The 144,179-nt window shown below is 40.2% G+C and overlaps 4 protein-coding genes, 2 non-coding genes and 1 pseudogene across 8 annotated transcripts in view; 6 read left to right on the forward strand and 1 right to left on the reverse strand.

Annotated features, from left to right (window-relative positions):
* Positions 1–511: 511 nt before the first annotated feature.
* Positions 512–67,101, forward strand: CPD (carboxypeptidase D). Its single transcript, XM_020886821.2, has 21 exons — positions 512–1,353; positions 6,745–6,992; positions 30,221–30,363; positions 31,272–31,441; positions 32,567–32,916; positions 33,846–34,037; positions 35,608–35,775; positions 39,946–40,055; positions 45,403–45,505; positions 45,991–46,133; positions 48,259–48,428; positions 48,606–48,929; positions 51,660–51,855; positions 54,421–54,556; positions 55,468–55,599; positions 57,442–57,537; positions 57,644–57,708; positions 59,026–59,157; positions 60,560–60,745; positions 61,410–61,509; positions 62,945–67,101. The coding sequence occupies exons 1-21, from the start codon at positions 608–610 to the stop codon at positions 63,169–63,171; spliced, it is 4,137 nt and encodes a 1,378-aa protein (XP_020742480.2). The 5' UTR covers positions 512–607; the 3' UTR covers positions 63,172–67,101.
* LOC110133095 (amelogenin, Y isoform-like) lies at positions 8,313–13,908 on the forward strand (annotated as a pseudogene).
* Positions 26,550–26,656, forward strand: LOC139039359 (U6 spliceosomal RNA). Its single transcript, XR_011492665.1, has one exon. It is a non-coding gene; the product is annotated as a U6 spliceosomal RNA (small nuclear RNA).
* Positions 67,102–72,622: 5,521 nt separating the features above from the next.
* On the forward strand, positions 72,623–113,752 carry GOSR1 (golgi SNAP receptor complex member 1). Of its 3 annotated transcripts, none has more exons than XM_020886820.2 (9): positions 72,623–72,731; positions 75,576–75,690; positions 81,218–81,305; positions 81,656–81,763; positions 85,713–85,804; positions 90,393–90,467; positions 100,521–100,550; positions 110,651–110,733; positions 113,192–113,752. In XM_020886820.2, exons 1-9 carry the CDS (start codon positions 72,701–72,703, stop codon positions 113,314–113,316), a joined length of 747 nt encoding a protein of 248 aa, XP_020742479.2. In that variant the 5' UTR covers positions 72,623–72,700; the 3' UTR covers positions 113,317–113,752. The 3 variants fall into 3 exon arrangements, with proteins under 3 accessions (XP_020742479.2, XP_070334907.1, XP_020742478.2); XM_020886819.2 differs by having other exon boundaries at positions 72,624–72,731; positions 75,576–75,696; XM_070478806.1 differs by lacking the exons at positions 110,651–110,733; positions 113,192–113,752 and adding an exon at positions 101,904–103,659 and having other exon boundaries at positions 75,576–75,696.
* On the forward strand, positions 107,167–107,273 carry LOC139039231 (U6 spliceosomal RNA). The gene has a single exon (XR_011492554.1). It is a non-coding gene; the product is annotated as a U6 spliceosomal RNA (small nuclear RNA).
* Positions 113,753–115,306: 1,554 nt separating the features above from the next.
* Positions 115,307–122,732, forward strand: LOC139039033 (protein Mis18-alpha-like). The gene has a single exon (XM_070478807.1). The coding sequence runs from the start codon at positions 120,749–120,751 to the stop codon at positions 121,454–121,456; it is 708 nt and encodes a 235-aa protein (XP_070334908.1). The 5' UTR covers positions 115,307–120,748; the 3' UTR covers positions 121,457–122,732.
* Positions 122,733–139,410: 16,678 nt separating this feature from the next.
* Positions 139,411–144,179, reverse strand: part of LOC139038940 (trafficking regulator of GLUT4 1) — a 15,081-nt gene continuing 10,312 nt past the window's right edge. Inside the window, exons 2-3 of the mRNA XM_070478400.1 lie at positions 143,835–143,967; positions 139,411–142,243 (exon numbers count right to left, since the gene is read on the reverse strand). Coding sequence (XP_070334501.1) covers positions 142,143–142,243; positions 143,835–143,967 — 234 coding nt within the window. The 3' untranslated portion in view covers positions 139,411–142,142. The remainder of the gene's footprint in view (positions 142,244–143,834; positions 143,968–144,179) is intronic.

A 144,179-nucleotide genomic window follows, 5' to 3' on the forward strand; every position in this document is an offset into this window, starting at 1 on the left:
TGGCTGGCGGGACGCGGGGCTCAAGTCAAGGCAGACCCACTCCGATGGAAAGGGTGCACGGTGGGAAGGGCTGCGACGTCTTCTGTCTCTTCTAAGGTAGATTCTTTCGAACCTTTGAGGTTTTGTTTTTTCCAAGTCCTTTGATTCTTTTCGAACCTTCTGATTCTTCCTATTCTCGGTTCTAAGCGTTAAAGCGCAGCTGGGGAAAGCGGCAAAAAAGATGGGAAGGAAGCAGGTGATAGTACTCAGAGGAAAAGGGGTGAGAATGAAGGCATAACCCATAGAGAAGAGAATGAGGGAGTAGAGGAGTAGCGGAGCAAACCCAGTAAAGGAAACGGGGAGGAGGGAGAGAGAGGGACAGGAACCCTGACCGAAGAGGAGAGTGACCAAACTCTACCCAGACAGGAGGAAGGCACGCCCAAGAGGGGCATCTGCTGCTTTAAGGACGGCCCCGCCCACGGAGTGACGCGACGGCAGGCCCGCCCACCATTGGCTGCGGCCGGAGGGCGGGATGGGGTTGCTAGGAGCGGAGGGGATCCGGCGGGCCCCGGCCTCCCGGAGCGCGGAGCCGGGGGAACGGAGCCGGGGTTAGCGGAGCTGCTGGAAGATGGCGAGTGGCTGGGACGCGCGGCCGCCCTGGCGGCCCGGGCGCCTCCCGCTGCTGCTGTGTCTACTGCTGCTGCTGCAGCTGCTGCGGAGCCCGGCCCGGGCTGCGCACATCAAGAAGGCGGAGGCGACCACGACGACGACGACGAGCACGGGCGCCGAGGAAGACGAGGGCCAGTTTGACCGCTACTACCACGAAGAGGAGCTGGGCTCGGCGCTGAGGGAGGCGGCGGCCGCGGGGCCCCCGGGCCTGGCCCGCCTCTTCAGCATCGGCAGTTCGGTGGAGGGCCGGCCGCTGTGGGTGCTGCGCCTCACGGCCGGCCTGGGGCCACCGCCTCCTGACGGCGACCTGGGGCCCGACGCGGCGGGGCCGCTCCTGCCTGGCCGGCCGCAGGTGAAGCTGGTGGGCAATATGCACGGGGACGAGACCGTGTCGCGCCAGGTGCTCGTCTACCTGGCCCGCGAGCTGGCGGCCGGCTACCGCCGCGGGGACCCGCGCCTGGTCCGCCTGCTCAACACCACTGACGTGTACGTGCTGCCCAGCCTCAACCCCGACGGCTTTGAGCGCGCCCGCGAGGGTGACTGCGGCCTCGGCGACAGCGGCCCTCCCGGGGCCAGCGGCCGCGACAACAGCCGCGGCCGAGACCTCAACCGCAGCTTCCCCGACCAGTTCAGCACCGGCGAGCCCCCCTCCCTGGACGACGTGCCGGAGGTGCGCGCCCTGATCGAGTGGATCCGCAGGAACAAGTGAGTACCGCCCTTCCTCCACCCACCTCGCCATCCACGCATCCCTCCGGGGTACAGGCTGGGTCCCGCACTTTGTAGGCGCTCAAACAGTGCTCGCAGGCCTAAGGGACTGGGGTAGTGAGGGCGGAGGGCGATACCCCAAAGGGGAGCTAGGGCCAAGGCCGCTTAGCCTCTGTCCCCATGATAATTATTGGAGAAGCGCTGCCTGGAGGATGTCATTTATTCAAAGAATGCAGAGAGCCGCCGTTTGGCTGGAGGGGAGACTCCTTTCTGGTCCCTGTTCTCACAGGACAGTAGAATAAGCGGTGGAAGAGACCTTCAGGATGACCTCGGTCAGCTCGCTTATTTTTTTTATAGATAAACTGACAAAATTGCGGTTATGTCATGACTACAGGCACTGTGGTAAAACCCGTGGACTGCATGATCTCAGTTTACATTGGACACAACCTGATGACAGGCAGCATTCTCATCCTTGTTTTGCATGTGGGGGAAATCAAGAGTCAGACTAAATAATTTACCCAGTATGAAAATCATTTACATATTACCGAAGTAGCTGGAACTGGACTCAGGCATTTAGTCAGTGTTCTGAGCCCTGGAGGGAGCGTGTAGCCCACAGATGACACCCGTGTGGTCTTTTTCTTGGTTATTTGATAAAAACTGATTCTCTTCCAGTCTCCACCTCTGACTCAGCTGTGGAGCCTATAGATATGGCTGGCCGGAGAACTCCTCCAGATCTGGAACCTTCACCTGGGAGCAGCCTCATTTTAGACTCTGAAGGGTTTCTGATTCCATTTATGCGCATTATTAGTGGACCAGAGTTGTATGGCTCATTGTCACACTTATAAGCAACACACACAAACACACCTTAGGTGTTAGTGCCACGTGGGATTTAAAATATTAAAAGAAGCATGAGGACCTCAAGAAATAGGTGTATGACATGAGACCATGCTAAATATAGAGGAGGTGTGTTTATGTACCCAGTTAAGCTTTACAGGAATTGCTCCTACTGGCAAAACATGTGTGGTCTGCTATAATAGGGGTCATCTCTGTGAAAGAGGGATAACTTGAGTCTTGAGAGATGGGTAGGATTTTTGGCAAAGAGGAGGAGAGGAACAGAGGAAGAGGGAACTTATGGAATCATGTCCGAAGTGACCAGGCAGCTCTTCCCTTTCTCAGCTATTGGCCTTGCCAACATACCCTCTTTTTTGTGTCTTTCTAAGGCTTGTAGAGGGCTTCCTTGGTGGCTCAGCAGTAAAAATCTGCCTGCCAATGTAAGAGACAGGGGTTCGATCTTTGGGTGGGGACGATCCCCTGGAGAAGGGAATGGCTACCCACTCCAGTATTCCTGCCTGGGAAATCCCATGGACAGAAGGAGCCTGGTGGGCTACAGCCCATGGGGTCTCTGAAGAGTGAGACACAACTTAGTGACCAAACAACAATGACATAGGCTTGTGGAGCAACTAAGCTTTCTATCCTGATCTGAAGATTTCTGAGTGACAGATAAAATAAAAGCAATAATAAACTCTGGTGTTTTGCTGTAGGACTTAGAATCATCTCTTCTACAAGATTTAGTATGTATGTAGCAGACCTTGAAAAATTCATGGACATTATGACAATTGTAGATTTGTTTTCTCTCCCCACCTTTCACTTTACTCCTTCTGAGAGGAGTAGGCATTAACCCCTGGGAGGCATTAACTTCACATACACTTTCTGGGAAGATTTTTCTTTTAAAGATATTGATGTCAGGCACTCTGAACAGTTGCATAAGAAGTGTGACTTTAAGCAATGCAAACAGTCTAAAATGCTCCATCATGACCTTTACAAGGATGTAAATTCTGTGAGTAGATATTTCTGTTCAGTACTAGTTCTGCTGTGACCAAAAATAAAAATAAGCTCTGTCTTGGTGCAAGTCACCTTGAGACTATACTGAAAGCTTTGAACTTTAAATTTGGAAGCAAAAGTGTGCTCTCTGGACAATTCTTTCATATCACCAGTATTTAATGATTACAAGGTACGGTCCAGGCTGGGTAGTTCAATGATAGGAGCTTGTGAAGATTTGAAAAGCTCATCTGTGTCGGTTGGTATTAACACAGTTAATTAACACAGTTAAAAGTTGCTCTCTTTTGTGGCTATGGACTACCCTAGTCATATCCTCCCTCTTTTCAAATGTAACTCTAAATCAGAAGGAAAAGTAGGTGAGTATTTAGGGTAAAAGTATACCCATCCATCCTCAGTCATAAATAACTCAAAATGCATATTATTTAATGGTTATTCAGTAACAAGGGATACGTGAATAAAGCAAAAAACAAGCACATGCATGATCTGAGATTGATTCCTAAATACAGAGTCAGCTTTATAGAGAGGAAATTCTAAAACCACAGACAGTATAGGGAATATACCTTTTTCAGTGTATTCTGTGAAATAAACTATTTGCATAATTTCTTGACATCCTAGTCACCCAGCTGTATTAGAAATAGATTTTTTTTTTGTCATTGTTGCTTTGGATATGTAAAATTTTAAAACTCATTTTCTCCTGCTTAGGAAAGTGAAGTTTATTTTGTTTCACTTTATACTTCACCCATTCAGTGATTTTGTACTGTTGACAGTTGACTCATATGCTTAGGAAAATATATAAGATTTTAACTCCATCATTAAAATATTTTATAGTTTACTTGATCCTCATATTTTTGGCACACTTCTTTATTTAAATATAGCTGCTTAGACTTTAATAGATTGTGCAAAAATGATTTTTGGGGTATGTTTGTGAAAAACATTGTATTATTGGGGTGAGTACAGTTCCCTGATATCTTTAGAATTTAGTTTATCAGACATCAAGTTTTCTTAATTTTTTACAATTATTTACAGATTTATCTGGGGACCATAATAGAATTAACTTAGAGATGGATTTTTTAATATCTATAGACTTGTTTATAATTTTTATGATATATTTAGCAGCTACTTTAAATCTTACGCAAGAAATGATATATGATATTGAAGTCAAGTGTGAGAAACACTTAAGAGAACTGATTTGAATGGAAACTAAAATACCCTTCAAATAAAATTAGATTGATATCAAAGTTGGTTTGACAAAGACTAAAAACAATAATCTTATAGCCACTATAATAGATATCACTTTCTCTTGAAATTGTCCTTACTAGAGCAGCACTGGTACTTTTAAAACTATGTAAGCAGAGTAAGGAAAATTTGATAATTTATCACTGGAGTAGATTGCAAATATTTCGTTGTTCTAAAGGTATTCGGTTAGGCTACTTTAATAGTATTTCTGAGCAATGTTAGAAGAAATGACAAAGTGAGAAACAGCTTTTAGCAGAGAATCTTGAAATTTAAAGTCTTAATTGAAAATATATAGTTAAAATAGCATGCTTCACTTACTTAGAATATTCAGTTATCCACTTTTTCCCCACTAGAATACGAATGCCATGAGGGTATCTTTGTATTTGTTTCTTCTCTGTTGTATTCCTTGGTGTCTAGAACATTTGGCTTACAGTTGACACTCAAGAAAATTTGTTGCTGAATAGATTGTCTGAACTGGGCTGGCCTTCTTGTAACTTTCCCCAAGTCATAGCTGGGGGGAAAAGTACTTAAATTATTTAAAGCATAGAAGCCGAAAAGTAAATAGTTAATGCCTTGCTGTGGAGCAGGGTTGGGTAAGGTGGAGTTAGAGTGTTAGAATATACACTTAATTTTTGCTTCTGTATCATTCTTTCTGGCATTGGAATTTGGGGGTGGATTGATAGTCTTTAAGGCAGTGATTCCCTGAGCAGGATGCAAATATCTCCAAAGAAAGGAACATTTGTTGAGCAGATGCTTGAAAGCAGTCATTGTGCTGGAATATTACCTTATTTAATTACCTTAGTTAATTCTCGTAACCACCCTGGGAAGGAGGTAGCATTAATCCCCATTTTACAGGTGAGAGAAAAACTAGGGTTCAGTGGATTTAGAGGCAGCAACTTTACCTGATCATGTTAGTAGTGAGTGACCTGTCTGGGAAACCAAATGTTCTTACCCATATTTGCCTGGTTTCAGAGCCTGTGCTATTGCCACGACACCAAATGGTCTTCTCCTCTGGTGTCTGGAATTGTGCTATTGTAATTATATTAGTTATTAAACTCTGCTTTTTTCATAGTCTATTCTGGGATTTATTCACTGTGTTTATCAGCTCATTTCTGTCTTCTGAGGACAGATTCTGTATTATAAGTAATTTTCATTGTTTGACCTCCTCTGGGAGGTACTAATCATATTTAACTTTTCAAATTAAACATATCATAGACTTAATTTTCTTTCAAGCATATAAAATGTTATAGATCAACCCCCTTTAGAATTTCTGTAGGTCGGTTTCTTTCAGTCACAAAAAGGCAGAAGCAAAAAATTCAATTTCAACTGCAAAAAGTATTTAATCTCCAGCCATAAAAACACGTTGAGCTGTTACATGAGTGGAAAATGTATAAATAGGGCTGCAGCATGTTTTTGCCTTTAGCTTTTACCATAGAAGGAGTTCTTCAGTATTTCTATATCTATAAATGTGACTGGATTGTAAGTGGGTTCACTTAAAAGTAAAAACATAACAAAAATTAAAATGTTTCTTTTTATAGAAGCAGCCTTATCTTCATGTCAGTTTATTTTTTAATGGCCCAACCAGGAACCTTGGTCCCAGAAGGAGAGCTGCTTTTACAGTGATGCAGTGTCATGTATTGTTTTTCTCTGAAAGCAACTCACAGGGTCAGGTCTCTTCCCCAACCCTACCACGAATCTTCTCAACTACAGTGTCTCTCTCAAAAATGTGAGTTTAGTGTATTGTGAAACTGGAATGAGACAAAACACATCTTGTTCTAATTTATTTGTCTCTGAATCTCAAAAATTCTCTCTGGACAGTAATATAAAAAGCATGAAACTTATTAGCCCAACTCGTGTATTCAACAAATATTTATTTATATAAGCCACACTTTCTATGAGATTGACACATTATGAAGTACAAGAATTAGATTGAACTCTATGAAATTGTCATTTTTGTAGGTTAAAACATGGTTGAATATTGGCAAGTTCATATTGTTCAACCTAATAGAGGTCCCTGAATAAGACATCTCCTAAAACATTAATTTCTACTGTTATTAAGCTGTTTTTTTTCAATGATTGGAAAATTCTTTAAAGTTATTTGAAGTTAAGAATTGTAAAAATTGCTTGAAATTTGTTGAATGGATAAAGTTTTCTTTCCATTTTCCCTCTATGTTGTGTGGTCAAATTATGACTGTTGATAGAATTGTCTTCTAGGTCTCAAGAGGAATATCTAAGTTCATCGATAAAAGGTGTAGAATTTTAAATATATGTTTTCTGTGCCTTTTAAAAAGTGATGTGTGATTCTGATTTTCAAAGGTTTGTGCTCTCCGGAAACCTGCATGGTGGCTCGGTGGTAGCAAGCTATCCTTTTGATGACTCTCCAGAACATAAGGCCACTGGAGTCTATAGCAAAACTTCCGATGATGAAGTATTTAGATACCTGGCAAAAGCCTATGCTTCAAACCATCCCATAATGAAAACTGGTGCCCCTCATTGTCCTGGAGATGAAGATGAAACTTTTAAAGATGGGATCACGAATGGTGCGCACTGGTATGATGTGGAAGGTATGTAAAGCCCTGAATTTGCTATATTTTCCTCCATGTTCATTTAACTTTTCTGAGCATACTCTGGGTGGAAAAAAGCAAATAAACTTCAAGGAATTATGATTTTTTTTAAATCTTGAAAATTTCAAACCCACAATAAATTTGAAAGAAAACTCCATGAACACACTTGTATGTTTTGTTTAGTCACTAAGTCATGTCAGACTCTTTGTGACCCCATGGACTGTAGCCCGCCAGGCTCCTCTGTCCATGGGATTTCCCAGGCAAGAATACTGCAGTGGGTTACCATTTCCTTCTCCAGGGGCTCTTCCTGGACCAGGGGTCGAACCCACATCTCTTGCACTGGCAGGAAGATTCCTTACCACTGAGCCACCAGGAAAGCCCAAACCTGTATATCCTTTAAATTCACCAAGAGTTATCTTACCACAAATATTGCTTCTCTCTCCTACACACACACACACACACACACACACACACACTCACACACACACTCACACTCTCTTTTGTCAGATGATCCAAAAGTAGGTTGCAGATTTCACGACACCTCACCTGTAAATACCTCTCAAGTATGTATTTCCTAAATGCAGGGACATTCTCTTATATAACCCTTGTACCATTACTGTAATTGAGAAATCAGCAGTAACTCAGTGCTGTCATCCCACATGCTATTTGCATGTAACTCAAATTTCCTGTATTAGCCCCCACATACCCCATACAGCTCCTTTTCTTCCTAATCCGATGCAGCCAAGGTTCCAGCATTTTGCATGTGCCTCTTGTGTTTTTTAGTTTCCCCGATCTGAAACAGTCATGTCACCAGTCTCTTTCCTTAATGATGGTGAATCTTTTGAAGTGTCCAGGCCAGTTGTCCCACAGAACAGCCCATATTCTAGATTTGTCTATTTCTTCATAAGATTATCAGGTCCCAACTTCCAGCAAGACCGTTACATTGATCACATGAAGAGGCACATAAAATCAGTCAGCTTAAATTGTTTACCATTTCTCTTAAGTGTTATAAAAACAGCTATTGTTCTTTTTAAACTTTTGGTATCCTTTGAATAACAACTGTTTTCATGCACAGGCTTAGACAATTTAATTAAGAGTAATCAGAAGGAACAGTCAATCCATGAAAATGTTATCAGTGTAAAACTTTTTTCTCTTCTTAAAATCTACCCATGGTGAATGCCTTAGGTCAAGGGTCCTTAAACCCCAGAATCTAATGCGTGATGACTTGAAGTGGAGTTGATATAATAATAATAATAGAAATAAAGTGCACAATAAGCATAATGTGCTTGAATCATCCCACAACCATCCCCCCAACCCAACATGGAAAAATTGTCTTCCACAAGACCGGTATCTGGTGTCAAAAAGGTTGGGGACCACTGCCTTGGATTTTCGCTTACCCTATTATTTTTATTGGCAGTCAGTCACATTATAAAGTATCTTATGACATTTCTCTTAATGTGCCTTCTTTAAAATATTTGAATAACTCTGTGACTTTTTATGTCAAGCCAAGAATACCCAAATTGGGGACTAAGTTTCAGGACTTGATACTTTCTATAGTTTTCTGATTCTCCTATAGTTTCTACCCATGTTTCTTGTATATAACTAGCTAGTTGAACTATTTAGAAAGGGGTATGAAATATATAGAAGCCAGACTTTCTGTCTGTAACAATTAGAGGTGGTTTGAAAACCATTAATAAATTTTAAAGGTACGGGATATACTTTAATGTTTAATCTCATTTCAGTCTTTAGCAAATATTAATATATTTATTTTTAAGACTCCACAGGGCTTGTGGAGTCTTAGGTCTTTGACCAGGGATTGAACCTACACCCTCCATAGTGAAAACTTGGAGTTTTAGCCACTGAACTGCTAGGGGATTCCCTTTAGCAAATATATTTAATAAAACCAGATTTCTTGAACTAGTGATTTTGTGATGTTGTCAAGTTGCTTCATTATTTGAGATCCTATCTAAAATAATGGACTAAAACTAATTTTTCCTTTTTGGAGAAGGTTGTTAAAGGTTAGAAAATAATTTCTAATTGACAGTTGACTAAGGAAGATAAATACATGTGATACTATTTAAAAAGTAAGTGTGTTTCCTTAACAGTAAGTAAGATTATTTGGTTAAGCCAGGCAACAGGTTTTTCTGAGTCTTCAAGCATCTAAAGGAGCTCGGTTTTGCTGCTGCCATTATTATTTTTTTACATTAATTTAGTTGGCTGCACTGAGTCTTAATTGTAGCACATGGGATCTAGTTTCCTGGCCAGGAATGGAACTCCAGCCCCTTGTATTGGCAGCTTGGGGTCTTAGCCCCTGGACCACCAGGGAAGTCCCTATTCTTGTTTTTGTGAGCATATGCTTCTCTCCTGTTTTAGCTGGGTGATCAGACATATTTTATGTTATTTCTACAAGAACTAGCTTGTATCTCTTACTGCCTTAGCAATATTCAGCAATTTCAGTAGTTTCTTGAGAGTGTGAGTGTGTGTGTGTTTTCACAGCTTTATCAAGGTGTAATGGACATACAATAAACTGGACAAATTTAAAGTGTATAGTTTGGTAAGTTTCAACATATATGTGTACCCATGAAACATACATATTGTTTCAGTAGTTTCAACAGGGCAAATTCGTTGTTTATCTTATACTGGACTGTAGTGAGTAAGGTGTGAAATCTTGTGACTAGACATATATTCAAACCCAGATGTCCTGGAGTAACTTTATTGACACTTTATGTGATGTATTGAGAAATTCTAACTTGAAGAAGTAGAGACTTTTAGAGCTGAAAATTAATGTATTGATCTAGACCAACTCTTTTGCTTTATAGGAAATCAAGGTTTTAGTGGTAAAAAACTTGTGGGCATCATTTATTTACCGAGCAGATATTTACTGAGCCTTTGCCACATCCTAAATACTGTATTAAGGACATGGTGTGAACAAAACAGTTCCTGCTCCTGGGGGTGAGGAAGTACATTAGTAGTGGGGATGTAAGGCAATTTGGCCCCCAGAACCTTCACCTTCCTTGCCAGGATTGATTCAGTATATCTAGCTACCTACGTGGGTGGCCCTGCTTCTCTCAACATGTCTCTCAAACCTCAGGCTCCATCCAGGGAATGACTATCCTAATAAGGCCTGTGAATAGTTGTTGTCTTCTGCTAAAGCCTGTTATTGTAACAGCCTAAGCTCAACCTATTCATGCAGCAGTCCTCTTTCTGTTTTTTTTTTTTAAACCACAATGTGCTGATTTGTATGCCTTTTGTTTAGCATTCTTTATTTTTTCTTTCTTCATGTTTTGAAGACATTATAAAAAAAAATCCTCTGATGGTTTAGTGTGTTTATTCTAAAGGAAACTTAATGAAACTAAATTATAGTTTCAGTCAACTTTAAGAATTGCCCTCTTTCAACTGACAGAATTTTTTAAAAGGGCAAGTAACCACCTATAAAAAGAAGAGAGGTATGAAATGTGACCAGATAATGTGTCTGTAACTAATTCAGGTTTTGTGTGTGTGTGTGTGTGTGTATGTGTGTGTGAATTTAAACTCCTTTGATCATGTGGGCAACCATTCTCAGCATAAAATGGAGGTCTGACTGAGCAGCACTAACGTGCTCTAAATATTGAGGTATGTTTGGCTTGAAGTAGATTGCTGACAAAGGAAAGAGCACGGGGGAAGGAAAATCAAGCTGTTTTGAACAGCATACAAGGTTAGATTTGGTCCAAAAATGGACTGAAAAGCTTTTTCTGTGTCATTAAACATTATAATTCTTCTGTCACCAGAAAATTGGAATCTATATAAAATAAAAAAGAATAAAATGGACAGTCTAGAAATATAATATCTGATCTTAAGAAATAGATAAATCCATAATTACAGTAGGGGATTTTAAACATGCCTTTCTTAGTAATTTTTAGATGATGAAGACAAAAATATCAGTAAGGACACAGACGATATAAATAACATAAACCAAATCTGATCTAATGAACGTGTACAAAATATTGTCCTCATATCTAATTTTCCTGCAGTCTTTTTATAATCCAAAGTATATACGATAAGGAGCTTATCATTGGTCCCACTTAAGGTAGATGTGTCTAGTTCTGTTAGTGGTTTGTGTTACTTTGTTCTAAAGTATATATATCAAAAACAGACATACTAAAACATACTAAACTTAAAGCATTCTTATGTTTTTGCTTCTTTCACATTTTAATAGGATCAAGTCTGAACTTTTCAGTCTGACACTTAGCCTTCTAGCCTTGTACACGTTTCTAGCCTTCTCTCCTACCTCTCACCCACCACTGAACGATCTGTGCTGTACTATGCTCAGTTGTGTCTGGCTCTTTGCAGCCCCGTGGACTGTAGCCCACCAGGTTCCTCTGTCCACGGATTTTCCCAGGCAAGAATACTGGAGCAGGCTGCCATTTCCTACACCAGGAGAGCTTTCCGACCAAGGGATGGAACCTGCCTCTCTTGCATCTCCTGCGTTGATAGGGGGATTCTTTACTACTGAGCCACTTGGGAAGCCCTGAGCTATTATTTGTCCTTCTCCAAAAATGTGAACCTTCAGGTACTGGGCTACTGTCTGTCTGGAATGCATTTCTCCAGTTCAGCTGTAGCCTCCTCTGAAACCTTTGCTCCAGTAACTGTCACTCTGTTGCCTTCCTACAGCTTTTGTTTAACATCAGTAGAATGTTTATCTGTTTCTGTCCTGAGTTTTTTGTATCTTCTGCTAGAGTGTGAGTTCTTCCATAAGGGCTTGCTGTGCTCAGTCATGCAGTCGTGTCGGACTCTTTGCAGCTCCACGGACTGTATGCAGTCCATCAGGCTCCTCTGTCCATGGGGATTCTCTGGGCAAGAATACTGGAGTGAGTTGCCATGCCCTCCAGGGAATCTTCCCAACCCAGGGGTCGAACCCAGGTCCTCCACACTGAAGGTGGATTCTTTATCGACTGAGCCACCAGGGAAGCCCAGGAATACTGGACTAGGTAGCCTATCCCTTCTCCAGGGGAACTTCCCGACCCAGGAATCAAACTGGGGTTTCCTGCATTGCAGGAAGATTCTTTACCACCCGAATTACCTGGGAAGCCCTTAATAAGGACGGTGTGTGGTGCTATTCATACAGAATGTATCACCAGGGAAAGAGTCCTACAGGAAGTGAGACTGGGGAGGTTTTTACAGTTATTTGGAATAAGATCTTTTTTTTTTTTTTTGGAGATAAGCACTTTATCTAGAGGGATGCCATGGGAATGAAAAGGGAGTATGAGATATATAAGAAATTGTGTGAGAAGAGTTGCAGAATTAACAGTGAGACAGTAGGACAGAGTATCTAGGCAGAGAAAGGCATAGCTTTGAGACCTTGAGCCTGGATTAGTAAGAATGATCATGGAAATGGGGCGGGGGGAACTACTTGGAAGAAGTGTGTGTCTGTGTGTTTTCTTTAGATGGGAGAAGAGTGAAATTGGAGGTGGTACTGGATGTACCAGTTATAAGTACCCAATGTACAGTTGGAAGATAGGTTCTGGGGCTTGGTAAAGAGGTCAAGATGATAAAGACATTTAGGAGTTATGAGACATGTGGAAAGCATATGTCAGTGAACTTAATTTTGAAAATTGAATTGATATTGTTTCCTGGCATCATTTAATTGCTTGGAGCCAGAAATTCAACTAGAAAAAAAAAAAAATATATATATATATATTTATGAACAGATGGATGCTTTTTCATCTCCAAAGTGAATATACTTCTGGCATTTTGTACTGGGATGTTTTCTTTAAGGAATGCCAACAGTTTAGATATTCTCACCCTGTTCATATGTTAAGAATACTATTGATAATCAAATATGCATTAGTAAAGGACTTTTGATCTTATCTGATTTTGTACATTAAGGAGCTTTTGTACGTTGGACCTCTTCCATTTTTCTCTCTCTTTTAACCTGAGTGGCACATTGTTTAAAAGGAAAGCAAAGATGTAAAATGATACTCAAACCGGATATTTGCTTCTGTTTGAGTCACCAGTTTGCTTTAGCAAACTGAAGTATAGCCTCATATGAGAAAAATCTCATCTTTAGGAATAGTGTGCTTGTATATTTTGTAATGTAGTAATAGACTTTCATGAAGGTTGAGAACCAAATGCTAAATACCACTTTAGGATTTGGCCCCTAAATCTTCAGATCCAATGTCTAAAAATTAGATGTGTTTTAATTTTTTTAAAACCCAGATGGTAGAAAATAAGAAAGTACTTAAAAAAAAAAAAAACCACTCTTTTTCTCTCCCCTTTTTGCTCTCCCTTCTTCCTATCCCTCTTGCCTTCTTCACCCTTATTCTTTTTCTTCTCCTTTCCCTCTCACTATAAAAGCTACCATCTCATCCTGGGCACCCCGGTTGTATTAACTTCAGCTCTGAAGTACTTACCCCTCTGAAGTGGTACCAGAACATGATAAGATCCCCATACCCTCCCTATGGTTACTAACCCATGGGTGGTTGGCTGCACCACCAGATCATTCCTGTGATGTCCCAGCAGACTTCCCACAATCTCACCCTGCAGCCTCATCACCACATCACCATGGTGTCAGCTCAACAGCCCATGGTCCCCAATGGGGCCGGTCCCTGGCCAACACTCCATGAATCCAACCCAACAGCACCCACCAAACTTTCCATTGCTCATGCAGCAGCCCTCTGGCCTCAGTCCATCCAGCCACAGGCTCACCAGCCCCCTGCCACCCCAGCTACCCCATCCCGCCCTTCCTGCCAGAGCCGCCTTGCCTCCAGTGTTCCCCAGGCAGCCTCTGTCCCCCATGCCTCCTGGCCTGCCCCTGGAAGCTTGGCCAGCAACAGACAAGACCAACCGGGACGAAGTGGAATTGATCAGAAAATGAATTGCTTTCAGAAGGACACAGGAGCACAGCAATTTGTTCCTGCCGTCACTTTACTTAGTAAATTCTGTAACTAAAAATAAGTACCATTAGCAAATAAAATGTTTTTAAAATTTAAAAAAATCTTAAAAAAGGAAACTGCAGTTCAAAGAATTATGTGAGATAAAGGGTTGGCCAAGTTAGACAAAACTGAACACAGATTCAGGACTCTGTACTTTAAATTTGTAGAATCATATCATTAGCAAATATGTATTCAGTGGGAGTGGTGAAGGAAATAGATTTTCATAAGATAAGTTGTTCAGAATACATAGACGAAGTTCAGGTATGATTTGGTCAAAGCAAACTTGAATTTAAAGATCAGGAATATGGGAAAATTTTTTCAAGAGCAATCTCTGTTTTTTTCCATTTCACCTAGATCTTCCACTTAAAATTTTGTATGACCATCATGCTCATTAGCTTTTAAAAATATCTCAAGGAGTGCAAAATTATCATATAATAACTAACTCACTATGTATAAATCAGTTGTTCACAAAAGTAAAAATTATGAGAACTGCTCATGATTCTGTGAAGTAGTTTTATTAAATAAAAAACAGTAAGCTCCAAGTTTATAGAACAGAAATTGCCTATATTTACACATTCTAAAATACTTTTCCTAATGAAAAAAGAATACATTGCATTTTTTTTTCTGTAAAAGATTTATGGGGTTCTTGTATCATACAGGTTGATACTTTATAGCTGGCCTAGGAAGGCAAGTTAAAAAAAAGCAACAACTTGCTCTGTTTAAGTTTCAACATTGTAGCATTGGTTGTATTTTTTTACATTGACTTTCTGCATGAGGCATTAGAGGGAGTCATTTGAATGAAAGATTGAATTTATTTAAATACCCTCCGTCTCCTTAAAGCTAGACTTTTCTGGTAAAAACAGTAATAGGGGTTGGTTCCATGATATGATAACGATGAACTGAGCATCTTAAAGCATATGAAGATTAGTGTGAGACAAATGGATTGAAGGAATTGAATGAATATGAAGAGATCCTTGATTTAGCCACCCATACAGTTAGTATTGATCACAATTTGTTGTAGTGCTGGACAGACTACTAATAGTTACACTTTTATTCTTTAGTATAGGTAAAAGGAATGAAAACATAGAGTAACAGTACATTGCATTCAATTTTTTCTATGAATAGAAAACTGGGTTGGTAGGTAGGCTTAAAAGCAAAATGTAACCTTTTGTCTTTTCTTTGCCAGTTCCCCTTGGGAGTAGAGGAAATAGTCTAAATCAGTGGTTTTCAAACTGGGTATATGTGGGGAGAAGAAAGAGAACAGTCAGTTTGGATAACTTTAAGGAAATAAATTTCCAGCTCTTCCATACCTGTTCTTAATATTGGTCTGCCTGAGAAAGATGCTGGCGGCGGAGATTCAATCCCACATCCTCTTCTCCCACTTGACTGAAGAAAGGCATACTTTTCAGTCCATCTGAATCACACTGTAGATTGAAGTTCTACAAACTTCCAGTACACCAAAAACAGAAGGGACAATTTGGTGATTAATGGTATCATAAAAGCGTCACTCACACATCTCATTACAAGATATATTTTCAGTAATTATTACTTAGGCTTATTTATCAAAATCTGAAATAAAACTATGCCTTTATTGGTAAATTGTATACCAGTAGTTATTGTGCTAATTCAATCTAGAATTAAAAAATGTAATAGGGCATTAAGGTAATGGAAATTAATTAATGGAAATTAATAGAAACTTAAACATGCATACATATGTATTATTATAGATTGAAGTATTATAGGGTGATCAGTGAAGGACTTACAAGCATAAAAGTATATCCCATTTGAGTAGCAATCTGTAGAGCGAATGGAATGGAATAGAAGTTCAAGAAGAGAAAGGGAAGATATAAAATTCCTCTGTTGAAGAAGAGTGTTCATACACATTTTAAAAGTTGATTCTGGGAATCAAATCTCTATAGTATTCTATTTGATTCCACCTAAAATAATAGTGTAAAATTTTTATTTAAAAAATAAAAACTGGGACTTCCCTGGTGATCTAATGGTTAAAACACTGAACTGCCAATTCAGGGGCACAGATTCCATCCCTGGTTAAGGAACTAAGATCTCACATGCTATGCAGCACAGCCAAAAGATAAAAAAATAAAAAATAAAATAAAAATTGACATTATGCAAGAAATCACATTGTTAGCAACTATTTAAATTTAAAATCAAATCTTTTAGATACCAACTTTAAAATATGTGGTATTGAATGATTTCTCAGTTATTTTCCTATGAATAAAAAGTTTGAAGGCCATTAGTTTAGCCCCTTAAAAGACTAGTGGATGTTAGAGACTTGCTTATTTATGATTGTTAATAAGTAGGATAAATAACAGATCCTTTTTACTATTAGTAAAGTGCTTTATTGCTTTGAAGTATGCCTGTGGTGTATGTTTCATTCCCAAAATAACATTTTTCTTTAACTGGATAAAGATAATGTTCTGATATCAGACATTTTGTCCTTTAGTCTATGTTGAGCCGTACAACATATCAGCTTAAAAAATAAACAAATGTATTAACTGAATCTGACAGTAGCTGCAGCAGTCAGTAATGTCAGGCGTATCTGCAGATTAATGTTCTCTGTGACAGTGAACTTTGTATATGTTAAGGTTTTCTGTTAAGGAAAAAAAAGACAGTGAATTTGAAACAGCTACTTAACTAAGATTACTTACTATGCAGTTTTTGATATTTAGTATTGGAAAAATTATGTGAAGTTTAACACAGATGGCAAATAATGCCTATTTGTGGCATCTTGCAAAAATTCTTAAATTATTCATTACTCTGTTAATATCTCCACTTGTTTCCAGCTTTTTAGATGAGTTTTTTTTTTTTTAAGTAGTTTTTAAACTAAAGCTTGAAGTTGGTGAATAAAGACTTTTTGATGTTCTAAAGGTAGGAGAGCTTTGTCATTTTTGTTTTGCAAACTAAAAGTTTGCTTCTTTTCTGACATTGACTCTTATGGGGTTCTAAAGAGATAGATTAAGGTATATATCACGGCTCACAAATTGCCTCCTGGGGATGGCTCATTATTATAGACTCAGAGGAAATGTGCTTAATTTTTATGAGGTTTCATTGAGAGAAGGGTATTTTGTAGATAGCTTTCTGTTATTGATTTCTATGGAATTCCATCATGTCAAAGAACATATTTTGTATAGTTTCAGTTCTTTTAAATTTATTAAGTTTGTTTTATGACTCAGGATATGGTCTGTTTAAATGTTCCACATGTACTTGCATGTTTTCTGCTGTGGTTGGGTAGGATCTACTATAAATGTCATTTAGATCTGGTTAAGTGACACTTTTTCAGTTCTCGTGTATCCTTTGCTGATTTTCTGTCTACTTGTTCTGTTGACTATTGAGAGAGGGATATTGAAGTCTGCAACTATAACTGTAGATTGGCTCACCTCTTCTCTTAGTGCTATCAGTTTTTGTTTTATGTGTTTTGAAGTTCTGCTGTTAGAGGTCACATTTAGGACTGTTACATTGTCTTGGTGAACGGACTCTCTAACATTCTGTGCTATCCCGCCTCGGGTTTCCCTGGTGGCTCAATGGTAAGGAATCCTCCTGCATATGCAGGAGATGCGGGTTCAACCCCTGATTTGGGAAGGTCCCTTGGAGAAGGAAATGGCAGCCCATTCCAGTCTTTTTGCCTAGAAATCCCTGTGTATAGAGGAGCTTGGCGTGCTATAGTCCGTGGGGTCACAAAGAGTCAGACACGACTTAGTGACTGAACAATAACTATCCCTCCTTCTATCTGGTACTTTTCCTTGCTCAGAAGTCTACTTTAATCTAAATATAGCCATTCCGTCTTTCTTTTGATTCACGTTTGCATTGTATACTTTTTCCATTGTTTTAACCTACCCATCCCATTCTATTTAAAGTGAGCATATAGTTGGGACTTGTTTTTTGATTCAGTTTGACAGGTTTTTCTAGTTGGTGTATTTGCATCATTTACATTGAATGTAATTTTTGATATGTTTGGATTAACCTCTACCTTTTAATTATTTTTCTTTTTGTCCTTCTGTTTCTTATTCCCTTGTTTCCTCTTTCCTGCCTTCCATTGTATTGTATGGATGTTTATTATATAATTTTAACTATAGTATTTTTTACTATATTTCTTTGTAAAGTTTGTTTTGGTGGTTGCTCTGGGAATTACAGTTTGCATAATTTTTTACAGTTCTACCTAGAAGTAATATTTTACCACCTTGAGAAGAACATACAAATCTTACCACCATACCCTTTATCTTCCCCCACTTTATGGTACAGTTGTGGTTTATGTATTATATCTATAAACTCCCACCAGGCAGTGCTATACATTTTGCTTTCAACAGATATACATAGTTTTGAAACTTAAGAGGAAAAAATCGTTTTTTGTATTTATCTGAATATTTGCCATTTCTGTTCTTTCATTCCTGAAGTTCCAAGGTCTGCTCTGCTATTATTTCTCTCCTACCCAGAAAACCTTCTTTAGCATTTCTTTTAAAGCAGATCTGCCTGTGGGGGATTCTTCTAGCTTTCCATCACAGACAGTATCTATTTCTGCCTTTGTTCCTAAAGGATATTTTCCTTGGATATAAAATTCTGGGCTCTGGATTGACTATTCTTTAAAAAAAAAATTTGTGTGTGTGTATGTCATTGCCTTCTGGCTCTCATGGCTTCTGATGAGAAATTCACAGTCATTTAAATTGTCTTCCTATAATGTATCATTTTTCACTGACGACTTTCAAAATTGTTCCCATTGTCTTTGGATTTCAGTAGTTTGACTGTGACGTATCTAGACATGAATTTCTCCTGTTTGAGGTTTGCTAAGCTTCTTGAAATATAAGTTTATGTCTTTTGCCAGATTTGGGAAGTTTTCAGCCATTGTTTCTTCAACTTTTTTTTTTCCCCAGCATGGCACACTTTTTCCTCCCCTTTTGAGACTCTAGTAGCAAGAATATTAGACCTTTTGATACTGTCCCTAAAACTCTGTTCTTTTACTTTATTTTTTTTTCTGTTGTTCAGATTAGATAATTTCTATTTATTTGTCTTCAAATTGACTTCCCTTTGTCATTTCTATTCTTCTGTTGAACTCATCCAGTAAATTTTAAAATCTGGTTATATTTTTTACTTCTGAAATCTTATTTTTTCAACCTCTTCTGTTTGTTTCTTTTATTTCATTTCAAGACTGTTTAATCTTACCTCTTTAATATTTACCTGGCTATAATAATTACTTTAAGGTTAGTCTGATAAGTCCCATACCCGGATCGTCTTGGAGTTGGTGTGCATTATTTTTTCCTTGCAAGCTATTGATATTTGACTAGTTCTTTAAATGTCAAATAATTTGGATTATATTCTGGACATTTTGAATCATATATTATTAGATTGGAGCCTAGTTTAAACCCTATAAAAATGGTAACTTTTTGTTTATTCATTCCGGTAGTGAATGACCCACTTAGGTTCAGTTGCAAGTTTTTACTTGCCTTCGGTGGGCTGTGATTCCAATGTCAATTCAGTTTTCAACACCTTTGTCCTGCCTGTTCGGACCTGTCCTGTGAGAGTACCACCCAGGGAGCAGTGGTCTGCTGTGTAGATCAGTTCTCGGTGACTTTGGTATGCTGTTTAGGGTCAGACCCTCACATGTGCAGTTCAGAGTTGAGTCCAGGAGTTCATAGAAAACTTTATAGGATCCCTTTTTTTAATCTCTGTCCTGTCTACAGTCACTTCCAAGGTCTCCCAAAATAGATCACGAATAAAGATACCTTAGGGTGTTAACTATCATTAGTTGTCAGGGAAATACAGGTTGGAACCACCATGAGCTAGCACTATCCACCTGCCAGGATGCTTAAAATTACAAAAGGCTGACCAGTTGCTTGGGCAACTTGTTAGCTAAGGGTGTAGAGCAGCTGGAACATTCATATCTTGATGTGGGAATGTGAAACAGTACAGCCACGTTGGAAAACAGTTTAACATTTTCTTATGAAGTTAAATTTTCACTTACCACGTGATCCAGCCACACCTCTCCTAGGTATTTACCCAAAAGACATGAAATAATTTGTCCATGTTAAGACTTAGGCACAGTTTTATTCACAATCACCTGAAGTTGAAACTAAGTCAAATACCCACCACATAGTGATCGACTAAACAAATAGAGGGCTTGCCTGGTTGCTCAGCCATAAATAATCTACCTGCAATGCAGGAGATTCAGGTTTGATCCCTGTGTCCAGGAGATCCCCTGGAGAAGGAAATGGGAGCCCACTCCAGTACTCTTGCCTTAGAAAGTCTATGAACAGAGGAACCTGGTGGGGCTACAATCCATGGGGTCACAAAAGAGAGGACACACCTTAGCCACTAAATGATAACTACATCCATACAATGGTGTCTATAGTAATGAAAAGGAGAATTTCTATGATAATGATAATAGAGACTTTAATTGCCAGATATTACAATGTATTATTTTGGAACTCTGCATTCAAATGGGTATATCTTTGCTTTTCTCCTTTGCCTTTCACTTCTCTTCTTTTCATAGCTATTTGTAAGGTCTCCTCAGACAACCATTTTGCCTTTTTGCATTTCTGGGGATGGTCTTGATCACTGCCTCCTATGCAGTGTCACGAACCTCTGTCCATAGTTCTTCAGGCACTCTGTCTATCAGATCTAAGCCCTTGAATCTATTGTCACTTCCACTGTATAGTCTGGAGAAAAGGAGAAAAGGAAAGATATACCCATTTGAACGCAGAGTTCCAAAGAATAGCAAGGAGAGATAAGAAAGCTTTCCTCAGTGATCAGTGCAAAGAAACAGAGGAAAACAATAGAATGGGAAAGACGAGAGATCTCTTCAAGAAAATTAGAGATACCAAGGGAACTTTTCCTGCAAAGATGGGCACAATAAAGGACAGAAATGGTATGGACCTAACAGAAGCCGAAGATATTAAGAAGAGGTGGCAAGAATACACAGAGCTATACAAAAAAGATCTTCATGACCCAGATAATCACGATGGTGTGATCACTCACCTAGAGCCAGACACCCTGGAATGCAAAGTCAAGTGGGCCTTAGGAAACATCACTACGAAAAAAGCTAGTGGAGGTGATGAAATTTCAGTTCAGTTGAGCTATTTCAAATCCTAAAAGATGATGCTGTGAAAGTGCTGTACTCAGTATGTCAGCAAATTTGGAAAACTCAGCAGTGGCCACAGGACTGGAAAAGGTCAGTTTTCATTCCAATCCCAAAGAAAGGCAATGCCAAAGAAAGCTCAAACCTCTGCACAATTGCACTCATCTCACATGCCATCAAAGTAATACTCAAAATTCTCCAAGCTAGCTTCAACAGTACGTGAACTGTGAACTTCCAGATGTTCAAGCTGATCTTAGAAAAGGCAGAGGAACCAGAGATCAAATTGCCAACACCCATTGGATCATTGAAAAAGCAAGAGAGTTCCAGAAAAACATCTACTTCTGCTTTACTGACTATGCAAAAGCCTTTGTGTGGATCGCAATAAACTGGAAAGTTCTTCAAGAGATGGGAATACCAGACTACGTGACCTGCCTCTTGAGAAATCTGTATGCAGGTCAAGAAGCAAGAGTTAGAACTGGACATGGACCAACAGACTGGTTCCAAATTGGGAAGGGAGTACGTCAAGGCTGTATATTGTCAGCCTGCTTATTTAACTTATGTGCAGAGTACAGCATGAGACATGCTGGGCTGGATGAAGCACAAGCTGGAATCAAGATTGCTGGGAGAAATATCAATAACCTCAGATATGCAGATGACAGCACCCTTATGGCAGAAAGTGAAGAAGAACTAAAGAGCCTTTTGATGAAAGTGAAAGAGGAGAGTGAAAAAGTTGGCTTAAAGCCCAACATTCAGAAAACTAAGATCATGGCATCTGGTCCCCTCACTTCATGGCAAATAGATGGGGAAACACTGGAAACAGTGACGAACTTTTATTTTCTTGGGCTCCAAAATCACTGCAGATGGTGATTGCAGCCATGAAATTAAAAGATGCTTGCTCCTTGGAAGAAAAGTTATGACCAACCTAGACAGCTTATTAAAAAACAGACATTACTTTGCCAACAAAGGTCCATCTGGTCAGAGCTATGGTTTTTCCAGTGGTCATGTATGGATGTGAGAGTTGGACTATAAAGAAAGCTGAGTGCCAAAGAATTGATGCTTTTGAACTGTGGTGTTGGAGAAGACTCTCCAGAGTCCCTTGGACTGCAAGGAGATCCAACCAGTCCATCCTAAAGGAGATCAGTCCTGACTATTCATTGGAAGGACTGATGATGAAGCTGAAACTCCAATACTTTGGCCGCCTGATGGGAAGAACTGACTCATTGGAAAAGACCCTGATGCTGGGAAAGACTGAAGGCGGGAGGAGAAGGGGACAATAGATGATGAGATGGTTGGATGGCATCACTGACTGAATGGATGTGAGTTTGAGCAAACTCCAGGAGCTGGTGATGGACAGGGAGGCCTGGTATGCTGCAGTCCATGGGATCACAAGGACTCAGACATGACTGACTGAACTGAACTGAACAATGTATTATAAAACCATGCTTACTAAATTGGTGTACTTAAGATATCACAATAAATTGACCAGCAGAACAAAATAGAAAGCATAGTAACAGAAACAAAAGCATTTGGGATATAATTAAAGACATTTAAAACAATGGGGAAAGAATTATAGGGATAACTGGTTAACTTTGAGACCAAAATATAGGTGAGATTTACCTCAGATCATACCAAATAAAGCCTTAAATCCATATGGAACGTGATGTAAAAATGTAGCCATAAACAAAACCAGAAGCCAACAAGTATTTTTATACTCAGGATGAGAAAAGCCTTTCTAGACAGCAAAGTATTATGAAGCCATAAAAGGAAAAGAATGATAAATTTAGCTACCCGAAAATTGTAAAATATCTCTTGATTAAAAAACTGCCTTAAAAAAAGTGAAAAAAAAAGAGATTTTAAAAAAGGATAAAAACAAAAGCATAGAGAATATATCTGGGTAACAATTTAGCATATGTATATAAAATCTTTAAATTAGGCATGACCTTAACACAGAAATTCATGTAATTTTGTCTTCTTGTTGCTCTTAGCAAGTATTTCTTAAATTGCCGCTGAAGCAAGACAGTTAAGGGGTTAACAAAAGAATGCCAGGATGAGGCCTGGTGATTATAGTATTATAAGGGTCTACTTCACTGCCTTCTGGCATAATTAAAGTGTGAGTTGACTGTGTTTGCAGTTTAATACAGCTATTGAGTTCTTTTTTCTTTAGATGAGAATAACTTTTTCCCAGTAAGTTTTACATATGCAGAAAAATAGATTAGTTCACACTTGTATTGCTCTGAAATTATTTTTAGTGGTCTGTGTTTGTTTTCCTCAAGACTCTAATCTCTGGAATGGAAATATGTCTCCTATTTATAAATCCCTATAATCTTAGTTTGATGACTTATACACAGTGACCATTGTACTGTGACCAATATAGTAGTAAATATTGGAGATTAATAAATATGATTTATGATGAATAGCATACGTATGTCCACATATGTACATACACATCAGAGTTACCAAAGGTGATCAGAGGTCAGTAATGACCGAAAGTGACTAACGTCACTAAATGACTAAACGTGACTGGTGAGTGAAAGTGTTAGTTACTCAGTGGAGTCCCACTCTTTACAACCCCATAGTCTGTTGCCCACCAGGCTCCTCTGTGCATGAGATTCTCCAGGCAAGAATACTGTAGTGGGTTGCCATTCCCTTCTCCAGGGGATCTTCCTGACCCAGGGCTCAAACCCAGGTCTCGTGCATTGCAGGCAGATTCTTTACTGTCTGAACCACCAGGGAAGCCCTAAAATATGAGGGGAAGGGAGATGAAAAATCGTCCTCTAACCTTTTCTGCCAGACCCAAAGTGAGTGCCAAGATGCTGGGAGACAAGAGAAAACCAGAGATGGATAGCTTGCCTGCTAAGAAAAAAAGGTTAAGACAAAGTCACCAGGCTTGTAGTGATGGTAAATGTGCACATGTCTTTTAGGAAGACAGTCTATTTGACATATCCGTATGGATGGTCAATGAGAATCTCAAATTTAACTCATTCAAAATAGAAATCTTAATTTCTCACTGTCCTAGCCTACTTACTTTCATTACTTCAACAAATACTTATTGAAAAAATACCATGTGCCTGGTACTGTTCTAGTGCTTGGACTGTGTGTCAATGAGTATAACAAATATCTCTGCCCTGTGTTGCTTTTATAATCTAGCAAAGAGAAACAGACAATAAAGGATAAACATAATGGGTGAATTTTAAAGTGCTATAGAAAAAAAAGGGTGAGAGGAATTGTGAGTGCTTGTGAGATGGGCTTGGGGACAGTGATGGGGAGAAGTGACTAGAAACTAAGTGGGGAGATCAGGTTGAACCTCATTGTCAAGTTGAAATTGGAGCAAAGAGCTGAAGGTGAGCGAGTGAGTCAAGTAGGGATATCTGGGGGAAGGGCACACCAGGCAAAGGGGATAGCTAGAGCGAAGACCCAAATGGCAACCCACTCCGGGATTCTTGCCTGAGAATCCCATGGACAGAGGAGCCTGGTGGGCTACAGTCCACGGGGTCGCAAAGAGTCAGACACTACTGAGCGACTTAACTAACCAACCTAGGGTAGCCAGTGAACAGCAGGGTGGCCAGTGTGGTTGGTGCAGAGAGATGATGATGGGGAGAGTGTAAAAGGTAGTTAGAGAGGGGAGGGGAGTGGTAGTGGACAAATGACACAGCGCCTTAGGCTTTGGCTTTTAGTTTGAATGCAACAGGAAGTCGTTGTATAGGGGAATAACCTCTGGCTTACATTTTAGCAGAATTACTCTGGCATCTCTGGAGAAAAGAACACAGAAATGCTAGGGCAGGAACAGGGAGACCTTTTTAGAGAAATTGCAGAGGTCCTGGTGGAGAAAGGATCATGGCTTAGATCAAGGTGGCAGCAGTAGAGTTGAGAAATCTTTGGATTCTGGATATATCTTCAAGTTACAACTAGCATGATTTCCTAATGCTTTAGATGTGAGATGTGACTCCAAGGCTTTTGACCCTGAGCAACTAGATTCTTCCAGTGCTGTTGACCATCGTGGGAGAGACTGCAGGTGAAGCAGGTTTAGGGAAGATGAGGCTGTTGTTAGGTTTGTGATACCCAAGTAGAGATATTGAATAAGCCATTGAATGGACAAGTCTGGATTCTGGAAAGAGGTGTAGGTTGGACATAGAGATCTGAGAATTGTCAGCCTGTAGATAATAATTAAGCCCCGTGGGGCTGCATGAGACACTAAGGGAATAAGTAAAGTAAGAGAAGAGGACCAAAGACAAAACCTTAGGCTTGCCATATCTGTTTCCTTTGTACTCCTTCATCCTCTCAGTTAATGACACTAATGACACTGTCTTCCTAGTTTCTCAAGCAAAAATCAAGAAGTCATCCTTGATTCCTTTTAAACAAATCTTTTCTCACAGCCAGATCTCTCTGCTTCATCTCCTTTACCAGCAGCCTAGTTGAAACCATCATTCTCTTCTAATTCATCTCCCTGCTTTTTTTTGTTTTGTTTTGTTCCTCTACCATCAGTTTTCACCCAGCAGTTCAGATTATATCACACTTCTGCTCAAAATCCTGCAATGTTCTATGCAGCAAGGGACACAATCAACAGTGAAAAGGCAGCCTACTGAAAAATATTTGCAAACTGTTTATCAGATAAGGGGTTAATATTCAGAATACAACTCAACAGAAAACAAGTAATCTGATTAATAAATGGACAATGGACTTGAATACACATTTTTTCAAAAAAACATCAATGACCAGCACACATATGAAAAGATGCTTACTATCATTATTAGGGAAAAACAAAATCAAAACCACAAAGAGATATCCTTCTACCTCTTAGGATGATCACTATTTTTTAAAAAAAAGCCAAATTAAAATAGCAAGTTTGATGGAGTTGTGGAGAATTTCAATCCCTTTGCACAGTTGGTAGGAATATAAAATAGTGCAGTTGCTATGGAAAACAGTATGGAGCTTCCTCAAAAAGTTAAAAATAGAATTACCGTATGATTCAACAATCTCACTTAAGGGTATAAATACAAAAGAACTGAAAAAAGGATCTTGAAAATTTGTACACCCATGTTCACTGCAGTGTTATTCGCAGTTGCCAAAAAGCTACCTAAATGTTTATTGACAGATAAATGAAGAAAATGTGGTATATACATCCAGTGGAATGTTATTCAGCCTAAAAAAAGAAGGCAATTACATCTGATAAAGGACTATTATCTAAAATATATTAAAAAACTCTGATCACTCAGTTTGTAAAGAATCTGCCTGTATTGCAGGAGACCCCAGTTCGATTCCTGGGTCGGGAAGATCTGCTGGAGAAGGGATAGGCTACCCACTCCAGTATTCTTGGGCTTCCCTTGTGGCTCAACTGGTAAAGAATCCTCCTACAATGTGGGAGACCTTGGTTTGACCCCTGGGTTGGAAAGATCCCCTGGAGAAGAGAAAGGCTACCCACTCCAGTATTCTGGCCTGGAGAATTCCACAGACTGTATCGTCAGTGGGGTTGCAAAGAGTCTGACATGGCTGAGTGACTTTCACTTTCACTTAAGACTCAACACTAATAAAACAACAACCTCATTTAAAAATGGGCCAGAAGTGCTCACTTCGGCAGCACATATACTAAAATTGGAACAATACAGAGAAGATTAGCATGGCCCCTGCGCAAGGATGACACGCAAATTCGTGAAGCGTTCCATATTTTTAAAACCACTACAATATTGTAAAGTAATTGGCCTCCGACTAATAAAAATAAAAAAAAAAAAAAAAGAAAACAGGAAGATATGCATAAAAGAAAAAAAAAATGGGCCAGAAACCTAACAGACATCTCACCAATAGATATACAGATGGCAAATAAACATGAAAAGATTCCACATCATATGTCAACAGGGAAATGTAAATTAAAACAAGTTACCACTACACACCTATCAGAAAGGCCATAGTCCAGAACACTGACAACAGCAAATGCTTGTGAAGAGGTGGAGCCACAGGAACTCTCACTCATTATTGATGGGAGTGCAAAACAGTACAACTATTTTGGAAGATAGTAATAGATTTCACAACTTTCATCTTCTACCTCTTTACTTTTGCCTCTCTACTAATGTTATAAGTGGTTGATCCACTATCTTTTCTATATGTTTGTCTCTGCCATTGAGATTTGTCTCTTTTATCATTTTCTTATTTCTAATTGTGACCTTTTCTGCTGATAGAAGTCCCTTTAATGTTTCTTGAAGGGCTGGTTTATTGGTGATAAACTCCTTTAGCTTTTGTTTATCTGTCAAACTCTTTATCACTCCTTCAAATGATAACCTTGCTGGATATTCTTGGTTGTATTTTTTTCAGCACTTTGAATATATTGTGTCGTTTTCTACTGGCTGAAAAGTCAGCTTATAGTCTTATGGGAGTTTCCTTGTATGTAATTAGTTGTTTCTCCTCTTGATGCTTTTATGAATCTCTTTATGTTTAATTTTTGGCATTTTAAATATAATGTGTCTTGGATTGCACCTCTTTGAGTTCACCTTGTTTGGGACTGTCTGTGCTTCCTGGACTGGATATCTGTTTCATTCCACTGGTTAGGGAAGTTCTCAGTTACTATTTCTTCAAATAAGTTCTTTTTTTATCTTTCTTCTCCTTCTGAGACACTATAATGTAAATGTTAGTATGCTTGCTGTTGTCCCAGAGGTCACTTAAACTCTCCTCACTTGTCTTTTTCCTGTTTAGCTTGGGTAATTTTTCTCTACTCTGTCTTCCAGATCACTGATCTAGTATTCTGTATCATCTAGTCTATTGTTGATTCCCTGTAGTGTATTTTTTTTCCATCATCTTTTTTAAAAAAACACTTTATTTATTTTTAATGGAAGGATAATTGCTTTACAGTATTGTGTTGGTTTCTGCCACACATCGGTATGAATCAACCATAGGTATACACATGTCCCCTCTCTCTTGAACCTCTCTCCAATTCCCACCCGATCCCACCCCTCTAGGTTGTCACAGAGCTCCGATTTGAACTGCCTGGGTCATATAGCAAATTCCCACTGCCTTTCTACCTTACATATGGTAGTATATATGTTTCCATGCTGCTCTGCCCATTTTTCCCACCCTCTCCTTCCTCGCCCCCCACCATGTCTACCTATCTGTTCTCTATGTCTGCATCTCCATTGCTGCCCTGCCAATAGGTTCATTAGCACCATTCTGGTTTCCATATATATGTATTAGTTTATGATGTTTGTTTTTGTTTTTCTGACTTAGTTTATGATGTTTGTTTTTGTTTTTCTGACTTACTTCACTCTGTATAATAGGCTCTAGGTTCATCTACCTCATTAGAACTGATTCAAATGTGTTCCTTTTATGGCTGAGTAATATTCCATTGTATATAGATAATTTTAAAAGTTTAAAAATAATATTCCATTGTATATAATACTGTTGATTCCCTCTAGTGTATTTTTTCATTTTATTTATTGTATTCTTCAGCCCTAATTGGTCCTTTTTTATATTTTCTCTTTGTTGAAGTTTTCACCATGTTCATCCATTCTTCAATGAGTATCTTAATGATCATTACCTTTAACTCTTCATCAGGCAGATTGCTTATCTCCATTTCATTTAGGTCTTCTTCTGAGGTTTTGTCTTAGTCTTTCTTGTGGAGCACGTTCCTCTGTCTCCTCATTTTGCCTGATTTTCTGTGTTGATTTCTTTGTGTAAAGTAAGTCTGTATGTCTCCCGATCTTGGAGAAGTCCTATGAGCTCAGCAGCATGCTCCCCTCTGGCTAGCCAAACCAGACACTTCATGGGTGTTCCCTATGTGGGCTGCTTGTTCCTTTCAGTTGTGGTGGGGTCCCTCTACTCTACCGTTTTGATTCAGACCCTTATTGTCACCTTTGTGGTAGAGAAGAGTACAGTTAGGATAGTAGACCCTTAATAATGTTTTGACATGAATGACCTTCATAACTTGAAGATCACTTGAGTATCTTTCATGTTCATTCTGTCAGAAATCTTAACCTCTCTGTGCCTTACTTTTCTCGCCTCTGTAAAATGGGTGAAATAGGAATACCTGCATCATAACGTTGTTGTAAAGACTAAATGTTAATATGCGTAAAGGTCATAGAACAGAGCTGGGTTGCAGAGAAGAACCAATTCTGACTCCTTGTTGAAACTGTTTCTTTGACTTGCTTTTTGTTGCTTTTGTTACTATAATCATACATACTGACCTGCCTCGAAGGACCCTGTCCCTCTTTCTGACTGTTAAACTAAAGTACCAGGCTTCCCAGTGGTTAAGAATCCCAAAGCAAAGGACACTGGTTTGATCCCTGATCCAGGAAGACCCCACATGCCCTGGAGCAACTAAGCTTGTGCACCACTACTGGGATAGCACTTACTCTCGAGCCCAAGAGCCACAACTACTGAGCCCACATTCCGTAACTACTGAAGTCCAAGTGCCTATAGCCCATGCTCCACAACCAGAGACACCACTGCAATGAAAAGCCCGGGCACTGCAACAGAGAGTAGCCCCTGTCTGCTGCAACTAGAAAAGGCACATGTGCAGCAATGAAGACCCACTACAGCCAAAAAATTTAAATAAATAAATGAATAAAATCTCAAATTAAAAAAAAAAACAACTGTAAGTGCCTTTGTTCAGCTCTGACCCTGTCAGATAATCTGACCCTGTCCACAGAAATGAACACATCCCTTTCACTGGCTGGCCCATTCCTAGGGATACTTTGCAAGACTGATGGCCCCTTTTAAAAACTTTACTTCCTCACTGCCTGTCCCTCTTTATTGTGCCTTTTGACTTTAGTTCCTCACCGCATCTCTGGTTCTGTAAGAGAACCTGGCATCCAGACTCCAGCAAGATGGTTATTTTGAGACATTAATGTGCCATCTTCTCAGTCTGCCAGCTCTTCAAATAAAGTTGTATTCCTTGCCTCAACTTTGGCCTGTCATGTGGCAGAAAGAGCAGAGGGAACTTGGACTCAGTAACATTGGCATATAGTAAACATTCAAATATAGAACTGTCATCATTATTACTGTTATTATTAACTGTTATATTCATGCTCTTTATAACTGTTTACCTGTCAATCAGATACATTTCCTTTATATATATTCCTTTCCAGTGTGTATTCCTTTTACCTTCCTTGTTAGTTTCCTCTATAATTCAAGAGCCTTCTCTGATTTCAAACGACTTAATGAAAGAGAGTTTATATAGGCAGAGATGGCCTTGGTCTTTTTGAGAGTAGAATCCTGAGAATAAACTTACTTTTTCTTCCATGTTTCAGGTGGTATGCAAGATTATAATTATGTATGGGCCAACTGTTTTGAGATCACGTTAGAACTATCCTGTTGCAAGTACCCACCTGCTTCACAGCTTCGGCAAGAATGGGAGAACAATCGTGAGTCTTTGATCACGCTGATTGAAAAGGTAAAAGCAGCTATACGGAAGGGTGGGTATGGAAATAATTGATTGAATGGGGGGAAATTTGTGTATGTGAGTAAGTCTATGCTAGATACCCATTGTCCTTTTTTATTATTTAAGATGATAGATAATCTTTAGAAAGTATTAGAATCTATCAGAACATACTCTAAACCTCCATTTCCCTTCCCCTGAGCTCTGTTCCTCTGGAGAGCTTCCTTTGACTATCTTACAACACTTCTACAACTTGAAATAATTAGCAAATAAATAAATAATTAGCAAAAGTTGTATTACCAGATTCTTACAACACCATGTGATCATATTTGCTAGAGAACCTTTACCACCATATGAACCACAACATAAGTTTAACTTAAATATCAGGCAGGCTAATATACTATTGCATGTATCAGAAATTGAGGCCTCCCTGGTGGTGCTAAAGCACCCGCCTGTCAATGCAGGAGACCTAGGAGACACGGGTTCCATCCCTGGGTTGGGAAGATCCCGGAGGAAGGCATGGAAACCCACTCTAGTAATCTTGCCTGGAATCTCATAGACAGAGGATCCTGACGTGATACAGTCCGTAGGTTCTCAAAGAGTCAGACACGACTCAAGTGACCTAGCATGCACGCATGCTTATATTATAAATTGTATCTCGTTGAGAAAAGCAGAAGTCTAGCTTTGAGATGAGGGAATTTCAAAAGTACTTTTCAGCCTAGGTTTCAGATGACTTAAGTTTCAGGATTTAATCTTTTTGGTCTGTATTTTATTTAAACTTGGAAGGATTGAAAAATGTTTCAGAGGGCTAGAGGAATAACTTAATTTTTGAGAAATTCTAGCATCAGTGCAGAGAGGCTATTCTCTCTTGCCTTCCAAATTGACTCTCTCTGAGCAGTCTATGTTGATTCTTGTTTTTCTAGGTCCACATTGGTGTTAAAGGATTTGTTACAGATTCAGTAACAGGAGCTGGCTTAGAGAATACAACTATCTCAGTAGCTGGTATTAATCATAATATCACAACAGGAAGATTTGGTGATTTCCACAGATTACTTGTTCCTGGAACTTATAACATTACAGCAGTTTTAACTGGGTATGAATTTTACCTTTTAATTCGTTAATATTGGTGTATCACATTGATTGGTTTGTGTATATTGAAGAATCTTTGCATCCCTGGGATAAACCCCACTTGATCATGGTATATGATCCTTTTAATGTGTTGTTGGATTCTCTTTGCTAGAATTTTGTTGAGTTTTGCATCGATGTTCATCAGTGATATTGGCTTATAATTTTCTTTTTTCTGTGATAATCCTTTTCTGGTTTTGGTATCAGGGTGATGGTTGTAAAATGAGTTCTGGGAGTGTTCCTCCCTGTGCAATTTTTTGGAAGAGTTTGAGCAGGATGAATGTTAGCTCTTCTCTAAACGTAACTAGATAAGAATTTAAACTAGACTCTTAAAATGTCAAGCTTCTGTTTATATCTAGACAGAAATACATTTGGGGAGATCTTACCATATCTGGCTTTTGTTTTTCCTTGTTTTCTGATATTTTTTTCCCCCTTTTGTAATGAGAAAATACTACAGTAGAGTCTTGTCACATTAACTATATAACTGGATATGAAACATAGTTGTAAAATTGGGAGGAAGGAGTTTTAAAAGCTCAAGGCTAATTGAATACCAGGGTAGAAAAAACTCAGGACTCTACAAAAGACACTTTGAAGAGCTGTCTTACCATCAGCTTTCTAATACACAAAATGAGTGGTTACCTATGACCTCATTTTGCTAAGGATTTACCTGTAGCAAATAAATTACCTTCAATTTTGAACTTTCCTATTTGATAAAGTAGTTGGAATGTCAATTTGATAAGGCGCTACAAAGAATCGGATCATTTATCCCTACTTTGAGTATTGTAGGAATGGTTACAAATGGATCAACTACCTCCATTTTTCATCTCTTCTTTGAATATAACTTTTTATAAGCATCCTAATGTGTGGAACCTGAAAGGATGGTCAGAGAAATAGTTCTTTAAAGACTTAATCTGAGATTCTTTGTGAAATAATATCCTAAAAGTCTTGAATTTGCACATTTCTCTTGATTTGATTTGATTTTTGAGAGACAGTGCAAGAGTATGAGAAGGCTGTTGTGCTTTTATAATGTTCAAGCATTGTCTGTTTCAGTTTAACTCCAAGCCCATCTACTTTTTCGAATTTTTCTTTTCAGATATATGCCACTGACTGTTAATAATATCATAGTGAAAGAAGGACCAGCCACAAAGGTGAATTTTCCCCTACGACCGACGGTGGCTTCAGTAATCCCTGCCGCGACTGAGGCTGTAGTAACAGCTAGCACAGTAGCTACACTTAATAGTCCTCTTGGTACACAGTCCACCCACCAGCCAATTCAACCACAGGACTTTCACCACCACCATTTCCCTGACATGGAAATCTTCCTGAGAAGGTTTGCCAATGAGTATCCTAACATCACCCGACTTTATTCATTGGGAAAATCAGTAGAGTCAAGAGAACTTTATGTAATGGAGATATCTGATAACCCAGGTGTCCATGAACCAGGTAATTGGTGTAGTTTCACACATAATTTCAGTATTGCTTCTCAGAGCTGTGGGCTATATTTCTTTGCTTCATCTAGAAAGGTCACCTGTAGTATTTATAACTGGATCAAAGAAAATGGGACCAATCTTCTGCTAGGAAAAAAAAAAATCCATTTGATAATTCATATTATGCACCATGGGCTTCCCTGGTGGCTCAGATGATAAAGAATCTGCCTGCAATGTGGGAGACCGAGACCTGGGTTCAATCCCTGGATTGGGAAGATCACTTAGAGAAGGGAATGGCTACCCAGTCCAGTATTCTTGCCTGAAGAATTCCATGGACAGAAGAGCCTGGCAGGTTATAGTCCATGGGGTCACAGAGAGTCAGACACAACTGAGCAACTTACGTATTATGCAGCATATTTAGCATACTACACACATAGGTTGGATTCTTCCAGCTAATAGTATTTTTATTTTTGTAGCATATGATATATGTATGTATGTATGTATGTATATATGTCGTTTAGTCCCTAAGTCGTGTCTGACTCTTGCGACCCCATGGTCTGCAGCCTACCAGGCTCCTCTGTCCATGGGATTTCCCAAGCAAGAACACTGGAGTGGGTTGCCATTTCCTTCTCCAGGAGATCTTCCTGACCCAGGAATCAAACCTGTGTCTCCTGCATTGGCAGGCAGATTCTTTATCACTGAGCCACCAGAGAAGGCCTTATGTGTATATATACATATTCATATGTATATAATATATGTTTACTTTGAGCTTGCTATCTGACATGTAGTAGTAATGAAACTACTTTATAAGATGCTTTTTCCTGTTTCTTTTGTCAAAATATAGTTTAAATTTTTGGTTCAAGGTCTTTGTGTATTGGGTGAAAAGTGAGCAAGTCTAGGATGAATGAAGAAGAAAAAAGGTCTTCCATGTAATTCTGTTTTCAGGTGAACCAGAATTTAAATACATTGGAAATATGCATGGAAATGAAGTGGTTGGAAGAGAACTGCTACTGAACCTCATCGAATACCTTTGTAAGAACTTTGGCACAGATCCTGAAGTAACAGATTTGGTTCTTAACACTAGAATTCACCTTATGCCATCCATGAATCCTGATGGGTATGAAAAGGCCCAGGAAGGTAAACAATAGCTATCTATTAATGCTTAATCATTTTGATTATCATTCAGTTCAGTTCAATTCAGTTCAGTTGCTAAGTCACGCCTGACTCTTTGTGACCCTATGGACTGCAACATGCCAGGCTTTCCTGTCCTTCACCATCTCCTAGAGTTTGCTCAGACTCATGTTCATTGTTTATCATGTGGCATAATTATTTGAGCATAGAAAATAATCTGAACTGGTTGTTTCCCTAAAATTTCTTCCTGTTTTATTCTTATAATTTATCATTGGTTTTAGCTTTTGTTTTCTTATAAGATAGGCTAGTTTATTCAATAATTATGCCATCAAGTTTATATTTAATGAAGTCTCCACTTTGGTAATGGTTCTTATTTACTAAAATGTAAGATTTTGATAAATTGCTCCATTTTAACATTAATTTTTGTTAAATTATTTTGTTGGGAACCTTATCTAATAAGTGAAAACTCAAACCAAATTTTTTTTGACTCCCAGTTCTACTCTGCATGTATATGTAGTCTAAACCTGCTAAGTTACTGATTTCCCATTCCTCTGCCTTCCCTGGACTAGCCCGTCTCTGCTGGGGCATCACAGTATAGGCAAGGAGAGCAATTTTTTTACACGGGCCACCTGATGCAGAGCACTGCAGAGTAAGAATCCATCTTTTCCTAACCTGTGGTTCCTTCCAGACAGTGATACCAGTGAATAGAACAGATCCCACAATATGAATATACAGCCACATGGTTTGTTACTGGCACTGATTGAACACAGAGAGAATCAATTAGTGAATGACTAGGTTAATCTTTATACATGTATATTATTTAGATTCTTTTCTTAAGGACCTCATTCTTTGTCAGCCTCCCAAATCCCTTCCACATTCCTCCCTGAGATCTTTCTGAAAGATGGAACTCATACTACTAGTGAGCCCTCTAGTAGACTTTCTTCACTCACTTGCATTCATTTTCTTCTCCCTTAGTAAAATGGAATAAGCTCAAGTTGAACTCTTTCTCTTCCATCAGGTTAAACTTCCAACTGTGTTCTTGACTAACTTTACCTTTTAATAGTGATCACTTTAATATAAGCGTACTGCAACTTTTTTCTTTTCATTTGGTCTGGATTTTTTTTTTTTAATTTGTTTAGTGACCTATATATCAGTACAATAAAATCCCCCTCATATCAGTCCTGCCCACTTAATACTGTGATCACATTGTTGTATGTGGATTATTGACAATTGAGCAATATTTTCATATAATTCATATGATTGGGCTTTTTCCCCCCTCAAAATACGATGAAAGGCAGAATTTCCTCACTTCCCTAATTAGTCATTGCTTGTGGATCTTAGGGAAGACCTCAGAAATGAAAGTCTTTTTTCTGCAAACAAGAATCAGGGCATGCAGAGGAGCTTTTGTACCTGGGAAGGCCTCACAGGGTCCTGCTCACTTTCAGTTGTAGTGTGTTTGATCATAGTGAAGCCTGATGTGTTCACACTTAGCTTTGAGTTAAGATAGCTGAAGTCGTTTGTGCTGGATTAAAATGTAAGTGAAATGTAGCTTACATTTGAATCTTTTATCATACAGGAGATCCAGTAAGTGTAATTGGCAGAAACAACAGCAACAACTTTGACCTGAACCGGAATTTCCCAGACCAGTTTGTTCAGATCACAGAGCCCACCCAACCAGAAACTATTGCTGTAATGAGCTGGATGAAGACCTATCCATTTGTGCTCTCAGCAAACCTGCATGGAGGTAACAGCAGTTTGCTATTCCACTAATTAATTCTTGTTGAGAGCATTTGAAAATCCTGGTGGAATTTTATGTGTTTATTGTCTTAGGCTCTATTAAAGTGGGTATCCTGTTATTGCTTTTATGGCAGACAACAACAAAGGTCTTTTCTCATTACTTTTTAAGCCGATTTGCTGGCTGTTTTCCCCTCCCGCCCCCTCCCCTGTCCCCATACTCCTCTGTACTCCCTCTTTCCATCACCCCTGCCCCTTTCCTCTTTCTGTCTCTCTCTCCCCTCCTTCCCTTTTCCTCCTTCTCCCTTCCTCCACTTCTCTCTCACCTGGTTCTTCAAGTGGTTTATATTTATCCCTAACAAATGTTTTATATTTATCCCTCACACATGTTTTATATTTATCCCTTTTCCTGGGAATTTGGTAACATGTTCTTTGTCATTCATAAAATTAAACACTAACAGATCCAAATGTTTAGTTCTATTTCTCCCTAAAGTTTAATAAGCCCTTTTATGCAGGTTTAGATTTTGACATTCTCTTGTCTTTCATCTGCTGTGTATTTAACTGCAACACAGTGACCTCATTCTTCTGTAATACCTGAGCTTATACACTTCCATATAATTCAGCCGGAATTTATCAGTTGAATAGGATGAGAGGTCAAGATTAAAAATCATTACAATGTCCAGCTATGGTTGTGTAAATAAGTGTCAATACCCAAGAGACCCGAAAACGTATCTCTACATGCAAACTTGTGTGCGGATGTTCCTAATAGCAGTACTCATGATCACCAAAATAAAAATAACCCAAATGTTGGCTGACTGATGATTAAAGGAAATATGCTATGCAATTGCATGCTATTTGGCAATGGAAAGGAATGAAGTACTGATGCATGCTACTACATAAATGAGCCTTGAAAACATGCTAAGTGATAGAATTCAATCATAAGAAACCATATGTTATATGATTACATTTTAATGAATACTCAGAAGTAGGCAAACCCATAGAAACAGAAAATAGATTAGAGGTGGGTGAGAAGGGGTCACTGCTAATGGGTATGGATTTTGTTTTGTTTTTTTTTTTTAAGTAATGACATGTTCTATAATTAGATAGTAGGGATGGTTGTACAACCCTGTGAATATATGGAACAACATTGAATTTTATACCTTAAATGGATGGATTGTACAGTATGTGAATTATATCTTAGTAAATTTAAAAAAAAAAGAGTAAAAGTATTAACACCAGGGGCAATGGGTAAGAAATTTACTGTCAACATTTGTTAGATTATACAAGAAAGTATCACAGTTGAAATTTGATGGTGTATAGATTAACCTGCCTTTTTAGAAATGACAATATATGTTTAAGGATATTTGTATTTAAGAAGTAAATCAAGATTCCCCCAAAATGGCTTTGAAAGTTTCCCAATAGTAGGATAAATGTATTCTATAACTGGTAATCATGGACAATTCTCAAAGACTGAAATAGGAATTATGAAGTTACAGCCTGGTTAGCAATTTTTTTTTTTGCTTTTTTCTTACTTTATTGATTATATACCATGTTTGACAGAAAATATTTTTTGTTTTGAGCTTTTAAAAATATTCTCGGAATACATCAAATGTCATGTTGACTAAATCTGAAAACATAATTCTAGTTACATTCCAGTGAGAATAATTTACATATGTACACATGTGGTATCAAGACCTTGGCATGGTGAGGATACATCTTTAATCATGTAGATATGTTTCTTTCCATGACATATTTCATTTTCTCATCTTTAAAATCTTTAAATGAGTTTTGAAATCCTGGCAAAGAAATTTAACAGGAATTCTTTGCTGCCAACTTAACAATTTAGAAGGATTTTGAAAGAATTTAGAGAAAAGTAAGATTTCCTTTTGTAAATTTTATATTAATTTTTATTTAGGTGAAATTCATATCACAATAACCATGTTAAAGTAAATAATTCAGTGACATTTAGTGCGTTCACAATTTTGTGCCATAACCACCTCTATTTTGTTAGAAAATATTTTCATCTCCTGAAAAGGAAACCCCTTACCCATGAAGCACTTGTTCCTATCCCCATGCCCCACAAGCCCTTGGTAACCACCAATCCACGTTCTGTCTCTATGGACTTGGCTTATTTTGGATATTTCATAGAAATGAAATCATACAATATATGACCCTTTGTGTCTGTCTCCTTTCACTTGGCATAATGTTTTCAAAGATCGTTCTTGTTGTAGCATGTATTAGTACTTTATTTCTTTTTATGACGGAATAAGGTTCCATTGTAGGTATATACCATAATTTGTTTATCTATGTATCTGTTGATGGATATTTGGGTTGTTTTTATTTTTTACTGTTACGAATAATACTACTGTGCACATTGACATACAATATCTGATTCCCTGTTTTCAATTCTTTGGGGTTAACCTATGTTTGGCTTTTTGATGGAAATGCCATCATATGGTAATCCCATGTTTAGCTTCTTGATGAACTGCCAAACTACTCCACAGTAGCAGAACCATTTTATGTCCCCATCAGCAATATATGAGGGTTCTAGTTTTTCCACATCCTTACTTACCTTGTTAATTTGTGTTTTTTTTATTGCAGCCATTTTAGTGGCTGAAAGGTGGTATCTTACTGAAATTTAGATTTGTATTTCCCTGATGACTAATGATATTGAGCATGTTCTTGTGTGCTTCTTGGTCATTTGTATATCTTATTTGGAGAAATTCCAGTTCAAGTCTTTTGCCCATTTTTAATTGGGTTTTTCATCTTTTTGTTGAGTTGCAGGATTTCTTGACATAGTCTGGGCTCTAGACCCTTATCAAATTGCTTATTTGCACATATTTTCTTCCATTCTATAGGCTATATTTTAACTTTCTTAATGACCTCTAATGCACATTTTTTAAAATATTGATGAAGTCATCTTTTTGTAAATTTTGTAAAAAGCTCATGCTTTTTGTGTTGATACTAATTTTAAAAATAAACTTTTATAGGAATATCCTAAATCTTTTATGACATTTTTTGGGGGGTCTTATAAAATTAACCATTTGAAAGGCAATATTAAGTAGAAGTTGACTTTTTTCAGTTGTAATTTTTAAACCTGAGTCATCAATTCAAGGTGAAATTTAAAGAATTTTTTGGAGTAATTTGTATAAAAACAAGTGTTGAAGTACACTTACCTTATTAGAACTGTTTTGAGAAATAAAATGAGTGTTCATACTTGTTTCTTAAAGACAATTTTTTAAAACAGATGAATGTTTGCTGGTATTTGTTACCGCAGGATTACTTCATCTGGATTCAAGTTGAGTATATTCCTTCACTTCCACATGCAGGAAGTGGCATGACAAAAAAGGCAAAATGAGTGGCCTAATAAAGGCAGAATAAATGGACACATGGTCAAAGGAAATTGATGTGAATAATAGGAAGATAAGGGATTTGATTCTATGGTGGGGGAGTAGGCTCACGGCTCCTGCCAGAGAAGCATCCTAATTGTTTCATTTCCTGCGGGTACCATGGAGGAAGTTGACATCCTTTCTATATGTTTTAAAACACACTCTCTGTACTTTAGGTCATGAAAAAGCCATATGATATAACTCCAGTTGACAAATTTATAACATGAGCATAATAGAAATTTTTAGCATTTGTTTCTGGGTGAAGGTCAAGACTAGTTCTCCTATCCATAGCATAAGTTGTTTAGCATCTTCAATTTAGATTCCACATCTACAAAACAAAGAGGGTGGGTTAACTGGACTTCAAGAGTTCTTTCTTATTTTAAAATTCTTTGAGCTTATAAATGTCTGAATTTACAAAAAAAAAATCAAGTTTTGCTCACATTTTCTGATCCTTAGTATTACAAAAGTGAAATTGTTTAATTAAGCCTGTATACTTCTGATTTCAGTTCTAATGTGTAGATTATGCCTGTGAGTTCAGGTGAACTCCCAAGACCTTTCCAGTTAACGCAGCCTGTAAGTGTCATGCACAGCTGTTTAATACTGATATTTTATTTATCTGCTTTGATTTTCTTTCAAGGAAATTAGCAACTTTTTAATTTCTATTGAGGAAATTAGTCTTGGAAAATTGCATTGGTTGTCCTGTCCCTCGCAGTATTGTGAAAAGCTTACTTTCTGTTAATGCTCCATCTTGCAAGAAATAACCCAATACATTTTCTTCATTTCCCTTATAGGTACTTTGGTGGTTAACTATCCTTTTGATGATGATGAACAAGGCATTGCCACATATAGTAAATCACCAGATGATGCTGTGTTTCAACAAATAGCACTTTCTTATTCCAAGGTAAGCTTGTGCTCAAACATAAAATGTTATAAAAATTAATTTTTCATTAAAAGATGCATTAAGACAAAGCCCTACAAGTCTCAGGTCAAGTGCTTTCTTCTCTGTTAAGCCTTCCTTTTTTCCTTGCAGACCACTTTACTTCTTTTTCTTCTTTGTTTCCCACCTCCCTTTTAAATGTGCTGCATGTGGTCTACGGCCGTAACACCCTGAATGCTCCCAGTCTCTTCTAATGCACTGCATGTGTTTCCCCGTTAGCCTTTAAGCTCAGGTAATGTCTTTGCATCTATAGCTTTTAGCACAGTACCTGGAACGTAATAAACTAAACAAACTGCTAGTTTATTTCATTTGACAAATACTTAACTCTAAATCTCATAAAGTAGTCTAAGGTAGGGTTGACAAGTTACAGCTCTAGAACCAAACCTAACCTACCACCTGTTCTTGTAAATAAAGTTTTATTGACACACAGCCATATCCATTCTTTAAAATATTGTCTGTTGCTGCTTTCTCAGTCAACATTTGAACATAAGTCAGTGTAATTCACCACATTCACAGACTAAAGAAGACAAACACTACAGTCATCTCAATAGATGCAGAGAGGGCAGAATCAAGTCATTGCAATAGAACCTTTTGAGTCTGTAAAGCCTAAAATCTTTACTGTCTGGCTCTTTACAGAAAAAAATTGCCAACCTATAGTCTAAGGTGTTTAAGCACCTAGTAGTAACATGCTACAGGGAACAGGTAGAAATTTCTGTATTTTGTAAACTTCCTATAATGAATATATGTTACTTTCATAATCAGAAATGTTGTATGAAATTTTATTTTAAAAATTGTTCTTAGAAAACATGTTAAAAGTTGAAGCTTGGGAACTAGGCTTGTTAGTTTCTGTTTTTGGTCTTACTACTGACTCAGTCTGTGATGTTATTGGTCATTGATAGATGAAACTTATTACTGCAGTTCTGTACTCTCTAGACAGACCCTTCTGTCATTCTACTTTTCCCACTCCCTCATTCTATACAAGGTGACCTTGTGAGATTGTTCAGTTTCTAACAGGGCGTACGTGTCTTATTTCACTTTAAAGTATAGTTGTCTTCTATTTGGACATGCCATTTTAGAAGGATATACCTGAAATAATTTTTTAAAAAAAATCATCAAAGTAGAAACTAAGAGATAAAATTTTATACATATCTCCATCACATTCTGCCCATTATTATCGTTCCACTTTTCACCTTCTTTGTAACTTTGTGTTCCTTAGCCTCTTTATGTTTCCTTTGGCCTTTAACCCTTTTGATTTGGTTTATTTTCTACCCAGCCTAGACCCATGGACATACCTTTCAGTGATGGGTCTTAGGATCTTTTATGCCCTTTTGACATATCTGCCTTGCCAATGGCCAACCCTTATTAATTATAGTCATCTCTCTGGTACATCCCAGAAAAGTCACACAGTTACGGCAGTTGACTACAACATGTATATACAGCGCACTTTAACTTCAGCCTAGCCCTCAGTTCTCCCCAGCAAGCAACTTGACTGCCTGGCTCATTTCCCGCTGTGATGATTCTGAGCCTTTATCCTCTACTTGAGCCTTCTAATCCCAGCTTTGTCTGTCTTTCTCTCAGTAGATCACTGTGCCTTGAACTAAAGCAGAACTGTGAATAATCTGATATGCATTTCATTCTGATTCTGTCTTCTCAATTATTGTTTGTTTTACTCATATTCTTCATTTTTTTCTCCTAATTTTTAAAAAATTGAAGTACATATGATGTGTAATATTATATGTTACAGGTGTATAATATAGTGATTCATAATTTTTAGGGATTGTACTCCATTTATAGTCATTATAAAATATCAGCTATTTCCCTGTGTTATTCTGTATATCCTTGTAGCTTACTTTATACATGGTAGTTTGTGCCTCTTAATTCCCTACTCCTGTATTGCCCCTTCCCTTTTCTTCTCCCCACTGATAATCACTGGTTTGTTCTCTATATCTCTGAGTCTGTTTTGTTATATTCACTAATTTGTTGTATTTTTTTTCCATTTATTTTTATTAGTTGGAGGCTAATTACTTTACAACATTGCAGTGGTTTTTGTCATACATTGAAATGAATTAGCCATGGATTTACATGTATTCCTGTTGTATTTTTTTAATTCCACATAGAAGTGATATCATACAGTATTTGTCTTTCTTTGTATGATTTATTTGAAATTAGCATAAAACCTTCCAAAATCAATGAAGACAAAAGAGGGAAGTTTAAGGAAAGGCAGGCATTAAGGTGATTCAGAATGACCACCAAGCAGTGAATATGCCCTTAATCTGAAACCTAAATCTGAAAATGCTAACATAATAACTGGGCAGGTGAAAGTAGTGGAATACATGGAAGAGGTTTCAAAGTACATACAAATCAAAGGATCTGGTGTATTTAAAGGGATAAGCACAACTTAAAAGGGCAGGTGGATTTAAAGGAAAATCTTCCAAATGCATAGCTTCTGGGAGAGCAGAAAAGCAAAAAGAAATGAAGAAGTGCCTGCCCTTTGACAATTAGTGAAGAGAAAAGAGAAAAGGGTCAAAAAATGGTCAAAAGTTATATACCAAAATAGAAAATGATTGGTGATTTCTGGCTTTATATTTTTCTTCTTTTTGCTTGCCTCAATTTTCTAATTTTCTACAATAACTTTTATTATATTTTAAGTATAATGAAATTTAATTTTAATTCAATTAAGTGAAAGTGAAAAAACAGAGCTATACAATGTGACAGATATCAAGGGAAGAGAAAATTTCAAGCAGGCATTAGTGGAACACTAGTGATATTTGAATAAAATGTAGACTATTTTAGTTAATAGTATCATGCCAATGTTAGGGCTTTCCTGGTGGCTCAGACAGTAAAGAATCTGTGTGTAATGAGGGAGGCCTAGGTTCGATCCCTGGGTTGGGAAGATCCCCTGGAGGAGGACATGGCAACTCTCTCCAGTATTCTTGTCTGGAGAATCCCCAAGGACAGAGGAGCCTGATGGGCTACAGTCCATGGGGTTGCAAAGAGTCGGACACGACTGAATTAGTTTTTTTGTTTTGATCAATGTGCTGCTGCTGCGACTGCTAAGTCACTGCAGTCGTGTCCGACTCTGTGCGACTCCATCCCTGGGATTCTCCAGGCAAGAACACTGGAGTGGGTTGCCATTTCCTTCTCCAATGCATAAAAGTGAAAAGTGAAAGTGAAGTCGCTCAGTCATGTCCAACTCCTCGCGACCCCATGGACTGCAGCCTACAAGAGTACTGGAGTGGGGTGCCAGTGCCTTCTCTGTGATCAATGTGCTATGATTATATAAAATGCTAACATAGGAAATACTGGATCAAAGGTGTATAAAACTCAGTACTATTTTTTCAGCATTTCTACAAGTCTAAAATTAGTTCAAAAGAAGAATAAGAAAACTGAAAAGTCTCCACTTGTCTCTACTTCCTTGCTGTTCTCTCATGCCTCAGTTTCTTGTCATCGATCTTCCACCTACACTGTTTCACCTGGAAGTGCCACCTCAAAGGTCACCAGAAGTCTATTTTAAACTTTAAGTCTAACACTCTTGTCTTCTCCCTTTGTACACATACACAACATGTACATAAATATTCCAGTAATCTAAAGAAATATCAATAACCTCAGATATGCAGACGACACCACCCTTATGGCAGAAAGTGAAGAAGAACTAAAAAGCCTCTTGATGAAAGTGAAAGAGGAGAGTGAAAAAGTTGGCTTAAAGATCAACATTCAGAAAACTAAGATCATGGAATCTGGTCCCATCACTTCATGGGAAATAGATGAGGAAACTGTGGAAACAGTGTCAGACTTTATTTTTTTGGGCTCCAAAATCACTGCAGATGGTGATTGCAGCCATGAAATTAAAAGATGCTTACTCCTTGGAAGGAAAGTTATGACCAACTTAGATAGCATATTAAAAAGCAGAGACATTACTTTGCCAACAAAGGTCCGTCTAGTCAAGGCTATAGTTTTTTCAGTGGTCATGTATGGATGTGAGAGTTGGATGGTGAAGAAAACTGAGCGCCGAAGAATTGATGCTTTTGAACTGTGGTGTTGGAGAAGGCTCTTGAGAGTCCCTTGGACTGCAAGGAGATCCAACCAGTCCATCCTAAAGGAGTTCAGTCCTGGGTGTTCATTGGAAGGACTGATGTTGAAGCTGAAACTCCAATACTTTGGCCACCTCATGTGAAGAGTTGACTCATTGGAAAAGACCCTGATGCTGGGAGGGATTGAGGGCAGGAGGAGAAGGGGATGACAGAGGATGAGATGGTTGGATGGCATCATCGACTCAATGGACATAGGTTTGGGTAAACTCCGGGAGTTGGTGATGAACAGGGAGGCCTGGCGTGCTGCGATTCATGGGGTCACAAAGAGTCGGACACGACTGAGCAACTGAACTGAATTGAATCTAAAGTAATACCTTTCCTTTGATAGTAGAGTGGTGTAAGTGGTAAGCCTGTAAATGGTATGTTAAGTTTATGAAAGGGGATTGTTTTGTATATTTTAAAGTTAAGTGGTTAATCCTCAGTGGTGGGAAAGTAAGAAATTATTTCTCTCTTTATACTTTTTTGTACTTTTTATTTTCTATTTACAAAAGAGAGAGGTGAAGTTTTGACCATCTTTCAAAGTTTAATTTCTTCAGGAAAATTCCCCTGTCACTGCAGTCAGAAATAATCTTTCTCTCCTCTAGCTTTCAATAGTGTTTATTTGTGCCTCTATAGAATTTTTTTTTTTTACTCTGTATTGAGCAAACAATTGCACACATGCCGTGCTAGACACTGCTGGACACTGAAGACACAAAGGCACAAACTGTTTCAAGGAGCAGGGTATTGTCTTTAGGGAAGAAAAAGGTGCAACCAGTTGTAGCAGAATAAAGTAACTACAAAGTGCAGAGCACAGAGGGGCTGCCTTGGTCCCTAACAAGTCAGAGAAAGATGCTTACCTGTCCTTGTTTGTGAACTACGTTTTAGGGACTTTAAGCCTCTTGAGATCATGAAATGAAAGTATGAATATGAACAGTTTGGTTTTGTTTTTGAGAGGGATTGGGTTGGATTTTTATATTACTTGTAAATACAAGTAATAAATGAAGTCTTCAGTTTTTTTAAATTTTGGTTTTAAAAAGTAGGTAATAAATCCATATAGTAAAAAATCAAAGTGGCGCAGAAAGCTATACATTGAGAAGTCTCTGCTTCCATGACTCCATCCACTCCAACATACACCTTATTGGTAACCACTCTTACTGTCTTTCCTTATCCCCCTCATGTTTTTTTTTGATGCAGGTACAAACAAATACAAGTAAAGATTCTTTTTTTCTTTTTTTTTTAAGGAAAACTCGCAGATGTTTCAAGGTAGACCTTGTAAGAATATGTACCCTAATGAGTATTTTCCTCATGGAATAACAAATGGAGCCAGTTGGTACAATGTCCCAGGTAAAACATTCTTTTATATCAAGGCCATGCGACTTGATGGATTTTCTGTCCTCCCAATGGTACTGCTTGTTACTGAGTTTTTAGTTTTGAGAAATAATCATTCTTTTAAAAATATTTTATAATTAGTTTAAAACATTCAAATTACTTTTTCAACTATTTTTTATATTTGGTGCACTTTGAATTTTGAGTAAAATTATTGTACTTGATGAAAATGTTATATTTTTCCTCTGGCTATTATAAAGAACATTAGATGTGCTAATTGGAAGAGTATGAGCTACACTTGAATTCTTCTGAACATGAAAGTACAGATGTTTTTTACCTGTACCACAAGCATCGAAGCACTCTTACATGAACACATTACTGGTGTTCAACTATGCTGATGAAAGAACGAATTTGACTTTTTACTAGGAATGTTGCTTACCATTTGGGATCTGAGCTAGTTAGAACTTCTTCAGAGTAACTAATTTAAAGTTTTTATCCTTCAGGTGGTATGCAGGACTGGAACTATTTGCAAACAAATTGCTTTGAAGTGACTATTGAACTAGGTTGTGTGAAATACCCATTTGAGAAAGACCTGCCAAAATTTTGGGCACAGAATCGAAGATCCCTAATCCAGTTTATGAAACAGGTGACTATTCAGGAGTGACATCGGAAATTTCTTCCAAGAGCAAGATTTTTGTGTGTACATGTGATTTTCATGCATTGATTTTGGAATACACCTCATTGGAATTCCAGTTTGAACTATTCATATTTTAGTAAACTTATTTAGAAGATTTATGGATGTAAATAAGTTTATTTTTATGTGTGGAGAAAAGCTTGAAATGATTAAATGATGTAGTGATGATGTTTTACACTTAATGGGCAGTGTCACTTTTTACCCTTGTCTTTATAAAAGGCTAATATAAATTGGATACACACCTAAAAATTTGCCAAGTGATAAGCAAGCTCAGCATATTAGGCTTCCCTGGTGGCTTAGTTGGTAAAGAATCTGCCTGCAATGCAGGAGACCCAGGTTCCATCCCTGGGTGGTGAAGATCTCCTGGAGAAGGAAATGGCAACTCACTCCAGTATTCTTGCCTGGAAAATCCTGTGAACAGAGGATCCTCGTGGGCTCCAGTCCATGGGGTCACAAAGGGCCAGTTTCAACTGAGTGACTAAGGAAGCAAAAGATGGGCTATGGGGTGAATGTGTGTGTGTGTTGGTTTTTTTTTGCCATAAATTTACTGAGAAATGATTAGTTTTCTTTTGTTTGGATGTGCATGGTAGCCAATAGGTAAAGACTGTAAACATATGCTAATAATGATGAAAATTATTAGAATAATCTGAGTACTCCTTTGTGCCAGTACTTTTCTGAGTAAAGTGGCATAAAGGGTGTGAGTTTATATACTAACGGGCTTCTCTGATAGCTCAGTTGGTAAAGAAACTGCTTGCAATACAGGAGACCCCGCTTTGATTCCTGGGTCAGGAAGATCCACTGGAGAAAGGATAGGCTTCCCACACCAGTATTCTTGGGCTTCCCTGTGGCTCAGCTGGTAAAGAATCTGCCTGCAATGTGGGAGACCTGGGTTCAATCCCTGGGTTTGGAAGAGTCCCCTGGAGAAGGGAACGGCTACCCACTCCAGTATTCTGGCCTGGAGGATCCCAAAGAGTCAGACACGACTGAGGGACTTTCATTTTACATACTAATATCTTAGAACACTTTATTCTGAAATTTTTTAAACATTAGGAAAAATTGTAAGACTAACACAATAAATACTACTCTTCCTTTACCTAGCTTTAACAGTTTTTACATTTGCTGCATTTGTATTTTTTATACACACACACACACACACACACACACACACATATACACATACACATATTTTTGCTGAACTATTTCAGTATAAATTGCAGGCATTATGATATTTGTCCCTAAGTATTTCAGAATATTTAAAAGTAGTCTAAAAATAGAGTTAATTCTCCTACCTGACATCTCCAATTGCTATTATCTCACCTAAGAAAAGGACTTTCCAGGTGGCACTAATGGTAAAGAATCCACCTCCAGTGCAGGAGATGCAAGAGATACAGGTTCGATCCCTGGGTTTGGGAAGATCCCCTGGAGGAGAGAGCATGGCTCCCACTCTAGTATTCTTGCCAGGAAAATCCCATGGACAGAGGAGCCTGGTAGGTTACAGTCCATAGGGTCGCAGAGAGGCAGACACGACTGAGATGACTGAGCAGAGCAGAGAGAGAGAGCACCTAAGGAAATTAACACCAACTCCCTATACTGCCTAATACTTAGTCCACATTCAAGTTTCCTCCTTATTGTCCTCAAAATGTCTTTCTATAGCTGTATTTTAGAACCACAATCTTGTCAAGATTCATGCATTGCATTTGGTTTGATTATTACATCTCTTTACTGTCTTTGATCTAGAGTAGTCCTCTATTTTTTTTAAATGACATTTCCTTTTTAAAGCAGTCAGGTCAGTTTTCTTGATGAATGTCCTATATTCTGAAATTAGTGCTGAAGTTTAAACAGTTGTTTATATTCCTCATGGTAAAGACAAATATAACTGATGAAAAATTTGCCTTTTGGAAAATAAAATGTTTTATTTAATGGATGGTTACATTTAGTTTTTCTCTGAAGTCCTGAATTCCTGTTTGTTCCACACATTTACATTATTTAAGAATCTGTTATGTTGGATGTGAACTCCCAAAATAACTAGATGATAACCTTTATCAGTAAAATCTGGGTATCCTTGTGTTTTATCCAGGTCCATCAGGGTGTCAAAGGATTTGTCCTAGATGCCACAGATGGCAGAGGTATATTAAATGCCACCATTAGTGTTGCTGAAATTAATCACCCAGTAACTACTTACAAAAATGGAGATTACTGGCGTCTCTTGGTTCCAGGAACTTATAAAATCACCGCATCTGCTCGAGGGTGAGTAACTGAATGCTCTGAATTTGGGTGCCTGAGGATGAAAGAAACAGCTCTGTTCTGGAAGATTATTGCCAGAAAGCCCCGCAGAGGCTCAGCAGCCTTGAGTTGCCCTGTCTCCCCAGGGCTTGGGTTCTCCAGCTGCGGGCGTGTGGCCCTGATCTGTCTACTTCGTTGCAGGTATAACCCAGTCACCAAGAATGTGACCGTAAAGAGTGAAGGTGCTGTTCAGGTCAACTTCACGCTTGTCCGATCTTCAGCAGATTCAAACAATGAATCAAAGAAAGGCAAGGGGGACAGTACCAATACTGATGATGTCAGCGATCCGACCACTAAAGAGTTTGAAGCTTTAATTAAAGACCTTTCAGCTGAGAATGGTTTGGAACGCCTCATGTTACGCTCCTCCTCAAATCTGGCTCTTTATCGTTACCATTCATACAAGGACTTGTCAGAGTTTCTGAGAGGGCTTGTGATGAACTATCCACTTATTACAAATCTTACCAAGTAAGTGTCACCTTCTTACTGACTTTTTTTTTTACCTTTCTTTCTCCTTCCTTCCTTCCTTTATTCTTTTTACAGAGGTTACATTGAGCATAAACCACATTAAATGGTTCTTATAATTCATTTAGAAATATTTGGGTTGAATGTATAGAGTTGGCATTAACTTACTTTGAAACAGATATTTGCTTGGAGATCTTTCTAGTAATGAATATTGGAAACGTTTACAAGAAACACTGGAGCAGAGCTACTTGTTAGTTCAGTAATGTGTGGCCTGTACCTCCAGAAAACGTAAAACCACTCTTTCTTTTTTTTGCCTTAGATCAGATTTCTTTCTTTCTTTAAATTAATTAATTAATTTATTTTACTTTACAACATTGTATTGGTTTTGCCATACATTGACTTGAATCCGCCATGGGTGTACATGTGTTCCCCATCCTGAACCCTCCTCCCACCTCCCTCCCCATCCCATCCCTCTGGGTCATCCCAGTGCATCAGCCCCGAGCATCCTGTATCATCATCAAACCTGGAATGGTGATTCGTTTCACATATGATAATTTACATGTTTCAATGCCATTCTCCCATATCATCCAGCCCTCGCCCTCTCCCACAGAGTCCAAAAGACTCTTCAATACATCTGTGTCTCTCTTGCTGTCTCGCATACAGGGTTATTGTTACCATCTTTCTAAATTCCATATATATGCGTTACTATACTGTATTGGTGTTTTTCTTTCAGACTTACTTCACTCTGTATAATAGGCTCCAGTTTCATCCACCTCATTAGAACTGATTCAAATATATTCTTTTTAATGGCTGAGTAATATAAAACCACTCTTTCTAATGATTACTTTGATTTCAAAACCCTTTCCACTTCTCAGCTGCAGATTTTATGTTCTGAGTAAATATTATTTAGTTTTATTTTGCTAGGGGCAAGGGATAGGTTTAGAACTATGAGCTCACTTGTCAGGAATAATGTTTAACCTTTTCTTCAAATTAGAAAGTGAAGTCTGATTGGCTGTCATTTTCTGTACTTTAGTCTCTACTCACAGTTACTGTTCCCTGAAGCCTTAGGGACTCATGTGATTAAGGGTTCTGAGAAAACATGCGGTACTGGCTTACATGAAACTGATGACTGAGATAACTTTTACTTTCATTTCATTGTGCTTCTGTGCTTCACTTTCACTGTTTCAAAATTATTTCCTTGATCTGTTGATTCCTATTGTTTGCCTGTTGTAGGGTCTTTCCTTTACATTTTGCCCTGAGCTTAACAAGTCTTTACTCCAAACCAAATGAACATTATCTAGCCTTTTACTTTTCACTTTTTTTTCCTTCACTGTTTCTTTTAATTTTACCAGTAAACTTAGTTTCTCAAATTCTGGTTTATAATGTTTGTGATTGCAAAGGATTTTACTTTTGCACATAAATTGCACATATTTACTTTGGCAATTACCAATTACCTGTGGTATTGGAGAAGACTCTTGAGAGTCCCTTGGACTGCAAGAAGAACCAACCAGTCCATCCTAAAGGAGATCAGTCCTGGGTGTTCATTGGAAGGACTGATGTTGAAGCTGAAACTCCAGTATTTTGGCCACCAGATGCAAAGAGCTGACTCATTTGAAAAGACCCTGATGCTGGGAAAGATTGAGGGCAGGAGGAGAAGGGGACGACGAAGGATGAGATGGTTGGATTGCATCACCGACACAATGGACATGGGTTTGGGTGGACTCCAGGAGTTGATGATGGACAGGGAGGCCGGGCGTGCTGCGGTTCATAGGGTCGCAAAGAGTCAGACACGACTGAGCGACTGAACTGAACTGAACTGGAATTACCTCTCTTCCGTTGGAAGATACCAGTTACCTCTTTTCCTCAACTGATTCTTGAACTTTTCTGCCCAGGTCATGTTTTAATATTGTCCATCTTAGTGCCATATAGAGGTTAAAGACTTTCTTATTTTAAAATAAAAAAAATTGGACATTGATTTGCTTTCCATTTACTTAGTGAAGTTTTTTAACCTTTAAATGCAATTGAGCATGCATTTTTTGTTAAATAGTCCCCCCCTAATGCACAACATCTGCCCATGCTGGGATGCAAGACAGTTTTAGGTGGCCCTCCAATGCTTACTAAGTATCATTAAATACCTTTGTGCAAAAGCAGTGCTTTGTCTATTCTATTAATTCTCAGTGCCAATTTTTTTTCTAACTCTTAATAAGTCTTTCTTTATATCAGAGAAAGCAGGGCTTTAAAGTTAGTTTTGCTGTGATTCTGGTACTGCATTTAAAATATAAAATGTCTTATTTACATAAATTCATTTAGATCTTAAAAGTAAGATTTTATGCATTTGTGTATATTTAGAGATTTCAGTAATAAAAATTTAAGTGAGTTAACTTAAGAGACATATACTAACTAAAGAAATAGTATAGATTATAGAAGATTGGGTAAACATCACGAAGATGATCGAGGAATGACTGGACTTTAAGAAATGCAGTCCTCAATCATAGTCATTCCTAAATCTGATAGTATTTCACATCTGTTTGACTTTCTTTGATCAAGGGAACCTAATTTTCTTAAAGTATTCTGACACAGATTTATTCTTTAAAGATTTTTTAAGACTTTTTGAATTTTGTTCTCATTTCTGTTTTTAAAATCTGTAAGGCAGCATTAACAGTAATCAAGTAAGGCAGCAATCAAGTAAGTAACTTGATTACTTACTGACTTTTTGATTCTGGTTTTCAACAGTTTGGGACAGAGTGCTGAATATCGTCACATTTGGTCCCTTGAAATCTCCAATAAACCCAATGTATCTGAGCCTGAAGAACCAAAGATTCGTTTTGTTGCTGGTATCCATGGCAATGCTCCAGTTGGAACTGAACTTCTTTTGGCTCTGGCAGAATTTCTCTGTCTAAACTACAAAAAGAACCCAGCTGTTACACAAGTAAGGGAATAACCTGTTTTGACATGCTTTAAAAGGATAAAGCTCAGTGACTCACTGATTGTATACTGATATCAAGGCATCATTTTTTTAAAAATTTAATTTCCTGTTAGATTTTTATACAGTGGTACTTTTAAGATCGTTATAAACTTTACTCTTTAAAAATGGACCTTGGTATATAGTTGTTAATAGTGTCTACTATATTTCTTTGTATATATTAAGAGCCATAGAGGAAAAGAAATAATAAAGATTTTCATTCAGTCCTCTATTCCTTTATATTACCCTTCAATTCTTCACTCACAGTGATATACACTCTAATTTGAGGGACTTCCATTGCCAGTTATTTACAGTTAGGGTACTATATTGAAAAATGAGGTGGAAGAGAAATAGTTTTTCTTTTCATGTAATAAAGATGAAAGTATTGGACACCCTGGATGCTAAGAGATTTTAGAAAAAGTGATACAGCCGTGCCAACTTCAGTCATCCATGACTGGAGACTATAATGCTGGTCCAGAAGCTGCTTGTATATGATTAAACAGCCTGGTTTCTGTGTTGTGTTAGAGAAAGGAAGGAAAGAGTATGCCTCTGTTTACAACACTCACTAATTGGCACTGTCTGTATAGAACTTAGGAAAGGGAAAAGGAAATAGTATTTTTTTAATACCTACTATGTTGTAGGTACTTCACATATATCATAATTTAATCCTCAACCCTGCAATTATGTTATCTCCATTTAATAGATGTGAAAACTGAGGCAGAGATATTTGATAACTTACAGGAGGTCACACAGCTACTAAGTGGTAAAGCTGGGATTTAAGCCCAGGTTTGTGTCACTCGAAAGCCTATGCTATTCTGTTTTACTCTACTGCCTCCACTGAGAGAAATTGGGAAAGAATTGATGTCACAAGTAGGATCCCATGATGTGGGATTAGGTGAGGTGAACGTAAATCAGACTTGATCAAAAAGTTTTCAAAAAAGGAGATCCCATTAACTTCTTCCTATTTTCAAAGATTTTGTTGATGTTGTCATTTTAAAATGGAGATTACCTAGGAGAGTGGTTCTCAATCCTGGCTACACATTGAAAAACCTGGGAAGTTTTTGTCTCAGTGGCTGGGCTCCATCCCCAGAAGCATCAATATTCCTTTAAAAGCTCCTTATTCTATTATTTTGCCACAATTACTACCTACTGATCTTATGGTTATAAAAGGTACAACATCTACTATGAATTTTAAAACTCCTAATTTATGAGATTTTGCCTCACTGGTCTAATTAGGCTTAGATCACTTTAGGTTGGGTTTCCCAGGTAGCTCATTGGTAAATAATCCACCTGTAGTGCAAGAGACAGGTTTGATCTCTGGGTGGGGAGATCCCCTGGAGAAGGAAATGGCAACCCACTCCAGTATTCTTGCCTGGGAAATCCCATGGACAGAGGAGACTCGTGGGCTATATAGCCCATGGGGTTGCAAAAGAGTCGGACACAACTAAGCAACTAAACAACAACAACAATGCTTTAGATTGCCATTTGTTTTGACCTAAGTGTCAGAATTGTCTGGAGACTTCAAAGAAATATATACATAACCAGAGACCTTTGGTTAAGCCCAAACATATATACTTTAGGAAGAAAATCTCCCTCAGGGGAAAGATTCTAGGATAAATTAATTAAAGGATTGAAAATATATTTTCAAGCTATTGACTGTTTTACCAGACCAAATAAACCAGGGATCACTTATTCTGATTGACTATTAGAAATATTTAGGATAAATTACATGAGAAGTTCATGCCATAAATATAGGTATTAACACCTATGGATATGGATCATCTGAAGGGAAATTATTAAGGTAAGACAAATATCCTACCCCATATTTCTTTGATATGCTGATTTCAACTCTTCTGTCTCATTGTTCGCAGATGTACATTGATATTTGTCAACTAGAACATTACATGTTCTAGTTTTTAATCTGGAAATACCATATTGCCATTATTATTGACCTAAGCCAGCCAGTGGTCAGCAAACCTTTTCTACAAAAGGTCATGTAATATACATTTGGGGCTCTGTGGGTCAGATGTTCTGTGTTGCAACTACTCAACTCTGCCATTGCAGAACAAAAACAGTCATATATGAATGGGCAAGACTGTGTGCCAGTAAAACTTTATTTACAGTAACAAGCATCAGGCTGGGTTTAGCCTTTGTGTGTGTGTGCTCAATCATGTCTGACTCTTGCAGCCCTATGGACTGTAGACTGCCAGGCCTGTCTATCCATGGGATTTTCCAGGCAAGAATACTGGAGTGTGCTGCCATTTCCTCCTCCAGGGGATTATAGTCTATAGGCAGTGGTTTTTGACCCTTGATGTAAAGTTTTCGGGAGGTCTCTAGGAACATTAGTTGTACAGTTTTTGATTCTTTTTAAAATTTATTTGGAGCAAGAAAGAATTTTATTTATTTTCCAATTCTGCCTTTTAAATCTGTGTTTAAAACAAATAATGAAGACTTTTCTGTTTGAGGCATGGCAAGGTATCTTTTGATTTCACACAGAGCTAATAAACCCATTTATTTCTGTTTCTGTTTTAGTTGGTTGACAGGACTAGAATTGTGATTGTCCCTTCTCTAAATCCAGATGGGCGAGAGAAAGCACAAGAGAAAGACTGTACTTCCAAGACAGGACAGACAAATGCTCGTGGCAAAGACCTGGATACAGACTTCACAAGTAAGACTTCTTTTTAGGCCATTAAAGTACTTTGCAGATAATTTTATTTCTCTTTGCTAGGAGATTGGTTGATCCTGTTATTTAAATGATTAAGGGGTACTTTCTTGTCTAGGATGTACAGTATAAATGGAGACATCTTGAAAACTTTGCAGGTTTTCCTTGTTTTTCATTTGCAAAGGTAATTCAGGTTTTTTCTTCGAAATCCAATATTAGGGAGAAGTTTCCATCACTAGTCATACAGAGATGGATATTCTCTCTCTCTACTCTTATATATGTGTGTACATACACACACACACACACACACACGATGTATGTGTGTGTTGATTTGAAGGGGCCTGTTTCTTATTTACTTAAATACAAGGATCATCAGCTATAGATATTCTGCAACTTTTTCCACTGGATACATCACTGATATCTGTCTATTTTAATACTTACAAATCTCTAACATCCTTACTAATGGCATTTTAGTATGCTATTAATGTATGGTAGTACTCTCATTTATTCAACAGTTTCCCTGCTGATGGACATTTTATTTTTGTTCTAATTTTTTGTTCTTGCAAACAATGCAGCAGAAAATTTCTGAAAATCTTTTTTTTTTTTTTTCAAAAACAGGTTATCATTGTCTAAGAGAGGATATATCTATCTCTTTTTGTTTCCAGTAAGAATTTTCTTAAACTTGCTAAGAGTCATTGACCTTTCAACATTATCTAAAATATGTAAAACTCAAAATAACCTGCCTCCTAGGATGTATCTTTCTTTCTTGAGGTATTGGCTTACGGTGTAATAAAGTGTTTATCTACAGATTTTGTAAGTTAACCTTTTGACTATGTTCAAGTGGGGAATATTTTCTTAGCTGCTCATAATAAAATTTTAAAACTCGGTATTTTATGTTTGACTTTTCTAATTTTTAGGTAATGCCTCCCAACCTGAGACTAAAGCCATCATTGAAAACTTGATTCAGAAACAGGACTTCAGTCTTTCTGTTGCTCTAGATGGTGGTTCGGTGCTGGTCACATACCCATATGACAAGCCAGTGCAAACAGGTATGTAGAATGTCACTTTACATATATAGCATTTAAGCTTAGATAGGAAATTTCAAATTTCAGTTAGGTAATGTCCCTTCTGAAACTTTAAAATGGTGAGCCTTTGAGCACACTGCATGAATAACCAGCCTAAGAAGACTGTACACTCGTCAACAGTTCAAACAGTTCCTTGTAGGAGGGAGCCTGGCTTTATTCAGTGTAGCCATCTTGTCACACCTGTTCAGTTCACTCCTTAAGCACTTATGGAACAGTTATTATGTCTAGATATTGGAAATACAAAAGTGAATAAGACACAGTGCTCGCCCCAAGAAATTCATATCATGTAACCAAACATTGAATACTGGAGTGGGTAGCCTTTCCCTTATCCAGTGGATCTTCCTGACCCAGGAATCAAACCAGGGTCCTCCTGCATTGCAAGTGGATTCTTACTAACTGAGCTATCAGGGAAGCAATGGTACTGAATTCCCCTCTCCTGCTCTAAACTGTGCCTGACTGATTGCACCTTGTGGGGAATTAAACAGTTGCCTGTTGAATCTGTCTGAGGCCATTGTATGTGGAGATAATTTGTGTTGTTTTCAATACATTTTCAAGTTTACAAGGAATGTTGTAATTAGGCCACAGTTGCCCCCAAATGTAGTAAAACATACCAAAATAGGTTTGTATTTTTCTGCAGTGACTTGTCAAACTCACAGTGCCTTTTAATATAAGAAAGTTGCTTCTCTTCTTGGTCAGATTATTCTGGGGTGAACAGACTAGAATAGTTCAGTCACTCAGTTGTGTCTGACTTTTTGCAACCCCATGAACTGCAGCACACCAGGCTTTCCTGTCCGTCACCAACTCCGAGAGCTTGCTCAAACTCATGTCCATTGAGTCGGTGATGCCATCCAACCATCTCATCCTGTGTCATCCTCTTCTCCTCCCACCTTCAATCTTTCCCAGCATTAGGGTCTTTTCCAATGAGTCAGCTCTTTGCATCAGGGGGCCAAAGAATTGGAGTTTCATCTTCAACATCAGTCCCTCCAATGAATATTCGGGACTGATTTCCATTAGGATTGACTGGTTTGATCTCCTTACAGTCCAAGGGACTCTCAAGAGTCTTCTCCAACACCACAGTTGTAATGCATCAATTCTTTGGTGCTCAGCTTTCTTTATAGTCCAACTCCCATATCCATACATGACTACTGGAAAAATCATAGCTTTGACTAGATGTACCTTTGTTGGCAAAGTAATATCTCTGCTTTTTAATATGATGTCTAGGTTGGTCATAACTTTTCTTCCAATGAGCAAGCACCTTTTAATTTCATGGCTGCAATAACCATCTGCAGTGATTTTGGAGCCCAAGAAAATAAAGTCTGTCACTGTTTCCATTGTTTCCCTGCCCATTTGCCATGAAGTGATGGGACCAGATGACATGATCTTAGTTTTTTGAATGTTGAGTTTTAGGCCAGCTTTTTCACTCTCCTCTTTTACTTTCATCAAGAGGCTCTTCAGTTCCTCTTCACTTTCTGCCGTAAGGGTGGTGTCATCTGCATACCTGAGGTTATTGATATTTCTCCCAGCAACCTTGATTCCAGCTTGTGCTTCATCCAGCCCAGCATTTCGCATGATATATTCCGCATATAAATTAAATAAGCAGGGTGACAACATATAGTCTTAATGTACTCCTTTCCCTACTTGGGGTGAACAGAACCATGTACGTAATTATAATAACTCCTCAATCAACTTCCTTAAGACACAAGATTTACTTGAAGGAAAGGAATGTGAATTCTGTGTCCATGAAGTTGAACTTGGAGAAAAATCCTTTTGATATCTCTGCTAACTTCTGAATTTTTCTTTTTGTAGTGGAAAACAAAGAGACTCTAAAGCATCTGGCATCTCTTTATGCAAATAACCATCCATCGATGCATATGGGTCAGCCCAGTTGCCCCAATAAATCAGGTAGGTATTTTCCCTACCCTCTGTTACTGTTGTTGCTGTTTGGAGAGAGGACAAGGACTTGCCTTATACGATCTTATTGACACTAAATCTCCCAACGCTTCTGTAGATGAGAATATTCCAGGAGGAGTAATGCGTGGAGCAGAATGGCACAGTCACCTGGGCAGCATGAAGGTATGTTTTGTAGAAAACGGTGAGAACGGGATTGTAAATACGTCCTGGCCATGGGGTGAAAGAATAGGTGGCTTTCTGATACAGCGAAGTGAATGAACTCTCCTCAATACTCTGTAATAACCTAAATGGGAAAAGAATTTGTAAAAGAAAAGATACATGTATCTGTAGAACTGAATCACTCTGCTGTATACCTGGAACTAACACAACGTTGTTAATCAGCTATACTCCAATATAAAATAAAGATTTTTTAAGAGAAGCAGCCTAAGTTTGTTAGAATATGAGGTGTAATGGAGAGCAACAGAGGATAAGAATGGAAGGAGAGTTTGAGGCTTTGAATGCTTTGTTTTAGTAAGGAATGGGAAGCCATTGAAGTTTTGAACAGGGATATGGTGACATGATCTGAGCTGTGCTATGGAAAAACAATCTCTTAACAGTGGGCTAAGATGGTTTGGAGGAAGGAGAGACTGTGGTGCAGGGAGACTGTTTTAGAATAGCCTAGACAAGAACAACTGAAGTCCGAGATTAGAAAAGTGGCAATGGGAGTGGAATCAAGGGATGAAGTTTCAGAGATACTGTAGAGGTGGAATTCACCAGAGTTAACAAATTCTAGATGATAGCAAGAAATCAAAGATAAAAGGTTTCGTATCCATGTGATAAAATGAGTTATTGTCATTAACTGAATTGAATTAGGAAGAAGAGGTTTGGCAGTCGAGGGAAGGTGGAAAGTTAGGTTCTGGAACTTGTCCACACAAGTAGTTCCTACCTAAATATTTGCTATATTGCTGTATGGTAGGCTTGAGCCTCCAGGTTGCGAGTATCAGAGACCAAGTACTTGTGCTTCTGCCGCTAAGAACTTCAAGAACAGCAGTAACAGCAATGAAATTCCAGGATTTAAAGGGAAGCTGACACTCTGCATGTACTTTTCATTTATTCAACAAACCATAACAACAACCCTTCTACCAACCGGGCACTGTAGGAAGCACTGGAGATGTAAAAATGAATTAGACATAACCCCTGGTCTTAGGAATTCTTTTAGGAGTAGACGTGTTTGCGACTGATTATAATACCAAGGGGTTTATTTATATTTGCTGTGAAATGCTTTACAGATTCTTTGTTTACATCAGCCAAGTTGTCTTTTTATTCGATTCATCCCATTTGAGCATTACAAAGCCCCATTCTTACTTGTGCTTATTCATCTTCCTGCATTTGTTTGTGAATTTTATTTTTTTATTTTTTTCATTCTCACCTTTATTTGCAACACACATTGTTTCTTATATTTTATTTTATTTTATTTTGTTTGTGAATTTTATATTCCAGGATTATAGTGTCACCTATGGCCACTGTCCGGAGATCACAGTGTATACGAGCTGCTGCTACTTTCCTAGTGCAGCACAACTCCCTTCGTTGTGGGCAGAAAATAAGAAATCTCTTCTCAGCATGTTGGTGGAGGTGAGTAATCCTCTGTTAGAAGCAAACTCCCAGGAGTATGTTCAATGGAAACTTTTATCAAAACATTTTCTTCATCTTTTACCAAAATTTTGTGTTATCGACTTTATTTTTTAATAATTTTATTGTTTTATTTATTTATTTCTGGCCGTGCTGGGTCTTCACTGACGTGTAGGCTTTTCTCTAGTTGGGGCGGACAGAGACTCCTTTTCATTGCAGTGCTCGGCTTCTCTCTGCGGTGGCTTCTTGTTGCGGAGCAGGGCTCTGGGGCACGTGGGCTCCGCAGCTGCGGCCCCCAGGCTCTAGAGCACAGGCTCTCGGTAGCTGTGGCATGAGGGCATAGTTGCTCTGCAACATGTGGGATCCTCCCAGATCAGGCATCAAATCCACGTCTCTGACATTGACAGGTGGATTCTTTACCACTGAGCCACCAGGGAAGCCTCAATATTATTTATTTTAAATGACATAGAAAGGAGAGTTTTATTCCTTTTATATTGCCTAAATAGGTGACATGAGCTCACATGTCTGCTGTATGATGAGGTAATTTAACCCTGTGAGATGTCACAGGTTCTTCCATTGGAATATCGCACAGCGTTACTCCTGAGGTGGGAAGTAAAACATTCAAGGCATAGGAGATCTGGGTTCTGACATTTTAGGCTTGACTATACCAGAGTCCTCTTCTCACCTGTTTCCGTCTCTGGGCCCCTGCAGCAGTGGGTGAGTAGCGAACAAGGTCAGAGTCAGTGGGGACGGGGGAATAAGCCAGCCCTCTGGAGGGTGGTTTTGGTTTTTTTTGGTTTATGTCGTGTCTCAAGCTATTGCCCCTTGGATATCTGGATTCATGAAAATGTCAACTAAAAAATTATTCACGGCCTAAAAGTTGAGAGTTATGTTTTATTTGGTGAGAGCTTTTAGGACTTAAAGCCCAGGAGGCAGCATCTCCAGTAACCCTGAAAGAACTGCTCTGAGGAAGTTGGGGAGGATCCAGGATGTATAGGAGTTTTGCAACAAAGGGCAGGTAGTCTTAACATCAAAAGGTTGTTGTTAATTAAAGAAAACCAGATATCTCAAGTTAAGGAAGTTAGCCATTTTCTATACATGGGAAGATGCAAGAGTGTGAGCCCACTAAAATCATTCCTTTGACATGCACCTCAGCTGTCTGGGGCCAGTATCCTGTGTTTCACATTCTGAGTTTTCTCAGGGCTCACCATGGGGAGTGGCTGCAGTTTGATGGCTGTTAGAAGGCAAGTATTCTTTTGCTTCCTAAGTTACCTCAGGGCTTACCAACTCACCATCTGCTGTGGCTACAATCACTGATGACTGTGACATTCTTTGTTTGCTGATATGGCAGACAATATTTCATTTATTAAAAACACAAATTGATATTTTAAACATTTTTTTTCAGGTTCACAAGGGAGTTCATGGGTTTGTTAAAGATAAGACTGGAAAACCAATCTCTAAAGCAGTCATTGTGCTCAATGAAGGAATAAAGGTACACACAAAAGACGGAGGTTATTTCCATGTACTGTTAGCCCCAGGCGTCCATAACATCAACGCCATCGCTGATGGGTATCAGCAACAACATTCACAGGTAAGAAACTCAACTTGAGTGGTATAATGTAAATTCTTGTTACTAATAATACTTCTAGAAACAGGAATATATATATGTTAGATATATATGTTAGTTGCCTAGTCATGTCCAACTCTTTGTGACCCCATGGACTGCAGCCCACCAGGCTCCTCTGTCCATGGAATTCTCCAGGCAAAAATACTGGAGTGGGTTGCCATTTCTTTCTCCAGGGGATCTTCTCAACCCAGGGATCAAACCCAGGCCTCCCACATCGCAGGCAGATTGTTTACTCGCTGAGCCACCAGGGAAGCCCAGGAATACTGGAGTCGGTAGCATATCCCTTCTCCAGGGGATCTTTCCAACCCAGAAGTTGAACTGGGGTCTTCTGCATTGCAGGCAGATTCTTTACCAGCTGAGCTACCAGGAACTAAACTTCTGTTTAACTTCTGTTTGACATTAAACTCTTGTTAGGAAACTTGTAGGCAACAAAGAAAAGCGGACTATCTCCTGATTATGATAGTTATCTTTCTATCCTTTAGCAACAAAAGGGAAATTTTTGTAGCATTTTGTGTACTTTAGATTACAACCAACCATCTCGGTTTGCTGTAAAGGCCCTAGGAACATAGCGTGGATACAGCATACCTTAAGTAAACATTTTCCTCATTCTTGCACTTTATCTTCCTAGGTTTTTGTGCGTCATGATGCTGCAAGTTCTGTGGTAATAGTCTTTGACACAGATAACCGGATCTTTGGTTTGCCACGGGAGCTTGTGGTAACTGTATCAGGTAAATTTTTAGTAGTCAAAGTTAAAAACTCATCCTGACATTTCAGGTTGAGAGTGGATCAGCTCCACAATCATCTGAACCTTCTCCTCTACTGTCTCCTACCTAAACATGATTTTCCTAGAATACTTTCCTGGAATATTTTCCCATATGTTCTCACAGCTTGCCTCTTCTCATTTTCTGGTCTGTACTCAAATGTCATCTCCACAGAGAGGCCTTCCACCCTGATTACCTTAGCTAAAATAATACCCCTATCACTGTTCCTGCCTCACATATTTGGGTTAAAGTACTTCTCACTAGCTGCCATTACATTATATGTTTAGTCATTTATTTGTCTGTATTTGATCTCCCCCACTAAAACATGAGCTCTGACAGGAAAGGGCTTTTATCTGCCTCCCCAGTGCCTAGAACCATGGGTGGCATGTAGTGGGTCTTAAGGAAGAGCCACTTCACTGTTGGTTGAATGAATGACTTGCTAAGATCTTAAGTCCTTTGGACTTTGACTTATATTAGTTCTATTTTTCCCATGATCCTGGAAGGAGAGCATATTTGTTTCCTCCAGGATTAATGTGCCATTGCTTGAATTACTGAAAATTTAAGAAGGAAAAAATGTGGTAAAACAATAAATACTCTGCTGTATTGTATCTTTGGACACAAAAACTTTGGTTTATTTATAAGGAGAGCTTGAACCTGTTTGAAAATAACCAAGTTTTATTACAGGGTGTGTTGGGGAGAAATCCTTGGTTGAGAGAGAGAGTGGTATTTTGGAAATATGGGCAAATCATGGGGCCTGTTGTGTGGTGTTTACAGTAGACTAGTTCTTAACTTGAACCAGATAAAGCATGAATCACAAAGTGCTTAGAAAGACAGAAGCTGGGATTCAGTTTAAATCTGACTCTGCCACCCATTTGCTGTTGTGCGCTTAATTTTTATTATGATTTTGTTAGTTGTATTTTATGTTCCTTAGACTCTTATTCTGATAACCTTATGTAAAAATATTTTACATAAATGAGGGATTTGGAATGAGATGAAAATTTACTGGAAAGGAAAAGTAGAAGTCATTGATTTTAAAAAGTGGGTTGCACAGTATTAGCCATAGTTCTGCACTGTGGTAAAAGAAAAAAATATATTTGTAAACATACACACAGGCATGAAGGAAAATCCAGAAAAAATATGCACTATGATTGCTAAAAATGATCTCAGGATAGTGGAAATGTGAGGAAGTAGAGTTTGGGGTTTGGGTTTCTAGTATTTTGCTTACCGATATTTTTCTAATTTTGCGCATAATACATATTACTACTTCTATAATAATAAAAGGTTGTTTTTAAGTTCATGAGATAAATAAATAAGGGAATATGCTAAAAAGTGCCATTGTAAGCAGCTGCTTATTTGCATCCTTCAGCTAGAGCTCCACTCATGTGATGGCTCTGTTTGACAGGTGCCACCATGTCGGCATTGATCTTAACAGCTTGCATTATCTGGTGCATCTGCTCAATCAAGTCTAACAGACACAAGGATGGCTTTCATCGGCTCAGGCAGCATCATGATGAGTATGAAGATGAGATTCGCATGATGTCAACTGGCTCCAAGAAGTCTCTCTTAAGCCATGAGTTCCAGGACGAAACAGACACTGAGGAGGAAACGTTATATTCCAGCAAACATTGAAACACACGCCTTGCATCTCTCCCAGCATAAGTACCAAGCAAAGTTACAGTTCTTTTTGGGAGACACTGCATCAAGGAGAGAGACTGTCTTGTTTCTTCAAAGAGCTTTGGGAAGTTAACTTGCTAAATTTGTATTCTCTGTGAATTTGGCTGCAGTTTTGAACTTCCCCTCCTTAAAGTACTCTTATCTTTAAAAAAAAAAAAAAATCTGCTTTCTATTTATGCAGCAGAGATGGGACAGCCACTTCGTTTTTCTTTTATAATTTAAGATGAGCTGTTTGGAGCTTATGTTGCCACTGCACAAAGCCAACTAGTGGATGTTGTCTTTTGCACACCAGGTGGTTTACTAGTGGCTTTAGCTTTTCCTCTTTATTTTAAATGGCCAAAAGAATCCCAGAAACATTAAGGCAGGGACAGCAGTCAGACTCTGACATAAAGCTTTAAAAACTCACATTTTTTTTTAACCTATTGAGGAGTACTTCTCTCTAGTTATTGAATAGCTGGAGTTTCTCTTATTATTCAGGTTTAATGGAGGCTGAATTTATTTTGAAACTTTATATAGAGCATTAGGAAATGAATAAATGGGCTTCTGTATTGGGCTTTCTACCTGTTCCAAGGCTAGATCAGAACTGGTGGGCTGTGCGCTAAGCACAGAGGATTTCTCTACCTCTTTTTAAGGTTTAGCAATGTTCTAAACATCCCCATTTTAAGGGATCACTCATTGACTCTGTTGTAAAAAGATCTCAATGTCCACTTGAGTAGAGCCAAGAAGGAGATCTAGCAGAAGCTCAGACTCATGTTGCCTACCTTTTAATGCGGTAAAAACCCACAGGTGCTGTTGCTTTTATCTGTGAAGCACTAGTTTATTCTAGGAATGCCTAATTCTCTAATACTTCCTAAATTCGAACCTTTTTTCTATGTTGTACACTTAGGGTTTTCAGATGACCTGGCAATCGACAAGATCTGAATTCTACTGAAAATACCTGGAAGTATGGAAGAAACCTCCTTGCACATTCTTAACCTACATTTGAACACAAAATATCTACACTTCATGTCCAGCCCAGGCCGGCACCCTCTCATAGCATCCTGTTACTGAAATAGCTTGGCCAGCCTTATTCAAGGCCTCTGCAAGTGATTGGGTTCTTTGTCCTAATGTTTCATTTGGCAGTCTCTTCTTGATCAACCAATTTTGTTGAAAGTTCAGTTGAAAGCACTTAAATATGGCTCCCTCTATTAAAAAAAAAAAAAAAAAACATAAACACCATAGTGAGAAAGTATCATCTTCAGTGCCACTGAAGTTATTGCAAACGCCTAAAAGATTTGCATTTTACTGTGTCTGTGATACTATGCTATTCAACGGAAATTCTGCTTTTTTGTGAGTATGAGTCTTACCAATGATCTAACGGTTTAATGCCTTGGAATGTTTTAACGGCCAAGTTGCTGCTGAACTTGTACTAAATCAGGGGATCAAAAAACTTGCTCTCATCTTTTCAAGTTGAATTCTGTATCCATTCCTGTATCAGTCACCCAAAGCTTTCACATGGAGTGGTTTACCACCCACCTAGGTCATTCAACCCAGTTTCCTGAGAAATGTACCCAAAGTAGCTTTACGCAAAGAGATCTGGTTTAGCAGGAATGATGAAGTCATGACATTTATTACTGAGTAGCTGTAGTCTAGTTTGTGTGGTTCAGGGTTAAGCCCTTCTGGTATTAATTCTGTTTTCAACACAACTCTCAGTTTTGAGCCCCTGCCACCCTACTCTCAGCTCACCACATGCACAGAACAGAGGTCATGAGATTCTGAAACTTAATGAAATATACATGATTTAGTTTCTTCTGATAATACTTTACATTTTCCCTAAGGGGATGATGTGGTCACATTGCTCTTTTCAGATTTATTTTTAAGAGTGCAAAGTCAGAAAACCCACAAAGGGCCTGTGAGTGGCTGGTTCCACTTGGGACAATTGCAGGTAGAAGTGAAACAAAGTTGAGGAGACAACCTTCAACTTTATTATTGGTCTTTACTAGAGGATGCCTTTTAAATTCATTTCTCTCTTGAATGAAACATATCTTTCACTGTACATCACAGTGACTGGAGTCCATGCCTTTTCAGCATGTGTAAAATATTTTTAGAGATGAACATACAAATAGTTCTTTTAATAATGTTTCCTGAAAGGAAAACCAAATTCTGCTATAAATCTTGAATCTCTAATGAATTTCTAAATGATGCATTGCTCTGGAAAACAAGGCCTTCTCAGCCTGTTACCTGTCAACATGAATGTACAGAATCATGACTACTAAGACTGTGTTCTCTGCCCTGCTTGGTTTTCTATTTGTGGACCTAATGTAATATTAGACCACATTAACTGCTTAAGGCATTGAAGCCATATGGCATGGGGAATGCATCTCTTCAGTATTTCTCCTAGAAACTTTCCATTTCCCTGGAGTCATGGAGGCAAGTAAGTATCACAGTATTAAGAAATTTGCCCCAAACCTGAGTTGTGCCTTTTTTTAACTCACAAGGCGTTTTTTTATTTTCTGTCCTGGTGGTCAGTGTGTAAGCCTTCTTCCCTCGCAACTCCTTAATAAAAGCAAAGTGATTGAGTAGGTCATGTTCAAAGTGTCTGCCTCTGTAAATGCACTTGTACTGATTATACAGTTCAACAAGAAGAATTCAAGTTAATTTCAGAAGGAAAGGCCCTTTGGTTTTGATGTATTTTGCTGAACATTTGAGTAGTGGTTGGGACCCCATCCAGTTGAGGAATGGTTACAATTCTCTTTGGAGGGAATGTGCTTTGGGACATTGTCATCCTCCAGAAAGGAAACAGAATGTATATTTGGCCCAGTGTGATTGACTGGTTAACCTTTGGTAAGTTTCACCTGAATGAGATTTGCTGAATTAATGAGTATTGAACGTAAAACTAACTATGAGTTGGCAAATAAATAAAAGGTAGTGCTGATGACTGAGCACTGTGTTTCTGAGCTAACACCAGGTTACTCAGTATAACCATGACCTGTTCTTCTATTTCCATTTATTCTCAGCAGTAAATCATTTTATTTTCCTTTGGCCAGAAATGCACTTGTGCCAGGTTTTGTCCTTGCTGTATTAAAAGCTTCTTGGCTGCAAACGCCATCATAGTGCCCTGCGTTATGGTTCTCGAGCAGAATCATTTTTAACAGTAGCAACTTTAATGTTACTACAGAAATTCCACTACGGTAGATATTCAGTGATTTTCTAGCTAACAAATTTTTGATAAGTATTTGCATTTCTGATTTGTTGTAATTAAAGCAGATTTGGGGGGTATGATTAATGTCAGCTAAATTTGGATTTCCAGTTCAGGAAGAAATATTTCCCAATACCCAATTCTCCTGTTTTTAGCAATAATTCATGAATATTTCACTTGACTTTCAGAATATTATCCTAGTTGATTCTGATTTGGCAGAATCTATTGTGAAATTTGAAAACAGGCTACCATTTTGAGGCAGTTGGATATAAATTCTATAAATGTGTGTGACTCTGGCTTCTACAAATGGCATAACATGAGTGTACAAGCTACATTCTCTGCTGGTCATGCTGCAGATTTTCTGGAGGTATGACATAGTGGTATTTTTCTACTCTCAGATTAAAAATCAACTTTTCACCTCTCCACTTTTTCAGAGTGACATTCCCCAGTTCCAGAACAATCTATAGCTATTTACATAAGGTGCCCAAGACTCCTTCATCTCAAGTGCTTCAGTCTTTGGTTTATTATCATGCACTGTGCCTTCAAAATGAAATTTTTAAAAGGGACTTTAAATGAAGATGAATAGTAGTTTAAAAAAGTCAATCTGTGTAATTTATGTGAAATCTAACTGTAATGAGGTCCTTTCTGTTTTTTATATGTAAACAGATCTACTAATCCTGTATAAAGGTTATTTTATGATGTCTGTCTTTCTTTGTGTTTTGTCTCATAATCTTTTTTCAAAAGCAGTAGACCAGAAAAGGTTGTTGTCTCAATTCAAAAGTTACGGATTTAGTGTTTCTACCTATTTGAGGGGGAAAATAGTACCAGACAAGGAATACAGGTTGTTAGCTGCAGGGTGTTTCTGTCTTCATGAATTGGCTTAACATAAAACTATGTTTCTGGAATAATTACATAATAGCCACAGGTCAGCTAGATTGATGTGTGAGTCTAGTCATTCCACAATGAACATAATAAAACTGGCCATGGAAAGGTTTATGTATCCATCTCAAGCTTGTTCTAAATTTGGTTCTTTTTATAGATCAGCAGAGTTAGAGTAATGTGTCCTGGCACTCTTAGACACAGTGGTGATGAACTTAAAAGCCCCTTTTCATTTAGCAATGATTTGTTGATATTGTTGCTCTAACAGGAATTGAGAAAACAAAGTTATATTAAAAAAAAATATGGGCTCTGCAGGAATTCATACTCCAGGCCAGAGAAACAGAAATGAAAATAAGCTTTACTTCTGTTGTGACTGGTTCCTCTAAAAAGAAAATCTGCTATGGAAGGGGTATAGCCCAGAGTTGAGCATGGACTTCAGAGCTGAATCAGTCTCCCACTGACTCTCGGCTCGGCCACTTGCTTCCTCTGTGACTTTGCTTTGTACAAGCTTCTTAATGTTCTCTTGAATCTCGGTTTCTCCTCTGATTAAGGAATAATACCTGATAGAACTGTGGTGGGAATGAAGCAAAATAATATTAGCAAAGGGCCCAACATTGTATGTGACTCAGAAGTTGAATGACCTTGGTAACCAGTATCCTTTGCTGTTTTCTGATCCCTTTGAAAGAAAGTTATTTTAATCACATATATGAACAAAAGTGGAGAAGGCAGTGGCACCCCACTCCAGTACTCTTGCCTGGAAAATCCCATGGATGGAGGAGCCTGGTAGGCTGTGGTCCATGGGGTCCGCGAAGAGTTGGACATGACTGAGCAACTTCACTTTCACTTTTCACTTTCATGCATTGGAGAAGGAAATGGCAACCCACTCCAGTGTTCCTGCCTGGAGAATCCCAGGGACAAGGGAGCCTGGTGGGCTGCCGTCTATGGGGTCGCACAGAGTTGGACACGTGAAGCGATTTAGCAGCAGCAGCAGCAGCAGCAGCATGAACAAAAGATCGGTTTACAGGTGGCCTTTTTAATTTAGAAGAAATCCCTAGACATGAATACTAAAAATAAAAACTTCCATTATGTGGTTCCACAGGTTGTATATAGCATGGCTTGTGCTGTGCTAAGTCACTTCAGTCATGTCTGACTCTTTGCAACTCTATGGACTGGGTAGCCCACCAGGCTCTTCTGTCCATGGGATTCTCCTGGCAAGAATACTGGAGTGGGTTGCCATGCCCTTCTCTAGGGGATTTTCCTGACCCAGGGATTGAACCTGCATCTCTAAAGTCTCCTACATTGGCAGGCAGACTCTTTACCACTAGCGCCGCCTGGGAATGGCAGTAAAATTTTAAATTATGCCAAATGCTTCATATTTGGTTTTAAGTAAAATTAGATTATATTTATGCTTACTCAGTGAAAACAGCCTTACTTAACTGCTGCGAGAAATATGAACAGTAATGATGGTTCTTTGTCTGCCAATATTTGAAGTATTCTCCTGAATTTTTGGAGTTGTCTCAGAAAGAACAGGAACCTTTTGGTTTATGTTATAAACATTGAGATAAACATCCAGGTCACTGAAAACACTGGTGGCAGTCTAAGCTACCTGTCTCCCGTATTTCACTGGAAAATAATGCAAAAGACAAAAAGTGAAAAGTAAATATACAGAAACCTCAGTGTAAGTTGAAGCCAGAGAATTTCAAAACTCCAAACTAACAATAAGATGAGAAAAATAACCAAATCTCAGCATACACTCTCACACGCCCTGCCCCAACCCTAGCCCAGTACAAGGCTTTGTGGAGAAAAGGCAGAAGAGGAATTCCAGCACTGGGCCTAACGTTAGTATAAAACTACTTTCAGAAAGACTAAGTGCATCTTAAGTCTGAATGGCCTAAAAAAGAAAAAAAAAAAAAAAAAAAAACATGTCCAAGCAGATCAGATCAGAGCACAAACCACAGAGAAGAGGCTTTGGATTGAGTATAACTTAAAGCGGTCGAAAAAAGTCAGACACAACTTAGGGACTGAACAAGAACAACAAACGATAAGGAGTCAATCTGGGACACACGGGAAAAGTACAAAAGAAGAAGCACCCTTTGACAATGGGCGATGAGAACAAAAAGAGAAAGAGGACAGTTTAGAGTCCTGCAAGATACATGAAAACTGGGCTTCCTTGGTGGCTCAGTGGTGGGGAATCTGCCTGCCAATGCAGGGGGACACGGGTTCGATCCCTGGTCTGGAAAGATTCCACAAGCCACAGGGCGACTGAGCCTGTGAGCCACAATGACTGAATCCACGTGCTGCGACTACCGAAGCCTGAGCACCTAGAACCTGTGCCCCTCAGCAAGAGAAGCCTCCGCAATGAGAGGCCCACACACCGCAACTAGAGAGCAGCCCCTGCTCACCGCAACTAGAGGAAGGCTCAGCGCAGACATAAATAAATTTTTTAAAAAAAGATAAAACCTGTTGAAGTTTTGGAAAGTTACTAAAGTAACAAGGACTTATGGGTCAACACCCTAGCAAAGGGAGTTCAGAGGTGAATGTAATGAAGTTTTCACCTTAAGGCAATTGTTGATTTGTAAGTGGTGAGTAAGAGAGACACAGTAGCAGAGAACTCACACAGAAGCTTTAGGCAGGTGATGTGAGATCAGCACCTATCAAGGAAGAGGGCACTGGTCATCAGACTTTCAATTAGGACATTTGCATGACTACACAACACAAATAGCAGTAATTACAAGTAACCAAAACAGGCCAATTTTTACATAGAATCCCACTGTATTAGTCCCACCCCACACTGGAGTAAACTGATCTGCCCCTACATGAAATGCCTACAAGAAGCAGAAAATTGTGAGTCTCCTATGATTACTGCAAATTTTAATCTATAATGCATAACATCCAATTAAAAGTTCCTTTTATTACCCCATCTCAAATGATGAAAGAACAAGGAAAAAAATAGAAACAGTGCCGCGGGAGTCACAGATTCTTCAGTTACCACTCAGACTTTAAAATAATGGGAAGGAATAAATTCAGGAAAGTAAAAGATAAGATGGAAGAATTTTAGCAGATGATTGTGCTAAGTCGCTCAGTCGTGTCCAACTCTTTGTGACCCTATGGACTGTAGCCCACCAGGCTCCTCTGTCCATGGGATTCTCCAGGCAAGAATACTGGAGTGGGTTGCCATGCCCTCCTCCAGGGGACCTTCCCAACCCAGGGATTGAACCCATGTCTTACATCTGCTTTGGCAGGCAGGTTCTTTACCACTAGCTCCACCTGGGAAGCCCTTGGCAGATAATTAACATCTATTAAAAATTAGAGACTTTCACTTCAGGACAAAATGGACTAGATGTAGTTCTATTCCTCCCACCAATCACAGCAAAAAACCAAAAAACTCATGCATTATACATAAAATAAAGGAGACTCAGGTAGAGAGAAGGCAGACCACCCAGGAACCTCCAAGTGATCTCCTGCATCCAAGGAACGACACAGTGGTGAGTTCCCTGGGTTTTCTTTTTGGCCTCATGTATCTCATAATAGATGTTGCCTCATGTATCCCATAATGGATCCTGGAGACATTAACAACCCAGAAATGCCAAAGGGCGCAGACAAAAAAAGTAAAGAAAAGCCTTCTCCTGTCAAAGAACCAGGAAAGGGGCAATCTACTAGGGCAGAACAGTCTACGATAACAATTGTACTAATCCAGCCAATCGCTACAGAAAAAACCGAGGCCATCTCTACCGTCCGCCAGCATAGGCTGAACAGACAGCCTAGAACTCTTTCCCACTGCCTGGGTGGTATCAAAGAGGGCCATGTGGGGAGCTAGGACTGTCACTACCACATAGTGATAATGAAGTCTCCTCTCATGGTGTCAGTGGGGGAGCAGTAACAAGTCACCCTTCCCACCTGGGTTAACAACAAAGGCGAAGATGGAGGGTGTGTGTGTGTGTGTGTGTAAACTTTCACTCCCAGCTAGTAGTAACAAGGTTCTACTATCTTTCTCATCAGCATAGAGTCAAAGGAGCTCTGCTTAAACAGAGGTGTTAAATAAGATCCAGAGTCTTATTGAATATGATGCCTAAAATATCCAGAATACAATTTTTAAAATCACTCATTATACCAAGACCCCAGAAAATTTCAACTTGAATGAAAAAAAGACAACAGATGCCAACATCAAAATGATACAGACATGGAACTTATCTGACAAGGATATAATAAAAATATTTCAATGAGCAATTACAAATAATCTTAGAATAAATGATAAAAAGAATCTCCACGAAGAAAAACTCTCACCAAATAAATAAAAGATATAATAAGGAACGAAATGAAAATTTTTGACCTGAAAAAATACAAAGAAACCTACCTAAAACCCACCATAATCAACCTTCTGAAAACTAAAGATAATGAAAGTTTTTAAAGCAGAGAGAAGAGATATATTAGTTTTAGCGGAAAAAATTCAAATAACAGCCAATATCTCATCAGAAACTGTGGAATCAGGAAGGAATTGGCACATTTTTCAAGTGCTGGGGGGAAAAAGCAATTGTCAGCCCCAGATTCCTAATCTGGCAACGAAATTTTTCAGGAATGGGGAAATCCAGATATTTCAGACGAAGAAAAACTAATAGAATTTGTCTCCAGCTGAACTACTTTTTAACAAATGGCTAAAGGAGGTTCTTGAAACAGAACATGATACAAGGCGGAGGTAGGATGCAGAGGTTGGTCTCGGGAAGAAAAGAGCCTCTGGCTCCGAGAAAGAGGTGGCTGAAGATACACATTTGAGAGAAGGTGAAGGAAACAGGCAGCTGGGTCTGAGGGTGCCTTTCTTCTCAGCCTGGGAGATAGCTCCTGCCGCAGCTGCTGCTGCTGCTGCCAAGTCGCTTCAGTCGTGTTCGACTCTGTGCGACCCCATAGAGGGCGGCCCACCAGGCTCCCCCGTCCCTGGGATTCTCCAGGCAAGAATACTGGAGTGGGTTGCCATTTCCTTCCCAACGCATGAAAGTGAAAAGTGAAAGTGAAGTCGCTCAGTCGAGTCGGACTCTTCGCGACACCATGGACCGTAGCCTACCAGGCCCCTCCGTCCATGGGATTTTCCAGGCAAGAGTACTGGAGTGGGTTGCCATGTCCTTCTCCAGGGGAGGTATCGCCTAAAGAGGGGATAAACCCAGCCAGCTCAAGGCGATGATGCGGGTTTGGGACGCGGAGAGCGAATACAGACACCAAAAAGACATATGTTCAGGGAGTGTCCGGCGCTAAATCTGAAGCTATCCATCTCACTACTCAAAAGGTGTAATATGATAAAACGACCACCAGGTGGCGGTGTCTGTGGAAGCTCACGTATCCCATCGGCCCTGGCGCCCAGCGGAAGAAGGCGTGGACGTGACTCTCTGGCTCGCCTCGCCTCAACTCTCCTATCCCCACTGACGTTGGACAACAAAGATGGCGGCAGGAACGAGCAATTACTGGGAAGGTGAGGGGAGACCTCCTTGTACGTCTTGCCAAGGGGCAGAAGTGCTGAGTAAGGACGGGTCTTGGCGGAGGCAGCAGAGGGAAGAGCCTGGCCTCCAGAGCTGCTGAGTTGAGGGGTAGGGCTGGTCTAGTGGGAGTCCTCGGGCCTGGGAGTTGTAGAAACCTTACGGTCCGGGGAGGAGGCTGACCTGATCGGCAGCGGGACCTGGGGCAGGTGTTGGGCAGAGAAGGCTGAGCCGCGGCCGACAGGAAGAGGGTCTGATTCTCCGGAGGAGAGCTGGGCTGAGGCGGTAGTGGAACTTGGACGGAGGGGTTTGGGGTGTGAACTCTGAGAGGAAGCGACTGTTGAGTCCAATAGACTGGAGCAGTCAGCGTCTTAGAGTTGAGGTCGCTGTTGGACAATTGAGTAGGAAAAGAGAAAGGAGGAACTTGTCGGTCCGGTCCATCGAGGGAAGTTGTGTGAGCGGAATGTCTCCCTCCTGTAGGGTCCCCTTGGTAGCTTCGGGCTGGGACTTCGAGGATTGGGTGGCGAGTCGCGTTTGAAGGCAGAGGAAATAACTTTACTTTCTGCTCCGGAGATCGGTTTTGTTAAAAAGAGAAAGTTGAGATAATCAATGTGAATTTGTAATGATTGCATCTGCTATACCTCTTCTACCAAAAAAAAAAAAAAAACCCATCATGTGACAAGTACGGTTATTTAATTCCCGAAAATATGATTCGATAAAGTGGTCTCATGTAAAACTCATTTCTGGACCATGATGATGAACAGAGATCAGAGAAGGCTCACCTTTATTTTTTTTTGGTCTATTGTCTCTTTGCTCTACTGCAAAATATAATAGAAACTACTCTCCGAAACCCCTTTCTCTTTTAACCTAGTTCCTCCTGCTCCCCAGTGAAGCCTCTGGAGACCACCACAGATAACAGTATTGTCACGATCAGCCTCTTGATCTAGAATACTTTATTCTAAGTTCATGGGTACTTGCCTGTCGTACTTTCAGTATGCTTTTACTTGATATTTCATTACTAGAGAAGACAATTACTAATTACAGAGAAGCGTGCTAACAGTTTAAAACGTATTAAAGCGCTTATTTGAAATGTGTGTGCTAGCTAGAAAATATTTTTAAATTATGTAGAAGTGGTTATTAGTATCTTTAATTTTGTCATTAGGCTATACTTTTTTGAAGCATCGTGCTATAGTAATTATAGCAGCTTATTTTTTTATTGCGTATACTTGCTTTACAGTTGTGTTAGTTGCTATTGTACCGTGAAGTGCATCAGCTATGTGTATACATATATCCCCTCCCTCTTGAACTCCCTCCTGCCCCTCCCATCCCACCCGTCTAGGGTATCACAGAGCACTGCGCTGAGCTCCCTGTGCTATAGGCAGTAGGTTCCCACCAGCTATTTTAGGCATTTCTCTCTCTCTCTAGTGGCTAAGTCTGTGTCCAACTCTTGCAATCCCATGGACTGCAGCCTGCCAGGCTCCTCTGTCCATGGGATTCTCCAGGCAAGAATACTGGAGTGGGTTGCCATTTCCTTCTTCAGGGGATATTCCCGACTCAGGAATCAAACCCAGGTCTCCTGCATTGCAGGCAGATTCTTTACCAACTGAGCTATGGGGGAAGCCCTGCATTTTTTTTTTTTTTTTTTTTAGCAGTGTATTTATGTCAACCTAATCTCCTAGTCCATCCCACCCTCCCCACCTGCCTCTGTCCAGCACGTTTGTTCCCTGTGTCTGTAGTGGCTTATTGACTGTCTGCTCTGTGCCAGGTGCTTTAAACACATGATTAGTAGTGCATAGAAAAACTCTGAAGGTAAAGATTTATAAAGCAAAAAGCAGAAATTCATAGGTTAAATCGATTGTGAATAAATCTTAGAGCCAGTTCTCAGAACTTCAGAACTTTAGGCTGAGCTGAGGTTCTGAGGTTTGGTCTCTGGGAAAATGTACTTCACTGCATTACCTGCATGGTGCTTCCCTACATCTGGTTGCTGCTTAGTGTATTGAAATAATGTTTTATATTCTTATTCCTGAAAGATGAGATGTTTATACTATGCGTTCTGTATTCCAACAGTTTTATTTTGACCTCTACTTCATCATGAATGAAAGTACTCATTTCTAGATAAGAGTTACTGGACTGGCTTCTTTCACTCAACTTAGATGCCAAACTATTACATGATGCCAGTTTCTCTCCATGTCTCTTTTCTTCTGTTCTTTTCAAACTCATGCTCTTATTTCTGTCGTACTTAGAGTTGACCTTGTCGGTAGCATATTGTTCATTTGCTGTTAAACTCAGCCTCGCTTATTGAAAGATAGTTTTTTAAATCTTTGTCAGTGATTTTTTTTCTTTAACAATCACTTACTCTATTGTCAAGAATTTCATAAATTTCATAAGCCTAGTAAAGCTTTGACATAAGAGATAGGATAATCCCTGTCAAAAGTAGTGATGGTTTCCTTTTTATAAAATTAGCGGGTAAATGGATACAGTGCTGGTCATAAACCATATTCACTTCCTTTGGTGATTTGTTCTCTTCTGTTTTCCTCTGAGTTACAAAATTTTAGTTAGTGCTATAGAAATAATTTCAGAGATGTTAGAACAGCATTTGTTGTTTAGCTGTCTTTAGGATAAAGCCGAAAATTTGCATCCCCACTATTTCTCCCCTTTTTGCCTCATCTGAAGTTTAAATAAGTGACTGTTTTCATGGATAAATGTTTGGTATGCGTCTTTTAGTACTCTAGATAAATGATCATCTTCATAGTTTGTTTTCTTCAGAAAAGTTTTGTGTTTTTTATATCTACTGATGGACTTTTTGTGTCTAATTATTTGCTTTTGTAATTTTGTTAAAGATCTCAGGAAACAGGCTCGACAGCTGGAAAATGAACTTGACCTGAAACTAGTTTCCTTCAGTAAACTGTGTACAAGCTACAGTCACAGCAGTGCCCGAGATGGAAGACGCGACAGGTATAGGTACTACCAGATTCTCTCTCTTTTGCCTTATAGTTATATAGTATTTTTATTTTTTATATAGTATTTTTAAAGCATTAAAAAAATAAAGTAAAATATAGCTCTGTAACTTGGTCTATTGATGAATTTTTGGTGGTTTTTAAAGTGATTTATAAAAATTCTTAAGTCTAGAGACTGACATTTATTTGGAATCCTTAGGCAAATATTGTGTTGGTATCAAGAGGGAAATGCTAACGCTTAAGAATGAGTTCGTCCGAAATAAATGTCTGTTTCATCCCGTATAAGGAAATGTTGCTTTGCCCACATTGTGTTTCTTACATTTTCTGATCGCTAAGTGGATCTGAGGGGCTACTCAGATGCACATTATACCTACTGCTCTTCTGGTGTTTTAGAATTACGCTAATGCAGTGTATGTCCTCACTGTTAATGATCCAAGCTATTTTAAATTTTGGTTCTTTTTTTTTTTTTTCGTATTGGGGTATATCTGATTAACAGTGTTGTGATGCTTTCAGATGAATAGTGAAGAGACTCAGCCATAAATATACACATATCCATTCTCCCCCAAACTCCCCTCCCATCATCCAGGCTGCCACATAACATTGAGCAGAGTTCTCTGTGCTATTCAGTAGGTCCCTGTTGGTTATCCATTTTAAATATAGCAGTGTGTACATGTAACGTTTGTTCTTTTTTGAGAAACTGGGTATACTGCTCTTTGAACAGATATAAATGTAGTCTTATCTTTGAACCTCACTTTAGGCCATCCACTTGTTTAAAACAATATTAGGAAATACTTAAGACAGGAAGATGGAATAATGTAATGGATCCCTGTGTGCCTTCTCTCACTTTAAGAAATCATCGTCATCAATTCATTTGGAGCCCCTAATGGCATCCCATTTTCTCCCTCCCTATAATCTCTGTGTGTTTTTACTATGTATATTTATGTTCCTGAACAGTTCATAATGGTTACTTTTTAACTTGCTTTTTTAACATTATTTAAAAAAATAATTTTATTTATCGTTGGCTCTGCTGACTCTTCGTTGCTGCATGGCCTTTCTCTAGCTGTGGCAAGTTGGGGCTGCTCCTCGCTGCGGTGCTGGGGCTTCTCTTGGTTTGGAACACAGGCTCTCGGGCATGTGAGCTTCAGTAGCTGTGGCTCCCGAGCTCTCCAACAGAGACTCAGTAGTGGTGACACATGGGCTTAGTCGATGTTACTATTGTAATTGTTTGGGGGCAGGACAAACGACGCCCTTGTAAGATGGCAGAGTTAATCCATGTTGTGTGCGTTCTGACTCCTCCATGCACAGGTTGTTCTCCCTTCTCTTTCCCTCTCCTCAGGCCTTCCTGTGCCTGAGACACAACAATATTGGAATTAGACCAACTAATAACTTCTACAGTGACCAAGTGAACGTGTCTGTCACTGTAAATCAAAAGCTGGAAATGATTAATAGTGAAAATCTAGATAGGTCAAAAGCTAGGCTGAACAACCAAGTTCTGAACACAAAGGAAAAGTTCTTGAAGGAAGTTAAATACTGCTGCTCCCGTGAACACACAAATGATAAGAGAGTGAAAAGCCTCACTGCTGATACAGAGAAAGTTTTAGTGGTCTGGACAGATCAAACCAGCCACAGCATTCTGTTAAGCCAGAGCCTAATCCAGAGCAAAGCGCTAACTCTCTCCAGTTCTGTGAAGCTGAGACGGCAAGCTGCAGAAGCTAGTCGAGGTTGGTCTGTGAGGTTTAAGGAAAGAAGACATCCCCATAATGTCAAACAGCAAGGAGAAGCCACAAGTGCTGATATATTAATAGACGCTGTAGCAAGTTATCTAGCGGAGCCAGCTAAGGTAATTAATGAAGGTGGTGACATTAACTGGCAGATTTTCAATATAGATGATACAGCTTTCTATTGAAAGGTGTCATCTAGGACTTTCATAGTTAGAGAGAAATTGATGTCTGAAAGCTTCAAAGGACAGATTGACTCTTGTTAGGGTGAATGCAGCTGGTGACTTTTACGTTGAAGCCAGTGCTCACTGGCCACTTCAGAAACCCTCGGGCCCTCAAGGATCGCGCCGGTCTGCTCTGCCAGTGCTCCGAAAGTCCAGCAGCAAAGCCTGGGTGACGGCACCTGTTTACAACAGGAGATTTTAAGCCCGTTGGTGAAACCTACCCTTTGGAAAAAAAGATTCCTTTCAAAATATGACTGCACATTGACAATGCACCTTGTTCACCCAGGAGCTCTCATGGAGAAGTACAGTGAGGTTGATGTTATTTTCATGCCTGTGTTAGTGTCCATTCTGCAGCCCATGGATCAAGGAGTAATTTCAACTTTCAAGTCTTATTACTGAAGAAATCATAAATAATGGAAGCCGCTATCTATGGCTTCCACAGATAGTGCTGCTTCTGATAGGTCTGGACAGAGTCAAATGAAACCCTTCTAGAAAGGATTCACCATTCTAGATGCCATTAAGAGCATTAAGATCCGAGAAAGAGGTCAAAATAATGTTATCAGGTATTTGGAAGAAGTTGATTCCAACCCTTATGGATAACTTTGAGGGGGTTCAAGACTTCTGTGGAGGAAGTAACTGCTAATGTGGTGGAAATAGCAAGAGAATTAGAAGTTAGAGTTAGAAGTGGAGCCTGAAGCTGTGATTGAACTGCCACAGATGACAAGTTGTTTGTATATATATTTACAGATAGATAGATACAGATACATGTATACATATGCATATGTGTGGGCTTCCCAGGTGGTAAAGAACCAGCCTGCCAGTACAGGAGACATAAGAGATGTGAGTTCAATGCCTGGGTCAGGAAGATCCCTTGGAGGAGGGCATGGCAACCCGCTCCAGTATTCTTGCCTGGAGAATCCCATGGACAGAGGACAGACAGGCTATAGTCCGTGGGATTGCAAAGAGTTGGACCTGAAGTGACTTAGCACGCACACATGCATATGGATATATGTGTGTGTGTGTGTCTAAGTTTCTTATAGACAAATGGTTTCTTGAGCTAGAATCTACTTCTATCCTGGTGAAGATGCTATGAAGATCGCTGAAATGACAACAAAGGATTTAGAATATTACATAAACTTAGTGATAGAGCAGCAGCAGAATTTGAGAGGATTGACTCCAATCTTGAAAGAAGTTCTGCTGTGGGTAAAATACTGTCAAATAGCATCACATGCTGTAGAGAAATCATTCCTGAAAAGAAGAGTCAATTCAACAACTTCAGTGTTGTCTTACTTTTTAAAATTGCCACAGCCACCCCAGCCTTTACCAGCCACCACCCTAGTCAGTCAGTAGCTATCACAAAGCAAGACTCTCCATCAGCAAAAAGATTACTCACTGAAGGCTCAGGTGATAGTTAGGATTTTTAAGCCATAAAGTGTTTTTAAATTCTGGTGTGTACATTGGTCTTTTTGAGAATAATGCTATTGCATACTTAACAGATTACAGTAAAGTGTAAACAACTTTTATGTGCACTGAGAAACAAAAAAATTAATGTGATTCACTTTATTGAAATGCTTGCTTTATTGTGGTGGTCTGGAACTAAACCCGCAGTATCTCTGAGGTATACTTGTATTTTTATGACTCCTTTAAAGGGGAAACTATTCGAAAACATTCCATCAGAAATTCTACAACAAATTGAGAATGAGTTTGTGGAGTTACTTCACTCTCACTGTCCCTCTTAACAAGAAACCTAGGGCCATGCGGATCCAGGATTAAAGTGTTTGTTGCCCAGGTTGAGAGCACGTCATAATGAATAAACTCAGTGATGACCAGAATTTTTCTTCCAGGAGTTATTTTTTTACTTTCTGTGTTTTGAGAACTATGTGGTCTGTGAATCACCACATACTTATGAAATGAATTAAATTTAACTGAATCTCAGTATTGTGGAGAGGATGTTTTTCCTCATTTCCCTGGACTTGTACCTCCCTGAGAGTGGTGAATGTAGAGATTGCCTCCTCTTTCATTCAGCAAGTATTTTAATGAGCATCTACCATGTGCCAAGCACTGTTCTAGGTGGTAGGCTTGTATCTGTGAACAGGATAGAGGCAGTTTTCTTCCTGATGGCGCATACATCGTTGGTCCATTGTTCTTTTTCATATATCTGGTAGGGGAGGATTGTATTAGTAGTGCATAAAGTATTTCCCCTGGGCACATTCTAAGAGATAACCATGGAACCTTGAGTTGACTCTGACACATAATAAAGAGTGAAATATTTTAAGGTGAATGAATTAAAATTTTAAAGAAAAATTTGGACCTAAGCATCCTAAATTGAAAATCCTCCTTATTAGCTACTTTTTGGCTATTTCACGGTTTGTTGCTATTGCTGTAAATGTGTATGTAGAAAAGAGAAAGAGCCAAGGTAAATTTTGCCGTTTAAAGAAGTGTTGGTGTCAGACGCTCAGTCGTGTCTGACTCTCTGCGACCTCCTGGGCTGCAGCCCACCAGGCTCCTCTGTCTCTGGAATTCTCCAGGCAAGAGTACTGGAGGGGGTTGCCATGCCCTCCTCCAGGGGATCTTCCCGACCCAGAGATTGAACCCTGACCTCCTGCATGGCAGGCAGGTTCCTTACCGTCCGAGCCACCCAGGGAGCAGACTGATGAAGCAGCGGCCACAGGGCAAGACAGCGTCTTAGTGAGACTGGAGAACACAGTCACTGTCTGGTATTTGTCTGTGTTCAGTGTGACTAAGATCAGTGTTGAGCTACAGCTGCTCGTGTGATAATACATACCACTTGGAGACTTAATGAAGGCTAATGGTTTTTCAGAAGAGAAAGAGACTTTCAAGACATTTGGTTTTAGAATTTGAATCTGTCAAACATAAGTTTCACTTGTAAAAATTAAGTTTGGCTTTCCAGACTTTAGAAGACAGTTCAATACATTTTTGCAAAGCAAAACAGAAGTAATTATATAATCTAAGAGGAAATGTAAAAGATTGGTATTAAAACTTCCCTGCCAGACATGGCTATCTGTACTAGACTTAAAGCCAATTCCTGATTATTTAATATTATTTATCCAGTTTGTGGATTGTTTAAATCTCAATTTTATTTATTTTTGGAAAGAGTCGTGGAAGTAAGACAGAACTTAAATTAAGGTAAAAAATTTAAAGATTATTTCTCACAGATCAAACATAATCTCTAATACATTTTATGGCTCCTCTTACATGCTGTACTATGTAGTTCTGCAATTTTATTTCACAATATTTGTTCCTTCAGATCCAGCATTTAATTAGGCACTGTCATAGCTTAAGTTATTTTCATTTGGGAAACAGGAAGCAAGCATTTTTAATTTCTTTGCATTATTAAAATTGGGATAGTCATACATTCAGTTTTATTTTATACTGAATTTAATATTCAGGATGTGTGATCTTTATAGGAAAACTTCAGTGAAAATTATATTTTTATGAAACGAAAAGAATGTCTCAGGGGTTCCACTTGACCTTTTAAAAAATAATTACTTTATCATTTTAAGTATATTTTAAAGGATTAGGTTTAAGTAATAGATTCTCTTTTATTTGAACTTCTCTTTAGCTCTGACACAACACCCCTTTTAAATGGATCAAGCCAAGACAGAATGTTTGAAACTATGGCGATTGAGATTGAACAGCTTTTGGCAAGAGTGAGTACCTTCTGTTAAAGGATTATTTTCCTAGTAACTGTGTACTTGTTAGGTATGGTACTAGATTATATTAATGCAGACATATTTATTGAAATTACCCTTTTGTTCAAGATGTGTGCCTCCTCAGGCCACTTGAGTTTTGATAACAGCCATTCCAAGGTGCTATTTTATTAGCCCTTTTGGATATTTTGGGGAAATACTGAATCCTTACATGCTGTCTTCTTGTTGTTATTTTTTTGCTGTTAGCCAGAAGGGCATATAGGCATTTAATTTGCTTTTATCTCTTTATCAGGCTTTCTGAAATGTTTGTATGATTTTCTTTCTTTTTTTTTTTTTCTTTTCTGTTTTAGCTTACAGGAGTAAATGATAAAATGGCAGAGTATACCAACAGTGCAGGTGTCCCCTCCTTGAATGCAGCACTGATGCATACATTACAGCGACATAGAGACATACTGCAGGTAATACATTGGGCTTGAGATCTTTATGTCATTATAGGAGGGTTTTGAGTTTCTTTACTCCATGAAGAGAACATGTGCACATGTATTTAGGAGAACAAAGGGAAAAATCTTCCAAGAGGGTAAATGTGCTATGGAAGTTTGTCCTGTTTTGCTTTTTTAAGATTCTGAAAATGCTCATTAGCTCTTTCTTTTGCCTGGTGAAATTCAATCATATTCATCAGTAGGTGAGTATGTTACTGCTGTGGGAGATCTTGCTACCCAGCTGAAGCAGCAAAGCGGCCAGTGCTTATACATAAGCAGTCGTGATGGTTTCTTCCATCAGGCTTTGACGATAGCAGGGAAGAGAAGTAATTTCGATATTTAGTGTATTGTTTGAGAAAAATATTAAAAGTATACCAGTGAAACAAATGAACTCTTAAAAGATTTACATGGGAGGGTGCTGAAAATATAGTAGTACAAATAGGAAAGCAAATTTTTTAATACTGAAAAAATCCAGTCATTTCTAATTTTTAAAACTCATGTTAAAAATATAAATAGAATACTTTACCTAGTACAGAGATGTGTACATCAGATTAAAATCTATCATCATGCTGTAAGATATTTATTTAACATTGTGTGGAAGTTGTTTGTAGTTCAGTTACACAGTAAAAAGAACAAGATATAAATAATTGAAAAGGGGGGCGAAAATCTGTATTCTGTACTAGTGATAAGATTATATAGCTGATATAATCCATAAAACTAAACAAAAATTGGAGACAAATTCAATAAGTTGATGACTTGCAAAATTAATATATAAAGCAAGCAGTTTTCCTATACACAAACAATAACCTGTTAGAAAGTACAGTGGAAGAAACTAAAAGTTTTTATGTATAATTTAATAAGAATGTATAGGAAGGACTTACATATATAAAGTTCTGCTGAGGAGTATAAAGGGGCTTCTCTGGTGGCTCAGTGGTAAAGAATCTGCCTGACAACACAAGATCCTCAAGTTCGATCCCTTACCCAGGAAGATCCCACATGCCAGAGAAACTTAGCTGGATTTTTCCACAGCTAAACAAGACTCCCCTGTGACCTGAACACTACACGCCTAGCACTTAGAAAACAGCTTTGAAAACGTGTCCAGACAACCTGTCACACAATTATACACAGCAGCTCTACTTGTAACAGCTAAAAAAAAAAAAAGATTTCTCTCTAAATCAGCCTGTCTATTGAATGTTCCCTGATAACTCAGTTGGGAAAGAATCCGCCTGCAATGCAGGAGACCTTGGTTCAATTCCTCGGTCAGGAAGATCCACTGGAGAAGGTTAGGCTACACAATCCAGTATTCCTGGGCTTCCCTTGTGGCTCAGCTGGTAAAAAATCTGCCTGCAATGCAGGAGACCTGTGTTTGATCTCTGGGTTTGGAAGAGCCCCTGGAGAAGGAAAGGCTATCCACTCCAGTATTCTGGCTTAGAGAATTCCTTGGACTGTATAGTCCATGGAGTCGCAAAGAGTCAGACACAACTCAGAGACTTTCACTTTCATTGAATGTTATCCCAGTGGAAATAACAGGTTTTTCTTGTTTGCTTCATTTTTTTTAAAAAAATGGCAAAATGCCACCAAAGTTTACTTGGAATTATACAAAAATACCCAAGAAAACATGTGAAGATGAAGGTAAGTAGTAAAGGATGCCTAGTTCTACCACATATTAAAACCTGTTAAGAATCTAGAATAATGAAGACCATTTGATTCTGGGAAAAAATTAGATCAATAGAATACAACAGAGTTCATGTACAGACCCAAATATGCATGAAAATTTAGTTTCTGAGAAAGGTGCTATTTTGAACCAATGGGGAAAAGAGAGATTATAAAATAAATAGAGTTGTTACAACTGGCTAATTTCTGGCAGGGTGGGGGAGGGGGAAAGCACTCAATTTCTGTCTCATTCCTTCTATCCAGAGTAAATTCCAAATGGGTCAAGGATTTATGTGTAGAAAAAGAAACTATAAAATTTCTTGGTGGGTGAAATTATACATTTTGGGGTAGTGAAGGACTTTCCTAAGCAAGACCTATTAGCAGAAACTTTAACAAGTGACTGATTTGCTAATATACAGAAATACATTGATAGAAATAAGAAAAAGGGAACCCAGTAGAAAAGTGGGAAAAGGTTTCAAACTTATTTACAGGAAATGAGTGGCCAAATTCATAAAAAGATGATCAGCCACATTCTCAAATGAAAACATGCAAATCAAAATGAGAAAAGATTTTTCACCTGTCAGATTAGCAAATACTGAAGCATTTGTAACCCATTTATGGCAAGAGTGTAGAAAAATAGGTGCTCTTCCATTTTCTGGGAATGTAAGTTGTAGCCTTTCTAGGAAGCATTTTAGCACTAACCAAATTTTTGTGTAAAACTGTTTGACCCAGTTATTCTATCAGGCATTTACCCTTTAAATATACCTAGAGAGTACAGTAAAATATAAACACAGCTTGTTTATTGAAGCTTTTTTTAACAGCCAGGAAAAAAAAAGCCAACTAAAATGTTTATCAGTAGGGAATTTATTAAATTACAGTAGTGGTGGCGCTAGTGGTAAAGAATTTGCCTGCCAACGCTGGAAACACAAGAGACTGTAGTTTGATCCCTGGATTGGGAAGATCCCCTGGAGGAGGGTATGGCAACCCACTCCAGTATTCTTTCCTGGAGAATCCCGTGAACAGAGGAGCCTGGCGGGCTACAGTCCATAGGGTAGCAAAGAGTCAGGCACAACTGAAGCAACTTAGCACTTAGCATGCAGTCATAGTTTAAAAATTATATATTAAATTTTAAAAAGAATATAGATTCAGTTTGCTAATAGGGGAAGATTACTTGATATTTTATGAACTTAAAGATTACAGCAGACTATGGTATGATTTTGTTTTTAGCATAAATGAAAGAAATAATAAACTTGTATATGGAAAAACATATTTCCTGAAAGAAACTGAAAGAAAATAATGATAAGATTAAGAACTGTGGAGCAGGATGGTTTTTACTTATATTTTGTTTGGTGCTCTTTTAGTTTATGGTGCCCCACATGCATGTATTATTTTTGCTTCTAAAGGATCAATAGGGGCTCTCTGGGAGGTGGGATTATGTTTTTTTTATCTTTTTAATATTCTTCTCTGACTTTTTAAAAGCAGTGAATTTTCCTTAATAACTTAAAAATATGATAGAAAAAAGAAAAGGAAATATTCTAAAATTCTTTTATTCTTTACAACTCTCTTGATTCTATTCATTTGATTGGTTTAGAAATTAACTTTCTGCAGGAGTTCCAAAAAGATGAAATTTGAAAATAAGCCCCATTGGGTATACTAATGAGTAGAAAGAGCTTCTGAAGTTTTATCCTAGGCTATTTGAAGTTATTTTATCTGAGGATTATTTTTTCTTTACAGTTCTGCCCTATAAGACAGGGTATGAGAGGATACACAGGATGGTGATCTAATGGCACTGTTATGCTCTCGTGCTGGGCTTCCCAGGTGGCACTGTAGTGGTAGAGAACCTTCCTGCCAGTGAAGGAGATGTAAGAGACATGGGTTCAATTCCTGGGTCAGGAAAATCCTCTGGAGGAGGACATGACAACCCACTCCGGTATTCTTGCCTGGAGAATCCCATGTACAGAGGAACCTGGCAGACTGCAGTCCATTGGGCTGCAAAGAGTCGGACAAGACTGAAGTGACTTCACAAACACATGTACATACATACAACTGAAGTGACTACACACACACCCCACTACCACCACCCCTCTGGTGCCAAACTTTTCATTTGAAAAAAGTTGGTCACTCTTCAGGAAACTGATTATAATGGTATTTTTACCTCTTGACGATTAGTTTTCCTAAATAGCAGTTTTCTTGACAGAGATTTGTAGTATAACAATACATAACTGGATCAATAAGGTGAAAGTTTATGTTGAGACTGGATATTAATTTATTGCAGGATTATACACATGAATTCCATAAAACCAAAGCAAACTTTGTGGCAATACGGGAAAGGGAGAATCTCATGGGATCCGTACGAAAGGATATTGAGTAAGTTACCTTCTATATTATTTTGTAGGGTGTTTACTCAGAATTAGATTTAAAGTGTATCTGTGATTAACAAAAAATTGAGTAGCAGACCCATGATTTAGATTTCAAGGTTTCTATTTCGCATTTCACAGTTCTTTAAACATTGCTGGTCTGATATGGTCCTAATCTACTTTGCTGGTCTTATCTCCAGCTTACTCTAGTTTTATCATTGACTCTTGCCAACTGTGTCTTTCCTGTCTTAATTCAAAGTCCAGTTTAGATATCTTCCTGAGTTTTTCTCTGATTGCCTCCTACCCACCTTGAGCATTATGTTAATAACATTACCAATAACCAAAGCTCTCTGCATTTCCCATCCTCATGACCCTTTCTGTCCCTCTACCCTTTCCCTTACCACAACAATTACATACTTAAGTAGCTATTAGAGTAACCTTTACTGCCCCAGAATTCGAAATCTGTTTTTTCCAGGTCTTATACAGACTCATAGCTTTATGTAAAATTATTTAAGGACTCCCAGCATTTTTATGCTGCTCTTAATCCATAATTTTTTGGCTGTGTTCTTTTCCTCCCTAACTTTAGCTCACCTTTAATAATATAGCATTTTATACACAGTTTTGAAATTTTTTTTTACAACTGTTCTTGACTGACAAGGTCAAATCCATTGGGCATCTAATTAAAGCTGCAGTCTTTCCACTTTTAGGCCATCTATTGAGACCTTTCATTGTCTCACTTAGGGTATAGACTTGGGGTATTTAGGTTTCATAAGTATGATACTTATGATTCATGAACTGTGATGTGTACTGCCATATTATGAACTTTACCTATCATGTGTACTCTGATAAACATCATCTTGGAGTTCCTTTATTTTGTTGTAACAGTAAGACAGTTTTATAGCACAAACCACTTAGTATTCATTCTATTCAAAATTTTTGTCCAAAACTCTAAACCCAGGATTGTCAAGTCATCAGTTATGTTTTTACCTCCAGAAATTATCTTGGAAAATTAATTTTTACTGTTTGTCTCTGTTTTTCTTATATTTAGTCACATGTACTTTGTATAACATAATAGGAGTAAAGAAATGAAACATTTTTGCTGTATTTGGAATTTTGGAATATTATTAGTTCTCAGGCACACATAGGTCTTGTGTCTAGTTTCTGTATAGTCTGTATACATATATATTTTAAAGAATGCATTGAGAACCGGTGTAACAGACAGCCTTTAATGTATAGTCATTTAGCTACCACACGATTTGTGGGAATTGCTAGACTTCATTCCAGTGTAGTAACTTGTTTTCTTAAAGTTTATCATGAAAGAAACACGTTCATCCATTTGCTAAACTATTTCTTGATTACCCACTGTTAGACAGTATGTCAGTTGCAGTAGCAGGTAGAAATGAAAAGATTAACTTGGCCCTTTAGATGATGAAGGGGAGTAAGCACATATTCAAATATAATATATGTATAATATATATTATATATTGTATATAATTATAATATATTATATATTTAATATATAATATATATAATTTATATATATTATATAATATATTTTTATATATTGATATATAATTAATGTATAATTATATTTAAATATATAATTATGTATGTTATATAATATATATTATATATAATATATATGTATAATATATGGCAGAATATGGTTAATGAGATGAGATATAGTAGTAATACACTCTGTGGATCACTGTTAAAGAAAGTAATACACTGTGTGGATCATGACAAACTATGGAAAATTCTTAAAGAGATGGGACTCCCAGACCTCCTGACCTGGCTCTTGAGAATTCTGTATGCAGGTCAAGAAGCAACAGTTAGAACTGGACATGGAACAACAGACTGGTTCCAAATTGGGAAAGGAGTATGTCAAGGCTGTATATTGTCAGCCTGCTTATTTAACTTATATGCAGAGTACATCATGAGAAATGCTGGGCTGGATGAAGCACTAGCTGGAATCAAGATTGCCAGGAGAAATACCAATAACCTCAGATATGCAGATGACACCACCCTTATGGCAGAAAGCGAAGAACTAAGGAGCCTCTTGATGAAAGTGAAAGGAGGAGAGTGAAAAAGTTGGCTTAAAACTCAACATTCAGAAAACTAAGATCATGGCATCCAGTCCCATCACTTCATGGCAAATAGATGGGGAAACAATGGAAACAGTGACAGACTGTATTTTTTGGGACTCCAAAATCTCTGCAGATCGTGACTGCAGCATGAAATTAAAAGATGCTGGCTCCTTCAAAGAAAAGTTACAACCAACCTAGACAGTATATTAAAAAGCAGAGACATTACTTTGCCAACAAAGATCCGTCCAGTCTAAGCTGTGGTTTTTCCAGTAGTCATGTATGGATGTGAGAGCTGGACTATAAAGAAAGCTGAGCACTGAAGAATTGACGCTTTTGAACTGTAGTGTTGGAGAAGACTTGAGAGTCCCTCAGACTGCAAAGAGATTCAACCAGTCCATCCTAAAGGAAATCAGTCCTGAATATTCATTGGAAGAACCGATGCTGAAGCTGAAACTTCAGTACTTTGGCCACCTGATTTGAAGAACTGACTCATTGGAAAAGACCGTGATGTTGGGAAAGAGAGAAGGCAGGAGGAGAAGGGGATGACAGAAGATGAGATGGTTGGATGGCATCACTGACACAATAAACAGGAGTTTGAGTAAACTCCAGGAGTTGGTGATGGACAGGGAGGCCTGGTGTGCTGCAGTCCATGGGGTCACCAAGAGTTGGACGCGAACTTAATGACTAATAGTAGTAATAACTGATATTTAAGAATTTTTTTTTTCCGAAATTACTGCTTTTTCATATATTGTTTCTTTTTTGGCTTCATATAATCTTTTGATATAGATATAAATTTTTAGTCCCATTTTATAAAACTAGGTATTAAGAGTCTTGTTTGAGGTTAAGTGGTTCATGGACTTCCCAGGTGGCTCAGTGGTAAAGAATCTGCCTGCCAAGCAGTAGACATGGTTTCAATCCAGTTCCTGGGTTGGGAAGATCCCCTGGAGAAGGAAATGGCAACCCACTCCAGTATTCTTGCCTGGGAAGTCTCATGGACTGAGGAGCCTGGATAGGCTCCGTGGGGTTGCAAAAGAGTCGGACAGGACTGACCAACTAAACAGCATTAGTCTTCCAGTGTGGTGTTGGTTATATTGTGCAGCTTTTCCTGGTGTTTTCTTTCCTGCTGCGCTTTGCACACTAGAACCTACTCTCAGGTAGTGGTTCACTTTTAATGGCATGACCCCCTTTTGTCTCACTGCAGTGTATGTGCAGTTACTTGAATTTTTTTGTTGTGGTTCTTGATACTTTGTAAGTAAAGAATTGAAACATGAAAATGTTAGTAGTAATGATACAAAGCATTTTCTTGTAAATTGTAATGAACTGAAGACCCTGATGCTGAGAGGGACTGGGGGCAGGAGAAGGGGACGACAGAGGATGAGATGGCTGGATGGCATCACCGACTTGATGGACGTGAGTTTGAGTAAACTCCAGGAGTTGGTGATGGACAGAGAGGCTTGGCGTGCTGCGATTCATGGGGTCGCAAAGAGGCGGACACGACTGGAGCGACTGAACTAACTGACTGACTGAAGGCCAGGATGGAAATCCTGAGGTACTCCACAGTTGGCAGATCCGTAGCATCCTTTTAGGGAAACATTCCATTTCAGTGGCTTCCCTATCTCATGTGCTGTGTCGTAATCAATCAGGAGTATTATTCCCACTTGGGGAAAATAAAGACAAGAGGAAATAATAGAGAAAGGAAGGAAAAGGCTTTAAAAAAGCCCCTGCTTTTCTCATCTTTTACAGTATCCTCCCAAACCTCACTCTGCAAGATGGACGATACAAAGTTTCTTTAAGACACTGTGTTCTTGCACACCCCATGACACTGCATATGCAATCCTTCCTTCCTGAAATAATCCTCCACTTTTTACAACTGTAAATTATCGCTTGTTCTGTAGGGTATCCTTTATGGATTTTCTCTGTTTAGGAAGGTTCCTGTATTTCTCATAAGCGCTCTAATCTCCCTTCTGCCCTATAGTAATGACTACTCTCTTCTTTTCTATATAAATATTATAGTAATAGTTCTTATTACACAGAATTAAAATTAAATTTATGTACCTTTCTAAACTGAACAACTCATGGCTAAGTAGCATGTTTTACTGTTAGAATGTGTGGTAGCTAACAGATGTTGAATAAATATTTGCTGAGTTAATGAATAAACGAATGAATGTATATTCTCTTTTCATGTACTTTAGGGAGTTGGACTTTTTGGGAACTGATACAAAATATACATTTTTAGACATTATCAAATGTATATATAAAATTTAAAAAAGGAAAAGTAAGACTTTTGTCTAAGAATGTTGGATTATTTTGGTGAAAAATAATTTCTTAAGCTGGAGAGCCATGCATATTTATCTATCATAGATGCCATTTTTAAAAGGAGATAAAAAGGATTATACATTTTAGTTGTATATGGAGAGGCTCAATTTGTCCACTTTGGATATTACTGGAGTAATCACTTAATCCTTTTTTATAGTGTCTGTCAAAAACGTTCTAAAATTTTCTTTCTTCTAGGTCTTATAAAAGTGGGTCTGGAGTAAACAACAGAAGAACTGAACTATTTTTGAAAGAACATGACCACCTTCGAAAGTAGGTATTATTGAATAAATGCATACTGTGTGGTACATACTTATTAATTTATTTACATATATATCAAACATTTTATGCTGTTTATTATAGTGAATGCTTTACCAATGCTAATTCATTTAATTCTTCTAATGATCCTATTTGGTAGAAATAGAATTACAATGTTTCTGACCATAATTAGGAAAGATAGGATGCTATCAAATATATACACAAATGTCTGCTTTCACATTACTTATTTGTTAATGTAATTTGTAACTGTAATATGTCTTTTATTACCTTAATGTTTGTTTTCTTTAGCAAGTCTATTGCCCTAATACTTTGTCTACTACTGTAGATTAATAGTAATAATATAGATACTGACTTGTATTTGAATGGCCTGATACTACTTATATATGTCAAGAAGCTTTATAAAGGGTAATTAGCCATACATCAAATTCGAAGAAAATATCTTTTCTAAGAACTCAAAATACCTGAAAACTTGGATGAACTGTATGTGTGTGTGTGTACACACACACACACACACACACACACACACATACACATATATATAAAAATGTATATATATGTATTTTAAAACAAGCCACCCTACTCTATTCCTGCTTCATCTAGTTTTCTTCTGAAATGTACTGGTTTCTTTAATTATTTTCTTTGTATTTTGTTATAGAACCTAAGGATCAGAAAATTACTTAATCTCTCTGAACTCGGCCTCTAAACACTGGAATAGCTAATAACCACGATAGTTAAATGACATGACTTATGCTTTTGTTGCTGAATGTCATAAATTAGTCATGTCCATACAAGCTTAATGTACTGTTCAATTTACTTCTCTTTGAAGATCACCACTTTAAATATGAACTGTTGAAATTGGAACATGGAAAGATCAAGACCATTTTAGTAGAAGTCTGGCTACTTCTAGTGTCAGAAAGTTTTTGGTGTTTTTTTCTTAGTATGTTAAATATTATTGATTGGCACAAGGGGGCAGTCTTTCCTAGAATAGCTTATAGTTATTTATAGCTATGGTAGTTCTTTTTGTATTTGATAAAGACCACCAAAAAAGAATTTTGCATTATATCTGAAAATATATTAATATATTCTTTGGGTACAAAGTAATTTAAGGAATAGGATACTCAAGTAGCATAAAAATAAAGATGAGCTTGCATTAACATTTTTATATTCATCAACCCCAAAAGAAGTTTAAGAGAAATGCATTTGTTTACTTTAAGGATGAGTTGATGCTGAAAAGAGTTTTATCAGTTATGTAAATTAATATTCTTTATTTCAGAACACATTGTCATAAATTTTATATGAAAATTTTTACTTTTGCACTCATTTTACTAACTCAGAGAAAACCCTTCCCACTGTCCATTTTACTGGGGGAAAAATATATTAATTTAGGGTCACACAGCTTAAATGATGTGTTTAGGGTTTTAAAAAAATAGTAAGATTGGCTATCAAAAGGTATTTTCCATTTTTGTTTCTCAGGTGATTTTATGTAGGATATACTTTACATGAATTCCTTTCAACATTCTTATGAAAAAGTTTGTATGTGCTCATTCTATACAGAAAGAAACTGAGGCAGGATGAAGTTGAGTGGAATATGAGCTGATGAGTGGAATATGACCTGATGAAGTTGAGAGGAGTTGTTAAGTTACATAATAGATTATTTTGTGTTGGTATACAAGGTTTTTTTTTAGAGATTTCAGAAACAAATGATAAAATGCTACCTTAATATTTCATATTCTTTATGACTCAGGTAGGTTTTTATGATTTCAATCCTTTTATACAATTTATCAAAAGAACAACAAATGGAAACTGATTCTTCACATTTCCTCTTAGGCTTTCTATTTCTTCTGTTCACAAATTTGTTGATATTAAAAAAAATTTTTTTTTTACACCAAAATATTTGTTAAAATACTTTGGGGGGGAAAAGAAGAAGCAAAAACTGTCTCCTCATTAAACTTGACTTCCTGTGTATATTGTTTGTAATGAAGACAGTGTGGTATTGGTGAAAGAACAGATAGATCAGTGGAACAGAAGAGAAAGGCCAGAAACAGACACACAAATATAGTCAATCTTTGACAGAAGAGTAGAGGCAGTTCTATGGAGAAGAGTCTTTTGAATAAGTGGTGTGAGAACAACCAGACATCAACATGCAAAAAAATTAATATAGACAGTGACCTTATACCTTTCCCTGAAATAACTCAGAACAGATCATAGATCTAAAGTACAAAACTACTAGAAGTTTTATAACACAGGAGAAATTCTAGGTAACATTGAGTTTGGCAATGTGTTTTTAGATGCGATGCCAAAAACATCATGAACAAAAAAATTAAGATTGACTTCATTAAAATGAAAAACTTCTGCTCTCCCAAAGACACTGTCAAGATGATGACGTGAACTGGAAGAACATATTTGTAAAACATATCTGATAAAGGACTGTTATCCAAAATACACAGAGAACTCTTAATTAAAACTCAACCGTTTCAGTTCAGTTCAGTTCAGTCCCTTAGTCATGTCTGACTCTTTGCAACCCTGTGGACTATAGCAGGCCAGGCCTCCCTGTCCATCACCAACTACTGGAGTTTACTCAAACTCCTGTCCATTGAGTCGGTGATGCCATCCAACCATCTCATCCTCTGTCGTCCCCCTCTCCTCCCGCCTTCAGTCTGTCCCAACATCAGAGTCTTTTCCAGTGAGTCAGTTCTTCGTGTCAGGTGGCCAAAGTACTAGAGTTTCAGCTTCAGCATCACTCCTTCCAATGAATATTCAGGACTGATTTCCTTTAGGATGGACTGGTTGAATCTCCTTGCAGTCCGAGGGACTCTCAAGTCTTCTCCAACACCACAGTTCAAAAGCATCAATTCTTCAGCGCTCAACTTTCTTTATAGCCCAACTCTCATATCCATACATGACTACTGGAAAAACCATAGCTCTCACTACATGGACCTTTGTTGGCAAAGTAATGTCTCTGCTTTTTAATATACTGTCTAAATTGGTTGTAACTTTTCTTCCAAGGAGCGAGCATCTTTTAATTTCATGGCTGCAATCACCATCTGCAGTGATTTTGGTGTCCCAAAAAATAAAAGTCACTGTTTCCACAATACATGAACCATGAACTTCCAGATATTCAAGCTGATTAAGAAAAGGTAGAGGAATCAGAGATCAAGTTGCCAACATCCGCTGGATCATCGAGAAAACAAGAGAGTTCCAGAAAAACATCTATTTCCGCTTTATTGACTGTGCCAAAGCCTTTGACTGTGTGGATCACAATAAACTGTGGGAAATTCTGAAGGAGATGGGAATACCAGACCACATGACCTGCCTCTTGAAAAACCTGTATGCAGGTCAGGAAGCAACAGTTAGAACTGGACATGGCACAACAGCGTGGTTCCAAATAGGAAAAGGAGTACGTCAAGGCTGTATATTGTCATCCTGCTTATTTAACTTATATGCAGAGTACATCATGAGAAATGCTGGGCTTGAGGAAGCACATGCTGGAATAGGATAGCCGGGAGAAATACCAGTAACCTCAGATATGCAGATGACATCACCCTTATGTCTGAAAGTGAAGAAGAACTAAAAGAGCCTCTTGATGAAAATGAAAGAGGAGAGTGAAAAAGTTGGCTTTAAAGCTCAACATTCAGAAAACTAAGATCATGGCATCCAGTCCCATCACTTCATGGCAGATAGATGGGGAAACAGTGGAAACAGAGAGACTTTATATTTGGGGGCTCCAAAATCACTGCAGATGGTGATTGCAGCCATGAAATTAAAAGACCCTTACTCCTTGGAAGGAAAGTTATGACCAACCAGGATAGCATGTTAAAAAGCAGAGACATTACTTTGCCAACAAAGGTCCGTCTAGTCAAGTCTGTGGTTCTTCCAGTAGTCATGACGTGAGAGTTGGACTATAAAGAAAGCTGAGCACTGAAGAATTGATACTTTTGAACTGTGGTGTTGGAGAAGACTCTTGAGAGTCCCTTGGACTGCAAGGAGATCCAGCCAGTCCATCCTAAAGGAGATCAGTCCTGGGTGTTCATTGGAAAGACTGATGTTGAAGCTGAAACTCCAATACTTTGGCCCCCTGATGCAAAGAGCTGACTCATTTGAAAAGACTCTGATGCTGGGAGAGATTGAGGGCAGGAGGAGAAGGGAACGACAGAGGATAAGATGGTTGGATGGCATCACTGACTCAATGGACATGGGTTTGGGTGGACTCCGGGAGTTGGTGATAGACAGGGAGGCCTGGCATGCTACAGCTCATGGGGTCGCAAAGAGTTGGACATGACTGAGCGACTTAACTGAACTGTTTCCCCATATATTTGCCATGAAGTGATGGGATCGCATGCCATGAGCTTAGTTTCCTGAATGTTGAGTTTTAAGCCAACTTTTTTACTCTCCTCTTTCACTTTCATCAAGAGGCTCTTTAGTTCATTTTTTGCTTTCTGCCATAAGGGTGGTGCTGTAATCTGAGGTTATTGATATTTCTCCCGGCAGTCTTGATTCCAGCTTGTGCTTCATCCAGCCCAGCATTTCTCATGATGTACTCTGCATATAAGTTAAATAAGCAGGGTGACAATATACAGCCTTGATGTACTCCTTTCCCAATTTGGAACCAGTCTGTTGTTCCATGTACAGTTCTAACTGTTGCTTCTTGACCTGCATACAGATTTCTCAAGAGGCAGGTTATGTGGTCTGGTAGTCCCATCTCTTTAAGAATTTTCCACAGTTTGTTGTGATCCACACAATCAGAGGCTTTGGCATAGTCAATAAAGCAGAAGTAGATGTTTTCTGGAACTCTGTTGCTTTTTCAGTGATCCAGCGGATGTTGGCAATTTGATCTCTAGTTCCTCTGCCTTTTCTAAATCCAGCTTGAACATTTGGAAATTCACAGTTCACATGCTGTTGAAGCCTGGCTTGGAGAAGCGCTGAGTATTACTTTGCTAGTGTGTGAGATGAGTGCAATTGTGTGGTGGTTTGAGCGTTCTTTGGCATTGCCTTTCTTTGGGATTGGAATGAAAACTGACCTTTTCCAGTCCTGTGGCCACTGCTCAGTTTTCCAAATTTGCTGGCGTATTGAATGCAGCGCTTTCACAGCATCGTCTTTTAGGATTTGAAATTGCTCAACTGGCATTCCATCACATCCACTAGCTCTGTTCGTAGTGATGCTTCCTAAGGCCCACTTGACTTTGCATTCCAGTATGTCTGGCTCTAGGTGAGTGATCACACCATCATGATTATCTGGGTCATGAAGATCTTTTTTGTATAGTTCTTCTGTGTATTCTTGCCACCTCTTCTTAATATCTTCTGCTTCTGTTAGGTCCATACCATTTCTTTATTGTGTTCATCTTTGCATGAAATGTTCTTTTGGTGTCTCTGATTTTATTGAAGAGATCTCTAGTCTTTCCCATTCTATTGTTTTCCTCTATTTCTTTGCATTGATTGCTGAGGAAGGCTTTCTTTTATCTCCTTGCTATTCTTTGGAACTCTGCATTCAAATGGGTATATCTTTCCTTTTCTCCTTTGCCTTTTGTTTCTCTTCTTTTCAGAGCTATTTGTAAGGCCTCCTCAGACAACCATTTTGCCTTTTTGCATTTCTTTTTCTTGGGGTTAGTCTTGATCACTGCCTCACATATAATGGCACGAACCTCCATCCATAGTTCCTCAGGCACTCTATCAGATCTAATCCCTTGAATCTATTTGTCACTTCTACTGTAAGGGATTTGATTTAGGTCATACCTGAATGATCTAGTGGTTTTCCCTACTTTTTTCAATTTAAGTCTAAATTTGGCAAAAAGGAGTTCATGATCTGAGCCACAGTCGGCTCCCTGTCTTGTTTTTGCTGACTGTATGGAGCTGCTCCATCTTTGGCTGCAAAGAATATAATCAGTCTGATTTTGATATTGACCATCTGGTGATGTCCATGTGTAGAGTCTTCTCTTGTGTTGTTGGAAGAGGGTGTTTGCTATGACCAGTGTGTTCTCTTGGCAAAGCTCTATTAGCCTTTGCCCTGCTTCATTCTGTACTCAAAGGCCAAATTTGCCTGTTACTCCAGGTGTTTCTTGACTTCCTACTTTTGCATTCCAGTCCCCTGTAATGAAAAGGATATCTTTTTGGGGTGTTCTAGAAGGTCTTGTAGGTCTTCATAGACCTACAACCTCAGCTCTTCAGCATTACTGGGCGGGGCATAGACTTGGATTACTGTGGTATTGAATGGTTTGCCTTGGAAACAAAGAGATCATTCTGTTGTTTTTGAGATTGCATCCAAGTACTGCATTTCAGACTCTTTTGTTGACTATGATGGCTACTCCAAATCTTCTAAGGAATTCTTGCCCACAGTAGTAGATACAATGGTCATCTGAGTTAAATTCACCCATTCCAGTCCATTTTAGTGTGCTGATTCCTAAAATTTCGATGTTCACTCTTTCCATCTCCTGTTTGACCACTTCCAATTTGCCTTGATTCGTGGACCTAACATTCCAGGTTCTATGCTCTTTACAGCACTGGGCTTTCCTTCCATCCCCAGTCACATCCACAACCAGGTGGTGTTTTTGCTTTGGCTCTGTCTCTTCCTTCTTCCTGGAATTATTTCTCCACTGATCTCCAGTAGCCTGTTGGGCACCTACCAACCTGGGGAGTTCATCTTTCAGTGTCCTATCTTTTTACCTTTTCCTACTGTTCATGGGGTTCTCAAGGCAAGAATACTGAAATTTAAAAGTGGGCAAAAGATCCAAACAGATATCTCATCTGAGATGATAAGCAGCTGGCAAAGAACCATGTGAAAACTGCTCAGCATTGTATGTCACTAGGGAACTGCAAACTAAAACTACTAGATACCACCACATACCTGTTAGAATGACTAAAATCGAAAACATTGACACCACCCAATGGAGCAATAGGAATTCTTACTACTGGTGGGAAATATAAAGCCACTTGTAATCATAAATCATAAAAAAAAAAAAAAACCACTTGAAATCATAAAAAACAGCCACTTTGGAAGCCAGTTAGGCAGTTTTTCTTAAAAAGCTAAATAGTCTTACCATACCATCCCGCAGTCATAGCCCTAAACAAATTGAAAATACTTCTAAGTAAAAACCTGCCCATGAATATTCATATCTGCTTTACTTGTAATTGTCAAAAGTTGGAAGCAACCAAGATGTCTTTCAAAAAGTGAATGGATAAACAACCTGTTAAGTACATACGTTTGATGGACTATTATTCAGTGATATAAGAAATAGGCTCAAGCCCCAAAAGATACAGAGGAACCTGAAATGCATAAAAGAAGTCAGTCTTCTTTTTTGTATACTTCATATTATATAATTCCAATTACATAACAAAGGCATGATCAGCTGTTGTCAGGGGTTCAGAGTGGGAAGAGGAGGAAAAAAGAGGAAGAACTGGAGCACAGAGATATTTGGGGCGGTGAAACTATTCTCTATCGTACTGTAATGGTGGATACATGACATGACATTATACACTTGTAAAACCCATAGACCTGTACAACTGCAAAGAGTAAACCCTAATGTAAACTGTGAACTTTAGTTAATAATGTATCAATATTGGTTCATCAGTTGTAGCAAGTGTACCACAGTAATAATATAAGATGTTAATAGTAGGTGTGGGAGGATGGGTATATGGACTGTTACTTTTTGCTGAATATTTCTGCAAACTTAAAACTGTTCTAAAAAGTCTACTGATTTTTTGTTTAAATAGAAAATGTAACTTTCTGATTTCGTTGCTAATAATTCAGCTTTTATTTTTCTCTTTTTTCTCCCCTTGACTGAACTGGGAAGAATTCTGTCAGGTGCTTAACTCTTTGTCTCTAGGTAACTTCCGTTCAGTTCAGTTTGGTTTGGTCACTCCACCGTGTCCAACTCTTTGAGACCCCATGAACCACAGCACACCAGGCCTCCCTGTCCATCACCAACTGCCGAAGTCCACCCACACCCATGTCCATTGAGTCTGATGCCATCCAACCATCTCATCCTCTGTCGTCCCCTTCTCCTCCTGCCCTCAATCTTTCCCAGCATCAGGGTCTTTTCAGATGAGTCAGCTCTTTGCATCAGGGGGCCAAAGTACTGGAGTTTCAGCTTCAACATCATTCCCTCCATTGAACACCCAGGACCGATCTCCTTTAGGATGGACTGGTGGGATCTCCTTGCAGTCCAAGGGACTCTCAGGAGTCTTCTCCAACACCACAGTTCAGAAGCATCAATTCTTCGGCGCTCAGCTTTCTTCACAGTCCAACTCTCACATCCATACATGACCACTGGAAAAACCATAGCCTTGACTAGACAGACCTTTGTTGGCAAAGTAATGTCTCTGCTTTTTAACATGCTATCCTAGTTGGTCATAACTTTCCTTCCAAGGAATAAGGGTCTTTTGATTTCATGGCTGCAGTCACCATCTGCAGTGATTTGGGAGCCCCCAAAAATAAAGTCAGCCACTGTTTCCACTGTTTCCCCATCTATTTGCCATGAAGTGATGGGACCAGATGCCATGATCTTAGTTTTCTGAATGTTGAGTTTTAAGCCAACTTTTTCACTCTCCTCTTTCACTTTCATCAAAAGGTTCTTTAGTTCTTCTTCACTTTCTGTGTTAATGGAAGAGTGGTTACAAATGATTTCTACGTTCATCTTTGTTTTTTCTGTATTTTCCAAATGTTATCTGTAATGTAAAACTGTTAGCACTTAGCTTTTTGTGTCCTACTGTAGCTTAATAGTATTGTTCAGATGTCTTAGAAGATATTTATATAAAAGTAAATAAGCCATTGGATCCCTCTGGTTAACTCTAAGTAGGTGGAATACTGAAATCACCACAGTGCTTGATGTAAATTATCTCATTGGTTGGTGACAACTTCATCAGATTTTTTTTTTACAGTTTACAAAGGGATCAGTTTTTAAGTTTTATTTATTACATACTTGCTTGTTTGTTTTCTTGCTTACTTACTCATTTACTTGTTTATTCTTTTATTCACCTCCTCTTTTAAAAGATTCTTATTAGTTATTAACCTAAATGGTTTTGCCATGTTCTTACATTTTGTTAAACTGCTTCAAAATATGTGCTTGAAATTTGTATCATTTGCAGTTTGTATATTGAGGGAAGTGAATTACTTTTTAAACAGAATTAATATCTAAGTGTGGCTTTAGTGATTCCTTGGTACAGTAATTGATGATGAAATTTAGCTCATTGTTTTCAGCTAGTTTAATTTGGTTTCTTGAAAGAAACAGAAACTTATTGCTTAATCATAGACAATAGGTGCCTCTTCGGAATACCTCTGGGCTGTTATGAAGTATTTGTTTACAAAGGATGATTCCACTTGATTATATATTATGTATCCCCAAAGGAGAGTAATTTTAAATTGTTTTTACTAGATTATGCTGTCTTTATGCCAAGTGGATACATATGTCTGGGAGTTTGTTTTTATTTCTTTCCGCTGTAAAGCTGCCCTTTTACCAAGCTTAGCTACCTGTGCATTCCTCCCTAAAATGGATTTTTTGAAGGAGTCTTTCTTTCCAGTATTTGATGCATAAGTGGAAATGTTTTACCAATCAATGGTGCATTGGTATCTTTATTCAGATTCTTGAATTCTAAAGTGTGCCAAGCTGAGATTTGATTTTGTTTTTCAAAAAAGGAAGAAATTTTAAGATGTAGATAATTACTGCTTATAGGCATTGAAACTATATTGCCTATCCTGTCTCAACAATTTGGCTGTAATTCTGAAGTTTTGGATAGACAGTTGGTGACAACTTGGAGCTATCTAGATTAAAGAAGTAGTTTTATTTTTTTGTGCTCTCATTAAAACTGTTCTGACTTTAATCATTAAGTATCTCTGTGGAAGAAATAGATTTAAGCCTACAAATTAAGATGAAAACTATATATGTGGATTAACTAATTTCAGAATCCAGAGTTTTCTCTAGCTGATTTCAAAAGTCTTGGTGTTTTTCACATAAATGACTGGAAAAGTAATCTATCTGTAAAATATAGAAAAATTAAGTGCACATTTTAAATGTGGTTTTAATAATTCCAGAATTTGAATTTTCTTTTTATTTGCAGCTCAGATCGTCTAATAGAAGAGACAATAAGGTAGGAAAAATGGTTTCTTTTTGTTTGTTTACATATTAATGAACAGATGAAGTTAGTCCTATAAGTAGAGTTAAAGTCAGTTAATCTTCCTTAAAGATGGGAATTTTATTACTTGGTAATGTATTTTTACTGTGACTTCCCCTTATAAGATACTTGAAGCCTAAAACATTTGTTTTGGAGCTATTGGCATTAGGGTGTTTTACCTAGTGAATTCATTCTCAATATTTTCAGCCTCTGTCTTTTTTTATTCTCACTTTTTAATGGAAAACAGTCTTGAACATGTGATTTGTTAAGTGTCTTATGTGTAACATTTATGTAGACTTGGTTTCTGTCATAGCAGCTATAGAAAGTCTGCAGTAATTAGTCTTATCTGTAATTATATTGAAGTAACTTCTTGTTTAAGGTAAGGGAAACTTGTTTGTTTGTTTTAACTGCTTAATTCTCTAGGTTTGATAAATTTTTAAATACCTATTTTAAGATAGTAAAAAAAATTACCATTAACTGGTAATGGTCTCAACTCTTCAAAATTAAGCACTGTCTAAAGCACTGGAAAGGTAGCATGAAATACATAGAAACAACAAACATTTGTATTCTTATCATAGACTTTGGTATTGTGTTCAGGGCTTCCCAGGTGGTGAAGACCCTGCCTGCCAGTGCAGGAGACGTAAGAGATGTGGGTTCGATCCCTGGGTTGGGAAAATTCCCTGGAGGAGGGCATGGCAGCCCACTCCAGTTTTCTTGCTGGAGAATCCCATGGACAGAGGAGCCTGGAGGGCTGCGATCCATAGAGTCGCAAAGAGTTGGATCCAACTGAAGCAACTTAGCGTGCATTGTGTTCAAGGGTTGCACATGCTATATGTTGTTTAATCTCCTCAGTAACTCATGAGATAGGCACTGATCACTAGATACTATCTTCAATACAAAAGAGAGGTTAAGGTAAGTAATTTGCCCATAATCACATTACTAACAAATAGTATTGAGGGTTCAGATCCTCAAACCTGAGTCAATAACTCTAGAGCAAGAGCTCTGTCTAAACCACTACTACATTTCCTGTCTTATAGAAAGAGGATGAGCTTTGGAATATGATTTGGTTTGAAACCTGACTGTGTTATTTAATTAGATCTCTGTTCTTGAACAAGTTTCTTGGAATCTTCATGTTCTTATGTGTTTAAAAATACAGAATTCATGGTAATACCTACCCTAAAAGATTGTTGTGAAGATTAAAGATAATATAAGTAAAAAGATAATATAAGTAAAACCCTTGAGTCGAGAAGATCCCCTGGCTGCTACTAAGTTAATTTAAATGGCAGCTCTATTATTAATATTTTTTAACTGTTTATTTTGATATTTCAGGTTTCAGGAAAGTTCCAGTGGTACTAAGAGTTTACACATACCTTTTACCTTAGATTCCCCAAATGTTATCATTTTGCCACATTTGCTTTTTCACTGTTTTTTTTTTCCTGAACTACTTGTAAATAAGTTCCAGGCATGATGCCTCTTTACCTCTAAATATTTCAGTTTCAGTGTTCATATCCTGAAATTTTTATGTTGAAATGAGCTTATGGATTCTTATTCTATTCACTGGGTTATAGTATGTTCTTATAATTGAAAGTCATAAATTATAATTTTATAATAAGATGAATTTATCATATCTCGGAATTTTGTTTGAATTTCATGCACTGAGTCTTCCACCTCTCCACAGTTTTCACAAAATTGCTTAATTGTTGACTGAAATATCTTCCTTGTGGCTCATTTGCTTTCATCAGTGCATGAAGTTGGGTCACATTTTATCAGGGATTCTTTTCTTAAAGTTTCCCCATAATTCTAGCTGTAAAGTTTTCCTTTTCCTTTTGGAGCTACATTTTAAAATGTACACAACTGAATACAAACTGGCATCAATTTGTTGAAAAGACCTAATATTTATAAGTTTATTCTTAAGCTTTAAATGTATAATTAGTATTATGTATTGTTGAAAAAATGCTTCCCAGGTGTCTCATTGGTAAAGAATCCACCTGCCAAGCAGGAGATGTGGGTTGGATCCTTGAGTCTGGATGATCCCCTGGAGAAGGAAATGGCAACCCACTCCAGTATTCTTGCCAGGAAAATCCCATGGACAGAGGAGCCTGGTGGGCTACAATCCACGGCGTCGCAAAAGAGTCAAATACAACTGGACAACTAAACAGCAGTTGTTAAAAAAAAAAATGTCCGAGTTTAGTTCACAGGATAGGTGAGAATGTTGAAGTTCCAGTAATCATCAATGATTTATCATTTTAAAAGCATTATTATTTGGAATTTGTTTTGTTCCTGCATATATTTGTCCCTTGAAATAACAACAGCCTAGATTTCACTCCAATTGACTCCAGATGATGGAATGAGATAGGAAAGGATATCTAGATATACTTTGTGTGGTACTGGAAATCATGCATATTCAACAAGATAATAACATAATGTTTGATGATAATATCTGTTCTCCAAGGAATACAAAGTGCTTTGCGGGAATTATTTTTTAATTTTCTCTACTTCTGAGTCAGAGTGCATAGGAGATAATGATAGTCCCAGTTTAAGAAAACAGAGGAATATATGATTCAAAGATTGTTGCTCAGCCCAGGTTTGAATTGTTGCTTTTTTCAAGGCTATAGTACCTATTTTAAAATATCTGGTAAAGTAAATTTACTATAAAACAACTACATTTTAAATGTATCATATTCTATCATAGATAGACACTTAACCTAAAAAATTAGGAATAAGAACTAGTGATACAAACGATGTTGTTAGTTTCACTCTTCTTATGATCTTCTTGGATCTAAAATTCAGTGTGAAGGCGAGGGTGGGATAATTTGAGAGAATAGCATTGAAACATGTACATTACCATGTGTGAAATAGAGGACAGTGCAAATTCAGTGCATGGAGCAGGACACCCAAGGCCGGTGCTTTGCGACAACCCAGAGGGATGGGGTGCGGAGGGGGGCTCAGGATTGGGGGGCACATGTATGCCTGTGGCCAGTTCACATTGATGTATGGCAAAAACCATCGCTATATTGTAAAGTGATTATCCTCCAATTAAAATCAATTAATTAAAAAAATAAAATTTACTGTGTTATAAAATTGACATTGCCTACCTCTTTCTGCTCGAAGCTTGACTGGCTGTGCTTTAGACCTGGTGCATTCACTGTCTGGGTCCTGGGATATATTTTTACCATTATCCTATAGTGACCTCCTTAAATGGAATCACTTATTTCTAGGATTTACTGTCTTCTGCTTTCTTAGTTTATCCCCTCATTATGTTGGACCATGTTCTTTAGTAGCTTCCTCAGAAAGAATAAGAAGTAAATGTTTTGGACTTTACACATCTCAAAAAAGTTTTTATTCTACTCAATTTTATTTATTTTATTTTTGACTGCACTAGGTCTTTGCTGCTTTGCATGGGCTTTCTCTAGTTGTGGTGGACGAAGGCTACTCTTCATTGCAGTGCAGGGGCTTCTCATTGTGGTAGCTTCTCTTGTTGCAGAGCACAGCCCCTAGGCACACAGGCTCAGTAGTTGGCAGCCAGCAGGCCCTAGAGTGCAGGCTCAGTGGTTGTGACGCATGAGCTTAGTTGCTCCATGTGTGGAATCATCCTGGGCTAGGGATCAAAGCCCTGTCTTCTGCATTGGCAGGCGGATTCCCATCCACCGGGCCCAGGGAGGTCCCTGTTCTACCCATATTCTTGACTCATTGTTTAGCTAAAAATCAGAATCGTAGGTTGAAAATAACTTTCACATTTTTTAAGGCATTGTTTCCAGTACTGCTCTTTAAGTCTAGTCCCAATTAAAATTTTATGTCCTTTGTAAATGATGGGCTTCCCTTGTGGCTCAGCTGGTAAAGAATCCACCTGCAATGCGGGAGACCTGGGCTCGATCCCTGGGTTGGGAAGATCCCCTAGAGAGGGGAAAGGCTACCCACTCCAGTATTCTGGCCTGGAAAATTCCATGGACAGTATAAGTCCATGGGTTCACCAGGAGTCAGACATGACTGAGCAACTTTCACTTTCACTTTTTGTAAGATATGCTTTTTTCCTCTGGAATCTTTTAGGATCATCCCTTTTCCCCTGTGTATTTGTTTGTGTTTAATCTCACCATGATGAGGTTGACATGCATCATTTTTAGTCTTATTTGGTGGGCTTTTACAATCTGAAAACTTATCTTTAGATCTGAGAAATTTTCTTAAATTTATCATTTTATTCACTCCTTCTTCTTGATCCTTCTTTTAAAAAAATGTGTGCAATTTATATTTGTCAAATATACCTAAATAAAGCAGGGAAGAAAAAGAATTCACCTAAAATACAACCGCTACATTGGTTAATAATTTGGTGCGTTTCCATATTTTTCTCTATGTAGCTCTTTGTATCTATGTAAAATGATTTTTAAAATATTCATATATTCATTAAAAAAGGCAGACACATGTATAGTCATGCATTTAAAAAGAGTGGAATGATGTTAATCATAGCAGGATAGTTTGTGCCATCACCTAACTTGTCCATGACTTAAAACAGTAAGTTGTAAGAGGGTCATGTGGTAAGTGTTAACCCCTAAAAAGGGAAAGGGGGTTGCTTGTAGAATACTAGTTATAGACACTGCAAGTGGGGTTCCTGTTCTTGACCAAGGAAAAGAATTGGGTGGTGGAAATATGTGATGGTCTAGGGAGCTTCCCTACTGTAGCCAGTTACTGAATGGTGGAACAACAACATGCATTTTTCCTGGCTCCTTTTATCTTTCAATTTATATTTTTTTGAAGTGTAGTTCCTGTTGTTGTTCAGTTGCTAAGTTGTGTCTGGCTCTTCATGACCCCATGGACTGCAGCATGCCAGGCCTCCCTGTCCCTCACTATCTCCTGGAGTTTGCCCAAATTGATGTCCATTGCATCAGTGGTGCCATCCAACCGTCTCATCCTCTGTCACCCTCTTCTCCTTTTACCTTCAATCTTTCCCAGCATTGGGGTCTTTTCCAGTGAGTTGGCATCTCACATCAGGTGGACAAAGTATTGGAGTTTCATTTGTCCTTCCAATTAATATTCAGGGTTGATTTCCTTTAGGATTAACTGGTTTGATGTCCTTGCAGTCCAAGAGACTTTTAAGAGTCTTCTCCAAGAGCACATTTCGAAAACATCAGTTCTCTGGCACTTAGCCTTCTTTATGGTCCATCTCTCAAATCCGTACATGGCTACTGGAAAACCATAGCTTTGACTGTATGGACCTTTGTTGGCAAAGTGGTATCTCTGCTTTTTAATATGCTGTCTAGTTGGTTCTCAAATAGAATTTTGGAATGTAATCTTTTCATAAATTAAGGGCTGGTTGCATATAAATATTTTGTGATATGTTACACATTTGGTTCTATTTTTATAATTGTAATTCCCTACTTCCTCTCAAAGTTTTTCCTGATTAAGGATATTTTGGTAGCTGGCCCCTTTTAAAACCATTTTAAGAAGCTTTTGTAATGGCAACGGGACCGTACCTATCAATAATTACCTTAAATGTAAATGGGTTGAATGCCCCAACCAAAAGACAAAGACTGGCTGAATGGATACAAAAACAAGACCCCTATATATGCTGTCTACAAGAGACCCACCTCAAAACAAGGGACATATACAGACTGAAAGTGAAGGGCTGGAAAAAAATATTTCACGCAAACGGAGACCAAAAGAGAGCAGGAGTCGCAATACTCATATCAGATAAAATAGACTTTCAAATAAAGGCTGTGAAAAGAGACAAAGAAGGACACTACATAATGATCAAAGGATCAATCCAAGAAGATATAACAATTATAAATATATATGCACCCAACATAGGAGCACCGCAGTATGTAAGGTAAATGCTAATGAGTATGAAAGGGGAAATTAACAGTAACACAGTAATAGTGGGAAACTTTAATACCCCACTCACACCTATGGATAGATCAACTAAACAAAATTAACAAGGAAACACAAACTTTAAGTGACACAATGGACCAGCTAGACCTAATTGATATCTATAGGACATTTCACCCCAAAACAATCAATTTCACCTTTTTCTCAAGTGCACACGGAACCTTCTCCAGAATAGATCACATCCTGGGCCATAAATCTAGCCTTGGTAAATTCAAAAAAATTGAAATCATTCCAGTCATCTTTTCTGACCACAATGCAGTAAGATTAGATCTCAATTACAGGAAAAAAACTATTAAAAATTCAAACATATGGAGGCTAAATAACACGCTTCTGAATAACCAACAAATCATAGAAGAAATCAAAAAAGAAATCAAAATATGCATAGAAATGAATGAAAATGAAAACCCAACAACCCAAAACCTATGGGACACTGTAAAAGCAGTGCTAAGGGGAAGGTTCATAGCGTTACAGGCTTACCTCAAGAAACAAGAAAAAAGTCAAATAAATAACCTAACTCTACACCTAAAGCAACTAGAGAAGGAAGAAATGAAGAACCTCAGGGTTAGTAGAGGGAAAGAAATCTTAAAAATTAGGGCAGAAATAAATGCAAAAGAAAAGAGACCATAGCAAAAGTCAACAAAGCTAAAAGCTGGTTTTTTGAAAAAATAAACAAAATTGGTAAACTGTTAGCAAGACTCATTAAGAAACAAAGGGAGTGCTCGCTTCGGCAGCACATATACTAAAATTGGAACGATACAGAGAAGATTAGCATGGCCCCTGCGCAAGGATGACACGCAAATTCGTGAAACGTTCCATATTAAAAAAAAAAAAGAAACAAAGGGAGAAGAACCAAATCAATAAAATTAGAAATGAAAATGGAGAGATCACAACAGACAACACTGAAATACAAAGGATCATAAGAGACTACTACCAGCAGCTCTATGCCAATAAAATGGACAACTTGGAAGAAATGGACAAATTCTTAGAAAAGTATAACTTTCCAAAACTGAACCAGGAAGAAATAGAAGATCTTAACAGACCCATCGCAAGCACGGAAATTGAAACTGTAATCAGAAATCTTCCAGCAAACAAAAGCCCAGGACCAGATGGCTTCACAGCTGAATTCTACGAAAAATTTAGAGAAGAGCTAACACCTATCCTACTCAAACTCTTCCAGAAAATTGCAGAAGAAGGTAAACTTCCAAACTCATTCTATGAGGCCACCATCACCCTAATTCCAAAACCAGACAAAGATGCCACAAAAAAAGAAAACTACAGGCCAGTATCACTGATGAACACAGATGCAAAAATCCTTAACAAAATTCTAGCAAACAGAGTCCAACAACATATTAAAAAGATCATACATCATGACCAAGTGGGCTGTATCCCAGGAATGCAAGGATTCTTTAATATCCGCAAATCAATCAGTGTAATACACCACATTAACAAATTGAAAGATAAAAACCATATGATTATCTCAATAGATGCAGAAGAAGCCTTTGACAAAATTCAACATCCATTTATGATAAAAACTCTCCAGAAAGCAGGAATAGAAGGAACATACCTCAACATAATAAAAGCTATATTTGACAAACCCACAGCAAACATTATCCTCAATGGTGAAAAATTGAAAGCATTTCCCCTAAAATCAGGAACAAGACAAGGGTGCCCACTCTCACCACTACTATTCAACATAGTTTTGGAAGTTTTGGCCACAGCAATCAGAGCAGAAAAAGAAATAAAAGGAATCCAGATGGGAAAAGAAGAAGTAAAACTCTCACTGTTTGCAGAGGACATGATCCTCTACATAGAAAACCCTGAACACTCTACCAGAAAATTACTAGAGCTAATCAACGAATATAGTAAAGTTGCAGGATATAGAATTAACACGCAGAAATCCCTTGCATTCCAATACACTAACAATGAGAAAACAGAAAGAAATTAAGGAAACAATACCATTCACCATTGCAACAAAAAGAATAAAATACTTAGTATATCTGCCTAAAGAAACAAAAGACCTATACATAGAAAACTATAGAACACTGATGAAAGAAATCAAAGAGGACACAAATAGATGGAGAAATATACTGTGTTCATGGATTGGAAGAATCAATATTGTGAAAATGAGTATACTACCCAAAGCAATCTATGGATTCAGTGCAATCCCTATCAAGCTACCAATGGTATTCTTCACAGAACTAGAACAAGTAATTTCACAATTTGTATGGAAATACAAAAAACCTCGAATAGCCAAAGCAATCTTGAGAAAGAAGAATGGAACTGGAGGAATCAACCTGCCTGACTTTAGGCTCTACTACAAAGCCACAGTCATCAAGACAGTATGGTACTGGCACAAAGACAGAAATATAGATCAATGGAACAAAATAAAAAGCCCAGAGATAAATCCACATACCTATGGACACCTTATCTTTGACAAAGGAGGTAAGGATATACAATGGGAAAAAGACAACCTCTTCAACAAGTGGTGCTGGGAAAACTGGTCAACTACTTGCAAAAGAATGAAACTAGAACACTTTCTAACACCATACACAAAAATAAACTCAAAATGGATTAAAGATCTAAATGTAAGACCAGAAATTATAAAACTCCTAGAGGAGAACATAGGCAAAACACTCTGCAGCATAAATCACAGCAGGGTCCTCTATGACCCACTTCCCAGAATATTGGAAATAAAAGCAAAAATAAACAAATGGGACCTAATGAAACTTAAAAGCTTTTGCACAACAAAGGAAACTATAAGCAAGGTGAAAAGACAACCTTCAGATTGGAAGAAAATAATAGCAAACGAAGCAACATACAAAGGATTAACCTCACAAATATACAAGCAACTCCTGCAGCTCAATTCCAGAAAAAAATGACCCAATCAAAAAATGGGCCAAAGATCTAAACAGACATTTCTCCAAAGAAGACATACAGATGGCTAACAAACACATGAAAAGATGCTCAACATCACTCATTATCAGAGAAATGCAAATCAAAACCACAATGAGGTCAGTGGTTTTAGCAGTCAGAATGCCTGCTCTCCAAAAGTCTACAAGCAATAAATGCTGGAGAGGGTGTGGAGAAAAGGGAACCCTCTTACACTGTTGGTGGGAATGCAAACTAGTACTGCCACTATGGAGAACAGTGTGGAGATTCCTTAAAAAGCTGGAAATAGAACTGCCATATGACCCAGCAATCCCACTCCTGGGCATACACACCGAGGAAACCAGATCTGAAAGAGACACGTGCACCCCCGTGTTCATCACAGCACTGTTTATAATAGCCAGGACATGGAAGCAACCTAGATGCCCATCAGCAGACGAATGGATAAGGAAGCTATGGTACATATACACAATGGAATATTACTCAGCCATGAAAAAGAATTCATTTGAATCAGTTCTAATGCAATGGATGAAACTGGAGCCCATTATACAGAGTGAAGTAAGCCAGAAAGATAAAGACCAATACAGTATACTAACACATATATATGGAATTTAAAAAGATGGTAATGATAACCCTATATGCAAAACAGAAAAAGAGACACACATGTACAGAACAGACTTTTGGACTCTGTGGGAGAAGGCGAGGGTGGGATGTTCTGAAAGAACAGCATTGAAACAAGTATACTATCAAGGGTGAAACAGATCACCAGCCCAGGTTGGATGCATGAGACAAGTGCTCAGGGCTGGTGCACTGGGAAGACCCAGAGGGATGGAATGGGGAGGGAGGTGAGAGGGGCGAGCGGGATGGGGAACACATGTAAATCCATGGCTGATTCATGTCAATGTATGGCAAAAACCACTACAATATTGTAAAGTAATTAGCCTCCAACTAATAAAAATAAATGGGAAGAAAAATTAAAAAAAAAAAAAAGAAGTTTTTGTAATGTGTGGTTTGTCAGTTGTCTTATTTCATTTGTTACTTTGAATTTAAAAAAAAAACAAGACACAGGAAATGGTCCACTGCCTTGTCCAAAAAAATATCAGAAGATAGCATTGGGGATAAAGTGATCATTCAGAAAAAGAACAATGGGAAGATGACTTGGAAAATGATTTTTTTTTTTCATGTTCCTTCCCAGGTGCTTTTCAAGCTGGTGTCATTCACCTTGGTTTTCTGTTCATTTTTATGAGTACGATGAATCCATGCATGATCGTCTTAAAGGTCAATTGATGAGCTTCTCTTTTTCTCCCTTGCAGCATTGCTATGGCAACAAAAGAAAATATGACTTCACAGAGAGGAATGTTGAAATCAATTCAGAGTAAAATGAACACTTTGGCCAGTATCCTTTATGACAGTTTGAAATCTGTGTTTTTGGGGGCGAAAATCTCCATGTGCTTCACCACTGTCTCCCTCCCTTGGGCAGATTGCCGTCATCAGTGACAGTAGAAGTCATCTGTAATTCTGTATTATGAATATGCCCTGCACTTTTACTTTGTGAAAGTTCATACTGTTTAGTGCCATTTCTTAAAGATAGCATACCAGAAGTTTCATACTAGTAGATCTAGAAAAAAAATGATAAATATAATTTCCAAATTATTCACAAAATTATTTTGCGTCTTAAAAACTCTTGAATCCATGTTAGAACTCTACAGTGTATGCTGTTTTTACACAGAGGTCATAAATTTTGTGCTTTTTTTTTCATTTTGGAGAATAAGTCAGTGGCATATGTTTAGAAAGGGAGGGAAGTAGACAGCCACACGTGTAAGCGCTGATCACTGTATTTTCTTTTTTGCACAAGCTGAACTCTAGTATAGATTTGCTGCTTGTTTGTTGTGACCTCTGCCTTTTTTAGGTCTTCAGCTTCCCAGTTTAAATTAGTACTACTCATATTCTGAGAAATCCAGCAGGGAAACTGCTGAGACCAAAAACATTCCGTTTCCTTTGAGGAGTCAAGCCTTTTAGAGAAAAAAGTTTCCTTCCCCGATTACTTAATAGGGAAAGGACCTATAATTTCAAAAGTTGAGTATCTTCTGATCCTAGATAATTTGAGGTCACTTTTAGTTTGATCCCTTATTTGCCTAAGGAAAAGAATATCATGAAGTGTATTGATATTTTCCAGTTTTTGGTGAATTTTGTTCTTGCTTTGTCACCCTAAGTATAAAACCATACATCTAAAATCATTTCTGTTTTATATAGGGCTTTGCAGTTAGTAGAGTACTCTGATATACATTATCTCCTTTTATCAGTACCATAAATTAGAATCATTTCCAAAAATATGTTTTAAAAAAATCAAATAAAATGGGTTTAATTAGTTAGAACTCTATAGAAAGATAATAATAGAAACCTAATTTACACTGACCTAACGAGGAAAAGGAGGGAATTGTTCATATGTCTGTAAAATTCAGGGGTAAAATTTGGCTTAATGGATGGCTGGGATGCAGAGGCTCAGATTTTATTATCAAGAATCTGCCTTTCTGCTTTCTGTTCCCCTCCTCCATCTCTCATTTCTGTTTACTTACGTGATGGCCTTATTCTCAGGTACATTTTCTCCTCGTGCTGATAAGAGATGGCTAACAGGGTCACCTCCTGCCAGATCAAAAATTATGGAATTTCTAACAACTCTGGCACATGTCCAAAGAGGACTGTGGTTGCCCTCACTTGAGTCACTGCCTAACCCAGCCACTGGCCAAGGGGAGGGACTCTTCCCTCTTGCCAACCCTGAGTGGGTATGTACACCTGATGGCAGAGGACAGCATCAGCCCAACCCAGTTACATGAACTGAATTAGATTATTAGAGAAGGAGCAGTGAGATTCCCCTAAAAGATAAACTAGGTAGAAATGTGTTCACTACAGACAGGGTTTCCTTCCTATTGTCAAAAGTTTCCTTATTTCTTCTAAGGGCAGTGTTGACCCTTGTACCAAGCCAGAAAAGATTAAGCATCTGCTTTATATGAGATTCATACCTGACACCATGTAAGTTTTTGTAGTCAGAAACCACTGCTGGAAATGCAAAACAGCATAGGATGCACAGGCATGTGCTTTGATTACAACATACTACCAAGTAAGATAGGAAGATACCTTACAATACCAAATAAAATACAGTTGTGACTACTGTAAAACTCCTGAAACTAAAAGTTTCCTGTTTCCCCACAAAGGGCAGTCAGAGCAGTTTAACCCACCTTCTGACCCTATTCCTGCCTACTCCTGCTAAGTGAATTTAAAATTTTTAAGTAATTAACCAGTGTTTGATTATATAGACCCTTAGAGTTTGTTCCCACCAATTGTCTGAATCCAGGGGGGCTTATCACCCTGTGGGGAGATCATGTACTCCTCAAAACCCTTCTGGAAGAACTTCCCTGTCTCCTCAGGAAAGGGATTTAAGAGAGAGAGAGAGAGGAAGAGAAGGAAATGCAGGGTGGTGGTGGTGGTAGCTGGCTGTACCTCTGCCTCCCTGCCCTGCAGGGTTCCTTCGTTCCTGACCACACTGGCTCCTACCCAGACGGTAATCCCTCAGTACATGGCAGCAGTCATCACTGCTGTCTCCTCCTCTCTCTCAGGGTTTTCCTTTTTGTTATTCTTACTCGTGTCCTGCAGTGCACCAAGGGACTCAGATTTGCCTGGGCCTTTGAGCGTAAGGCATTGGTATGTGCCACAGCTCCCTCATTGTGAGTTTCTTCCCCTCTGCTTCTTCTCATCATTTGTCTTTCTGGGCTCGACTGGTCTGTTTTTTGTGATTCCTGTGACTTTTCATTAAAGAGGCTTCTTCTACATATGACCTTAATAAAGATTTCCCAAAGATCGTTTTCCTGCTGTGAACAGCCTCATCCAGCAAATCAACCTTAGGAAGCGGCAAGACTCCCTCATCCTGGGTGGTGTTATTGGCGTCTGTACCATCCTGTTGCTGCTGTATGCATTCCATTGATGGGACATCTCCAGGGACTCTTGACAGCCACCACTTTCACACCCTGATCCAGAAGAAGAAAAAATAGCAAGGAGAAGTTGACTGACCTGCTAATTAGCCTGACCGGCAGGATTCATTCAAGACTGATAGTGATGGACTCTGACATGGTCAGGTTGAGCGGAAGTCACAGGTTTTCTGTGCTATCTTTTCTAACACACATTTCCCTCTGTTTTTAGTTTCTAAAAAAAAAGATGTTTTGTCTCCTCAAGAGGTAAGTAAACCCATCAGAAACAGAATTTCCATGCTTCAATGATAGTGTTGAAGGCTGATGACAAGCCAGGTCATGAGGCTGGACCCTTCAAAAAGCCAGGTTTCTCTATATCCAAAGACTGCTTTCCTTTCAGCCACCAGATGGAGTTGTGAATAAAAATAACTTTTTCCTTTTATTTTACACTCATGATGAGAAATCCCAAGTCATTTCTTGATAATCTGTGCTATAAATTTCTACTCTGTCCCCAACTTTTTTGGTGTTCAAGGAAAATGGCAATTTTCAAAGAATCGTTGAGATTTTCACAGGCCATCTTCAACACAGTTGAGGTTATCTGAAACAGAAGACAAACACTGCAAAAAAGACTTTATCTTGTTTTTTAATCATGCCCACACTCGGGTTAACTGTATTCCTGGAAAAACCATCAAGAATGACAGGCTTTTTTTTGGTCAGTCATTGTTTTTTACTTTTTGTTAATTTCTTCTATTGAGTAATATCTATTACTACAAGAAAACAAAATTCCAGTTTTATCAAGACAAAAAGCCAGTCAATGCCCCTAACTTGTCCTCCTCGTGTCATGATTAACACTGACAACTAAGTGAGGAAAATGCTTGATTTTCCTTGTGATCTCTTCAACAAGCCACATGTAAAAAGACAGTGAGGGGCCACCATCCAGATGATTCCATTTGTAAATGTTCCACATGTAGGAGCAAAAGTTTAAGAACCCCTGTCTTATGTACCAGGAATTCTGTGCTCTGTGAGAACCTATTCATTCCAAATCTGTTAGGCTTTCCCAAACATTCAGAGAATGAGGGGCTTTACTGCTGAAGGAGAAAATACCAAAATCTGTTTCTGTCTGCACTATCAGAATCTATCTTCTGTTACCACCCTGGACAGTGACAAAATCTTAAACCATCCACCAGAATTGTTTTCAAGTTTAACCATTTCCTGGTTTCTGTAAATGTTACGACTTTTCTAACTGAACTACCACAAACAGGTCGAAGACTTCCAACATCTGCTGTTCTTACCAAGAAAGAAGGCTCCTCTTCACCTCTGGAATGTACTGTGGTGTTTATAGTATTGGCTTGAGACCATGCCACAGGAAATAAAAGGATATTAGCCCTCTACCTGCCTCAAAAAGAAAAAAAAAAAAAAAGGATATTAGCATGTAGTTCTTCACTCCATCACAGTGTGTTGATGGTGACATTCAGATGAACTTGATTATAGGCTGATCAGTAGACTAACCTCTGGTTGGGGACAGTAACTGAGAGGTTTTTCATTCTGGCATTAGAGTTTCATTATGTTCTGGGTATGAAGAGCAATTGATATATTTTTTTTAACTTAATGGGGTTTATTTTTCTAAATATGGATTGATTGATCAATCAGTTGATTGGGGATGCCCTTAAAAGAAAATTTAAGTTTTCCCACTGTGAACCTTGAAAGATCAGAGAATTAAGTTCTTTTATTAAATTGTCTCCTGGGAGAACAAAACTTCTCTCCCCTGACTCTTTATTTATCTTTGATTTTTCAAAGGGTCTTTATCGGTGGTTGTGCCTCAGCTAGAATTTGTGGGACTTTGGTTGCTATATAGTCAGCATTTATAAAATCTGAAGTATCATAAATAAAGTTATTTATTTAATTATACTACCAGTGTTTTTTACTGGTCTGATTATTTGGTGTGTTCATGAAAGCTGATGGTGGCATGTGAGTAAAACTAGGACCCGTGCTAATCTAGCTTGCTGCAGCTAAGCAAACGCTTTTGATAGCTGATAAGCCTTTCCATTAGGGTCATGCTTAAATGAAGTAATAGAATTATGTTGATTATTTTCTTTATGAAAATAAACAAGTTCTTCTAAGGAAGTTGAAAAAGTGTGGTGTAGATGTTGGTGTCAGACAGGTCTGACTAACCTCACAGTGGTGTAACCCATAGTGAGGTGACCCAGGACAGAACGTAGGGCTCGCTTCTCCTCTTCGGTCCCTTCCTTTGTGGAAGGAAGCCTTGGAGGAGGGGCAGACGTGTGCCATCAACAAGCAGAGGCTCCCTTTGGGTCCCATGGTGGCTGATTTGAACTCTCTTCAGTTTCGTGCCATTTAGCCTTTTTTTTTCTTTTTTTTAAACAGCTTACTTTTCTCAACCTTTTGCTGTCGTTACAAACCAGTTACTAGGCTCAGGGGCCAACAGTAAGTTGCTTATTGGAGCCAGGTGCAAGGAGTTTTCTATTCCTTGTCCCAAATGTTGCCCGTTACAGGAAGTTATTCTCTCTCAGTCATGTCTTACATAACCCATGTCTTTTAGGGATCTTAAATCACTCAGAACTTCCCATTTCACTTGAAATGCGAAATCATGGTAACAAAAAGGGCAGGAGATTTCAAAAGGTATAGTTCTCTGAGAGTTTGCTTTACTGTGTGCCAGTAACTTTAGTTTAAAAATGGTTAATGAATCTATTTCTCAAGTTCAAGCCCAGATACACTATTAACGATTCTGAGGGAGTCCCTGTAACAGGCAGTATTGCTCACCCAAATTTTTCTAATGTTAGAAAAGGGCTTTTCTTCTCCATTCTTCCTTTCTCCTGCTTGCCAAAATTTTCTAGAGAATGTCTTTTTACATCCTGCCCAGTACTCATATCAGCCATGGGAGTATGACCCTGAGAGTGGAGATGGGTAATGAGAGAGAGAAGTCAGCATGAGAGCCCTTTTGGTACCTGGAACCAAATAATACTGACTTTAGTTCTTTCCTGTTGGATGTGGAATAGAAAAATGTACTTATTGAGCCTTTTGATGCAATGACTTTTGGCCTCTGTGGAACTGAGGCACCTTGGACTTGCATTCCCACCATGAATTTTTCTGTTTCATTGTTAATGATCTCAACCTGATGAAAAGGACTTTAAAGAACTGGACTAGCCTTTTTGGTTTTCTAATACCTCATGTTTGATCACTAGCCAGATATGATTTCTTGGAAACCGACTGCATTTTCTAACTTGCAATATGAAGCTATTGAGGGTGAATGGCCATGTCTAGTGTTACACTGAATTTTGTGGCAAATGTAAAGAGGAAATGGATTCTACTGGGAATTTAAATGATTCTGTTCCATTCTTCTTTGGGGATAGGAGTTGTTTAGCCTGGTCTCCAAAAAGATACAGCTTTTCATCATGATCTTTATAAACTAATCTTACTCCTTTATGAACCTGCATACCCATAAGTTTTATAGGGCAAAAGAAAATGAGGAACCAGTGACTCTGAGGATGTTACTGGATAAGAAGCTGAGACAGCTGAGCCATGTCCTGAGGCATCTTATTTTCTTTGTGTCTACTGCAAAGTGTCACTTTGGTATCAAAGTATTTGCATCTATTCCTGTCCTTTTAGCTCTTAGAGAGGAAGAGAAATCAATTCCAATCACACTTTACCATGATGGAAGATGTTTCCTCATGAAAAAAATGCCAATACAGATTTTTAAAAATCTATTCCAAATGCACTTTTTAATTTTTTGCTTTTAAAATGGCTTCTTGGAACCAGGTTTATTGTATTTGTACTTCATTTTTGTTCTCATCTAAATGTGCATTTTCTGACTGTATAGAAGAAGCTTTGTTATGTAATTTAATAATAAATTAGAAATCTGAATAGTGTGTCTGTGGTTCTTTGTATTGGAACAGTACCATTGAGGCAGTTTAGGAGAGTGATTATGACATCTTTGGTGTTAATCAGTGTTTCTCACAGCGTTCTGAAACCCAAGGTGAAGTAATATGGACTGGAGCTAACAAACTATCATTCAAAAACATCATAGGAATATTCCACTAATAATTTAGCCCAAGAAGTGAAGGAGAATCTCTCTTATCAGAGTGAAACTTCAGGAAGTATGACAAAAATGCCTAATTGTAGAATTTAGCAAGAAAAAGAGGTCCTTGCCCTCCCTAAAGAATGACATTTTATCCTATAGATCAGGAATTGGTTCTCTACCCCCAGGAATTTGAGAATTCCTCATTTCCCATTGCCTCTCCAAACATTGGCACTCGTGTATTTCTGCATCTTTTTAAAAAATAACAGTAAAATTGAGATATAATTCACATATCACAAAATTCACTCTTTTGAAATGTACTGATGGATTTTAGTATGTTAGTTGTGCAGTCAGCACTACTGTGTAACTTTAGAACATTCACATCACCCTGAGAAGAAACCCTGTCCCCACTGGTGATTCCCCAGTCCCCTGTATCCCTTGTATCACTGTTTTTCCTTGGTGGGCCACTCCAACTTTTCAAAAAGTTGCTCAAAATCAGAGTGGACAGTTAAAAAAGGATTTGAATCTTGAGAGCTCTTTGCAATTCTGTCATAGTTCTGCAAAATATATTTTAACTCAATGTCAAGAAGCTATAGAAGAACTACCAATTTTGCCTGATTTTATAGGCAATGCATTTAGAATATTTAAAGCCCAGTGGCTCATTTTCAAGGAATGCTAACTACTAGTCAAGTGGTTCATAAAGGGTTCTCATTTGTAAGTTACTATTTCTTTATGAGAACTAATTCACTGAAGTTGTAGGGGGGAAAAAATTTTTTTTAAGTGTCTTTGAACCAAACTTCCTGCCCATTTCTTCTAGTTTAGAACCTCAGAGGTCTTCCTCAAGGATGAGAACTGAGGCTGATCCTGAAGAAGCACCTCAGGACGGTCCTCGGTCAATGCCACCCAGACCATGTGGTGCCTTTCCCTTCAGGTGCCTTCCTTTAACAGGTTGCCAGCTCCTACTTAACCTGGATGTTCCTTAGGATCCGAGGTTCTACCCCATCATGCCTCCTCTGCTACCAGAGATGCCTAGAAGTTTAAAAAAAAGTCAGGGAATCTCACCAAAGGTGTTTGCTTTCAGGACATTTTCTCTAAAGCAAGAGCCATGAGAAAAACAAGTGTATTCCTCCTCCTTCCAAGGACAGATTTGCCGACTGAGTTGGAACAGAAAGGAATACACTTCAGCCCGACACCTTCTGCTCCACTCGGCTAAGATTTCCCACTTTGGCAGAGCTGATGAGCTTGCAAAGCTCTTTATTACTAACTCTCCAAAGACACTTAAAAGCCAAGAAGATTGGGGGCTGAAAGGCTGTCATAACTTTCTGCTTAGAGGAATCCCAGAGATCAACAGTGTTCTCGTCATCCTTGTAAAATTGCCTACTAATTTGTGATCCTGATCTATGCTATTCATTTTCCCTCCTTTGAGATATACAGCTCTTTAGGAAACAGTCACTTTCTCTTAATTAGTACATTTCTTTTAGATTCTCTCAAACATCCAGTGAGTCTTTTACTGATGAAACAGCTTGAGGGAGAGCAGGCAACTATGGTTGGAAGCTCCTTTTAACTCAGCGCCAAGAAAATACGGTTTAAACGTAATTATTTCCTGCAAAGTGACAAGTTCTCTCTTAGTAAATGTGGCACATTTTTTTTTAACAGTTCTCATTAAGGATAACACACACAGACTTCCCTGGTGGTCCAGTAGCTAAGACTCCATGCTCCCAATGCAGGGGGCACAGGTTTGATCCCTGGTTGGGGTAATAAGATCCTGCATGCTGCCAAAAGAAGATAACAGTCTGAGAATATAGCATTTTGGGGGTTTTTGCCCTGGGGTCAGTTCTGAGTCCTCTCCCACAAGCTGGGGCCCTTGTGGAGACCCCATTTCCAAACCACACACAGCAGCCACCCTCTAGACAGGGTGCTCTGCTTCCCATATAACCTCTCTCCACCTGCTCTGCACATAGCTGCCTAGTTTATCTTCCTAAACAAGTTCTAATCTCTCATCATTCTGTTCAAGAATATTTGGCAGCTTCCTTCCATCCTTGCCAATGTATTATAGCACATTAACATGTGGAATGTACACCCAGTATTTTGCTTTGTACATGCATGCATGCATACACACATCACACATACAAAATCCTGTTCTCTTAGTGAGGGAGCCTTCTCCTTTTACATATAAACAAGCCCAAGAGATCAGAGTCCTCCTGATAGCCATCAGCTGCCCTTTGCCTAACTAGTGTTTCCTTCTCTCTCGAGAATCATCAGAGCCACCGGATGCAGTGATGGAAAGAACAAGGCATGGAGTCAGAAATCCTGTATTCTGGCACTGGATGTGATGCTCCTAGACCAAGGGCAAGTCACTACACCACTTTCAGTTCAATTTTCTTATCTGCAAAATGGACTCTAGCAACTTGATGCAGCGGTTGAGAGCAAATCAAAGTAACAGTGGGACAAAATTGCTCAGAATGTTTTCAAGAAAAATGTGGGCTGCTCAGACAGTAAAGAATCTGCCTGCAATGCTGGAGACCTGGGTTCGATCCCTGGGTTAGGAAGATCCCTTGGAGAAAGGAATGGCTACCCACTCCAGTATTCTTGCCTGGAAAATCCCATGAAAGAGAAGCCCAGCAGGCTACAGTCCATGAGTCACAAAGTCAGACATGATTGAGTGACTTTCACCTTCACATCACCTATATAAAGATGTTGATAGCAGCACTGACTGTAAAAGAAAGATGATAAGTAACCTAAATATCCATCAGAAGGAGGATGGGTAAATAAATTATGCAAATCTCTATCATGGAATACTATGCAGCTGTTAAAAAAGAAAGGTAACTTGCTATGTACTGATATTGAATGATCCCCAGGATATGTTAAGTGAGGAAATGATATGCCTCTCCCCCAGGGAATATTTGGCAACTTCTGGAGACATCTTTGGTTGTCATAACAGGACTGGGGTGGGGTAGGGTGGATGCTTCTGGTAATGGGTAGAAGCCAGAGATGCTGTGAAAAAAATTTACAGTGCAAAGGAGAGCAAAGAGTCATCAGGCTCCAAAATGTCAGTGGTGCCAAGGTTGAGAAACCCTAGCTCAAACTGCATTCATCTTAAAGTTGACAGTATCTTCCCAGACTTGAAGATTACTCAACTGTGTCCCAGCACCACTGATTCCTCTTTACCACCCTTGACTGACTCGAGCTGCTTAACAGACCCAGGTGGCATCGTGATCTTCCCCTCCCCTCCTGCCTTTCCTTCCTGCCTCATCCCATCACTTCTTCACCTCTGCAACACACACATTTGCACCATCCCAAGTGACCTGATGTCCCAAGGGTTTTGTGAATTTCCTCTTTTGGAATGGCCTCCTTTCCAAGCCTGCCTGTGAAATGCTTGCTTCTTGTTTTTAAACTCTATGTATGGGTAGCTAATGGCGGGCGCTTGGTCCGCGGATAGTGGTGAAGGATGCTCCTCTACTAGCCGTACATGTGGCCACAAGGGCAAGTGGGGCGACTCCTCGCTGTTAGGCAAGCGGCTCTCGGAAGACTCGAGCCGCCAGCAGCTGCTGCAGAAGTGGGCGAGCATGTGGAGCCCCGTGAGTGGAGACGCGTCGGTGGCCTGCTCCGAGAGGACGCAGCGCGAGCAGGCTGCGGAGCCGGCGGAGGAGGACAGGCCGCTGGTGTTTCTGTGCTCGCGCTGCCGACGGCCGCTGGGAGACTCGCTGAGCTGGGTGGCGAGCCAGGAAGACACCAATTCCATCTTGCTTCTCTGTGTTACCTGTAATGTTTCTGTGAATGAGGAACAGATACTATCCAAACGTAAAAATGAAAATGGTTGCATCCTGGAGACTTTGCACTGCACAGGATGTTCGCTCAACCTCGGCTACCTGTACAGGTGTACACCCAGGGATCTAGACTACAAGAGGGACTTGTTCTGCCTCAGTGTTGAAGCTAGTGAAAGTTATGTTTTAGGGCCGTCTGAAAAGCAAATTGTGTCAGAAGACAAAGAGCTTTTTAATCTTGAGAGTAGAGTTGAAATAGAAAAATCTCTAAAGCAGATGGAAGATGTTTTGAAAGCCTTGCAAACAAAGCTTTGGGAGGTCGAATCAAAACTGTCCTTTACCAGTTGTAAAAGCTGAATTGGTTCCAAGGCCCACGTTCTGCAGTCCTCTGCTGATGGAGAGTTCTTTCACATGTAGCAATTCTTGTTATAATTTACTTCACTTAGAACTGAAAGAATTGGAAACGTTCATGTACACTGTATCCTCTTGTACTGATCAGCTGGTCACATGAGAAGAACTGTAGAACTTTTCTGGATGTGTTTGATTGTAAAGAGGTGATTGTTTCCTAAACTCCAGTTTTAAAGCCATGATAATTGCTGGAATTTAAGAGTTGTTGTTTTGATAACAAACTGTTATAATTTTTTGAAGGGTTTTCTTCTCTGTACCAAATTCGTGATTTTTTACTTACTATTTTTTAACTTTATTCTCTGTACTGAATTTGTTATTTTTTATTTCCTATTTTTTAACTATATTTCACTTTTAATAGTTTGAGCACTGTTTAATCTTGAGTGCTTAGAAAATCTTAGAGGTTTTTCCATCCACTGTGTGGTTGAATCTTCTTTGAAAACTAATGAATAAGCTTTCTGGAGAGGAAAAAAAAAACTCTATGTATGGGAAGTAACTGCTTATTGGGTATGGCGATTCCTTTTGGGGCGACAGAATGGAAATGACATATGGGGACAATTGCACAATGATGGGAATGTTTTAAAAGCCACTGAACTGTGCTCTATTATTTTTTCTCCTTTTTCTCTTTTTTAAAGAGTTTTTATTTTATATTGGAATATAGCTGATTAACAATGTTGTGATAGTTTCAGGTGGACTGCAAAGGGGCTTAGCCATACTTTTTTTAAATATGGACCATTTTTTAAAGTCTTTATTGAATTTGTTACAATGTTGCTTGTATTTGGGTTTTTTGGCCCCCGAGGCATGTGGGATCTTAGTTCCTAGATCAGGGATCAAAACTGCACCCCTTGCACTGGAAGGTCCCATCTTAACTACTGGACCACCAGGGAAGTCCCTGAATTGTACACTTTAAAATGATTATTTTTAGTATATGTATGGCTGATCCATTTTCTGTACAGTAGAAAGCAGCACACCATTATAAAGCAACTATACTCCAATAAAAATTAATTTTAAATTTTTACTTAAAATTTTTATTATAAAATAAATGATACATTCTATGCTGTGTTAATTTCACCTCAATTTTTAAAAAAAAACAAAAGACACTGAAATGGTCTTTCCTCTGGGAGGACTTTCTGACCTGCTCCTCATCTGTGCCTGCTATTTTCCTCTCTGATCCCACAGCCGCTATCAATCAAGATAGTAGGTGCTCAGTAAGTACTGCAAAGGAGAAGGAAGGAAAGAAAGATAAATGGAAGAATCTGATTGCCCTGCATCGAAGTGCAGCGGTCGTAATTCTAGAAATGAATGTCATCAGATACTCTGGCCTCTTCATTAACTGCCGCCTCCCTGCTTTACCACAGCGGAGCCCTTCAGGTTCCTTTCCCTGGGTTCAATCAGGGAAATTGGGCACTGTGAGCTGATTGATCCACACTGGTAGAAAACTAGAGCTCTGGACTGTTCATGAGACACTGAGGATTACACATATCGTATTTAATCATTTACGGTGGTGATGTCTGGGCTCTCTAAGACCCCATCAAGCCAACTTGATAATTTTTATTTCAGTGAAAACCATTCCAGCTTTTGAATTTCTTCTCTTTTCCCTGCAGAAGGTGACCTATGGCAAGAGATGCCAAGCATGGCTTTCCCAGCCTGTCTGTGGTAAAGGATTTGGCAAATTCTCCTTTCTTGCAGACTTGCTGCTTCCAGTCCTGCTTCCCACCTTGGGACGTGACTTAGGCTTGTAGGTGGTGTTTTGCAGACCCCAGGTAGGTAAGAGCTTCATTCAAGTTCATATCTTTTTAACAAAACAGTAGGGAATTAATAAGAAATGCTTTGTCTTCGTAGACCTCTTTGTGACTCTATTCTGGTCCTGCTCTTTGCTCCAACCCACTGATGAGTTCATAAAAATTTCACATAAGTTAAAATCCATCTCCTCTCCAGGGGGCTGGGTTCTATCAGATTAACATTTAACTCCAAGGAAATGTGGACATTTGCCTTAAAGAAGTTCTTTATCCCAGGGAAGGATCTATATTGTTGTCATTATTTGAATGTCATTAATTATGCTGTGAAACTTTATTTCAGCCTGAAACTCTGCATCTTTCTGCTGAAAATGGCAAATTTTTAGGGATCAGTTCAATGGCTCAGCATCTAAGCTTTTTATTATGCTTTTCCCCTCAGAATTAATGGGTATTTATTATAGAAATAAAGATCACATAGAAAAATAAAAATAAAAACTACATATTTATCTCCAACATTCTGTGATAATTGGCTGTTAACACTTGGAATGTTTTTCATTTTTAAAAAATATCTTAAACACTTACATGCATATTTTTAAAATTGGGATCCTATGGTATGTATTATCTTGTGACCAGGTTTTTTCATGCAATACAGCATATAGAGCCTCCAATGTCATTAAATTTTCAGCCACACCATTCTTTGCAATGGTTGTGTTGAATTTCATTATGTAGATGCCTAACTCCTGATTATTTAATTGTACAGATATTACAATATTTAGATTGAAAGCAGAAGGAGAAGGGGGTGGCAGAGGATGAGGTGGTTAGATAGCATCACCTACTCAATGAACATGAATTTGAGCAAACTTCGAGAGATAGTGGAGGGAAGAGGAAGCTGGCATGCTGCAGTCCATGGGGTTACAAAGAGTCAGATATGACTTAGCGACTGAGCAACAGCAAACACTATTTTGGGAGGGGAGGTGGGCTACACCTTGAGGCATGTGGAATCTTAGTTCCCTGATCAGGAATCGAATCCGTGCCCCCTGCAGTGGAAGCGCAGAGTCTTAACCACTGGACCACCAGGGGAAGTCCCTGGATATAGCAGTTTTTTTTTAAACTATAAAGTGATTTCCCATTTTTATCCCATTATAAATAACTGAGCAACACTTTGTTTTTCTTTATAAAAATCTTAAAACCAGGATGGATACATTCTGCCAACTCCCAGACTACTGTTACATCTGCAACCCCATCGTTTCTTTCTGGATGAGTGTGTGTATTTGTTTGCCTTTTTTAAACTGAACCCAGCTGAGCTCTCCAGTTTGCTGTGAAGAAAGGTCTAGGCTATTGGTTGTCGATATAAGAAGGGAGCCCAAAGGAGAAGGTGCCAGAGCGGAGAGAGTAGCACTCGCCCACTTAGAGGGAGCCGGGTGGTTTTATGGAAGCAGGGCTGAGCTAGGGGAGCTCAGTGACCGCCCTTGCAAGGTTCCTTTAAAAGGAACCACAGTGCTGTCCATGCTTTGGAACACTCCAGCTCCTATTTGTTGATTCACTACAATGATCGTTCAGAGAAGGCAATGGCAGCCCACTCCAGTACTCTTGCCTGGAAAATCCCATGAACGGAGGAGCCTGGTGGGCTGCAGTCCATGGGGTCTCGAAGAGTCAGACAGGACTGAGCAACTTCACTTTCACTTTTCATTTTCATGCATTGGAGAAGGAAATGGCAACCACTCCAGTGTTCTTGCCTGGAGAATCCCAGGGACTCGGGAGCCTGGTGGGCTGCCGTCTATGGGGTCGCACAGAGTCAGACATGACTGAAGCAACTTAGCAGCAGCAGCACAATCGTTCTCAATCCTTATGGCATATTAGAATTACCTGGGAAGGAGACAGTTAACTATATATTGAGTTGGCCAAAAAGTTCATTCAGGCTTTCCATTAACATCCTACTGAAAAACCCGAATTAACTTTTTGACCAACCTATATACATATAAATATATGTATATTCCATTTCTAGGGCTTCACAGGTGGCACTAGTGGTAAAGAACCTGCCCACCACCCACCAATGCAGGAGATGCTAAAGATGTGGGTCAAGAAGATCCCCTGGAGAAGGGAATGGCAACACATTCCAGTATTCTTGCCTGGGAAATCCCATGGACAGAGGAGCCTGGTGGACTACAGTCCATGAGATCAAAGAGTCAGATGCAACTGTGCATGCAAGCACATTCCATTTCTACCCCCAAGGAGTTTCAGTCAAATTGCACTGGGGTGGAACGCAGACGTCGGAAGCTTTGGTAAGCTCTCTAGGTGAGTCCAGCTTGCAGCCAGGGCTGAGAACCTCTGCTTTCTGGCTTCCAGCAGGGCTGGGATCACTGGCCTGGGGGCTGAATGTCTTTAGGTCACAGGCTGCTCTCGGGGAGTCCCCATTTCCCACTGGGGTTTACCAGAGTCATCAGCAGCTGTTTCAGAAATGCTGACACATGGAGGAAATGGTATCCCAGCTCAACGGCTCACTCTGAGTGATGAGACTGGAAGATCAGCATTTCACTACAGCTGCATCAACCTCCCCAGACAGTCAATTAGCCACAGACTTCAGTAGACGCTGCCTGAAAGAGCTCTTTTGGGGCTGAGCTTTCAATGCCCAGAAGCACATTATGTAGCTAAGCAATACTATATTCACATCAGACAAAAGCATCTTGCTTTAAGTCTCAGTATTTATTTCCTGAAGAAAGGGGGCCTCGCTTTGGACCTGGAAGTTGGTGGTACCCAGATGGATGGAGAAGAGGGGGGAGCATGACTAGGATTCTGGGGGTGCAGCCAGCCAAGGAGGAGGGAGCATTAACCCAGAGTTAGAAGACAGGGGTTTGAATCTCATCTCTACTTTTGCTTAGCAACATGGCCTTGCAGTCATTCCAGCTAATGATCAACTCCTTGGAGCTAGAGGGACCTCCCTGATGGTCCAGTGGCTAAGACTCCACGCTCCCCATGCAGGGAGCTCGGGTTTGATCCCTGGTTAGGAAACTAGATCCTGCATGCCACAACTAAAGATCCCACATGCCACAACTAAGACCCAGCACAGCCAAGTAAATAAATAAAAACTTTTTAAGTGGAAATAGAGATTGCTGCCATAGTTATGTCATAATTAAAACTGAGAGGTAATGCTCATAAATATATCAATAGAGGCAGGGGTGCAAGCCTGACCTGACAGAATAGATTTTTGTGTTTGCATGAATGGTCAGAAACCTGGCCCCTTATGCCTCCTTAGTTCCATCTTTTGCTGATATAGGGAAGGAGAGACCATTCACAGGGATCTGGCAGCCATCTTTAACTCTGATAAGGACAGCTAAGGGCAAGAAGAAATGTGACCTTCTGGAGAATTCCACTGGGGGTCCAGTGGTTAAGACTCCTAGCTTCCACTGCAGGGGGCTTGGGTTCAATCCTTGGTCAGGGAACAAGGACCCCACATGCTGCACAGGATGGCCAAATAAATAAATAAAATAGAGCTTCTGAGAGTGAAATGGGGTACCTCATGATTTTTTCCCAGGTAATTAGCATTAAGAATGAGACAGATGGGGGGAAGGGATAGTTAGGGAGTTTGGGATGGACACATACACACTACTATATTTAAAATGGATAACCAACAAAGATCTACTATATACCACATGGAACTCTGCTCAATGTTGTGTGGCAGCCTGGATGGATGGGGAGTTTGGGGGAGAATGGATACACGTATACGTGTGGCTGAGTCCCTTCACTGTTCGCCTGAAACTGTCACAGCGTTGTTAATCAGCTATACCCCAATACAAAATAAGAAGTTAAAAAATGAGACTGAAGCTTTCGATGAAAATCTGCAATTTACTATGGATTCAATTCACCTGTGCCCTGTAGAGCTGCCCTCTATCAGCCATCCATGAAGGGGGTGACTTTTCCATGTGTCTTGCTCTGCAGTTACATGTCCATGTCCTCAGAGGGAAGGTTTTCTTAATTTCTACATCAGTGAATCCCTCCTTCAAGCAAGGAGAAGCCTCAGGGGAGCTGGTTTTTGCTCCCTGCAGGACCTGGTATCTCCTGAGAATGAGTCTCTGGTGCTCAGCACCCGCCCCCCGAATCCCCCACCTCCACACACCCCTGATCTGCCCTGGGGAGATGCTTCTGAGCAAGGGATGTGTCCTGCGGTAGAGGGTTCTCTGGGGACTCCAGCCTCCTGGGGCATGGCTTTCTCAAGGAGGCTTCTGGGGCCGGGGGACTTTGCCCTTGGTGTGGTTGGACCCATCGGGGCTACTGTTGGTGTTGGGTATGAGCTGCAGGAAACTTTTGGGGAACAGATCTCCCAGAAACAGGAGTGGTCATCCAGAGATGAGAACCCAAAGACCTCTCGTTGAAATGATTTGGTCCATGAAGTTCCATCCGTACCAGACACACTTCTGGCTGGGTAAGTGCTGATAGCTGTGAGTGACCAGAAAGACCGACAACATCGGGGGAGGCAGCTGGGACAGAGACTGGGTTTGGGGGACAGATAGACCTGTGCTGGGTTTTATTTTATTATTTTTCTACTTGGACCATTTTCAAAGTCTTTATTGAATTTGTTACAATATTGCTCTGTTTCATGTTTTGGTTTTATTGGCTTCCAGACACATGGGATCTTAGCTTCCAGACCAGAGATGGAACCTGCACCCCCTACATTGGAGGGCGAAGTCTTAACCACTGGACCACCAAGGAAGTCCCACTTTGCTGGATTTTAAACTAGAAGCTCTTTTGTTGGATCGCACTTGCAAGCTGTTACTGGTAGTTGACCACAAATTGCAACGGTCATCTCAAAAGACATTTAGAGAAAGTTTTTGGTTTTGAAAGAACAAAGACCCAGAAAAGTGAGCTAGTTTATTTTTAATTGGCGAGTGCAATTGACGTATTTCATTTGAAGTGATGAATATATACAGCTGATGAACTATTACCACCTCCTGCCTTCACCACAATTTTTTCACAATTATCTCAAATATACTTTACAGACATAGAGATTTACCTTTCAGATAGATAAAGGCAAATTCATACATTAAACCAATCTGACAGCAAGAGAATCTTTATCTTTCTGCATTAAACGAGACCAGGATCACCCAATTTAAATGCTTGTAAGAACTCTGCCTCGGTTAATTAATCAGCTAACCAAACCTCTTTGTTGAATTTAGTTCTTATCAGCAGAGACTAAGGCTTTTGATAGAACACTGTGCAGATGACAAGGATGTGCTTCAAAGCTTCTTTTAATTAAAAACCTTTTTAATATGAAACCTATATTTCTGATTTGATATTTTCAAACAAAAAAGAAGCTTATATTATTGTAGCTTCAGTTCCAAGTATAACTCCACTGCTGATCAGCTCTCAGGCCTTGAGCTAGTTCAGCTCAGCTCTCAGATTTTTGTATAGACAACCCCAAAGAGTTATGAGATGTAGTCCCCACGCAGGGCAGATGTAGGACTCTGACATCACCATCACTAGACCACCTTCTCTGTGCTGTTCCCCATCCTCCCTGGGTAGAGGTCTAGGCCCAGAGCCACACCCACTCTCTCCCCCACGCCTCCCCAACTGGCGTGAAGAACATGCAGAGATCAGTATACAAAATAGCATGAACTGGATCATCACAACTGAGTGAAAACATACACATCACTCTGGATTCATTCATTTGTCAGACATCCAATAAAACACAGGTGGCTCAGTGGTAAAGAATCCACCTGCCAATGCAGGAGACTCGGGTTCAATCCCTGGGTCAGGAAGATCCCTCAGAGGAGAAGATGGCAACCCACTCCAGTATTCTTGCCTGGGAAACCCCATGCACAGAGGAGCCTGGAGGGCTACAGTCCATGGAGTTGTGAAAGAGTAGGACATGACTGAGCATGCATACACTATATGCCCAGCTCTTTCCTAGGCCTCGGTCATTAACTGTGTGCAAGGCAGACTTAAGACCGACTCTTTCTTGGGCTTCTGTACAACTCAACTTATATACACTCTCTATACACACAACTAACCAAACCCAACAGCAAGTGCTTAAAAAAAAAAAGGATAGATTTAAGATTGTGGTGGGAGAGGAACAGACAGTAAACCAGCACAGAAGTCAGTAAGAGGAGTTCAGTTGCTGGCCAGTGTGATGCCAAAAAGAAGGCTGGTGAAAGAGTGGCTGGAGAACACAATTTGGAGACATTTTTGTTTTTGTTTATTACACTTTCTGCATTTTCCAAGTGTGCCACAATAAAGGTGTATTAATTTTGCAATCAGAGTATAATTAAGGAGGGAAAATCCACTCCACACTCCAGGGAAAGTCACCCAGGAGGAGAGGTGGCTGGTGAGAGATTTCCCCCACGCTTCCCCCGCTTTCTAGCCTGTCGTCACTGTGCTGTGTTTATATGTGACCAGCTGCACAGGGAGCCGGAGCCGGTCTCCTCGATGCCTGTTTACCTCCTGCCCGTTCACCCAGCGCCAGAGCGGCTCCCCCGGGCCGTGATCAAAACATGAGTTCATCGTGCTTGGCTCCCCGGGGAGAACAAGCCAGCCCTGCCTGGAACTGCGTGTCCCCGTCTTCGGGGAATGTCCCCAGGCTCTAGAACGTCTCTCCTGGCCAACCACCCAGAGGATGCCTGGCCTGGGACTTCCGTCAGCTTCCCAGCAGGTGGATGGGTTTGGGGCGGACTGTGAGGTCTGGTTTGAAGGGTAAAATCACACAGGCCCATTTTTTTCCATCCAGGTTTAAGCCCAGCACAATTGACTCTACGGCATCCAAACTGTCCCTTCCGAGGATGGTGTGCTGCAGCCACAGGTCCCCAGAGAGGTAGCAAAGAGGGAGGAGCTCCGACCTCAGTGGGGGATGGAGGTACCAGGGGCATCTACCTCCAGCTGGGGTTGGTCGTGGGAGGGCAGGTTCCAGCCAGGAGGCCCGGGGAGGGGCTGAGAGGAGATGCCACACAAAAGCCAGATGGAAGTACCCAGTTCTAGGGCAAGGACCCAGACCAAGTACTGACTCCAAAGGAAGGTGAGCCCTGGGAAGGGGCTGCTGGCCCTGCTGAGGGACGATGGATGGAGCCTGTCTGGAGACCCACCCGGTCAGTCAGTCAGTCCGAGGGGAAGGGCTCCTGAGGGCTTCCAGCCCCTCTGACAGCACCCACCCCACCCCACCCCACCCCTGTGGTGCCCGTTTTGTGGTTCTGACACTGGCTCGTGTGGGGAGGTGGGCTTGAAGGGACCTGTTACTTAAAAGCACTGTAGAGTCCAGCTACAGTGCTAAGAGCACTTAGATGAGCCCTTTTATTATAAAGTGACTTGCTGTATATTAAAAACAGATTCCTTTGTAAAAGCCTGGAAGAAGTATGCTCAGATATTCACATTGATTGCCTCAGCTAATGGAATATGGGAAAGATTTTTTCCTCTGTCATACATTCCTACTTTTTTAATTAAATTATAAGTTGTTCAAGTAATACAGATATAAATGCTTGCTGGAAGATTCCGAGGATGTGACGTATGTGGCATAAAAACTGAAGGCTGCCTGGCTCACCACTCCAGGGCCACTCCCCCACCCAATAGTGACTGCTGATATCAGCGTGGTATCTAGCACTTGGATAGTTTTAATGTTTAAAAAAGAAAAAAGCTTAAAGAATGAATATTTCATGGGCCAGGGAACACAGAAATTCCTCATGGAGGGAGGTTGTTGATCACATCTGAGGGGCCTGAGAGTCAGGCGAGCAGACAGAGGCTTCTGGGCCATGATGCTTATCCCATGGCCTTCCTGCCCACTGCATTCCTGGGAAAGTTCCAAGGAGACCTTCGCCTCTCACCCAGAAACCTCTTCCCCTGACAAGCAGCTGTGTACAAGGGGATCCTTGTTAAAACTTCCCTGAATTCAAAAGTGATTAGGAAATGTGTAGAAGATTCTCCATCCAATGAGAAGGCAGAAATGTGGGCTCATCTACCCTCAGCCACCCACTTCCCAGCTCCTGACCTCTGCCTCCCAATTTGCCCCAGCAGGCAGATTCATGTGGACAAGGAGTCTTCTGGCTGGTAGCCTGGTGCTTCCAGCAGCTGTGAAGAAAGTAAAAGCAGTTTAGAGGGCCATCCATCATTCCCAGAGGGTCCTCCAACAGATCTGGCCAGCCTCGGGGCTCCATGGGCCCAGTCACTGGGGCTTCCTTGTGTAGTCCCACCTGCCAGCATCTTCCCTCTTCCTGTGCCTGTGGTTGCCATGGTGATGAGTCAACCCGCACCCCCCCCCCCACCCACCCAAGGCACAGCTCTTTCTTCTCCCTGGTTCCAGAGAGCAGTGGAACCCAGTGAGCCCCCAGTAGCCAGAGCTTCTCCTAACGCACCTTCAGAATTTGCTCCCCTGGTGCTTAAGCCCTATTTTTAAATTATAGGCAGAAAAAAAATCAGAGAAAAACTGGAGACCTAAATGCCCAGCAACAGGAGAAAAGATAGGTAAATACATTAGTGATGGTTTATAACTATTATGCGGTAGTCTCTCAGTCGTGTCTGACTCTCTGTGACCCCACGGACTGTAGCCCGCCAGGCTCCTCTGTCCATGGAATTCTCCAAGCAAGAACACTGGAGTGGGTTGCCATGCCCTTCTCCAGGTTATACCTATTATACAGCCACTAAAAAAATGATATTTACAAAGAGTCTTTAATAACATAGAGAAATATTTGGCTCAGCAAATCTAAAACAATTTAGCAAGAAAACGCATCTCAAAGAGAGGGCTTGGCAGTGCATTAAATTTAGGAAATACCATGTCCCTACCCTCTCTCACGGATTCCTGTTGCACGTCGGTGTAGTCAAGGTTCTGAGGAGTCCAACAATAAGGCAGCTGTATTTAGCTTTATTTAACTCACTGTTTTCTGGATCTGTTTGCCAACAGAGCCCTTTTCTGTGAAGACCCCTTTTGGGCCGAAGCATGGTCATCCTCTGCCTCCTGTCTCCCTGTTGGGTGGTCACTCTATGGGCTGCCCACACCCCCCTAGAGACCCCCAGAGCGCCTGGACATGGGGACTGCATATCCTACCTCCTCTCCCTGCCCCTGATTCCCACCCCGTGGCCTGGCACTTGGGAGTTTGCAGTAAGAGCTTTGGCATTGGACTGAATAACAGTCCATGTTTGTTTCCAGTTTAGCTACTGATGATCCGACTTTTCATTCCTTCTTCTTTAAATGCTGCTGTTGCTGTTTATGACTACGTCGTGCCCAACCGTGTGACCCCGTGGACTGTAGCCCACCAGGCTGCTCTGTCCATGGGATTTCCCAGGGAAGGATACTGGAGTGGGTTGCCATTTCCTTCTGCACTTCTTTAAATGGTGCTTATTGTAAGAAATGAGCACTCAATCAACCCAGCACTGTCATTCATTTACCTTCAATAAGGGATTAATCACTGATGGGCCATGAGCCAGGTGCATCAACTGGCCTTCCTGATATTGCGGTGTGATGAGCCCAGCACTTTCCCACCTGGACCTTGGCCTGTGCTGGCCACCGACCTGGCTCTGCCTCTACACCTTCCCCGCTTCCTCACCGGGCAGCTCCTTCAGGACTCAGTGTAAATGCTATTTCATTAGGGAGAACTTCCCCGATTCCATCATCTGTGTTAATTCCATCACACACTTTCATGGACATTTCTTACCTCCTGTCATAGGCCCTGATTAGGTATTCATTTGTTCAATCTCTCTAGATACTAGACTGTAAAATCTTTGAGGGCAGAGACCTAGTTGGTTTTGTTCAGTATGGTATACTCAGCACAGTGTCTGGCACACAGTAGGCCAACACATGTTTGTTCGGTGAATGAATTTTGACTTGATATTTCTTAGACCACTTAGCCAATACCTTGGTATGTAGCGTGTAGCATGTGTGCATACTCAGTCATGTCTGACTCTTTGTGACCCCGTGGACTGTATATAGCCTTCCAGGCTCCTCTGTTCATGGAACCGTCCAGGAAAGAATAGTGGAGTGGGTTGCCATTTCCTACTCAAGGGGATCTTCCCGACCGAGGGAGCGAATCACTGTCTCTTCCATCTCCTACACTAGCAGGCAGATTCTTTACCACTAGTGCCACGTGGGAAGCCCTTGGTATGTCACATCTTAAATTAGCTCATCTAATTTTCCCAGGGCTTCCTTAATGGCTCAGCAGTAAAGAATCCACTTGCAATGCAGGAGACATGGGTTTGATACTTAGATCAGGAAGATCTCCTGGAGAAGGGAATTGCAACCCACTCCAGTATCCTTGCCTGGGAAATCCTAAGGACAGAGGAGCCTGGCAAGCCACAGCTCATGGGGTGGCAAATGAGTCAGACATGACTTAGCAACTTAACAACAATTTTCCCATCTGTAAAATGGGTAGGAAAAAAGGAAAGAAATTGAATTAGGTACATAAATCCTGAAATCTCAGGTGGCATAATACACATAAACCCAGTCAGTAGCTTGGGGTTGGGGAAGGGGGCGCTCTGCTCCATGTAGTAATCCAGGGACCCAGGGGCCACATCTCTGCTGTCTTCAATGACCAGCTCCCAAAGTTGTCCTGGGAGTTGACATCCAGTTGGCAGATGGGAGACATGGAGGATTCTGGGGGCATGTTTTTAAGGGCCAGGCCTGGAAATGAAGCATGTCACATCCATCCTTGTTCACTTGGCCAAAACCTAGTCACATGGCCACATCCGACAGCAAGGTAAGCTGGGAAATACAGCTAGGTGCCCAAGATTCAAAGGAAAATTAGTTCAGTGAAAAGTTAGACTGCCACAGAAACTAGTACATTGAATAGATTTTAGAGTACGGTTAGCAAACTACAACATACAGGTCAATCACTGTCCACCTCCATGTTATTATAAATAAAGTTTTATTGGAACACAGTCATACTCCTTTGTGTATTGTCATAGCTCATTTGTGCTACAACAACAAAGCTAAGGAGTTGCAACAGAGTCCACAAGGCCTGCAAAGAGCTGAGATGTCCAGCATTATTATTATTATTATTACTATTTGCAGTTTGCTTTTAGTAGTAATTGCTGAAGAGTACAAAATTGCTTGTTTCCTGCTTTGAAAGGGTGTTGCAATCTACTGTCAGACTTGACACTTTTCCTTATGGCCCAGCGTACAGATATCATCAATAGAACTCGAGAAATCCTTCTAAATCAGAGATTGACAGAGTTTTCTGTAAGAGACCAGATAGTAAACATTTTCAGCACATTGAAAGCTGACCCAGCAGCCATCTGCAACTGAGGGGGACAGAATGGGGATGCCTTGAGATGACATCAAGGACCAGACTGTGGCCACTTGTGTCCTGGACACCCTGGCATGCTGTTGTCCCCAGGGAAAGTGGAAGGAACTCTGAAATGACTGGGCTTAAGTTCCTGCCACTAGGCAGAATGGAGACAAAGGAGAGATTAAGTCAGATATAAAGAAGAAACAAGCAAACATTTCTTGCACGCCTGAGTCTGGCCTGAGACTGTACACAGACATCACCCGTAATAAATATGTGTTTAGTGCACCTATGGCTGATTCATGTCAGTGTATGGCAAAAACCCATCACAATATTGTAATTATCCTTCAATTAAAATGTATAAATTAAAAAATAAATAAATACATGTTAAGTGGGACCATCAAACAGAATTTAATGCCAGAGCCACAGCACCAGGGGACGGGCAGACCACAACACCCGCAGCCCCTCTGCCTCAGAAGCTTTGAAGCCCCTGAGACTGTGCTTTGGAAAAGTTCAGTCAGAAGGGAAACTCCTGGAGGGGTTCTGAGTCATTCTTTTGATATTGCCCCTTTGCCCCACATTGCCAGACTTGCTCACCTGCACTTAAATCCAGGGGTCCCACACTCCTGTGCTCTGACCACCCCCCACCCCAAACAGGCTCATCCAGCATCCAGCAGGAGGAGAACCTGGAGAATCAGCAGGGCCTCCCTGGAAGCCCATTAAGCAGAGTGGAGTAAACCCTGAGCTGGAGGCGGGGAGGAGCCCGGATGCATCGGGTTTGCCATCCTCATGCTTCCTCCCTGATGAATTATTCATGTCCACGGCCAGGCAGCGGATCAATAATGCAGAAGGAGAAACCCTGGCAGGGCCCAGCTTCTAGCTGACCAGCCCTGCCCGGCAGCTCCAGGGAGGGACCCTCCAGCAATGGGGTAAGGTGGGTAGGCTGATGGGGGAGGCCATTCAGTTATGCCCAGGGCCTCGGAAATTCAACTGTTCTCAGGGCTCCAGGCTGGGATCGGGCAACAAATAAAGCAGGAACAGGGGACCTTTCACACAATTTTCACACATCCTCTGCCTGCAGTGGGCCCATCTGGTCATTAGTACAGGGGAACCACGTGTACCTGGGCCAACCCTGGGAATGGGAATTTCTGCCACAGCACTGGGGTGCAAGAGGCACCCAGCTTCTCAAAATCCCTTCCTCATGCTTCCTCCAGTGTGTTCATTTTGACTATGAATAGGAGTTTCCATCAAAGCAGATTTAAAACAGCTGCTTGTCGCCTCCAGCTCCGTGCAGTTTCCAGCAGGTGCGTGGGGTAGGGGTGGGGTGACAGCCTGGGGAGGGGAGAAGGTCCTGGTTTCCTAGGGAATTGTGCTTTGGGGGCACACTCACCGCCCACACACATACCCATATGCACACTGGGCACATTTTCCATGCTGCAGGCTCACAGGCAAATGTAACAGAGCAAAGGGCTCGTGTGACCACAGCCCAGAAAGCCAGACTCACAGCAGGAGTTTGCAGCGAAGTCAAGGTTTATTGCTTCCCAGATGGTTCAGTGGTAAAGAACCCACCTGCCGATGCAAGAGACATGGGCTCAGTCCCTGAGTTGGGAAGATCCCCTGGAAGAGGAAATGGCAATCTGCTCCAGGATTCTTGCCTGGAAATTTCTATGGACAGAGAAGCCTGGTGGGCATCAGTCCTTGGGGTCACAAAGAGTCGGACCCGATTGAGCACCCAGCCAAGCAGTGGGAGACAAGCCTCGGATCCACTCCAACTTGGTCTTTGACTTCGTAGTTTTGTTTTAAAAGGGGAAGAACGAACTGGCTGGGGTTAATCATTGTCTTGTGACATTCCTTAATCGCAGTTTCAGGAGTCAGGATGTCTCTAGTTTATGATTCGCAGGCCAGGTGATCCGTGGCTCAGGGGTTGGTTAGCTCTTCTTGCCCTGAAGAAGCAACCTGAGTCTGCAGGTTAATGATAAGCTCTACACCACCAAGTTTAGTACATTCGGGTTGATAGCTGCAAGCAGCAGTCTGAGTCATCTAATTGCTGGTTGAAGTATGTTTGGTTAGCTCAGGACTCAGGTCAGAGGGTCAAGAAATGAATCAGGTTTTGGGGAGAGAGAGTGATCATAAACTCAGTAAGGGAATTCGGTTTAAGAGGGGACTCACTTCACAAACACTCTGGGAAGCAGAGTGAAGACCTTTGCTGCTATGGGACCCCCCTAACTTATCAGGGGGTTCTCTTCAATGTCCTTCTCCTGGCTTCTCAGTATTGCCTATATTTTCTCCATTTGTTTCAATAGATTTTTGAAAGAAAGGAATGAAAATGGAAATTCCCTGGCAGCTTAGTGGTTAGGTCTCTGTAGTCTCACTACTCAGGGCCTGAGTTCAATTCCTGGCTAGGTAACTAAGATCCTACAAGCCAAAGGAAAACAATTATTATTTTTAGAGGGAATATAAAAGCCCACCCCACCAGAAGATACAGCCACGGGGTAGACTGCAGCCAAGTTGACCCACTTGACCTGGCTTCAGGCGTCTAACCCTGAGCGACCCCAACTTCAGCTCACATGAACCCCTGGGGATCCTGTGAAAGGGCAGAGATTCCAGTCAGGGTGTGGCTGCAGCGTCTGCATCTCTGATCACTCCTGGTGATTCCCATTAACGCTGAGTGGTGAGGCTCGAGAGCCCCGTGGCTCCCACCTCAAATGACTACTGGGGTCACCTGGAAAGCTTTAACAACTCTGAAGTTCAGGCCACACCCCAGACCACTTAAACCTGATTCACAGGAAGTGGAAGCCAGGTGCCAACGCCACCCAGGCTCCCGGGTGATTCCAGTGAACTGTCTGGCTTGAGAAGCTCACTCAAGACCTGCTCACCTCACCCTGTTACCCGGAGACTGAGGACCAGAGAGGCTGGGGCTGACCAAGGCGACTTGGCCAGGCAGCGAAGGTTTAAGGCTTGGGCTAGAGAGCTCTCCTGGGCAGGTGGGGTGGTCTCGGTAGTGGGTCCATGAGAGGAAGGTCAGGCTGGGGCTGGAGGGGAGCAGGGTCTCCAAGGCTAGCCTGGGGTGCCCTTCTAGATTGAGGTGCCCTTCCAGCTGCAGCATTTCCCATGTATGTCCAGCCCTTGTGGTTCACCAGGACACACCGCTGAACCTCCGCCAGCCCTGTGGGTGTGCAGAACACAGCACCACCCTGTTCACAGGTGGGGAGTCCAAGTTCAGGGAGGACACAGACGTCTGTGACCTGAGGCCTTCTGCATTGTGGAAGCCGCAGCTTGCCCCTTGCTGAATCTCAAGACACATGTCCCCATCCGTTTTAAAGTTTCTAAAGCTGCGTGGTGTCTGAAAAACCGATGCCATAAAAACTTTCAGATCACCAAGCCAGGCAGTCAAGTGACACACAGCACCATGTGGAGAAGCTATCTGGATACCTGCGTGTGATTAAATGGGCAGCAGTTCACTGGTGGCATTTCATCCTAATTTGGACCCCCAGGTATTGCTCAAAATGCCTTTGAAAAGGTCACATGCAATGCTAAAGCAAAAAGCTGCAGAGAAATGTGACCATCACATACCAGGCAGTACAGGTAAAAGATGCTGAAATAGCCAGCTCTCTGGGAACCGCTCGCAGACTCTCTAAGGTGGGAGAGGAAGCTCACATCAGCAAAGCTCCCACTACTGTCCTGCCTCATGGGTTCCTGACTCTATGACCTTGGACAAATCACTTGGCCTCTCTCAGCTTCATTTTCTTCTTAGGAAAATGGGATGACACACCTCATGGAGGGTAATGTGAGGATTAAATGAGATGTGTGTGTGTTCAGTTGTGTCCGACTCTTTGCGACCCCATGAACTGTAGCCCGCCAGGCTCCTCTGTCTATGGGATTTCCCAGGCAAGAATACTGGAGTGGGTTGCCATTTCCTTCTCCAGGGGATCTTCCGACCCAGGGGATCTTCCTGACCCAGGGATCGAACCCAAATCTCCTGCACTGGCAGGCGAATTCATTCCCACTGAGCCACCTGGGAAGCCCCACGAAATGAGACAGTTGGCACAAAACATGAGCCCAGCACCTGGCACATGAGAAGTCCTCCCCTGGACCCCAGTCTAGCTGGAAGGAATTTCCCCAAGGAGATGCAGATAATAAGTGGAAGGGCTGGATTTGAACCCAGGCAGGCTGGTCCCAACTCCCACCCCCTGATCTACTCTGCTGGGCTGCCCTGTGGGTCCTGGGGCTCTCTGCTTACCTGCCCCACCCCAGTGCTATGCCCTTCCCTCCCCCTTCCCCCAGCCTCTTGCCCTCAATATAAACAGCTTATCGGTGTCACGTGGCCATTCCTTCCTTTCCTGCTGACTGCCCAGCCCAGTGGCTCTGCCTACTCCCAGCTCCTCACTCCTAAAGCCCTTGCCACCTTCCACCATCAAGCAGTCATCCTGGAAATAGATTCTCCCCGCACACCCTGCCCCCTCCCACACACACAACTAACTCACCTTCTTTCCAGGGGGCTCTACTCTCCAGGCAGCAGAGATGGCAGCAAGAAACCAACTTTGGGGTCAGACCTAGGGACACAGTTCACCAACATTTCTTCACTACCTTCTGTATGGCCAAGTCCTGTGTGACCCAGGTCAAGTGTCTGAACCTCTCTGAGCCTCGGATTGCCAACCTGAAACCCAGGATAACACTAGCGACTCCCTCAGATGGCCATGTGGATTCATCAAGGTTTGCAAAACGTCCCGCACAGCCTCCTGACCTCCTCTTCAACTTCTGAGGTCTTTGTTCAGAAGGAACAACCAAGGGAAGACCAGCATCACTAATCGGAGAACTGTCTAGGCGAGGACAAATGGCTTGTCCAAGGGAATGCTCCATGCTTGCAACAGAACCTCTGGATTGCCAGGCTCCCCAGTGCCCCCAATTTGTTTGGAGCCCTTGAGCCCAGCAGCACAAACACACAGGTCTTGATGGGCAGTCAGCTTTATTTCTTTCCATGCAGAGAAACACAGACACGAGAACTGGTAACGGGGCAGGTGGGGGGTAGCGCGTGCTGTTCCCCAGGGGACTTGGGCAGGGGCTGGTTCAGCGCCACAAGCCGGGGGACCACTGTGTTCATGCAGCCAGTGCTGGACCCACCATGGAGCTGGGATGGCAGGGCCACTGTCCCTTCATCTTCACCAAGGCCTGAGGGTGTCAGGTGCCCTGTCGGTGAGGGGCAATGAGGACCTTCTCTCCCAGTCTTACTTCCAAAGGGTTCCCGTCCTCGGCTCCTCTTTGCCAGAAGGGCCAGCCTCTTGGGGCCTCTGAGCTACATTCTCGGTATGAGTAGAAAACTCTAGTCATTCTTGCCCAAATGGAAGGATGCTCCTGCTGTGTCTGCTCCTGCAGCTGTCTGCAGCAGCTTCTCTCTTTCTCTGCTATTCGGGGTTTGGAGGAGGAGCCCGTGTGGGTGGCAGGGGGCAGTGAGGGTCTGCTTTCATAGGTGTGACTGTGGACAGCAGGACAGGTGCATGTGTGTGATGGTCCCGAAGCACACAGAGGCCGCAGTCCTGCCTCTGCCCATGAGACCACGCCTAAACAGTCTGATTCACTGCTGTCATCTCCCTGGGGGGCTGAAGCTGGGGACCCCTTGGGGCCTACCAGGAGATGCTCACTCATGACCCCCCCCATCCAGAGCTGGGACCTGTGAATGTCAGATTCACAGACCACATGACTCCCCTGGCCTGACCTTGAAAGTGACACAAAGACTCTGGACTCATCCCCTTCCTTCCCCAACAAACAGGGGCATCTCTGTTTTGGCTTGAAAGGTCCCATAAAACAGATTCAGCAGGCCCCTCCTTTAGATGTGAGAGAGGCTGGGGTTTATTCCCAGGTGGGGCACTGATGCAGGAATGCCAGCCCCAGAGGGATCTATAGTGTTCCAGGGCGCTGAACACTCCCTTCGATTCCCCTCCATCACACAGGCCCTCCTAGAAGGCTCAGAGCTGCACCCGCCAGAGCTCCTCCCGGAAGACAGAACCTCTAACAGTCTCCCTCCCCAGGAGCCTCTGAGGAGGGTGGGGGAGACGTGCGGGAGCCCTAAAAGGAGGCATGAGGGTGCTGATTAGGGGCAGAGAAAACATTCTCAGCCAACTTGGAGCCAATATGCCCTGCCAGCCTCCTGGAGCCCTGGCTGCTAGGCAGGGCCTCCTGGGGTGGGGGTGGGGGGAGCCCAGAGCATCCATTACTCAGGGCTTGGGGGCTGCAGTCAGCTGGGGAAGTGGGATCAGGAAAGACCAGGGGGAAGTCTGAGGGGCCCTGCTTCACTCCCTCCTGGTGGCTCATTAGGTCCTGAGACACAGGCCATGGTGTCCAGGCCCCTGATTCTGGGCATGTGAGTGTGTTCCCGAGCCCAGAGTTCCCGAAGACAGGACCTTTCAGCCAGGCTCTTCCCTCCGTCTTGAAATTCTCTAGACCCAGGAAATAACAAACCTTCACAAAAACTCTTGGACCCACACCCCTAAAGGAGGCACAGACATCCCTGGAGGAATTTCCCCCAGGGGTGGTTCCAAGGCAGACCCAGGAAATAACAAACCTTCACAAAAACTCTTGGACCCACACCCCTAAAGGAGGCACAGACATCCCTGGAGGAATTTCCCCCAGGGGTGGTTCCAAGGCAGACTCTGGGGAAAACCTTTGCTGTTAGAGGCTTGTCAGGGGCGCAGGGTGAGGCATAGAGCATCAGAGGCAGCTGGGGTGGGAGCTGGGAGCCATGCCCCACCTGAGCCACTCTGCATGAGGACCTTCAGCCGCTTTGCACAGGGACCCTGAGCCCCTCCGCATGAAACCCTGAGTTTGTGCCCCAGACAACCAGGTGGTCCCCGGATGAGAGCTCAGGCCTGAGTTCCTCTTCACTAGCCGACCTGGAGACGGAGTCAGGGCCCCGGGAATTCTTGATTGGTGCTCCAGACTGCAGCCCAGGTAGGGAACAAGAGGCAGACTTGGGTCATCCCGGGAGATGTTCTGGGTCCAGGCTTCTCAACTGAGATGCTCCTGAGGCTGAAATGTTTGAGAAGAGGTCCATGGGTCATGCTGTCCCCGTTTCTGTCTCTACCAACACTCCTCTTGGTGCCCTCATCCTGTGATGGAGGATTTAAGGGTGGCTGTTGCCTCTTTCCAGGGCAGCTACACGTCCCATGCGTCCGAGGGGTTACAGGGCAGGTGCTAAGCAGCAGTTCAGCCTCTGAGCTCAGGGCACCAGCTGGGATCACTTCAGGCATGTGGCACAAGGCATGCAGACAGTCTTTTTTTTTCATCCCACCTCAAGAAAAATAGAAAAGATAAAGTCTGTGTCTTTGCTCTTGGTCATGAGACACGCAGGGACTCTCTCCCCACCATGGTCTCGTTGGCGGGAGTGGTTTCTTCTCACTCTGGCAGTATATGCCTGCTTGGCCAATCCCAGGAAACCACGGGGATAAGAAACCAGCCAGAGCCCGGGGGTTAAAATACGGGGACGTGCCCAGAAGACTGGACCACATTATTCATCTGTTTCAGAGTCCATTTCCTTTCCTTTCTTCCCCTCTTTTCCCGCCATTTGATGTGGGCTAGCAATGGGGTGACTTGGGGGGTTTCCCTCCAAGTTTGTGCTTTTCGAGCTGGGGGATCGTCCTGTCCTCCGGTAGGCGTGTGGGTGGATCTCTTCAATGGGCTGGGGCTGCTTCTGCTAGCACCACCCCCGTGTGAGTTTCATTTCTTCGGAACTGTAAAGAAAAGAACAGTGACAGCAGAATGGAGCTCAGAACACGGGGTCTCCCGGGCCCTTTTTGGAGGATTTGGGGTTTTGTTTCCTAGGGGGAAATGGTAACAGAGGTGATTCGGTTTGAGGTTCCGGGTGGAAGTAAACTCCTGCCAAGGGGAGGACTGGCGTCTCAGTGATTGTTTCACAGGTGGGCATGATGACCCCTGAGGCTAGACACATTCCTGCTTGAATATTTTAGTGAAAGCTAAACAGTCCCCTTGCAAATTTGAGTTCAGGGGGTTGTTACTTGCCATGGAACATAACATGGGCTCCCCCGGTGCCTCAGATGGTAAAGAATTCACCTGCCAATGCAGGAGACCCAGGTTTGATCCCTGGGTCTGAAAGATCTCCTGGAGAAAGGAATGGCAACCCTCTCCAGTATTCTTCCCTGGAGACTTCCATGGACTACAGTGGGCTTTACAGTCCATCTGTCTGCAAAGAGTCGGACACAATTGAGTGGCTAACACTAATACACAAGGAAAGAGTCATGGGTCAGATTCAAGCAGAGCAAGACAAAGTGACTGGGGCACTGGAAAGTGATGCTGAGGCTCATGCCCTGGGTGAGTGGGCTTCTGCCTCGCAGGGACCTGCATGCCTCTCAAACTTTGTGGAACGTGCTTCTGCTCAAACAGGTAAAGGAGAGGACTTGCATTTTTGAACCCAGACTGGCTGATTACAAAGCTGAACTCTTCCCTCTCGTATGAGGCCATGACCCTGCAGTCAAATCCCAGGATTTCTGCCCCAAGATGAACACTCTGTTTTCTAGGCCAGTACCTCCCAAACTTTAATGATGGGGTTGGGAATCTTACTAAAGTGCAGATTTTTATTCAGTGGGTCTGGGTGGGGCCTGAGATTCTATATTTACAACCTGTTCCCAGTATCAGCAGCCAAGCTGCTGGCCCATGGGGCTCAGGTGGTAGGGCAACGTCTTTAGGGGAAAAGCATAGGTTGGTCACCAAAGGGGCAGAGGTGGTTGGAGGCTTCCAATACCAGTGTATGATTAGAGGGAAATGGACAATACTGACCCACATAGCCCAGAAATTCTCAAAGTTGCTGGGCTTTGTGAGTAGCACCTTTGAAAAGGTTGGTCACCTTGCTTGGGTAACTTGCCTGGACCACCTTTGGGCGTTCGCGAAAGTCTCACTTCCTGACTTCCAGCACAGGCATGGTTTACTTCCAGTAAGACCTGCCTGTCTCAGCAGGGATGATGTGTGGCAAGCCCCCAGGTTATAAGTCAGAGTCACATGCGCCATCTCAGGTGATGCTCACAAAAGCCTCTGTGCTGGAGGTTTCTTCCTCCCACTTTCGACATGAAAACCCCAAGGCTCGACCAGGCAGACCCTGGTGCAGGACCGCCAGAGCCCAGACTGGAGCTTGTGGCCTCTGCCTCCTGGGCCCATGCTCTTTCCATGACCTTTCCTGGTGATCTACTCTCCAGCCATGGGAGAGTCAGAAAGCCAATCCCACTCAGCCGGTCCCTGCAGACGACTGGAGTGCTTGCTTTTCTGGGGTGTGAGGTGAAGGCTGTGGCGCCCACATGCTCTTACCCTTCTCCCCACCACCACCCCTGTCCCGGGGGGCTGGGCCACATCCTTCTGTGGTCCCCACACCAAGGGAGCTGGGGTGCCTCTGGGCCTCACCTGCAAAGTTGACAGTCACAGCCACAATGATGATAATGATCCCCATGATGATGAAGGTGATGCTGAGCGTCCCAGCCAGGCGGCCCAGCCTCCGGGCCCCGTCCAGGTCCCCCTGTTGCACGCTACTTCGAGACTGCAGAGAGAGGGTGGTAGAAACCCTGTCCTCAGCAGCCTTGCAGGGGGCCCCTTGCCTGAGCCTCTGAACATACCCCTGTCTCCACTGCAGCCCACACTTGAGCAGCCCCCCTAGGGGAGAGGCAGGGACCTCCTTCAGGAGAAGTGGCCTGGACTCAAGTGGCCAGACCTCTTGTGGGGATCCCTAACCAAGCTTGCCCATCGTTGGCT

Source organism: Odocoileus virginianus, chromosome 17, assembly GCF_023699985.2.
Source record: "Odocoileus virginianus isolate 20LAN1187 ecotype Illinois chromosome 17, Ovbor_1.2, whole genome shotgun sequence".
Lineage (NCBI taxonomy): Eukaryota > Metazoa > Chordata > Mammalia > Artiodactyla > Cervidae > Odocoileus > Odocoileus virginianus.

Coding starts and splice junctions, on each gene's coding strand:
- LOC139039033 (XM_070478807.1), top strand. CDS start 120,749: ATGGCGGGCGCTTGGTCCGCGGATAGTGGTGAAGGATGCTCCTCTACT.
- GOSR1 (XM_020886819.2), top strand. CDS start 72,701: ATGGCGGCAGGAACGAGCAATTACTGGGAAG. Junction 85,805..90,392: donor TCCGTACGAAAGGATATTGA/GTAAGTTACCTT, acceptor TCTTTCTTCTAG/GTCTTATAAAAGTGGGTCTG. Junction 100,551..110,650: donor CTAATAGAAGAGACAATAAG/GTAGGAAAAATG, acceptor TCTCCCTTGCAG/CATTGCTATGGCAACAAAAG.
- CPD (XM_020886821.2), top strand. CDS start 608: ATGGCGAGTGGCTGGGACGCGCGGCCGCCCTGGCGGCCCGGGCGCCTC. Junction 6,993..30,220: donor GCACTGGTATGATGTGGAAG/GTATGTAAAGCC, acceptor TCCATGTTTCAG/GTGGTATGCAAGATTATAAT. Junction 55,600..57,441: donor TGACAAGCCAGTGCAAACAG/GTATGTAGAATG, acceptor TTCTTTTTGTAG/TGGAAAACAAAGAGACTCTA.